This window comes from Podarcis tiliguerta (assembly GCF_965153285.1).
Source record: "Podarcis tiliguerta genome assembly, chromosome: 12".
NCBI classification, from domain to species: Eukaryota; Metazoa; Chordata; class Lepidosauria; order Squamata; family Lacertidae; genus Podarcis; species Podarcis tiliguerta.
In genome coordinates, this window is record NC_139545.1 from 32,745,084 (window position 1) to 32,887,988 (window position 142,905).

A 142,905-nucleotide genomic window follows, 5' to 3' on the forward strand; every position below is an offset into this window, starting at 1 on the left:
TAGTGACACTCATTGTTGCAAACTCTGGCCTGAGACAGAACTCTTCATCAAGCAAAAACAGTCTTTGTAACCTGAAAGTGTGCACACATGTTGACCAACAATAATGGATCCAGTAAGATAGATCTTAACTTGAGAATTAATTTTGTTTACCATTTGTCTCTGTGCTCACTCTCTCATGTTTCCCTTAATACCATGCATCTAACAACCCAGCAACACTTCCAAGCCAAGGTTCCGCAATGCTCCTGCCAGAGAATGCTTTCTGTTTCCATAATTGGCCTTTTTTGTTTTTGTTTTAAATTACTGTACCACATGGCCCATTTAGTTCTCTTTACAAAGGTTCCTTCTTGCCTTGCCTTTCCTCTGTTTACTGTTCCACCGAGATATCAGATTTTAATCCTGTTCTACTCTTTCATCTTTAGCCAGAGCACACAAAACAGCTTTTCTTCATGACCTCAGTAACATCCGAAGGAAGGCGTCAACCCCCTTAAATGAGTTGGCCACAGATTGCTCCCAGCTCTGATTTGAAAACCAGACCTTGGCATTTAGAATGGAGGTTGACCAGTCCATACACTTCTGTTGAAAATTAAGAGTGTTTATTAATTGGTTGCCAGTACCCAGATACTGTATACTTCATCCCTTTTAAATGGTTAAAAGTGGGCATTCTGTATACAGGCTTGGAGGATATCCGTATGGGCACAGGGAGTGGGTGGGAGGAAGTTCCTTCATACCAGACTGGAAAATATTATATATTTATTTATTTATGAATGAATGAATGAATGAATGAATGGTACAGAGACCAACAGAAAGACTTGAACACTGCCCTCATGAGTTAAAGGATTGCAGGAAGAGGAAATGACCTCAGGGAAGTGTGCACTGAGTCACGTTTTCACCAAGTTCAAATGTTCTCTCCCCCCCCCTTTAGAATCTCTGAGGCCGAACTTAGGAAACTGTGGTTTGTTTAAGGTATAATTAATGAGAACACACCAGTAAGGGACATGGGTGGCGCTGTGGGTTAAACCACAGAGCCTAGGACTTGCCAATCAGAAGGTTGGCGGTTCGAATCCCTGTGATGGGGTGAGCTCCCATTGCCCAGTCCCTGCTCCTGCCAACCTAGCAGTTTGAAAGCACATCAAAATGCAAGTAGATAAATAGGTACCGCTCCAGCGGGAAGGTAAACGGCGTTTCCGTGCGCCGCTCTGGTTCGCCAGAAGCGGCTTAGTCATGCTGGCCACATGACCAGGAAGCTGTACGCCGGCTCCCTCGGTCAATAAAGCGAGATGAGCACCGCAACCCCAGAGTCGGCCACAACTGGACCCAATGGTCCCTTTACCTTTACCTTTACCAGTATCAAAGTGTAGTTTCAGATCCTGGGTTTCTATAGTACCTCAATTTAAACAAACAACAGTACCCCAAAATTATGGTTAGTTAAAAAGTGGAAATGATTAAGAATATCAGCTACTGGGGGTGACAAGTGGAGGCATCTGGCTGGTCCCCATGAGAACAAAATGCTGGGCAGGTCTTTGGCCTGATCTTGCAGGAATTTGTATGTTCTTAAGGATGTTTCCTCCAGAGAGGGGAGGGAATGCATGAGCTTGAGACTAGCTGCAGTTCATTCTTGGAACAGAAAATCAGGTTCTCCCCTTATGTATGGATTCAAGTCTTCATTTTTTCTCAAGACCATAAATATAAAGCTAGTGTTTTACCTCATTATACCAATACTAAGCAATTTATATAGCACCAAAAAAATCACTATTGGATTGATTAACACTCTGGAATCAAGGGTAACTATTGGTTTTACCTATACTTGACATATCAAGGAAATGGAAAACTAATTTGTATGGAGCATTTTGAAGACTGACATGAACAAATTGCCTGCCAGAAAAAATTCCCCAAAATATGCGACTTTTCATTTGAACGTTATGCAGATTTGATACACGAGGCTTGCATAGTCCCAGTTCAAACATGTGTAAGCCGCAAAGTTGTGTTTTCATTTCATCACCTCCTGGCAAATAGAAGGGGAAGAAATGGAGGCAGTGAGAGATTTTACTTTCCTGGGCAGATGGTGACAGTAGTCACGAAATTAAAAGATGCCTGCTTCTTGGAAGAAAAGCAATGACAAACCTAGACAGCATCTTAAAAAGCAAAGACATCACCTTGCCAACAAAGGTCCGTATAGTTAAAGCTACAGTTTTCCCAGTAGTGATGTATGGAAGTGAGAGATGGACCATAAAGAAGGCTGATCACCAAAGAATTGATGCTTTTGAATTATGGTGCTGGAGGAGACTCTTGAGAATCCCATGGACTGCAAAAAGATCAAACCTATCCATTCTTAAGGAGATCAGCCCTGAATGCTCACTGGAAGGACAGATCGTGAAGTTGAGGCTCCAATACTTTGGCCACCTCATGAGAAGAGAAGACTCCCTGGAAAAGACCCTGATGCTGGGAAAGATTGAGGGCACAAGGAGAAGGGGACGACAGAGGACGAGATGGTTGGACAGTGTTCTCAAAGCTACGAACATGAGTTTGACCAAACTGTGAGAGGCAGTGGAAGACAAGAGTGCCTGGCGTGCTCTGGTCCATGGCGTCATGAAGAGTTGGACACGACTAAACGGCTAAACAACAAGGATTGTACACCCTCATGCTTAAGAACACATTACATATATATTGTAATGTCATCTGAAGACACATCCCGCATCTTTTGAAAAACTTTGGAATAAATTGTAGATGCACCCCAAGTAATCTTACATGGCACTATTCGAACTTGTGGCATGTCATTAATTCAATTTAAATTATAAATTGAACTGTTTTTTTAAACACACACACACACACACACACACACACACTTTCACCTGTAGGCATTATTCTTTTACGTATTGATGCAGATAAGAGAAACAGAGAACTGTGTGATGGACAAGATAATTGCACACCCACGCCAAAAAGCAGCAGCCCCAAACACCATCCCTATTATTTATTTGTGCATATTGGGAAGATGATTTCCATCTGCACAAAGACCTCATTAACAACAATTATGCAGGATTACAGTGAGGAAGTCTAAGGAAGCAGGACACGCTCTGCTGAAAAGCCCGCTCCAGTCATGGTTTTTCCCTATCCTCCGACTGTAATATTACACCTACAGATGGCTGATTAAAGAATGAAATAAATAAAATCCCCATCACTTTGCCTCATAATTGAGCACCGCCCTCATGTTTCACAAAGCAGGATTTACAACCAAGAGTCCAACACAAAATCAGTTGGCTCCAACTCAAACCCACAGGTTAGAAATCAGATTCTTATACTTCATTCGCTTTTCTTTTTTCAACTTCAAAAAGAGGAATTCATTTTGCTTCTTCAGCCAGAAATGTATAATACGTCTTTCAGGCAGATGGCCAAATGTACAGCCTGCTGCTGTTCAGCTCTGCACATATTGCATCCTGAAGTGCTGATCTGTATCACACAGATATTTACAGCCAGGTTGCTATCTGAAATGAGAAAGTGAAACAAAGCACTTTTCCTGTAACAAAGTCAGGTAGTGCCTGGGATGTTTATAACTGCATTTTATCCATAGCATGCCACCCATATAATAAAAACTCTTTTTCTTTCTTTTTCTTCTTTCTTTCTTTCTCTCCCCCCCCCCTTTTTTTTTTGAGGAGGTGGGCAAAGGAAGAAGTATTGGATCCCTGTAAGGATCCACTAAACCCCTGGCATCTATGTGATGCTTAGTTTTATTTGCGATAAGGTCCAGCTGACCTTATTAATATGAGAAACCTCGTTGAAAGAAATAAGCCTCTTCGTGCAAGTATGTGGACAGTAGTTGGAAGCCACTTGAAAGTTAATTTGCACCATCCAGATAATTAGTCCCATTGAATCATAGAATCATAGAGTTGGAAGAGACCACAAGGGCCATCGAGTCCAACCCCCTGCCAAGCAGGAAACAGAGCACTCCTGACATATGGTTGTCAAGCCTCTGCTTAAAGACCTCCAAAGAAGGAGACTCCACCACACTTATTGGCAGCAAATTCCACTGTCGAACAGCTCTTACTGTCAGGAAGTTCTTCCTAATGTTTAGGTGGAATCTTATTTCTTGTAGTTTGGATCCATTGCTCCGTGTCCGCTTCTCTGGAGCAGCAGAAAACAACCTTTCTCCCTCCTCTATGTGACATCCTTTTATATATTTGAACATGGCTATCATATCACCCCTTAACCCCCAGCTCCCTTAGCCGTTCCTCCTAAGGCATCGTTTCCAGGCCTTTGACCATTTTGGTTGCCCTCCTCTGGACACGTTCCAGTTTGTCAGTGTCCTTCTTGAACTGTGGTGCCCAGAACTGGACACAGTACTCCAGGTGAGGTCTGGAAATCAGTGAGATTGAAATCATTGAAATCAGTGAGACAAAAGCAAAAAGGGCCATACAGTGGTACCTCCGGTTACAAACTTAATTCATTCCAGAGGTCCGTTCTTAACCCGAAAGCGTTCTTAGCATGAGGCGCGCTTTCACTAATGGGGCTTCCTGCTGTCGCTGCGCTGCCGGCGTGCAACTTCCGCTCACATCCCAGGGCAAAGTTCACAACAAGGAGCATCTACTTCCGGGTTAGCGGAGCTTGTTACCTGAAGTGTTCGTAAGGAGGACGGTACGTAACCCGAGGTTCCACTGTAGTTCATTGGTAGAGCACAAATCCTGTGAATGCAAAAGGCCTCAGGTTCAGTCCTTGGCAACTCCAGGCACAGCAGGGAAATAATCCTGACATGGGAAATAAACACTGTCTGAAACTACTAGGCTGCAGGCACACAGTAGTGCACTAGATGGGACCAATGGCCTGACTCAGGGTAAGCCAGCTTCCTAAGCACTCAGGTCTCAGTGTCACATAATACAGTTGTGGCAGCAGAAAGGGAATGGTGGCAGAGGGGAGCTGTTCCCAGCTAAGCTACCTGAGATATTTCAGCTAGAAATACCAGGGACATGCAAAGCAGATGTTCTTTCATATGAGCTTTGGTACTTTGTGCCCAGCACTCTATCCAGTGAGATAGGGGCCACATTCACACCATACATTTAAAGCGCTATAATGTCACTTTGAATAGTTGGAGCCTCCCCCAAATAACTGAGACTTGCTAGGAGACTCTTATTCCCCTCACACAGCAACAATTTCCATGCCTCTCTGTGAAGAGGGATCGATTGTTAAACTGCTCAGGGAATGATTTAGTACTTTAGAAGTTTGGTGTGAATGTGGCCTAGTCTGTTAGCTCTACTGAGAGACTAACTGGCATTTCGTAGCTCTTCCATCTGCCTGCAGTAAAGAAGGAGAAGGGGCAATGGTCTGTGCCATTTAGCTCCTCTTTCTCTTTCCTTAAACTGTTGGTTAGCCTTACTGTTACACTGGAGTAATGGAATAGCATGACCAACTCCATTGACTTGACTGAGAGACCATGACTTCCATGTTGCTCTTCCCTTCCATTAACTGTCTGCATCCCAGCTGGTCATTCTAAGCACAGTGATACAACATTAATAACTGTTCCTGAGTTGGGTGGTTTTCTTTTTCCTTCTCCCTTTTTTCTTTTCGTGCCATGCCATTTTTAGATTGTAAGCCTGCGAACAGCGACTGTCTTGTTTTTTTAATCTTGTAATTGTTGAGGCATTTTATAAATAAAAACAGCCACCCACTTAGGTTACTTCCAGACAAAATGTTTATTAAGCATCCTTTGCATGGAGGTTATGTGATAACCAGCTATTTATTGGGCTTTCGTTCAGATTTGTTTGCAGGCAGGTCATATGAAATCCCATCAAGCAAATGTTATCACATTCACATTTACATGGTACATTTTCCTGTCACTTTCATCACAACAAGTTCAGTTCAGTTTTGCTGCACAAGAGCACCAAATCCACTTTAATTGCACAACTTGAATTTGCCAGGATGTGACTGAACTTTCTCCTGCAAAATAGTTATAGCATGGGAGCCACAAGTAGGTACCCATATGGAGCAGGATTTGCCTCCAGACTGCCTTAGTTCATGACCCAACTCTCAACTCATTGAACCACTAATACAAAAAACAAAACAAAACAAAAAACCAATAATGCTCTGAAGCGGGACCTAATAAGGAGAGATTGTTTTTCCATGACTTGTTTTGATTTATGAATACCACAGCCAAGAAGACTTGACTAAACTTCACTCAAAAGATAATCCTTTGGTTCTGTTTGTTCTGCACTGTGGTTTTGGAGAAACTTAGGCTCTGTGGGGATCAAAATGGTCAGTTACCAAATGGAAAGGTCCATTTGGCTAGAATACTTTTTTCCCAAGAAAGCTTTGGGTTTGATAGCGAGACCCGGTGGCTGTTTTTTTGCTGATCCACAGCAAGTTTGTGCTTCTGGGAAGTGAACACATTGAGCCCCTGGCTGGTTGTAAGGGAATCAAAGGTAGATGACAGAAGCTTTATTTGGGCTCCTAAAATATGCTACACAGCAACCACCAGCTTTTGTCTGCACATACCCATTCCATGGTTTAAAAAACGGGCACAGCTTCTCTTTTTCCAAACAGTTGTAAGATCAAGCTGTCTCTGAGTTATGGGAAAAGAAAAAAATAAACCAAAGAAATGTAGGTTTTATGCCTTATATAACTCACTGTTGGCTGAGGCACTGATTAATAAACGTGGGATGCTTAAGAAATCATTTTTCATCTCCTTTATTCATTTCTAACATTTCTAAGTGGAAAAAATATATAAATAGGCTCAAACCTCTCCAGATATATTAATTCCAGACTTTGTTCTTGGTGCTTAGAGGACAACTCCAAAAGAATTTCTCAGGGAGGTAAAAAAGAAAAAACCCCGAAACTGTTATTTCTCTGTGCTTGCTCTTGCTATTCTAAGGAAGCATGATTAAATCTTTTTTATTTCTCTGTGGGGATACAGGTGAAAAGCATGTATGGCTGCATATTCAGGTGGAACAGTGTAGATGAAGGACCATTGATCAAATAGTGCGTCTGACTGACTTTCTTATTAGTAACATCACTGGAAATAATTACTCCTAGAGGTCTCAGGAAAAACATTTTTTATTCAGATCTTAGTACCCAAACTATGTTTTCACCATCATCAGCCTGTTGCAAATCTTGACTTGTGAGCTACAAGTTCTCAGAAAGCTCCACCAACTGCTTGAAGTGTGTCCAGGGAAGTATGAATTATAGAATCTAGTTATAGAATCGTAAGAGCTGGTAGGGCAATCCAGCTCAGTTCCCTGCTCAATGCAGAAAATCTAGGAGCACGTCCCCAACAGAGGACTATTCAGCCTTCTGCTGGAAGAATTCTAGCCTTCAACCAGGGTACATCTTTCTGGCTCCTTTTTTATTGTAATCCTGTTTTCAAACACTTGAATTAGCTGCCAGTTCGTTTCTGGGCCCAATTCAAATTGCTCACGTTAGTGTTTAAAGCCCTAAATGATATAGGGCCCAAATATCTGAGATTGTCTCCTTTCCTACAGACTCTATTAAATGACCCTAATAAATCTCCCATCAAAGTAGACCTTGGTCTACAGCCACAGAGAAAGCCATGGCTGAACAGGGATTTTAACAGACTTCTCAGTCTGGGGCCACATTCATACCATACATTTAAAGTGCTATGATAATTATAGTCATGGCTTCCCCTGAAGGATTCTGGGAGTTGTAGTTTGTGAAGGGTGCTGAGAATTGTTAGCAGAACCCTATTTCCCTCCTACAGCTATGATTCCCAGAATTATTGTTCACCACAAGGCAGGTAGGAGGAGGCTACGGGTAGACTGAGCTTGGTGGGGCAGTGCCCCTGTTTGCCCTAATAGATCCCTACCTCAGTTGGACATGCTCTACTTATCTCCCACTTGGACTACTGCAATGCGCTCTACATGGGGCTACCTTTGAAGGTGACCCAGAAACTACAACTAATCCAGAATGTGGCAGCTAGACTGGTGATTGGGGGCGGCCGGCAAGACCACATAACACCGGTCTTGAAAGACCTACATTGGCTCCCAGTATGTTTCCGAGCACAATTCAAAGTGTTGGTGTTGACCTTTAAAGCCCTAAATGGCCTTGGCCCAGTATACCGGAAGGAGCGTCTCCACCCCCATCGTTCTGCCTGGACGCTGAGGTCCAGCTCCAAGGGCCTTCTGGTGGTTCCCTCACTGCGAGAAGCAAAGCTACAGGGAACCAGGCAGAGGGCCTTCTTAGTAGTCGCACCTGCCATGTGGAATGCCCTCCCATCAGATGTCAAAGAGATAAACAACTACCTGACATTTAGAAGACATCTGAAGGCAGCCCTGTTCAGGGAAATTTTTAATGTGTGACATTTTGATGTATTTTTAATCTTTGTTGGAACCCAGCCAGATGGGCGGGGTACAAATAATAAATAATAACAACAACAATAATAATTATCATCATCATAATAATAATCATCATTATCTGTACACAGCAGCCTTCATATAAGTGACATGTAGAGATGACATTTCAGAAGGAAGCTCCATATAAGTTTCAGTCACCAGAATGAGTGCCCCGTGAGATTTATAGCCTTAAAAAAATTTAAAGTAAAGTTGGCTCCTTCTGTTGTTTATTTTTAGACTTAGACATTTTATTTAGGACTGGGAGGGGTGCAGTAAAAAGGATAATCTTCAGGCGGTCTTTAAAACATCTGGTAACACCTGGATCAGCCCAGAGGTAATTCCTGGATAAGAATGCATTGCCCCAATTTGTGTAATTAGGGGAGGGAAACTATTATTTCATTCATGCCCCAGTAGATGGCACTCACAGGAAGGAATCGACATTCGGGAGTCCTGTCCCCAGGCAGAAGCATCTTGCTGATCAGCCCAAAGGTTGCTCCATTTTTGAAACATTCAAGAGACTCGGCACTATAAACTTCTTATGCCCTCCTGCTGTCATGCTGAATATTGGTCCCAATAGCTTCCTTGTAGCTATTTGAAGCCAAGCAGCCTCAGGGAGTTTCCGCAATCAGATAAAGAAGCTCCAAGTATTTTGTATTTACTGCCATGGTTTTGACAAGCAGGTAATAACAGGCAGATATCTCAAGTCCTCTTTTTGCTCACGGGGAGCCTGCATTTAAGCCCTGACTGCCTTGATCAGAAATGAGCATGCAGGCCTCCCATGCTCTGGGGAGCAAATGTCAGATAAAAGGCTTGTGCATAAGGTAGCAATTCATCCAGCCATTGCAGTTTCTGGTCCTGACATTCTCTTCCCTCTTCCCATACAACTGCATATTTGTGAATAGATCTACTCTCTCTTGGATAGGGTAACCAGTTGTGCGTCAGCAGAGAGCGGGAGAGAGAAAACACTGCCAGAAAAGGACCCAGATCTGCACTGAATTTGCATGTGCTACCATATGTGTGTGTGTGTGTGTGTGTGTGTGTGTGTGTATATATATGGATGCAAATATATGGATGCGTGTGTATATATATATATACACATATATATATATGGATGCAAACTTAGAACATCGGAAGCCCAAGCCCTTAAGGTAAAGCAGGATATAAATAGAATAAAGTAAATCTTACCTTATCTGGTTTTTTATTTCTCTCACTATTTAATCTCAGAGCAAGTGACAACACTTCAGAAGTAATAAACTGGCAAAAAATGCATAAAATATACAATTAATTGAAACAACCCAATAGTCTTCCTTGACCATTAGAGACAGCTAGATTCAAATTCCAGCTAAACAAAAACAGTTGAGGAAGGAATGGGGCAGGACAGGTAAGGGATGCATCCTGGGGGCATGGCCACAGGTCACCCCCACAGTAGACTTTAATAGTCTTATGGTGGGGGGCTCTTTAGATGGCAATGCATATTACTTTGCTGACTTCAAAATGTGCTGAGCCAGCCTTGCTACTTTTGAGGGCCCTTCCTGCTCATTCTACTGAGTGGGACCCTGAACTTACACCTGAACTCCTGATCCCAATGTCACCACAGGTGACTTCTTTAGTGCCCAGCAACACACACCAGGGAGATGACCCGTGCATCTTCCAAACCCTTGTGAATGTTTGTATCACTTGCAGATCTGAATAAATGATCGATTGTAGTTGAATATTCTGATTTGAACTCTCCCCATTTATCCAATGATTAGGATAAAGCCTAAAGGAAGAATTATACACTCGACTGCGAACTGAGAATCCAGAAATTAAATCCATAAGTTAAAAGTCATTTAAAGGATTTAACAAGTTCTGTAGCAAGCAATGCAACTTTCAAAACGAACACAGTTTAGCTGTATTATTCAGTATAATTAGATGACACCCTAAGGCTTAGTATTTTTTCCCATTACCGGTGGATTATAATACAAAAGCAGCTACCAATGTGGGAACAGAGACTTCTTTTTTTGCGGCGGGAGGGGGGGCCCTTTTTAAATTCTTGCAGAGTATTTCAGATTCTAATAGGGTCTTTAAGAAATCTCTTGCTTCCTTTTAACATTCGAAAAGGTGGTGCAATCAAATTATATTATACTTTCATTACATCACCCACAATGTGGAATTCTAAAATCCAGCAATTAAAAGGAGCAAAAAAATGCACCAGAAATTTTAAGTGGTGAGGAGCAACATTTATAGTTCAAAGAAAAATCATTTTATGCCAAAGGAAACAAAACACATCTAGCATTTCCATTTGTCTTGCAAATCATATGTAAATTATAAATACCAGACGTGTGTGTGTGTGTGTGTGTGTGTAACACAATTCATTCAAACCTAATGGCAGCTGCCAGCCTTTCAACATAAGAATCAAATGTTCAACATAAGAATCAAATGTTGGAGGCTGCTCTAAGTTTGGGAGTTAGCTGCAGTAGAAGAATAACAGGGCAAGCCTATGCAAGTACAGTGCTACCTTGTTTCCCAAATGGCTTGGCTCCTGAACAAATCGGCTCCCGAACACCGAATACCCAGAAGTGAGTGTTCCTGTTTGCGACCGTTTTATGGAAGCCAAACATCCAAATGAGCTTCCTGCACTTAATTGGAAGCTGCTCCTTGGTTTTTGAACTGTTTCAGGAGTCGAACAGACTCCCAGAATGGATTAAATTTGAGAACCAAGGTACGACTGTACTCTAGGCATGTCTACACAGAAATCAGTTTTGGGGGAAGCTATGACTGTTATAGTGGTACCTCGGGTTAAGTACTTAATTCGTTCTGGAGGTCCATTCTTAACCTCAAACTGTTCTTAACCTGAAGCACCAATTTAGTCAATGGGGCCTCCTGCTGCCGCCGCGCCGCCAGAGCACGATTCTTAATCCGAGGTACTATTTCTGGGTTAGTGGAGTCTGTAACCTGAAGCGTATGTAACCTGAAGCATATGTAACCCGAGGTACCACTGTATAAGAATGCTTTAATCATACGGTGTGGATGTGGCCAAATAATACACATTACTGTCTAATAATAATAATAATAATAATAATAATAATATCTTTATTGTCATTGCCCCCTTCGGGGACAACGAAATTACTTGACTGCTCCATAAAAACACTAATTAAACAATACAGTATACTACAGCAAGGGAGATTAGATGACTTTCAAAGTCCGGGCTTCCCATTCAGGGCCGAGATCGCTCTGGAGAAGAAGCTGTTCTTAAGACGGCTCGTTCTTGTCTTCATCGTCCTGTATCTCCGTCCCGACGGCAAGAGCTCGAAGAGACAGTGACCAGGATGCGATGGATCTTTTACTATGTCCAGTGCCTTCCTATGGCACCTTGTGGCATAAATCTGCTCTAAGGTGGAGAGTGGGCAGCCAACAATGCTCTCTGCTGCCTTAACAACCCTACGCAACCCCATCCTGTCCTGGGTAGTACACCTTCCGTCCCACACACATAAGCCATAAGTGAGCACGCTCTCAATGGCACAGTGATAGAAGGCAAGCAGCAGTTTCTGCGGAAGATGGTTTTTCAAGCCAAGACCATTAAGCATGGAGTTTATAATTGCATAGCGGTACTACTGGAAACAAATGTTTTCTCCAGAAGTGGGCCCAAGTTCAGCAGTCGAAACAGTTTTCAGTCAGTATCTTGCTTGTTCTTTCTCAGTCTGAGTTGGAGCCAGTTTGTATGTGAAATACCTGTGAGGCCTGAATAAACAAAAAAAGAAAGATTCATTCAGAACCTATTCTCTGCTGAAAATGAAGTGACAGTTGGTTTTGATCTGAATGACTGTTGATTTGTGAGTGTCAGCAAGCAGGGTCAAGCCATTTAAGCACCCACACTAGCAGAATGGAAATAAATAGATGTGGACAGGGAAGAAGCAGCTATAAGACAATCTTCTTCTCACCAGGCTCAGGAGAAGATTCTTAAAGGTCACCGCTCTACTCCTCCTCACTTGTGTACACTTTGCAGGATGGCAGAGATGCAAACTGGGGATTCTTAGACGAATGCGCTGGGCAATCTCTTCTAAGGGATGGCAGATATAAAGCAAAGGGTAGCTTACAGAAGTCATGCCTTGTCATATCTCCAGGAAATGTACCAGATGCATGATATCAGAGCACTAGCGCTGGGCATGTCTACCATTCAATTTGGTGCACAGAATGAGACAGCTAATGTAGAATATTAGGCAGATCCTGTGAAGTCATGGAGAGAATGTTGGAGCTGGAGGGGAGGGGAGTATGAGTATCTGATCAGCCAAAAGCTGGCTGGGAAATCATACGTCGCTGTTTCAGCTCATCTACCTCACAGGATTGCTGCATTATTGAAGTATATCCCATCCCGAACACCTGGGGGGAAGTGCAATTTACAATTATAATAGATGAACAATAAATCTGTGACCCAACAAAGTCTGTTGACAAACCTGTGCTTGATAGCAGTGGCACCTGCCTGGGCACACGATGAGGTTGTCAAAAACCTGGTAGCGCTGAGCTCGTAGCAGATGGTGGGCTGCAAAAGGCCTGGTTAGTCAAACATACCACAAGCCTGGCCCACAAAGTCAGGATGCTCCAAGGTGAAAGCAAAAATTCAGACAGCAGAATGGAAGCCTCCTGGCCGTTCCTCCCGAGTCGCTGGCTGTTCCCTGCAATTGGAGGATAGAGCTATGTGCACCGCATAGCCTGTCCAGCCACCCCTAAGCTACCCTGCTGCCCTCAGATGTGCAGGAAGAAGCTGTTAGGGGTGTGCACTGGATTTAACCAAGTCCCAAGCCAAATCAGGCATATTTGGGTGGTACTTGAGCTCTGCCCCTCCCCAAGAACCCTGGAATAGCCATTTGGTAAGGTTGCCGAGAGTTTTTAAAGGTAAAGGGACCCCTGACCATTAGGTCTAGTCGTGACCGACTCTGGGGTTGTGGCGCTCATCTCGCTTTATTGGCCGAGGGAGCCAGCGTACAGATTCCGGGTCATGTGGCCAGCATGACTAAGCCACTTCTGGCAAACCAGAGCAGCACACGGAAATGCTGTTTACCTTCCCGCCGGAGAGTTTTTAGCAGCGCCTATATCCCTCACTCCGGTGGTGATGTATGGAAGTGAGAGCTGGACCGTAAAGAAGGATGATCGCTGAAGAATTGATGCTTTTGAACTTTGGTGCTGGAGGAGACTCTTGAGAGTCCCATGGACTGCAAGAAAATCAAATGCATCCATTCTTAAGGAAATTAGCCCTGAGTGCTCACTGGAAGGACAGATCCTGAAGCTGAGGCTCCAGTACTTTGGCCACCTCATGAGAAGAGAAGACTCCCTGGAATAGACCCTGATGCTGGGAAAGATGGAGGGCACAAGGAGAAGGAGACGACAAAGGATGAGATGGTTGGACGGTGTTCTCGAAGCTACCAGCATGAGTTTGACCAAACTGCAGGAGGCAGTGGAAGACAGGAGTGCCTGGAGTGCTCTGGTCCAGGGGGTCACGAAGAGTCGGACACGACTAAACAACAACAATATCCCTCACTGAGCTACAATTCCTTAAAAACCAATCCTTCTTCCCAGGAAACTCTGGGAAATGTGGTTGTGTGCGGTGAGTGGGTAATAGAAATCTTGCTGGAGAGGGGTTCGTCAAGGGCCTGACAGAGAGGTCTGGTGGGGGGGATAATTATTTGGCCCCTGGGCCTGAGATTTCCCATCCATGTTACAGGGCATGGAGAGATTAGAGCAAAGTGATTTTCTGAAGCCTGGTGACAGACACCGAGGCCGGCAAAGTGCCAGAAAAAATCAGTGGCTCATTAGCCTCCTGAGGCACAGCAACAGAATCCTGTACGATTTCTACAGATGTAGTTTAAAGGCTAGGTCAATATGACGCAAGACATCTCTTTAGTCTTTCAGGGTTAATTTGTTTTTGACATGAGTATCCCTACACAGTGAGAGAGGAGAGATGCTCTGAAACATTTTATATCTGTTTAAACCATACAGGGTTGCATTCAGAAAAGGAACCAGGGAAGACTTACAAGGTATGGAGGGACCGAGGAGGCTGCCTTATACTGAACCAGACCACTGGTCCATCTGGCTCAGTATCGTCCTCAACTGGCCACAGTTTTCCAGGCTTTCACACACGGGTCTTTCTCACTTCTACCTGGAGAAATGAGGTGGGAGCTGGGAACTTCTGTACTCAAAGCTGGCGCTTAACCTCTGTGGTTAAGAGTGGTGGACTCGTAATCTGGTGAGCCGGGTTCGCTTCCCCGCTCCTCCACATGCAGCTGCTGGGTGACCTTGGGCCAGTCACACTTCTTTGAAGTCTCTCAGCCTCACTCACCTCACAGAGTGTTTGTTGTGGGGGAGGAAGGGAAAGGAGAATGTTAGCCGCTTTGAGACTCCTTTGGGTAGTGATAAAGCGGGATATCAAATCCAAACCCATCTTCTTCTTAGCTATGATCCCAGAGCTGTCTTTCCTATTGGGCTTACTGGTGTGTTGCACCAGGGCGCTGGCCTCTCAGGGGCGCTCCAGCCAGTGGGGGAGCTGCATGGCTTTGCCGGTGGCCTCCCGTTTCCCTGCATGCACGCCAGCTGTGCCCCGTCAAGCATATGGCTGGCGGGCGGGCAGCTTCCTTCCCAAGCCTCCGCGGGAGGAGAGCAACTCTGGGAAACGGGGGCGGGTGCCAGAGGGATCTTTGCACCACGGTGCCGGATATGCTTAAGACGGCCCTGTATGACCCTCTAGGAATGGAAAGGAAAAGGAGGGAAAGTAAGCTCCACCATTACGGAAGACTAAATGGTAATTGTTATAGAGCTGTTGGTGGGAGATATATATAGCTACGGTCAGCAGAAATCTTAGAAACGCATTTTAATCCTGACACCTCATTTTACTTCAAATCTGTGCCAACCCAAATCTGTGCCAACTGGTGCTGTTAGGGTTGTTTATGGGGCTGAATCCAGGCCCCACAGCCTAGAGGACCCTGAACGACACCCCCATTAGTGGCAGATTCGGTGCAGCCGACAACAGATCCTGCATCAGCACCTGGGCTGACATGGTTGTGTTGCTCACAACAGCACACTTTCCTCCTCCTCCTCCTCCTCCTCCTCCTCCTCCTCCTCCTCCTCCTCCTCCTAATTCTTGCCAGGGAGTGGCCAGAATCACAATTAGAGTTCCAGATGCTCTCTTTATTATTTTTACTTTGAAATATATTCTCCTTTTCTATAACAAAATGGCTCTTCTTTCCAAGTAAATGTGCTAAACTTCTAGGCAGTGAAAGGAAATTAAGTTTCATTCTTGTAGCCATGGTGGTGCGATGATTTGACCAAGTTTAAAATGTGACGCTGTACATGCTCTGAGTATTCTTTTTAAAAGAAAGAAAGAAAGAGAAAATCAGTGTTGGCATTTCATTTCCTACTTCTAACATATCAGACGTGTAGAAGCAGTTGTAGGGAATGGTGGTGGGAAGATAGGTTAACTGATGTGCTTCACAACTGAAGCAGGGCCAGCCCTCCCACCTTGGTTAGGTCCAGAGTTTAAAACAGCCTTTCCCAAATTGACTGGGGTTGATGGGAATTGCAGCCCAGAGCACCTGGAGGGCACCAGATTGGAAAGGCTGGTCTAAACTTACCTAAATGCACCCCTGTCTGTACCAATTTTGTGAAGTCTATCATCAGTTGAATGTTTGTTTTCATAAAGAGCACATAAGGGCAGCTGGAAACCTGAACAGCATCACTCCACATGGTAATTTTTTATTGCAGGTACCACTTGCTCTTGAAAAAGGATGATCAGTATTCCACAGAGATGTTTACCATTCACTCGGTGCTTGCATTGAGAACCGAGCAAGAGAGAAGGCAGAAAACAAACAGCTAACCAGACTTTTCACAGACATTTCTCTTTTTCTTATTCTGATGCTTTTTAATATCCGGTGTATTCATTCTCATAATCCCCATAACCATCTTTTAAAAATCCCAGGAGAAATAGCTGCTTGCTGTGATTTACAGTGTGATTGTGGTTGTGGCAGCATTGTGTGTGCGTGCCTCTGAGTAAATGTAATTTCTCTCTCCCACCCTCTCTCCACTTCTTAAAAGTGGCTCTTGGCTTCTGGAGAAACCCATGTGAATGGTGAATCTGCCAAACTGATTTCCTGCTTCAGTCGCTTGATGTATTGTTTATCTTGACAAGCTTCCATTTGTATATCAGCACTGTGGCCTTGTGCAGCCTCCTTGTCATCGTCCAGCACCTTCCTGTGACACAAAGGCCACCTGCCAAATGGCGGCTGCAAGCGGGTGTCTTCTTTATCAGTTACGCTTCTCTGGAGGTGAAGCAACAGCTGCCAGCGCTTAGGAACAGGAACACTGGAAACTGCCTTACACCGAGTGTGACCATTGGCTCATCTAGTTCACTATTGTCTACACTGGTGGGCAGTGGCTCTCCAGGAGTCCACACAGGGTTATCTCTCAGCTCTACCTGGAGATGTTATGTATTAAACCTGGGGCCTTCTACCTGCAAGGCAAATGCTCTACTAACAACCCATAGCCTTGGTGGCTGCTGGTACCCCTTTGGGACTTGTAAGGCCAAAGGCAGGGAGACCACTTCACTCAGTATTGTCTGGATCAGACATGAGGAACCTTTGGCCCTTCAGATGCTGCTGAACTCCAACTCCCATCACCTCTTGCTTGGGAGATGGAGTTCGTCAACATCTGAAGGACCAAATTGACCAGCAGCAACTCTCCAGGATGTCAGAAGAGGCTCTTTTCCGGCCCTATCTGGATATTTTGATTGACTGACTGATTGATTGATTGATTGATTGATTGATTGATTGCATGATTTGTATATCACTTAATCACCAGCAACGCGGGTGGCGCTGTGGGACGCGGGTGGCGCTGGGGACGCGGGTGGCGCTGTGGGTTAAAGCCTCAGCACCTAGGACTTGCCGATCGAAAGGTCGGCGGTTCGAATCCCCGCGGCGGGGTGCGCTCCCATCGTTCGGTCCCAGCGCCTGCCAACCTAGCAGTTCGAAAGCACCCTCGGGTGCAAGTAGATAAATAGGGACCGCTCCGGCGGGAAGGTAAACGGCGTTCCGTGTGCTGTGCTGGCTCGCCAGATGCAGCTTGTCACACTGGCCTCGTGACCCGGAAGTGTCTGCGGACAGCGCTGGCTCCCGGCCTATAGAGTGAGATGAGCGCACAACCCTAGAGTCTGGCAAGACTGGCCCGTACGGGCAGGGGTACCTTTACCTTTACCCTTAATCACCAAAGCCATCCTGGTGGTTGATCCTGGGACAGGCAGGTGTGCTACCACTGTGCCACAGCCTTCCTCCAAAATCCTTCTGTCTAGGAAGAACTTGAGAGCAATCTGGAGCAAATGATTAGTTACTTGATGCTACCTCTACTCTTGGTTGCAGCTTCTTACTTTTTCCTACAACCAGTGACTCTTCCGTCAACATGTTAATTAAGGTCTAGGAATGAAACGTGGCTGAGCATCTCATAGTTTAATTGGTCTCATTTGCACATATAATACAGAAAGAATAATTCATTGTGTGCTTGCCTCCCTGGGGCTTTCGGCTCATTTTTTGTTGTGTTACGAATCGACAGCCTTAGTTTTGCTGCAAGGCCTTCCACTGTTAATAGATTTCAATAGATTATATAAATATGCTAATTTAAATTTGCTGTTATAAACTGAGCCACTGACAATTACAGAATTGGAAGCAGAATCCAGAACAAGTCTTTCATGAATTTCAATATATTTGCAACCAGATTGCTGTGTTTATGCTCTCATGGGGTTTTGAGCCATGGGTGTGTGTTTTTAAGAATCCTGTGCATAACTGTTGTAAATAGCCTTGCCCAGCCTCTGCCAACCCAAAGCAGACCTGTGACAATTAATGAACAGAGGCTGGGCTAAGCTGCAGTAGTTAGGTGCAGTAAAGTTAGTGAACGTTAGTTGACTACCACCCATGGTTTCAGGTGGCCAGTAAAGCCCTTCCTGTTCCCAGAGCCCATTCATTCATCCATCCATTCATTTTATATACCGCCCTATACCCAGAGGTCTCAGGGCGGTTCACAGAAAAGATCACAATATAGATATGGATATAGATGATATAAAGGTAAAGGTAAAGGGACCCTTGACTATTAGAAGAAGAAGAAGAAGAGTTTGGATTTGGTATCCCGCCTTTCATTCCCTTTAAGGAGTCTCAAAGCGGCTAACATTCTCCTTTCCCTTCCTCCCCCACAACAAACACTCTGTGAGGTGAGTGGGGCTGAGAGACTGTGACTGGCCCAAGGTCACCCAGCAGCTGCATGTGGAGGAGCGGAGACGCGAACCCGGTTACCCAGATTATGTGACTACCGCTCTTAACCACTACACCACACTGGCTCGTGGCCGACTCTGGGGTTGCGGCGCTCATCTCGCTTTATTGGCCAAGGGAGCCAGCATACAGCTTCTGGGTCATGTGGCCAGCATGACTAAGCCACTTCTGGCAAACCAGAGCAGCGCATGGAAACACCGTTTACCTTCCCGCCGGAGCAGTACCTATTTATCTACTTGCACTTTGACGTGCTTTCAAACTGCTAAGTGGGCAGGAGCAGGGACCGAGCAACGGGAGCTCACCCCGTCATGGGGATTCGAACCACCAACCTTCTGATCAGCAAGCCGTAGGCTCTGTGGTTTAACCCACAGCGCCACCCGCGTCCCATAAATGATATAGATAGATATATAACAATAACCCAATAATACCCCCCAAAAGAGCCACATTTTAAAAGGGTGTAGGATGTGTATCAGGTCAACCAAAGGCTTGATTAAAAAAGAATGTTTTTGCCTGGTGCCTAAAAGTGTATAATGAAGGCACCAGGCAAACTTCCCTGGGGAGAGCATTCCACAGATGGGGAGTCACTGCAGAGAAGGTCCGTTCTTGTGTTGCCACCCTATGGCCCTCTCGAGGAGGAGGCACATGAAGGAGGCCCTCAGAAGATGATCTCAGGGTCTGGGTAGGTGCATACAGAAAGTCCAGCATCCTGTTCTCACTGTGGCCAACCAGATGCCTGTGGGAAACCAGTGAGCAGAACGGGAACACAAGAGCACTCTCCTTCCTGTGGTTTCCAGCAACTGGTTTGGAAGCCTTACTGCCTCCAACTGGCTAGTAGCCTCTGCTAGGCCTTTTCTCCATGAATTTGTCTAATCCTCTTTTAAGCCATCCAAGTTGGTGACCATCACTGCCTCCCGGGAGAGCACGTTCCATAGTTTGCCTATGTGCCGCATGAAGAAGAACTGGCTTAGATAAGTGGTGGACATTCAGGGCATTTCTTCACGGGTTTAACTTGGGGTTTGTTTAACTTTGGGGGGCACTTTGTATACTTTGTTGAGTTCCTTGGGAGGATGTACATTAAATAAAAATAAGTGTGCATGGGATAATAGCCTCTCAGCAAAACTCCAGAGATGTTTTTAGGTGTATAGCTTTATTTGAAAACTGTGTAAGACCTTCTACCTACATTCATTAGACGCCTGAAATGCAGATGCTTTGCAGGTAATTTGCTTTCTTGCTTCTGAATGAAATCAAACCTCTTTTTTTTTGTATGTACTCGGTGAGTATTTACTTTGATTCCCTCCCCCCCATCTCCAGCTCTTGAGTCTTTCTGGCATTGTGCTGAACTTCTAAGGAATCCCTCTACAAAATCTAGGCCTATCAGAGGTGGCAGGTGGTCTCTTTTATAGCTTGGCAAGGTAGATTAAATATCCTGGAAATCTAGTTAGCAGATGGTTTGTAATGAAGAGACCCAAGAGAGGAGAAACATGCTGCTGCAGAAACGAAGGGGAGATATTTCTAAGGTCTACAAGATGACAACTTAGGGTGGAAATTTGGGTACAATCTCCAGTGTGGTTTAACATTAAAGCCCTCTTTACGGAGAACTCTGGGAACTGAAACTCTGGGAGGGGGAACAGGGCTTCCTAACAACTCTCAGCAGCCTTAACAAACTACAGTTCCCAGAATTCTTTGAGGGAAGCTATGCTTGTGATTTAGAATCATAGAACTGTAGAGTTGGAAAGGACCTCAGGGGTCATCTAGTCCCACCAACTTCAGTGCAGGAATCTCATATGAATATCATAGCTTTAAATGTTATGGTGTGAATGTGGCAGGAGGGGCGGTAAAGGTCTTTGAGAGCAACTTGCACACAGCTCCTCAAGGCTTGCAATTGCACCTGTTTCCATTTTAAGCATGAAGTTTGGCAGAGAAACAGAGTGGAATTTTATCAGGCAGACGTCCTTTGTGAAGAGCTGGAGGTCTGCCTTTTTGCAGTTGCCCGTTACGAATTGTCGCCCTGCTGTAATCACATCTTTACTCATTATAGGGGTGAAAAAAAGACTTCTGCTTCCCCAAATGGGGAAATATGTTTTGGCATGTCCTGGGGAAATTGAAGTTGTATAATTTATTACTTGCCTCGCAAAGAAAAGATCCAAGGGGGGCAAGTCATTGCATGGCAAAGAGGAGATTGCCTTCCTGGTGCCAGCAGCAATGATACATGGCTGGCAACATTTGAGTTGCTAAGGGACAGCGATGAGAAATGGGGGCTTTGTTGAATGTTATGTTGGTGTCTAGCTCTTACTTTATCTTCCCTAGTTCCACAGCCAAGAGCCAAATGGGTATATTGGGATATTAAAGGCGTGTGTTTGGAAAACGTATACTAAACATAATAAACATAAAAAATGAGCTATGTATTTATGCATTTGCTTAACAGCACAGTGCATAGCCTTTGGCCTGTGCATTAATCAATGTGACTGAGACACACTATTCACAGTCTCGGTTCATGCCAGTTCTGCAAGTTGATGGTACAATCCCATGCATTAACATGGGTGCCTACTGGGGGGCGGAGTTGCCTCCACATCTGAACCGTAATCCCCAGATTACCTGCTTTCATATCCCCCCCACAGTGCTACAATTCCCAGAGTGGTTTAACAACCAATCCCTCTCACTGGAGAACTCTGGAAACTGTAGCTCTGGGAGAAGAATAAGAGTCGCCTAACAACTCTCATCTCCTTTAAGAAACTACAGACCCCAGGATTATTTGGGGGGAAGTGGTATAATTGTGCTTTGAACATACAGTGGTACCTCAGGTTAAGTACTTAATTCGTTCCGGAGGTCTGTTCTTATCCTGAAACTGTTCTTAACCTGAAGCACCACTTTAGCTAATGGGGCCTCCCGCTGCTGCAGCGCCGCCGGAGCATGATTTCTGTTCTCATCCTGAAGCAAAGTTCTTAACCTGAAGCACTATTTCTGGGTTAGCGGAGTCTGTAACCTGAAGCATATGTAACCCGAGGTACCACTGTATGGTGCAGATGTGGGCCCGTGTTTCAGTTCATTGTCTGAGGGAAAACAAATTGAGTCTTGCCTCTCATGTTGTGATTGTAGCAACATAGTTGGGAGAAAAAAATTGAAGAGCTAAGAACAAAGCACAGCTTTATGCTTTGTAGCAAACTGTGTGTTGCAAAAAAAAAAAAAAGAGAGAGAGAGAGATAAACATTCACTTGCAAATGTTCAGCGGCACAACTATAAAAATTTGTTTTCTAGGTGAGATGTGGATCTGAATTTCTGACTCGTAATGGTTTATAGCACGGCAGTCTTTAAATGGTTTTGTCTTAAATTGTTTAAACACACTCTAAATAGAAGTGTGTGGCTGGTGTGCAAAATGTTTTTGGCTGCTGTTTTGAATGCCTGCCTTTTGTTGAAATGGGATATTGGAAGGCTTTTGGTTTCTTGACCCAAATAGCCAGCAATGAAACATTTCTAAATAAACAAATATCCGTGCTCAGGGAAGGGATTATATAGTTACACTGTATTAGTTCAACATCAAATGGCATTCAAGGACAGGAAACACTGACAAGTAAAATGTATATATAAAAAATCTTTTTAAAAAAAGAAAAACCATGTTTGTGCATATACCCTATTCAACCAATATACACATGCATGTATTGATATGTGAATGCGAGGAGGAGGAGGCAGCAGAGGAGAAATGAAAACTTTTCAACAGAAGCAAATTAAATCACCTTTTAAAATGAAAGTGAGGGGAACTCTGGACAGTTTCCTGATGCTCTACACGTTGAATTATGCAACATTCATGAATGCATGCGGCTGAGTTTTCATTTATGTATTGATCACGAAGCCACTTTCCATAGCCACATAGTTCTGAATGACATGGAAGAATTCTAGCTTTTCCACACGCAAGCATTCTGCCTCTCATAAGAACATAGGAAGAAAATGCTGGATCAGGCCAATGGCCCATCTAGTCTAGCATCCTGTTCTCACAAAGGCCAACCAGGTGCCTGTGGGAAGTCTGAAAGCAAGACTTGGATTCAACAGCACTCTTCGACCCTGCAATTTGAAGCAACTGGTATTCAGAAGCAGACTGGCTTCTGAATACCAGAGGTGAGAGCTCTACAGTGCTGGCAGAGCAAATAATGAATCCTTTGGCCCACCCACCTTTCAGTGTGTGCTGTTGTACAATCTGGACCAGGTAGCACTCAAAAGGGCATTTCATCCAAGCAGTGGTGTAGCGTGGGTTGTCAGCACCCGGGGCAAGGCAAGTAATTTGCGCCCCCCCCCCCGCTGCACTGTCCCTCCCCTAGATAGTCCCTCACTCTCTCTCCGCACCGCACCGCACGCCTGGCACCCTCCCCTCCACAGTGAGAGGCGACCTGGCGGCTCGGATCGGATTCGCACAGCCAGCACTGCAGTGAGAGAGAGTGAGTGAGCCAGGTAGGGGCAGAGAGCTGCAAGTGCGAGCGCCCCCCCCCTATGTTGCGCCCGGTGTAGCCGGCCCCCCTGCACCCCCCATGCTACACCACTGCATCCAAGCAGTGAAGTTGTATTTCACTGGTAACAACAACAACAACAACAACAACAACAACAACAACAACAACAACAATGCATCTAAGAGCAGGTAAGTTCCATGAAAACTACAATAGCTATTGCTGCAGCAGGAGTCAAAGGTACAATTCCCAGAGTTCCCTGGGAAGAGGGATTGATTGTGTAACCACTCTGTGAGGGGACTAGGGGGATCGCCTAACAACTCTCAGAGCCCTTGACAAACAACGGTTCCTAGGATTCTTTGAGGAAGCCACAACTGGCTTAAATTTACAGTGCATGTAAAGAGGCCTGTGATGGACTCCTTTTGGGGTTTATGGATGAACGATGGCCTTTTTGATGTTATTTTTCTTTTCTTTTAGGCAACATCAAATGGCAGCATGTTGCTTTGAGAAGCTATGTATCCTCCTTTAAAACCTGTTTTCTTACAACCGAGACATATGGACAGTGTGGCAGCAGGCACCGTCTAAAAGGCCCTGTTGTCAGAAGGCTTAATAACTATAGTAAATCTACACACTGAATCCGAAGTCCATGAACAAGAAATAGCCTAATACTCCATATTAATTTGGTTAACAAACACATTTCTTTGGAATAATAACGGTATGGATAATATGGTGTGTGGTGTTTTTTTTAAAGAAGCTATATAAATAATTTAGAAAGAAAAAACAACTAAAGATTATGATAGAATATCCTCCTGTAAAAGGAATATTATAAACAGTCGCTCAGTAATAACTAGGGACTGCATTAAGCAAGTAGAGAGGACAGCAATAATATTAACTCAGGCTTTAAAGCAGGTGTTGCCAATGTGGTGCCCAGGGGCACCCACGCACCCACAGAGGCTCACCGTGGTGTCTATGGGGTCTCCTCTCCCTGCTGAAATTCCCCTTGAAAGAAGGATTCTATTGTTACCGGTAGAATTAATAGTTGTCTGTGCTTATCATGGTCATTCAGATGATCATAAGGATCAAGCTCTCCTCCACTGCCCCCCCTTGCTCATACAGTGGTACCTCGGGTTAAGTACTTAATTCGTTCTGGAAGTCCGTTCTTAACCTGAAACTGTTCTTAACCCGAAGCATCAATCTAGCTAATGGGGCCTCCTGCTGCTGCTGCGCTGCCGGAGCACGATTTCTGTTCTCGTCCTGAAGCAAAGTTCTTAACCCGAGGTAATATTTCTGGGTTAGCAGAGTCTGTAACCTGAAGCGTATGTAACCCGAGGTACCACTGTATTGCACAATAACTTTGCCATAATGACCCTGGGTTGTTTTAAGCTGGAGGTTCTTCAGGTCCAAACCCTGAAGCTTGTTTCCAACGTCAGTTAATAAATGAGGAAAATAAGGCGAGAACCACTGGTTTCTTAACCAATATTAAGACAGATGCTTCCTAGTTTAAACATAATGGGGAACTCTGGGCCCTTCCAGACCAGTTTTTTGTCTCTCTGTGTGTGTACTCTGCAAGATTTCATTGACACAATAATAGTACATTCGTGACGGATTAACACTGGGCACCACACACACATTCATTCCATTTTTTTAGTTGTTCTGCGATGCTTCCTCAGTGTTACCACATTGTTGACATCTTGATGGGCAATCATACACTACAGCACAACAAACGCAGGTCCGAAACAGCAACCCTGGAACATTTGTGGCATAAAGAGTTACAGGATTTCAGCAGGAAGCTATAGGACATGCACCAGTTGGGAGCGAAGCAGGGTGCCAGCCATGAAACGGCTGCAGGCACAGATGGTACTGAAAATGGGATAACATATAATCTTCCCAAAACCATCATTAGCACAATAATATTGTAGAATTCCTTCCCAAGAGAGCATAGATTGGCTCCCTTTTTGGTATTTTTCCACCAGGAGGCCAAGACCTGCCTATTCAGACCTTTGAAAACACCTGAATACAAAGCCCAAGTATATATTACAACATTTTCCACTTGACTGAGCTTCCAAGTGACATACATCAAGTAAAATCATAAAAGCAGTAAGACAATTTAAATGCATTTTTCTTTAATGATGGTAAAGCTGACAAAAATAAAGCCTGAACATAAAGTGGTACAAAAACACAGACCATAGTCCACAGGCATCAAATATATTTTTCCAGAAGCTTCTCACTCAGAAATATTTCACCTGCAAACACACAAACTGCAAAAGCTAAAGATGGTGAGGACAAACTAGGCTCGTTTGTCACAGAGTTACAGAGATTGATGTGACCATCAAGAAAGTCCTACCAGGTCTCCCCACCCCCTATTTCAGTGTAAGAAAAGATAATTGAATAGGAATACAGAACCAATCACAAGTCTATTCTTTAATGAGACATGTTTTCAGTTAAGTTGCCCGTGTTAGATGCTTTTTGAAAATTTCATCCTTGGCGCATGTTAACACCAAATGAAGTAGCATGCAGTCATTCCCAAAGGACCTTAGGACCTGATGAGGCTTGCAAGTGAGAAGGCCCAGTAAAATGGGAATAAAAACTAGCTGGATAATTAATCTGTGCTCTTGTTCTAGGTTGTGTTCTGGATTTTTCTTGGAAAAGCTCTCTCCAAATGGTTACCCTCCATTCACCTGCAGTGAAATTAGGGGGCATTTTAGGAAGTATGCTGAGGGAAATTGGGAATGCTAAAACTCACCCATAGGCAACACCCTGTTCCCAGCTCCCACTTTGGGTTTACCCATCAGCCCCCCGAAAGGAAACAATATATAACTATATAGCACTGTCTTACATGCATTTGGGAGGGGGGACAATAGGCATCAACTGCTGCTGTGTGAGTTTAGTGTTTATGTTAATGCAAAAGTTTTCATTTGGGAACTTGTATCTTGGTCCCAGTTATGGGCCAATAGCTAAAATTCACATTTGGGGAATTTGGACAAATTCTTCTTTTGTGTGAGCTACGTAAACAATTGGAATTTTGGAAGGCAAGCAACATTTTATCAACATCAAAGATGTCACCTGCACTGAATAAAATCCGCTGAATATAGAATGCACATTTGCATTGATTAAGCATTTCCTGATCTGTGTCAGGATCACTAAAATGGACGCTGCAGCCTGACAGCCTGACAATGCACAGACATGGCAGGATGTTGACAGGCTATCCTAATCACCCAGTGACTCCGCGACCCCTTCTGTAAACAGACAAGATGTGTGGAAGAACATCTTGTGTGGGTGCATCAACTTTTCAGAACCAGTCAGACTCGGTGTTTCCAGCACTGCCTCACGAGGCTTTGACCTGCTTTGCTACAAATGCTCCTGACCTCTGCCTTTTGTCAGCATCTCATATAAATAACCACTGAACTGTCAGGCTGAAACCAGCAAATCTCTCTAGGCATTTCCTGAGAAATGGAATTGGCAAACACTGGGCCTGTACTTGCATTTAACAGTGCACAGTGATGTAAGGAGATGTCTTGCGGATTTGTACCTACTAAAGAAAAGAAGAATGAGGGAGACAGATCTCTCCTAGGAAAGATGGCCTCTCCCACCTTCAAGCTGAACTAGGAAATAAACAACAGTGGGTTAGCCCTGCTCATTGGGAATTATACTTACTGTGCTGCCAAAGCCTAATTTGAGTCCTAAAGCCTAATCTACTTGGCTTAAACAGCAGTATTCCTATTATCAGAGAGTTCAAGACAACAACAATCTTTGCTGCCTGAGATAGAAATGGAGAAGAAGATTTGAGGACTGACTCACCATAGTGGGGAGAGGGATTTATATTATTGACTCTTCATGTATGTTTTTATTTATCCCATTTACATCCTGCCTTTCCTCCAAGGAGGTCAAAGTGGCATCCAGGACTCTCCTCCTCATGCTTATCCTCACAACAACTCTAAAAGATAGGCTAGGATGGGATACAATTCTGGCTCAAGGTCACTCAGTTAGCTTCACGGCTGCATGGGGATTTGAACTGGGCTCTCCCATGTGCTAGACTAACACTCCAACCATTACACCACACTGGCTCGCGTTTATCTTCCCTCTCTTTCCCAACTTCTTGAGTTCCAGTTGTTCTTTAGCTTGATGTCACATCGTCCAAAGCTTCGCTTCACAATAATAACACCTTCCCTACATCGAAACACATGGGACAATGTACCTCTATTGAGGAAATGCAAAACTGCCCTCACTTTCCTTAGATGCGTGGAAATATTACTATTGGCATTTCATGTGAAGCTAGATTTTTGTTATATGAAGCAAATAAGAATACATTTTTGTGTAGGGATTGCTGTCTACCAAGCATAACCAACATGGTGGACTCGAGATGCTGTTGGACTCCAACTCCCATCAGTCCCAGTCAGCTTGGTCCGTGGTAAGGGATGATGGGAGCTGGAGTTCCAGCAACATCTGGAGGGCACCATGTTATTTCCCCTTTCCCTTTCAGCAAATGTGTAGCTAGAGGAGAGAGGAGGTAGGCAGCGGTGGCTGGTGACCATTGAAACAGGAGGGCCGGAAGACAGGGAGATCCACAGGATGTAGAGCTAGAGACAATGGCAGGCAGAGCCTACTAATTCTAATTTGTTACGATTCTCCTCCTGCCCAAGTTCTACAAATGCAACACTGAGACTAAGGGGGAGGAAGCTGACAGGAAGTTCCGCCCCCTAAAAAGGTTGCAAGTAAGAAGGCAGGAAGGTGGGAGACTATGGTTGGTGGGCCAATGCCCCATTTGCCCTAATAGACTAGCTACCATGGCAAGTAGGATTGGTGGGCCACTGTGGAAAACTGGCTATTGGACTAGATAGCTACTTGCTTAAACTCTGCATATCAAACTTATTTGTTGATAATATCTACAAAAAGTGTGTGTGTGTGTGTGTGTGAGAGAGAGAGAGAGAGAGAGAGAGAGAGAGAAAGCATTCATTACCAATTATGTGTGGGCATCTACTGATACGTTGCTGAACATTTCCTCCAATAAATGCCAATAGACACACATAGATATAGATAGATCATATTTTCAAAAAATGTGATGGTGTGTGAAATATTTCTGCCTCAGTGGAGGATTACTTGGGCTTTTCAGCTACAGGACACCAGGAAGTCCATCTGTCACATTCAATTAAAAGTAACCTTTACAGAACTATCTGGGAGAAACTCCGTTCCAGAAGCAGAGTAGGAGGGCTTGTTTCCAGGACAGCCTCAAAATGGAATTTATGTGCCTCTTTCCTTCACAGTTATAACGATTTGTGTGCTCTACAGTCGTGCACCTTCTTTTTCTTTGTTTGCCTTCAGAACTCCGTGATTTGGGGCCTCCACTTCTCAAGTCACAGCTATAAACCTGACAGAGAACGTCAGATTGGCAAAACAAATGGAACTCTGACTCCTGCGTGCCAATTCGATAAAATGCCTGCTCTTGTCAGATACTGAAAGCCCTCAGAAATAATTGCTAGGGTCATTCGCAGGACACTCAATCTTAAAACTATACAGAAGTGAATGAGGAAGCCTCTGTCTTGTGTGAAAATCAATGGCAAATCTTCAGCAGGGTGACTGGATAGCACTAGATTCCAGAAGTTCAATATGGACATACGGATGGTAGTTATGAAAAGGGAAAGCTGAAGAGCACCTCTCCCTACTTTGGGGCCCACCAGGTGTTTTGGGTTCCAGCTTCCATCATCCCTCATGACTAGCCATGCTAGCTGGGGCTGATGGGAACTGGAGTGCAAAACATCTGAAGGCTGGGGAAGAGGGAGAGGAAGGTTTTAGAAAGATGGTGGTCAAGCACCCTCTCCTCAGGAACCCTCATGCTGAGTTTGGCAATGGTAGCTCGAGAGGCAGCTATGCCCCCAAACAGGCAAAGTCGTGCCCAAGTGATGCTTTGGTTTGCCATCTTTTTTCAAAATGGCGGCCAGCATCCAAACGTCAACAAAAATCACCACACAACTCAGGAACCTGTACAGAAAGTATTGATCTGATGTGCAGAGATATTTCCTATTCTAATTAATTCAAGAGGGTTCTGGAAGCTGCTCTGTGTGAAAGAAACAGGCAGAAGGTTCACGATGTTTGGGTTATTCCTTCAGAGAGGCTGAGTACAGTTGGCTTAAACTGATTCTGTTATCTCTTCTGTGAAGGTCGTGCTGACTATAAAAGTAGGACCAAAATGATCCTGGGTTTCACTTTCTCTTTCTATCTCTTTTCCTTCTGGTGTGGTGTTCTGTACATAGTAGTATGCTTAGTGTTAAGGTATAGTCTTATTATAAGTTATTGTAAATTTAAGTTAAGTCTGCTGCAACTGGATTTCTTATGGGCAGTGCCAATCCTGAATGTATTGGATTTATGACCTTCAGTAGCAGTAAAGCTCTGCTGCATGAAAAACAATTGCCTCTAGTCTATTTTTTGGAAATCCTGCAATATGTTTAAGTTTTTGCTCTGCTAACTATATGCTGTAATCTACTCTGGATCAATATTGAGTAGAATTCCATGTCAGAACTCTCATGCTAAGTTTGGCAATGATATCTTGAGAGGCAGCCAAATCTATAGAGAGCAAACAGATAGGCGGAAACAGACAAACAACTTTCCAAAATATATAGCATATTGCAGAGGTGGCCAGAGCAATTCTGGAGACTAAACTGCCCGGTATAGAGCAGCTGGGGACATTTTAATATCATGGCAAAGATCCCCACCCCCAACCCAGCTGCCAGGAGCAGGCCAAATCCCTCTCTTACCTTTCTTTCATGTTCCTTTGCAGGCTGTGTGTTAATTTATCTGACATCCTAACATTTCATATCTCAGACGATGCCAAACATAGATTTTATTGATAGAGTCACACAGACTGCTTGACCTTGTTTATTTATACTCTTCCCCTCTCCTCTCAATATGCTCAGCTGTCTTCTGTAAGGTTGCAGGTTCCTTTCAGTTTCTATTTTGTTTGTTTATTTATATAAATAATAATAATTGGCACACTTTCAAGCTCTTGTGTACCTAGTGAAATGACACCACACACACCTCCCTTGTTTTTGGGTGGCTCAGTTTTGTTTCCAAACATACCGGTATATGGCACTCAACCACCTAAGTTTGCAAATAGATGGAACGATAGGAAACCACACCTTGCAAATTGTCTTCAAGCCATGACTGGACAACTCAGGACATCACATCACAGTTATGCTTCATATAGTGTGTGGTGACATGGAAACTGAGCCTAGGTCTAACAGCCTATTTACTTTCCTACCTTTAGAAAATTAAATGCATGCCTGATACACGGTGGAAGAAAAGTGCAATTACTGGACTCAGGGGGACAATCAATAACCTCTTAATATACTTCCTTGGACTTCATACTCACAAATGAGGCAGGGAGAAGGTAGGTCAAAACACATTAAGGTCAAGTATCTATTGTGCCAAAAGCTCATTGTGTCAAGAGCTAAGTAAGAAAAATGCTTAACAAGACCAACTGCCGAAGGAATCCAGTCTGCCAAGTATCAGTGACTACCGGGCCAGGAGAGGGGAGAGAGATTGGTACCAGTGAATAGGGATGGAGTAAATCTTTAACTTTGCAGAGCTCCATTGCCTGAATTACCAGTAATATAAGCATAATTAAGGAGGCCATAGTTCACAATCGTCCCCCAGTGAAATACCTCAATCAGCCTTATGGTACGGCTGTCCCTAGGACTAGCAGGCAATGAACACTGTTTCCATGAAAACAATGGATGCCTGTGGCGATCACACAGGGTCCCCGGACGTTTAACGGTCTATTGATCCTTGTGCCACCACTGTGCTCGCTTCCCCACTGCCACCAACCCGTTACTCTCAGGTATAACACTGAGTCCAGACAGTTGTTAAAATTGAACCAATTAAACAAGTTTATTTTATAAGTATTAACAAGTTTATCTCAGATAATATTCTTGTCAGTTTCGTAACTTTAGTTTCTTTACCGGCCTTTACCTTCCTAATACCTTCTGACTGATTATATCAACTGTTTGACCGACTCCTCTTAACAGATTCTCTCACTCTCCCACATCAGACTAGCATAACCCACAGACTTATCCTCTCTGTCTCTTCTCTAACTCCAGACTCTCCAGACTTCTTAACAACTCTAACTCTTCCCCTTGGGTTCCTATTGGTTAGTCATTTTACAATTAGTTAACCCTTTCCTTATGAACCCAGTATGGTGTCAAACACCTAGGAGGGCAAACGCCACAATGCCCATTGGTCCTCTTCTCTTTCCCTTCACTGCAGCATATTTTCCTATTAGTGTTCAAGGCACTGAGCCCCCAGTGTTCCCAGCAGAAGCTCAGGCCCCGTGATCCTTGGTGCCTCTTGAGGATAAACACAGGGCTAGTGGAATGAGTAGCTCCTATGTACTTCCCATCCTTTGAAGGAAAGAGTGAAAAGCAGGAAACATTAGAAACTGGCTACTCTGCTCTGACAGTAAATTCTGAATCCTCCTTGAGAATTCCAGAAGATATGAGTCCCTACCAGAGAAGAATGGCAAATTAAATTGTTGGACTATGCCAAAATGTCTGACACGACTGAACGACTAAACAACAACTAAACAACAACATGCCAAAATGGCAAAACTGACTGGAAAGCTCAGGAACCAGGAAGACCAAAACTTTAATAAGGAATGAGAAAAATTTATAATTTACCTTGGAGACCACTGTAAGCAGTTGAAAACATTAGCAGGACTGCAGTAACACTTACAGTGTAATGAGAGCTATGGACATAATGGAGTTATTAAAAAAAAACTTGGATTGTTGAAAAAAGATGCAGTAGAAAAGGTTTAACAACAGAACCCAGGGAGGGGAAGGTGGGAAGTCCAGAGATTTGGAGGAATCTTCTAATTGCAGATGTGTTGTGGCATTATTATAAATTTAAATTTGTAAAACCAAATAAAAATTATTCAGTCTTCTGGTCCTCAGTCTTGCTTGGAAAAATGTAAGTTAAGAGTGGGCCTGTGCACCTGCTTAAGTGATCACCTTACCCTTATTTATTGGCTTTATATGCCACCTTTCTGCCAAGGCATTCAAGGCAATTTACAATTCTATGATTCTCCCCCCCCCCCTCCTCCCTTGCCTCTCTTGCTCTCATCCTTCCCGTAGGTGTCCAGGATGGAGAGGGGGAACAACCTGCACAGCACAAGCCTGCCCTTGCCTCCCTCCTTCCCTTCCTTCTTTGAGAGTTCAGCTTCCTTGATGGGAGATTTGGATTTCTGGAGAGGCTGGGTGGAGTGGAGAGAGCAATTAGCTTTATGGATTGAAACTGGTGCCATTGTTTGAACAATGAGCTTGAAAGAGCTGGCTTTTTGTGTGATGATGATAGTGTTGACGGAGCTGTAGAAAATCCACCATAAAAGAACATGCCCCTTATTTAAACTGAATTTAACACACACACACACAGTCTCTGGAAATTTCAACCCATTCTTTATTTCAGCGTGCGATGAGAAGTCTATATACTATTATGGACATTTCACCACTTCTAATACTGGTGGGTTGAAATCTATTGGAATGGCTATATATATATATATATATATATATATATCCATATTTTCTGCTTGCCTCCCTCCTTCTCTCCCTCCCCATCTCTTTGTGTGCCGCTCAGCTGCAGTTTATGCTGAAGAGAAAACATACGGCTTTTTATAGCTAGCCTGTTAAATTGATTTATTTGAAGCCTGCACACAAGAAGTGACTAGCAGTGCTCTCATCTGGGTAGCAATTAAGCACATAAACATGCTAATTATTAGCATTACAGTGCATAAACGTCACAGAAGAAGAAGAAGAAAAAACACCTATGTATTGCAAGAGCCTTAGAAAACGTTTTGCCAATTACGGGACATTTTATACAGCTAAATGGGAAATAATGATCGCGTGCCAGAACAAATGTGTGGAAAATGCCAATGCCAATATTTACCTGCTCAGGTTTTAATCCACATCCAACCTAAAAAGAAATAATTATACACAAAAAGAATCCATTTTCTGTATATAAGGAAAGTTATTTCCATAATCAGCTAAGCCTTCCTTTCCCCTCCTTGTCAAATGTTTATTATCTGATCATAGATGGCGGTTCCCTCACTGCGAGAAGCCAAGTTACAGGGAACCAGGCAGAGGGCCTTCTCGGTAGTGGCGCCCTCCCTGTGGAACGCCCTCCCACCAGATGTCAAAGAGAACAACAACTACCAGACTTTAAAAGACATCTGAAGGCAGCCCTGTTTAGGGAAGCTTTTAATGTTTGATGTATCACAGTATTTTAATATTCTTTTGGAAGCCACCCAGAGTGGCTGGGGAAACCCAGCCAGATGGGCGGGGTATAAATAATAAATTATTATTATTATTATTATTTTCAAGAATACCTCTCTGTCCTTTTATGCGACTCCTTTCCACGCAAATAATCCATGACTTGGCATCCTCTTCTTGCATTGATCACCTCACTTCTGTTTGGTATTCTGCTGCCAAAGCCACTTAATTCAAGCTTGGAGAACCTTCTCACTCCATGGGCTGTGTTCTCTTTGATTGATTGATTGATTGATTGATTGATTACATTACACTTATATCCCACCTTTCCTGCAAAGACTTCATGGTGGAGTACATAGTTCATAGTGCATAGATTAGACTGAGAGTAAGTGCCTGGCCCCAATTCACCCTGTGAGCTTCATGGCAGAGTGGGGATTTGAACCCTGGTCTCCCAGGTCCTAGTCCAACACTCTGACCACTACACCACAATGACTGTCCTTCTAGGCAACCTTCTGGAAGTGGGGACACAAGACAGTGGTGGCTGCGGCCAGAAACTCACGTGGGCGGAGCAATGGATGCTGATTTTAGCTTTGTACAGTAGGCTTGCTTCTGCACTCACGCATCCCACTCTATGCTCCACCAGCATGATCAGAGTTCAAGGATAATTTCTAGCCAAGCAAAAACGCAATGTAAGCAGGGGTGGTGGAAGGTGTGACTTTCAGAGAAGACTTGTGGCTGAGGAGGAGGAGAGTCCTGAGGGCTAAAGAGAGAGGCTCAAAGGGCCACATTGGGCCCCTGGGCCTCAGTTTCCCTATCTGTGACTTAGCTTCTTGTTCTCTGAAAATGAGACTGCTTAAACTGCTCCACAGGAATAGATCTTGTGCCACCTTTAAGATCCCCCATGGTGTTGCCTTCCTTTAGGTCTCTGCCCTTATATTATGAGCATCTCTGCCCAGGACCTTCATTTGCTGCTTTCCTCTCCAAAGGTTTCCTGATCCTTGGAAACACTTTGCCCTTTCTCCCTGGTGTGAAAATGTCTCCAATTTTTTTTCCTTCCCCCAAATATTTCTGCACAGGTCACCATGAAGCTTTTGGCACAACTCTCCTGTGCCCCACTGCAATGGGCAGAACAATCTAACCCTCCCTCTGCTTTAGATTAGGCACAGGTGCCCTAACTCTCCTGGCTCAGCCAACCTCCCATCAGCTGCCACTGCCGCCCCCTCCACACTTCTTCCCACTGACTATATGAGTCTGCTAGCAATATCCCTATTGGTTGGGACCAGCTGAAAGTTCCCCAAATGAGTGTTCCAAGGATGGGGATGGAGCAGGGTGGAGCTGGCCTGGGGTCTGCCAGATTCTGAGCTGCTCTCACAGCCATGGGCAATGGCATCAGGACCAATTTTTCTGACCATCAACTTCCACTGTGAGCAGCAGGGCTGAGAAGGTAGTGGTGGACCTGTCGAGCTGCAAAGGCCACTGCAAAGGCCCTCCTTCTGCTGCCTCCTCATGCCACTTTCTAGTTTGTAAGCTCCAGGGGGCAGGGACTGGTCTTTTCATTCTTTGTTAAGGACCATGCATCTGGTGGTCACTCTACAGCGACACGTTTAAGCACAGTGTGTGAAAATGGGCCTTCCCCCGGTCTGCCTCTTCCCTGAAAGAAATGAGAACAGTCCATTTAGTATTTATGGGCAGTTCAGTCTTCCTCTAGTCTTGTCTATTTTGAAATACAGGTTAAAAACATTGTCTCCAACAACAATTAAATCCGCAAAGAAGAGAGAAAGGAAGAATGGCCTGTTTGGCCAGGTAAACTAAAGAGATTCACAGTATCTTCTATTGCAAAGTTCATCAGGCTCAGCTTAGTGACTGTAAATTTTGTCAAGAAATTCCCTTGAGCTTAAAAAACACTCAACTGGAGGTAAAGGAAACCATCAATTCTTGGCAATCTTATTTGAGCCTCCGGGGGGTGCGGGGAGAGAAAACTGCTTCTTACACAGGATTTCTGAGCCATCTTATAGCAATGAATGTGTGGTGCTGAACACTGATCACCTGGAGACACCAAGGATGGCATTCAACCCAACAGTTGGAGACTGAGGACTCATCCAGACTTCCTTTTGTGCTGTGTTTCTAGGCACAGATCTGTGCTTTAAGGTGCCATGTCTGAGCTCTTTTCCTCCTTTTTTGCCCCAGTTCTTTCCTCACAAAACCCCGCTTTATCACTGAATCGGAGCAAACAGCAATGTGCAGAAAACCTGAATTGCCATTTGTATCGATTCAGTGTTTTTGTGAGAAGGGCCAGGACAAAACAATATTTTTTTAAAAAAAATGCTCAGACCTGTGCCTAGAAAGTGTGGTGCAAAAGTGTGGATGAGCCCAGAGGAAACATTCCTACCCTCTTGTGGACACCACAAGGGCAGAGCTGTGTAGACTTTGTGGTTTGCCTTGCAACTGCTAAGCTAGCTTGCTAGCCTGCTGCCTTCAGGAGGGCGCTGTCCCACTCCCAGTGCTGAAATAAAAATTGCCAGTCTGATCAGCTTCTGTATGTGGAATGGGGCAGCAGAGTGGCGTAGGTGCACCGTTTTCCCCTATGCGCCAAGCAGCAAATTATCTTGGTCTGACCCTGCTTGCCTTACACTGCCACAGCTGAACTGAGAACACCAACATGGGTTTCCCAACAAATGAATAACTTTGGTTTAACTCAGGATTAAACCCTTCTCCAGCAGAAGTAGTAAATTTAAGTAAATCAATTTAAAATCAATGGGAAAAGCAACACTTGATTAGGCATTTCTCTTGGGAAGCATGAGTTCCTTTAATGGAGCCTCTATTGCCTTTAAAGCGCTAAATGTCTTAATGGAATCTTCCTTGCAGCTTCCTTGCACATATAACACATGTTCGCTCCCTTTAACTGTGAAGATGCTTATAAAGACTGCAGGATGGCTTTGGATTGGAAGAACGGCTTCAAGACATTGAATAAGGTAGCTATTTGTCCAGCATGAAGGGTTGGTCCAAACTAGCTTCTGAAGGAGAAAATCCAAACAACCTCCTCTTCTCAGAATAATATGCAATACTTAAATGTGAATGTTGCAATGTCAATGACTCCAACAGCACCCATAATCTAATGCTAGTGCCATAGTTCAGTTGTAGACCACATCACTTGCATGTGGAATGCTCTGAGTTCTATCCATGGCATCTCCAATAGCAGGGCTGGGAATGACCCCTGTGCAATTCTTCGATATGAAAAGCCCTGCTAGTGGACTGAACCTCCATGCATTGAACTTGGAGTCTTCTTGCATGCGTGTGATATGCTCAGAAACTGAGCTATGGCTTTGCTGTTGGATTCTGACTGGCAACCCTGGACTAGACAAGACTCATGGGCAGACTTGGTGTAAAGATCCAGCCTTGCCAGCATGTCAGCTTGCAGCAGACACCAGTTCACCAGCTGTCTGGGACTACTGCCAAGCTCCCATTGTGCAGAGAAGTGTACCTGAAATAAGCAATGAGTACTGAGGTTCCCAGATCCTCTAAAGCAGCCAAACAATTAATCAACTGTTACTCTACATTGCATTTTGCTCTGCTGAAAGGGAAGGTGCACTCAGTGTGTTGCAATCACTCAGCATTCACCCATCAATTTCTATCCAAATCTGCCCCATGGTCTCAGAATAGGCTTTTCTTTTCTTAATACACAATGACCCAAACACAGAATGCACAGTAGTGTTCAATAGGGTAAAGGGACCCCGGACCATTAGGTCCAGTTGTGGCCGACTCTGGGGTTGCGACGCTCATCTCACTTTACTGACTGAGGGAGCCGGCGTACAGCTTCCGGGTCATGTGGCCAGCATGACTAAGCCACTTCTGGCGAACCAGAGCAGTGCACGGAAACGCCGTTTACCTTCCTGCCAGAGCGGTACCTATTTATCTACTTGCACACTGATGTGCTTTCGAACTGCTAGGTTGGCAGCAGCAGGGACCGAGCAACAGGAGCTCACCCCGTCGCGGGGATTCGAACCACCGACCTTCTGATTGGCAAGTCGTAGGCTCTGTGGTTTAACCCACAGTGCCACCCGCATCCCATGTAGTGTTCAATACCAATGTTCAAATTCATAAGCCTAACCTTTGGACAGCTCTTAAGATATTGTAACCAAATTTTGCATGGTGGTTCCTGAGATCAAGGAGCAGGCTTTCACCTGCCTTTGGATACAATTGGACACCATTTTGAATAAAGATGGAACTCTCGAAAATGCTCTGATTTGAACCACTGATTTTGAAACTACCCAGGGTGTTCGCTTCTAGTTTCATTGAATTCCTGACCAAAGCTGGGTATGAGGCTTCTCCTATTTAATAAAGTGGATTATTATTTTACTCATGATAGAATCTATTCATTTCCACCGTCGATATTTCCACTTCTCTGTTGCTTAAGCACCCACTACCATTAGAAAGAAGCAAGGAAACAGAAGACGGACACCAGAGTCCTTGACTCCAATATTTTGTTAGGTGTGAGTGCATGGAGGCAAAAGGGAAGAGGCAGGGTAGGAGGTTTTGGTGTGGTGCCTAGTCACACAGATAGAAACATTCACAGCACATTAAGGTAATAACAATAAAGCTGGAATGGAGATAACTGGAATTTCTGCAGTGTAGAATAACTCACATGATGGTGAAATCAAATCACTCCTTTGTGCAGGTGACGCTGAAAAGATTTACAGTGTAGAATGGGGAGGGAGACTGTTTTTCTTTGGCTTTTTTCACATTAGTTTTCTTGTCTGTCGTCTCATTATTTACACTCACACTTACATACACTTTGTTCAATTCTCTTTTGCCAAAGACCTGCCCACCTTAATATTCCTCCTTAGTTTATTCATCTCCACAACCTGGTCAATTTTGTGTTCAGTTCACATTCATGGTCAGGGGTCAGCAAACTTTTTCAGCAGGGGGCTGGTCCACTGTCCCTCAGACCTTGTGGGGGGCCGGACTGCATTTTTTTTGGGGGGGGATGAACAAATTCCTGTGCCCCAAAAATAACGCAGAGATGCATTTTAAATAAAAGCACACAATCTACTCATGTAAAAACACGCTGATTCCCAGACTGTCTGCGGGCTGGATTGAGAAGGCGATTGGGCCCAATCCGGTCCCCGGGCCTTAGCTTGTCTACCCATGTTCATGGTCAACAGCAAGGAGAGCACATGATAGCTTGCCCCTTGGTGGCCCATGCCTGCTTGCTATTCGCTGATTAGGCGAGTGGGTGGGACCAATTACCCAGGCAGCAAGCTCGGCCCTTACCTTTGCTGCTTGGGAAACTCCCTGCGACTTCTCACAATGGCACCCATGAGGAAGGGTGGATGGACTGCTTGAGCTGTAATTAATATACCGTATTTTTCGCCCTATAGGACACACTTTTCCCCCTCCAAAAATGAAGGGGAAATGTGTGTGCGTCCTATGGGGCGAATGCAGGCTTTCGCTGAAGCCTGGAGAGCGAGAGGGGTCGGTGCGCACCGACCCCTCTCGCTCTCCAGGCTTCAGGAAGTTATCCGTAAGCCTTGGGAGCTCCGTGGGAGTTTTCGTCGGGCTCCCAAAGCTTGCGGATAGCAGCCTGCATCCCGACACCTGGGGCGCGCTGCACAGCACACCCCGGGCTTCGGGCAGATATCGGGCAGCCCCACAAGCTCGGGGGACAGCGGGGAGGCGGAGCGCCACCATCCCGCTGTTCCCCAACCTGGTTTGGAGGCTGGCGCTGGGAAAAAGCATGTTTCTCCCCACCGCCAGCCCCACAATCTTGGGGGACAGATATCCACAAGCCTGGGGAGACCGGCGCGACTTCCCGCCCCAGCCCAACGCCTGGGGTGGGGGAATAAATTCTCCCCCTTTATTTCCCCCCCAAAAAACTAGGTGCGTCCTATGGGGCGGTGCTTCCTATGGGGCGAAAAATACAGTATTTATTTTAAGTCATGGTGTTCCGATTAGAGGGATGCCATTGGATTGAAGATTCTGTGTATACCATCACCTGCAAAACATTCGAAGAATGTTGAAGTGGAATGAAAAATTGACCAGAATGGCATGTTCCATCTGCCAAACATTGCAGATAACTTTACCAACTGATACTCTTAGCTACTGTCCTTGTGTGTTGTTGGGAAAACTTCATGTGCCGTTTTCTTTCATTCACAGGTAGATTTCAGTAATGCAACAGAGCACCCCAGCTCTTTCCTCTAGCATTTCCCTGCACTTCGTATCTCACAAGCCATAATTCAGGGTCATTTACCTAAAGCAATTCCATTTCCAGAATGCCTTTCACAACCAAGGCATTTACATGACTGACACCTCTTCACTTCCACGGAAGATTCATAGTGTGCACTTCCCCTGTCTGCTAATTGAGGTTAAGAGAGTTACTTTTGGTGTCAAAGTTATTGCAGCAGTTCATGGTAAGAGCGCTTTATTTATTTATTTATTCAACCCCCTTTGGGCAAAGGGGCAGTGAGCGCAGGGTGTGAGCTGCTACGGCACTGCCCAAGGGCTTATTATGGTAATAAAGAATTCTCTTTCACTTTGAGAAGGCTTAGTAATTGCAGTTCACCTGAAGCCAGTGGAAAGCATAATGGCTTTGTTGCTGTGTTTGATCCAGTTGCCAGCTCCCAGTTCCCTAACCCATCTCCCTTTAGCCTCCTGTTTTCAGAAAAATAACTCATTCCAACACACTCGAAAATGAAATTTTAGAACTCCAGTGAGATTGTGAATGCCTTTGAAACTGTGCTAATCCCTGCTAAAGGAAGGGTGTTTGCAGTTAATTAGGAATTTCTGGTTCTTGGCATGCAGGTTACAAAAAAAAGGGGGGGGAGACCTATGCACGTTGTTGTTGTTTTACTGAAATCCAGCAGTCCTCCAGTTATTACTGGGCTCCAGCAGCCCTCATCCTTGATGATTTGTCATGCTGGCTGGGGCTGATGGGAGTTGGAGTCTAACAAGGGAGCCATACTCTACTCAATTAACTGGAAGGAAGGTCCATTAAGCTCAATGGAACTTTTGATTACACATGTCTAGAATTGCCTTGTTAGCTACAAGCTTCCTCTTTGTGGCCAAAGTGATGCCTCACTTTTTAAAAATAAATGTGGGGTCCAGCTAAATTCTACTTAGAGTAGACCCATTGAAATTTATGGACCCAAGTTAGACACATCTATTAATTTCAGTGGGTCTGCTGTGAGTAGAATCTATGTTGAAGATAACCCTATGCTGGGAGCACAATTGCCTGGTATTATGGCTGCGAACTTAGGTGCTCGCATAAACGTACTTCCAAGTGAGCTTGCATTGGCTTAGGCTCCACATCAGCTTCATCCAATCAGTGCAATTTGGTCGCCATGAACCAGTCTTCCAGGAAAAAAGGCTAGCCACCGTTTCCTGTGACTTAAAGAGTAATGACTGCAGTTTCTTAACCATGACCTGGCCATGGTTGCTTATGCCTTAGTCACATCCTGGCCAGATGAGTGTCCCATGCTGTAGATAGGGATGCCTTTGAAGAATTATCGGAAACTCCAGCTGGGACAAAATTCAGCCTGTTGTCTGGAAGTTGGCCATGGAGAACATATGGGGCCAATTTTGAAACAGCTGCATTGGATCACTGTTTGTTTCTGGGCCTGGTGTTCATTCTTTCCCTTGGAGATTATATTTTTTAAAAACAGCCTGGATACAGGGTCCTTGAAGTCCTATCATATTCTGTATGATTAGCCAAATGTTAAGTTCTCTTTCGGAGGCTCTGCTTTAGAATTGAGCACTTGGGGTGAGTGCTTTTTTTGTGGTGGCAGCAAAACCCTGAAACTCTTACTAAAGCCAGGCAGATGCTATTTCTTTTTATGGTGGCGGTGGGTAGTACTGGCATTGGTGTACAAAGCACTATACAGCTTGGGACCAGAATATCTAAAAGATAATCTCACTCATTATACATTCAATGCTTCGAAAGGAGACTTCTGCAGATGTCATCTCATCAGGAGGTCTGATCTATACAATCTAGGAATTGGTTGTTTACTTGGTAGGTGGTGGCACCTACCTTTCAAAACTCCCTCCCATTAAATTCCAAATAAGCAGCATCTCTTATTGGACCCCAGAACTTTTTCTTCTGGTGGTACTTAAGGGTACACAGTACCGGCACCCCCCCCCCCAATCACACACAGTCTGTTGAGGACATGAGGAAAGTAGGCACAGCAGCCCATTTCAAAATGTGGACTGGCTTGCCAACTTTGTTTACCAGTCCTGCTCCTGTGCCTTTAACCATAACCTGATATTAAGGAATTAATTGGGTGAAGCTTTACTTAGCATCACAGTAAGTGGTAGGGAAAGGTGCATCAAGGAATATTCAGGATTCATCCTGCGCTCCAAGTTATGGGAGCAGAACCAGTAAAAAGTTGGCAACTCTTATTTCTAATTTTAATTCCTAACATTTTCATCTATACTTTCTGCTGAGGGCATGTTTTCTTGCACGCTGTGACCAAGTATTTCAGATTGCCTTTCCCCACCCTAGAGTTACATTGATCTTGGTGCTTTCCAGAGAACATGGCCTGTCCTGCATTAAAGAAGCATTGAGATGTGAACTTTAAAAATGCTGATTGAATAGTTATCAATGCATGGTTTGTGTGAAATGCAAAACCAATTTAACAGCCACTTTTGAAAGCAGTCTAATGTAGGTCATGGAACTTCCATAAACTTCCTAGAACCAATCTTCTTACTGTGAATCACACACAATGCGATATTGATGGGGATTTGCAGCAGTACATTTTTAAAATGCTGTAATCAGTGGACAGATGATTGTTACCTTTCTGCCTGCTAGAGTTTCTGGACCAAACAGCCATAGGCTGAAATTGAACAGGTTCTATTCTCTCTCTCTCTCATTCTCTCTCTCTCTCTCTCTCTCTCTCCCCCCCCCCCCCCCAATCCCTAGGCCAGTGCCTGAGCCTATGGTGCAGTGTGATGACATGTAAGCTAATACTTACTGCGCCAGTGCAGTATCTCAACCAATAGTGTGGCATCAGTGATACATTTTGACCAGGGGCCAGGAAGCTTTTTCATCTGGGGTGGCACATTCTCTCATGGGAAGCAAGGTGGTGTGTAACCATGTGATGAGAACAGCTTAAAAAAAAAAAAAAGCAATTAAACACAACACAGAAAATAACAGCCTATAATTTTAAAAGCACTACAAAATAGACACCCGTCCCATAGATTGAATATAGGTCGTGAAACGTCTTCATAAACCCTTGGCTTCATCTATATTTGACCATCTTATTCACGGATTGAACCCCATTCTCCCACAGAATGTTGTAATTTCATGTATAAACCCCCCTTCGTCCCATAGGACGTTATTTATCATGACATTTAATATTCCACACTTTAGTATATGGGATACAGCAATGTCTGAGTGTCTCACCAGACACAGGAGGGCGATTAAAGGCGTAACAAAATGAGATACCTTCCAATAAACACGGACCCCTTTCTTTAACTATGCTAATGACCAGTCTTCTTAGTGGAGAGGTTGAATTAAGTAATATGTTTGAACACTGAATGTGTAAGCTTATGTCTAAAGTCAATGGACAGAAGAAACACCGTTAGATGTACTGCTGGATAAGTGTTTTAATTGTTCCAGTTTTTGTTTAAAAATGAATTTTAAAATGTTGTTAAAAGAAAAAAATATTCCAAGGTCCCAAGGATCGTCCCTGTTTCCTTTTGAATGATGGTGTGAGGTGAGGCTTCACTGGCACCTGAGGCAGCTCCATGCAGACAACCGGCTGCCAATTCCACCAACGTTAGTCTCAGAGATGTTTCTTTACCAACAATTGTCCTCAAACTGAGCCTTAAATATGAGTTGCAATCCCTTCTCAGTTGTTGCTACTGCCACCTTCAGCAAGGGGAGCCTTTTCACTTAAACAGGACCAGCCCACTTTAACAGCCATTGAGTCTGACAAAACGAGGGAGAATGTGGATAGTACTCAACTAAGTTTTACTCAAAGGAGGCCCGCTCTAGTGGGTATACTCAGAGTAAAGCCTAGTTGAAGACCACCCTGTGGTTCCACTCGGGCTTCTGAGCTGGAATCAGAGAGGGCAAGATAGCATCCTCAGGCTGGGGAGGCACTGGCAGGCCTTGTGGACAGATTCGTCTTCCCTGAAGAAGAGAAGCCCAACCTAAAAGTCATGCCACCTCACTCTAGGCAGCCACTAATGATTAAAAAACAAAACACACTTTTAAACAGTACACTTTTAAACAATTATGCCCATAAACTGTCCTTCTGTTTGAGCCTCAGCAAAATGGAGTCATTCCCATACAATCATGAATTTTACATTAGAGAATGTTTCATGTAAGCCAAGGGTAGGCAATTTTTAGAGGGCCACATTACCTTGGCGTTATTCCAGCAGGGTCCACAAGTTAGGGTCCACCTCTCCTCTCCTTTCCTCTCCTCTCTCTCTCTGGTGTCCTGCTCTCTCTTTCTCTTTCTGGGGCTTCCTTCTCTCTCCCCACTTCTTCCTCCCCACCCAAAAATCTGCCAGGGCAGGGACGGTTTGCTGTTGCCTACGATTGGATCTGATTGTTTATAGAGGACTTTTGAAACTAGACTAAGGTCTGCATGCCATCTAGGGCCTAGGGTTACCTACCTGTAAAGAGACTCCTGTGTTGTATTAACAAAAAAATGCATGTGTTTAATGCTATCTGTGTTTGTGGCCAAAATAAATGTGGTTGTGTGTTGTTGTTTTTAAAGTTCAGTCATAAAAGGCCAAAAGACCTAGACATCAAAGTAGTAAGTCATTATTTAATGACCATTTTCAGGAAAAGCAAGAATTGTGTGTTCCTTGGATCATTATTACAGATTTCCATTTTCTTGATATTATTAAGCACCTCTGAATAGAGCCTCTGGCTTTTACACAGGCTAGTAGTCATTGTCCTACCCAAGTTCTCCTCTTTTGACTCTGGAAATCTTAACCAGCTTCAAGAGTTTCTGCTGAATTTATCTCACCCACTCAGCTGATTATTCATCCGTCAAAGCTGACAACCCAAGTGCTACCTTAATGTTGCCAAAGGAAAACATGACTAGTGTTATGAATAAAGTAGGTAGCAATCAGGACCCAGCTTCTGGTAGATTTTTTAAAAAAGAAACATCCAAACCTGAAGCCCATTAAAACAGTTAAAAGGTTGCTGCTTCCTGAGCCCTTGCAAAGTGAATGAATATTGATGGAAATGGCGACATTAAGATTCCACCAATGTAGAAGGAACAAGATGCAGTGCTTTTCAACCAGTGTGCTGTGGCACCCAGGGGTGCCTTGAATGGTGGTCAGGGGTGCCGCGGACAACACTGGCCTCTGTCCCTCTTTCCTTCCCTCCCTCCTCTGATGCCTCTGCCTCCCCAAGGCTTATGTGGCTGTTTGTTGCAGCAACCCTGGCTACAAGCTCCCCAGGTGAATGATGACTCAGGGACTAGCCAGGGAGTGCTGGTTGCCAGGAGCTGAAGCGGCCTCAGAGTAAGCAAGCAAGTGGGGGAGGGAGCCCAGCCAGCCAGTCCGCCAGCCCTTGCTGTTGGGAGAGGACAAACTAGTGGGAGGTTAAGTGGGCAGGTAGGCACCGTGCTGGCCTTTCTTGTGCTTGCTGTGTGCAAGGCCTGCATGGGAGCCAAGTGCCCATTGCTGAAGGGGAGACTTTCCACCATGCAGCCTGGCAGTGCCTGCTGTTGCCACTGCTGCCTTTGGGCCCCTAGGGCTGGGGGCATCCTCTTCCCAGGCCCCTATGCGTAAGTATGAGGAGGAACCTCTCCTTGGGACCAGAGTGGGCAGCTCAGAGACCAGGTGTGGCAGCAATGGCTGCTCAGAGGATTCCCAAGGAGAGGGGACAGGAGACTAAGAGGGAAGGTGTTTGTAAAAGGGTGAGAGGCTGCCAGCTCTGCAGGCAAGGGGTGATATAACTGGGCTCCTGAGCCCCGCAGGGGTGCCACAGACAGAATGTAGTTGGTCACGGGAGCCATGGACTCAAAAAGGTCGAAAACTTCTGGGAGATTGATGGTATTGTTGCCACAACAACAACAGACACCCTTATAGAATAAATTAGGTACTGTACAGACAGTACAGTTCAGACATTCAAACGAAGAGGTTTTTGCAAGTATGAGAATCCTCTTGTTATCTTCGTTAACATTTGGAGTGCGACACATGTGTCAGGAACCTGCGGATCTCTGCTATGACAAGGTCTGTGGCCTCTAGTGCTCTGAAATGCACATCTGCAACATAAAAAGAATGGGAAACTGATGGGGCTTGGGAGTAATTAAATGACTGAATAGGTGGAAGTTCAGGAAATTGTTAAAAGCCGTTTTTGATAATGTCATGAGTCTCAGGAGCTGTGTTAAATCACACTGATTGGGAGACTTTTGCTGATTGAAGGCAGCAATCCTATGCATTGTAAGTAACTCCCATTCAACCAAGTGAAAACATCATTACATACTTGCTGGGTGGGTGGGGTGGAGAGATTGCAAGAGTGCAATCAGGAAGGTAGCACACCAAGTGAAGCTTGCAACACAATGTTGCAGCATGGAGCCAGTGTGCCCTTCTTCCAGAAGGTTCCATTCCCTGCCACCTCACCAGAAACCAAGCCTGTACTTTAAATGTTGTTAGCTGTTTTCCATGGTTTTAAATGCTTTACTTATTTTTAATTGTATTGTTTTGCTGTTTTGTTGGACTCCTTACGGAGGAAGGATAGGATAGAAATGTAATACGTTGTTGTCGTCATCAGGCTGTTTTTGTGTGTGTATGTAACTTTTTCCTTAAGGGAAAACCTTGGGACTCCCCCTAGCATGCTGGTACCCCCACTTGTCTTTCTGTAGCCCTGTTTTGACTATAGCCCATGCCATCTGCTGAGTTTGCTGTTTTGTGCTATGTGGAACCAAAGTTATAAGTGCACTCCCCGTTGATTGCAGAATATCAATGCCTCAGCAGTAGTGAAGGATGCTGGTATGCAAAGGACCTCAGCTAAATTCTAGGGATTCCCAGGATCATAACAGTATCTGAGCCCCACTGGGATACACAGGACCAATTTTTCACATAAAGTTGCACACAATTTTCTTTTCATTTTTCACAGTAATTTGTGAACGCGAACCACACATCTTCATGAATAATGGGAACCCCCGGTTTAATCTAGGGACATGTTAGTGTCTATATTTTATTACAGATACTCAGTACAATCCTTTCATCATTAGAATGGCTTCCTATGATCGGTCCAGTTTGCCAGCAGCCTAACACCATGGGATGAAATGCAAGCATTAATTGCTTTTAAGATTAACTGACAAGGGCTGAAATGATTGCCACACCTCAGACCAAGGACAGAAGAAGAAGAAGAAGAAGAAGAAGAAGAAGAAGAAGAAGAAGAAGAAGAAGAAACAACAATACTTTTCTCACTTTGGGGAGGATTGCTGGTTATATGATGTAGTTTCTACTTTTCTTCCTCCTCCCCCAAGCAGGCAACCCATTACAAATGGAGACATAGCGCTTCAAAACAATTTAAGGATTTGTGGAACTCTCTCCACCACATCAGCTCAACCTCTGCATCTACAGCTGGAACCTACAGTAAATCAACCATAAGATGCTTCCGAAATAATGCAATTCATATGCACAAAACTATAGCCAGAAATGTTTCTTAGTGGCTCTAATTTGGGGAGAAGGAACATTCAAAACCAACCTGTCATGAACTATACAAGTGAAGATCAACAGCATCAGTTCAAAGATATAAATTCAAAGGTTTGTCCATTTGCACACCTGCTGACCTCTTCCATCCTGCATTGCTTTAGTGTTCTGGGTACCAGGGATGCCACTGGGAAGGGGCTAGAAAGTGGGCAGCTTGACAACAAAGGTGATACGCAGGGAGTTAAAGAAACAAAGGAGAGAGGGGCTCCCTGCGATGCTGCAAGATATTTAAAACAAACACATGACAATACAGTAAATTGATTTAAGAGGATGCTGCGAGATGTGGTAAGCCAAAAGAGCATGCTTTCCATGTTGATTTCCATCATCTGATGAGGATTCCACTAGTTCAAAAGGATTGCCAGAATTCCTGTCCAACAGGAGTGAGGAACCCATGAGCTTCTTAGATGTTGCTCACCTACAACTCCCATCATCCCTCACCATTGACAATGCTGCCTGGGGTTGATGGGAGCTGGAGTCCAACAATATCTGGAGGGACAGGGATCCTCCATCCGTGCTCTGAGCAGTTACACCGCTATTTAATAGGGAAACCCTCCATGAAGCTGTGAAATTCCCTCCAAACAGATGATGTCAGGATTGCTGCATCAATCCCAAGGCCACTGAATGATTCTGACTGCCACAAGGTCACTGGATACTTTGCTTGAGTAAAGAGCAAACCAGAGCAGGCATTTTCAAATACTGATTGATTTTGTTCTGCCCAGCAGCCCAAGTGATTTATGCGCTAGCAATTACCAGTTTCTACAAGGTGTTAAATGAATAGGGGAGCGGCAGAACTTGCACTATATTCCCTGCAGGAAACAAAAAGTGCTCCTTTGAAAGGGATACATGCTTGCTTTTATGCAGCTGATGTAGCGGATTGTGCTTATAAAAATCTCAGGCAGCCATTATCTAATTACAGTGATGGATCACCCATTAACAGGCAAGCCTTCTTTCGAAGAAGGTGGTGGTGGTGGTGAGAGAAGCAATTTCTTTCTGAAAACGCAAACCGACCGAACATTAAGATTCAGATGCGCAAAAGCCTGAGATAACAGCTTGGTAGCTCACTAATGGTGTCAGACAACATCTGTAAAATACAGGGAAGGAACAGACTGCGAAAAATAAATGGCCATTAAGAACATTGTGCTCAAGAGCCTGAAAACACAGAGGAGAGGAGAAAACTTCCACACCTGCAGCTACGGCAGTGTTTTCCGCAAGGGAAGGATGCAGCCGAGAGAATGAACACAGGCTGCACATGTGGAAGGTGCCAAATTTAATCTCCCAGGCCAAACTAGGTGTGCTATCAATTAAAGATAAAGGGACCCCTGACCATTAGGTCCAGTCGTGGCCGACTCCGGGGTTGCGGCGCTCATCTTGCTTTACTGCCCGAGGGAGCTGGCATACAGCTTCCGGGTCATGTGGCCAGCATGACTAGGCCACTTCTGGCGAACCAGAGCAGCGCATGGAAACGCCGTTTACCTTCCCGCCAGAGCGGTACCTATTTATCTACTTGCACTTTGACGTGCTTTCGAACTGCTAGGTCGGCAGGAGCAGGGACTGAGCAACGGGAGCTCACCCCGTCACAGGGATTCGAACCGCCGACCTTCTGATCAGCAAGTCGTAGGCTCTGTGGTTTAACCCACAGCGCCACCAGCGTCCCATTTGTGGTATCAATTACATGTATGCAATTTACAATGTTTGGTTATGTGGGGAAGGGCATTCTGTAAACAGTTGCTACAGGGAAGCCTAAGTAACCTTGAGATCATGGTGGGTGGGGATGGGATGGGGAAGTTGAGCTTGAGATCCAGGGCGCATTGCAGAAGCCCCAGGGCTCCCCGCACCTGCTATTCACTATCAACTCCCCTCCCTGCCATGGTCCTGACTGAAACACCAAATGAAATGCAAATAGCAAGCTTCAGAAAGCCTGATTTCCATTCAAAGCATTTGTCCCTTTGCATCTTCCTGTAGCGCCACTGTCTTTTACTAAAACGGTGAACAGCGTTTTGGGCTATGATTGCAAATGAAGGGGGAGGAGATGCAAATGAGCTGGAAAGCATTGGGAAAGTGTGGATGCTCCTATTCTGTAATTAATTTTTTAAAAAACTCAGTTAATCAGGAGGAGCGTAAAGAGAACAGAACAACAAGAGGTTTGTTCACATGGTATACAGTACTGAATACAGCTACAAGCTGTCTCTACAGAAGTACAAGTATTTGTGTGAAGGAATGTACACTTTCTGTGTACATGGGTACCCAGAGTGTACACTTGTTGACTGTAATGTGTCAATACCTTGAGGAATGCAATAGGCAACAGCTGCTCACCCCTGTACTATATTTAATTCAGCCAAGATTCCAATTACCTTGACTTTATTCTTATTGCTGTCACATTCCATTGCTATCCTTCTTTTCCCCTGTAGGGAGACTTAGCGGCACGCAGGCAAAGGAAGATATTGAAACTGAGAAAACAGTTTTGTAACAGCTTTAGGCAAGGAAAAAGAAGAAAGGAAGTTGTACTCGAGTGATTCACTGCTTCCAAATGCCGCACCCCCCACCCCCCCATTAAGGTTATCATCCTGGGAAATAAATCTATAATCCTGCAGTGTATGGCATGAGTCACATCCATAATATAAGAAGATAATGCTGAATTCTCATGAAACATTTTGAATGGAGGCAAGTTGTAGGAGAAGACAAATTAGCTTTGCAAATTAATTCTAGGGCATTTTTGAGCTCAGAAGTACAGAGAGAAATCTGAAGCATTACACTAGATGCTGCAGTAATGCCACCTTTGATATATTCTGATGAGGATTCAGTAATATTGACAATATTTAATTTAAACATGTAAGTACCGTACTTGCCATTTATATGGTGCTTTACAGCGTGATCGCATGTGCTGTCTCAAAGGGAAGCTTTATGTGACTTGTGACCCCATATCTCAAGGACTGCCTCTTTGCACATGAACCAACCGGGACCTCATGATCATCATCGGAGTCCCTTCTGTGCCCTTTCTGAGGGAGGTGCAGATTGTGGCGACATGAAAACAAGCCTTCTCAGAATGCTCTCCCCAGCATTCTCAATATCTGTTTTTAGGGACAAGCAAGAATAATTTTATTCACCCAGGCTTTGGGACGTTACTGTCCAAAAAGTAATAAGCAGAAAAGTAAGAGCTGCTCAAGAGTGGAACAGGCTGCCACAAGAGGTGGTGGACTCGCCTTCCCTGGAGGTTTTTAAGCAGAGGTTGAATGAATGATCATCTGTCATGTTCGATCTAATTAAGATTTCTGCACTGCAGGGGGTTGGAATGGATAGCCGTCAGTGTCCTTTCCAACTCTACAATTCTGATTCTATGAGTTGGCCCTGCTCTTCTATACACACTATTGGTGAGCCTTTCGGGTTATTTTTACTCTTGCTTTCATACCTGTTTTAAAAGCTTCTTTCTGTAAGTCACTTTAAATTCACCTTTGGGGTGAAAGCGACTAATAAATCTAATATGATATAAATAGGCAAAAACTGTCATAAAGGCGAGGAGCACACATACACTCAAGATATACGGGAGTATTCTGAGAAGAAATATATTAAACTGAGGCCAGGGTGCATCATAGGCTGTGCTCTACAAATCAACCCACAGCCCCACGTTTTCTAATCCTAATAAACAACCAGAAACTAATGAGCAGCCTCAGACAGCAATTCATTAAGTTAAGTGTGATCCTGTACGTGCCTATTTAGAAGTAAGAGTGCAACAATCCTAACCCCTTACCGGGGAGTAAGACCCCTTGAGTTTGCTCTGTAAGTCCCATCAAGTTCAACAGATTTGCTCCCCCGGGATAAATGGATTACAGCCATAAAGGTAAAGGGACCCCTGACCATTAGGACCAGTCGTGGCTGACTCTGGGGTTGCGGCGCTCATCTCGCTTTATTGGCCGAGGGAGCCGGCGTACAGCTTCCAGGTCATGTGGCCAGCATGACTAAGCCGCTTCTGGCGAACCAGAGCAGCGCACCGAAGCACCGTTTACCTTCCTGCTGGAGCGGTACCTGTTTATCTACTTGCACTTCGGGCTTTCAAACTGCTAGGTTGGCAGGAGCAGGGACCGAGCAACGGGAGCTCACCCGGTCGAAGGGATTCGAACCGCCGACCTTCTGATCGGCAAGTCCTAGGCTCTGTGGTTTAACCCACAGCGTCCACAGCCGTAGATGCCCATAAAGCGAGAGGGTGAGAAAGTTGGAACGATGAGCAGGTAAATATGAACCACTTTCACTTTCTTTCCTTTTCCTCGACGGCGTGCTTTTGTACTTTTTACTTTGCTTTTTTCATTTTTAATTATTTAGGAACAGGCGAGAGCCCCCCGCCCCATATCTCACCGCCCACGCTTATTACTTTCCCGTGAAACTTCATTTCCCAGCGGAGGCGTCTCCGGATTGGGTCTCCTGGAACTACATTACCCAGAAACCTCCAGGCCCTGTCGCCTTTCCTCTTTGCCTCTTCCCATTCGCTCACGGGGACTACGCTACCCAGAGAACCTTGCGGGGAAAAAATCCCAACCAGAACTACATTACCCGGAACGCTTTGCGGGACTTAAGCGCTGTCGTGGCGTTTGTGGGGTGATCTGTGTCTGGCGAAAGAGTTTCGTAAAGCTCCCCCACTTTTGCCCGGCTGAGTGTCGGAAGAAGGCCGGCTTCGAGAGGGGCCCGCGGGTCGCAGGAGCGAGGCTTCACCGCGTCTCCTCCCCCGCCCCACGCAGAGCGAGGATGAGGAGGGCCGGGCTGGGTAAGTGGGGCGCAGTTGGGGAGCCGGGCCTAGGCGGCCTCTGGGGGAGAGAGGCCTGTTGCCAGGGCCCCGGCTGGTTGCTAGGGACCAGCATCCCGTTCTCCAGAAGGGTCTTCAGGCTAAATCATCCTTTTGCTGCGAGGGCAGTGTTTTCCTCTCGGGGGAAGGGCTTGGGGTGCAGGAGGGAGTTGGGGGTCCCATCAATACCTGGCAGGTTCCCCCTCCCTGTAAAGCGTCCCCTGCTCTTTGCACGGAGCTACTGAGCCCAACAGGGCTTACTCCCGAGTAAGTGTGCGTGCATGGAATGGGCAGCCTGGACGAGAGGAGACGTGTTGTAACTTACTCCTTACTTACTTCTTGGTGTTGTCTGCTTCCGTTGGGGGTTGGGCCTGGAAGCTCAGCATCTCTGCAGTTGTTACCAGAACCCGCTGCGTGTTTTTGCTTAGGCACCGGAGCCTTGTAAACTTGAGTGGTGGATCTCTACGGTGCCACCTGTTTCCTGTGATTCATGTTGTGCTTTCATTGAATTACAGCTGTGATGGGAGAATTTGTACTTCAGTTTCACTTTTTGAACCGAGATTCGAGTTCACCGGTAGTGATAAGTAATCTAACGTTCTGTGAATGGGAAGTAACTGTCCCTACTAGTGAAATTTATATATAAATATCCCCCACCCCAGGATCAGAAGCTTCATGCCTCTGAATATCATTTGCTGGACTTCCTATGGGCATCTGATTGGTTGCTAATAGTAATATGAGTAATAACACATATATTCTACCTTTACTTCAAGGAGCACAAGGTGGTACACATGGTTCTCCCCATCCTCCATTTTATCCTCACAACAACCTTGTGAAGTAGGTTAGACTGAGAGTCCATGACTGGTCCAGGGTCATCCAGTGAGCTTCACAGCTGACTGGCAATCTGACTGTCCTAGTTTTTCACTCTAATCACTACACACTGGTTCCCAGGAGAAACAGGATACCGAATTAGACAGGCTTTTGCCAGTGTAGTACAGAATAGCATTTATTGCATTAGTACATAGACCACAGTAGAAGTTTTCCTTTGTAATCAATGAGAGTATGAACAAGGAGTTTTATTCAACTTCTTTGGGTGGGTGAATCCATATTTTGTACTGATATTCCAATGCTATTTTCCCCAAAACTTTTTGGTGCGATTGTTTCCAACAATACAACTGTTCTCTTTCTAGGCAGTGGGGTGAGATGCCATCCCACTTCTTTTGACACAGACTTAATAGTGTCTGTCCTGGCCATTCCTCTTCCTTTTCTCTCTTACATTGGGCACTGGTTTCAATATGAACTGGCAGTGTCCAAATCTTTGTCACAGAAATCCTTTCAACTAGTAGTTCCAATGCAGAAATGATAAAGTTTTTTGAGAGGTGCGCACTTTATATGTGTCATAGCTCAGTGGCAGAGCACACAAAATCCCAGATTCAGTCGCTGGCATCTCCAGGTAGAACTGGAAAAGACCTCTGTCTGAAACCCTGGAAGGCCACAGCCAATTACTGTACTGTAATTTACTGAACTAAAAGGACCAATGGACTGACTCTGGATAAGACCCCTTTCATTGTTTCCAAGCCTAGTAGCATTACTATGAAAACAGCAGCATTTCCCATATGGATGCTCCACATGCAGCCTGGTCTTCATCAGGTTAATCATGTCCCACTGAGTGTTGTGAAATCTTCTCCCTATCAGTGAGTTCTGTGAAACAAACTCCCACTCTTTGACCTGTGACCCTTTATTATATTTTTCCGTTTGTCAGCAGCTCTTTGGTGAGTGAATGCTAATTTTCATGGATAAGACAGAAAATATCATTTACTGTTACAATGGTAATGTCACGTAATGGGCAGTGAACCCGCCTAATTTGAACAGCAAACTAATGGATAGCTAGGGTATTCGGCAAACTCTTAGTCCCTGTAGAATAATTAGGGACTTACACAGAGTTGCCCACACAGTACTTTGGTTATAACGCATTCTGCACAATGAGGTGTTTTCTTCCCTCTCTTGTCTCCTCATGTCCCGCTGAGTGTTGTGAAATTTTCTCCCTAGCAGTGGGTTCTGTGAAAAAAACTCCCACTCTTTGACCTGCGAACCTTTGTGATATTTTCCTTTTATCAGCAGCTCTTTGGTGGGTGAATGCTAATTTTCATGGATAAGACAGAAAATACCATTTACTGTTACAATGGTAATGTCACGTAATGGGCAGTGAACCCGCCTAATTTGAACAGCAAACTAATGGATAGCTAGGGTATTCGGCAAATTCTTAGTCCCTGTGGAATAATTAGGGACTTGCAGAGTTGCCTGCACAGTAATTTGGTTATAACAAATTCTGCACAATGAGGTGTTTTCTTCGCTCTCTTGTCTCCTCTTTACATCTTTCTTCCATATTTGGATTGATTTGTGAAAATTTTCTCTCTCTTTGCAGTGCAGAAACAATTTGTTTCAGGTGTGGGGAACCTGTGGCTCAGGGCCCAGTTGTAGCTCTCTAGGCCTATCTCTCCAGGTTACCCCTCCTTGTTAACTACATCCCTCACCATCTCTACTTTGCACCTTCATTAAGTGTTTTGACTTGGTTGGAATGTATCTTTGAACTTTGATAATGCCTCTTGCTTGCCTGGAAGGGAGGAGAGATAGTGGTGTGTGTGAGGAAACCAGTCTACTGTACAAAGGTAAAATTTACCTTAGTTGTTCCACTCACCTTTGCCTCTGATCCTGCCTACCACTGATGTGTGATGTCAGAAGGTTGTCCAGAAGAGAGGGCGGCCCTTAGGCCAATGAAAATGGTTCCCCATCCCTTATTTATTTATTATTAAATTTATGTTCCACCTTGCCTCTAAGGAGCTCAAGAGACAAAGACTGGCCCATGGTCACAGAGTGAGCTTCATGACTGAGTGTGGATTTGAACCCTGGGCTCTCAGGTCCTAGTCCAGCATTCCCACATCTGGACATCACAAAGTTAAACAGCTGTCTTCTTGACTTACCAGCATGGTTCCTTGTTTGAGTGTAATGCTAAGCTAGGGATTCTGAGAGAACATTCCACATGCATCACAGCTGCATAGACCCCCAACTGAGCCAGACCCCTTGAATTTAGGTAGAGGAAGGTAGAAGAACTCTAAGGGTTTCTGCTCCCATAATAGTCATATGGGAGAAGATGGTCCTTAAGCTACGCAGGTCCCAATCTGTTTCAGATGCGATCACCAGCACTTTGAAGTATGCCCAGAGATGGACTGGCAGTCTGTGCAGACCTGGCAAAATATGATCCCTCTGGGCTGTCTCAGACTACCAGCAGCGTTACCCATTGAAGTTTCTGGCAAGTCTTCAAAGGCAGCTCCCCATACAGCATATTGCAGTAGTCTAATAAACATGTTATCAGGACATGGATAACTGTGGCCAGGCTCTCTGTCCAGGAACAATTGCAACTAGCTTCCATTGACTGTGCAAGGTCTATCAGGACCACCAGGCTACAAACTTGCTCTATGTGAAGAGTGCAGTCTCATTAAGAGCAGGTTCAATCTCACCTCCATTCCCAAATGGATGAAAACTGAGGAATCTTACCTGTTTATTAGCCCTCATCCAGTCCATTACAGCTTCCAAGCACTGATTCAGCACTTCTACTGCCTCACCTGACTGATGAGAAAGAGAAGTAGAGCTGAGTTTCATCAGTGTACTGATGACCTCATTCCAAATCTCATTGAGTTCTCCAAGCAACAAAGGAGGGGATAGTTTTTCTCCCGATTGCTAGACTGTCTTATGAGGCATTAGTAGCACCTCGCTGATGTTGCTGCTACACAGAACTCAGGTGTGAGGATATTTTCTTTGCTTTCATGTTGTTTTCTCTTGGGATCTTTGTGGTAGGAGTGTGGGGCAGGGACACTTGCTTCTGGTGATCAGGTGTGTGGATGTTTGAATATTGCAATTGTGAAATTGCTAAGTGTGTAATAGAAGTGTCATCGGTGGATTCAAGAAACATTCTTGTGGGAGAGATGCAGTTTTGAGTCATTGTCTGAAAGTGATAGCTGAGATTCTAGAAGAATCTGACTGTGGTTTGTATGTTGCGTCAGTCATAAAACAGAAAACATCTGGGTTAAGACATCCCTAGGGTGTGATACGTAACTGAACTTTGACTGAGTAAAGTAATTATTTGATATGCAGCTTCCTAAGAAAAGTCAGTGAGCTGGTCTACAAGTTACATAATGAGTATCTGATATCTTTCGTTCTAGCCACTTGTAAATATTGTTCCAGCTAAACCCTGTGCATGGAAATCTCACAGGAAAATTAATACACACACACACAAATAAAACAAAACTCATTATTTCACTTTTGTTATTGGGGATCAAATAGTCTTCCAGGCCATAAAGTTTTCAGTAAACTGGCAGAGTGTAAAGCATCTGTAATTAATTTTGGCACTCCCACTTGGAGTGGGGTAGGCTTACAGGCTTATAAACTTTGCAATTATAAACTTTGCAATTCTAAACATTGGATTTTGTATTTATTTATTGTTCTGACTGATTTGTTTGTTTGTTTTTATGTGGGAAGAATAATGCCGATCAACCAAAAGGAAAGTTTGAGCTAAGGATCATGTTGGCAACAAAATGCAGTCTTCTGCAATGTTTATATTAGGTGGACTGATATAACACTTGCAGTTACATCACTTGTGGTCTTTGTTGCACAGTCATTGCTCTTTAATGCAGGGAAAAAGTCAAAAGTGCTTGCTATCATTTTGCCTGACAGTTTTTGTGTGTGTGTGTGTGTGTGTGTGTGTGTGTGGTGTCTTTGTTTTTGGAAAAGACAGAATCTCATTAGCTAGTCTGTTGAAAGTTGTGGTAATGTCCACTTCCAAAAGTCTCCTTAAAGTGGTGGACTACAGATTGAAGCACTGATTAAAATTGGAAATAAATTAAGGCCAGTTAAAATTGCCAATAATTATTCTAAACAGTACATGTTGTATTTTCAGTTTATTTGGCTACACCATGGATTTTCTTTCAAATGTGCACATAACAGCTTGTGTGTTGACTAGAGCAGCTTGTACTTTCATTGTGTTGAAAAGGAGTTCCTTGCTCATTCTAGTCTGGTGACTCCTATGACTTGCATGTTTGGAGACTTGAATGTATGCAGAAGAGCTTCCAATTTTGTTTCTAAGTAGCTCTGCCATGCCATATTGCAGGCACTGAAGAGAGTTACTAACAGTACTTCCTTAAATCGTGAAGGCTGGGGTGAGGAACCTGGGGCCAACAATATATTGTTGGACTTCACTTCCCAGCAGCCAGCCAGCATGGCCAGTGGTCAAGAATGATGGGAGTTGCAGTCCAGCAAGAGATGCCACTAATGGCCTTGTTTTTGCGTTTGTGTAACACAGCATGAAGCAACTGCTCTCTCTCTCTCTTTGTGTGTGTGTGTGTGTGTGCGCATGTATATGTATGAAATATTTACAGCATGGATTTAGGGTTTCTTTTACCACTTAAAATCCGTGCTGTAAAAATGGATATTGTTGCATGTATCTCTGGCTGTATCCATGGCTGCCCACTAATTGTTGTAGTGTAGTAAATTATCTTTTGAGCCATCTGGTAACATTTGAATGTACATGAGGAATTCATTCAGATATGAGTCTCTGTTCAAGTATAATCAAGATGGTGGAACAGGAGATGATCCAGCAAGGCATTAGCATTTTGGAAGGTGAAGGAAAGAACAGTGATGGACCTGGATGTTTGTCAGGATGAAAGTTGTGGGAATTTGGTTTTGGACTGTTCAATCATTTTTGAATGATATACACTTCTGGATCCAAAGGTTCCCTTTGGTTTGGAATTGTATGTGAAAAAGTTTTGTGGGGAGGCATTTGGTGAAGTAGGTACATTTGTTTGTGTTCCCTTCATCTCCTTTCTTCATACACTTTGGGTCTTCATCTTGAGTAATACCAATGCCTGCCTCGATCTCTTTAGACAGGTGTAATAAAAGGAAATTGCTCTTCCCCCTCTAGAAATCCTGTTTGTTTTGTTTTTTGCTCTATTTCTGAGGTCTAAACTGATGTCCTTCTCAGGTGAAGGAGCTGCTGGCGGCAATTATGGCTACAGCAACAGTGGGTACAGTGTATTTGAGGAAGAAAATGAGAAGTTAACAGAAAGTTTGCGTTCAAAAGTCACTACCATAAAATCAGTAAGTATATTATTATAGAAGCATTAAAATTGATGGCAGTACATAATGCTTGCTCAATCAGGGTAATAGCAATATAGTCGCAAAAACTGAGACAGCTTAATTGAATTTGGGCAAAATATTGCCCATCAGAAGGCCTAGTGGACTCATTCGTGGAACAAATTTTCCGTCTAATTGGATTTGAGCTCCTTGCTGACCTTTCTGGCTAATCAAGATATTAGTTACAGGTTGGGAAAGCAGAAGCCCTGCTTATTTGGCACACCGTGACTAAGGGTTGCACTCCCAAAGGACTTATAAGTCAGCAAGGTCAGTTAACCGACCTACCAGTAAACCATCAGACTAAATTATTCCTATTCCAATGGAATAAACATAGCTAAATGGGCTGTGTCAAAGCAAGATAATTCTCACCCCCATCAGCCTATGTTTTTTGAACCACAGTGGGAGAGCAATGTGAGAGCAAGGGTGCTGCAGATAAAGTACAGTAAATCTAACTTGATTGGGCATTGTACACCGAAGGGAAGGTAACTGTGCTCTACTGCAGGCTTCCCCAACCTGGTGCCCTCCATATGTTGTTGGACTACCACACCCATCAGGGAACCAGTCTGTAGAAGGCTGCACTATAGCACATCTCTTACAGCATAAATATGGAGGTGGTTTAAAATACTCAAATAGAATGAAAACAAAAACTGGGGTATGTTGAATAACTTGAAGCATCTCATATCAAGAAATAAAGAAATTTGAACAAAAGCTTTGTAACATGACATTACAAAATGTCAATACTTGGCTTTAGTTGCTGTTAGTTTGAGAGAAGTTTTATACAGTACCTGAAAACCGTAACTAGATTTACTATTATCTTTTAGAATATTTTAAGAGTTGCCTGTATCTTGGATCTTTAAAATGATTCCAGAAAGCATATTAGCTACGTTTGATGTTTCCCAAAGAAACTTAGTTTTGCATGATGTAATCCAATTAGCAGTATGGGATCACAATCTTTTTTCCCCTCATAGCTTTCCATTGAAATTGGATCTGAAGTTAAACAGCAAAATAAAATGCTAGCTGAAATGGTATGTATATGATTATTCAATTCCTTTAGATGAATTTAGAATTTGTTTAACTCTCTGACTGATAAATTTAGTTGCACATTCTTTTCTGAAATGTGTCAGTATATGATTTGTTGGGTTTTTATTTTTTTAAAAAACCTGTAATTTTGAATTCTACTAGTAGATGTGCTTTTATTTCCAGAAATAAAATTTCTAGGTATCAATTTTTCAAACATTTTCATATGTTTACTTAAATTATTTTGAGATTTCTCTATAGAATTTGCATCAGCGTCAAAATATGCCTATAAATTTTGTTGTTTTTTTAAATAATATTTTATTAAGATTTTTACATGAAAAAAGAAACAAGAAACAACAGAAAAATACAAAATTACGAAAACACAAGGTGACAAAAAACAGCAAAAAAGAGAAAAAAAGAAATAAAAAACGATTCCATCTTCATGATATTTCTTGCATTTACTTATTTCCCTGACTTCCCCACACCTCCCCTCACTGTATTCAAATTCATATATTTAATCAGCAAATCCCTTCCCTCTATCTTAATTGGTCTTTATCTTGATTTTGATATCTTAGTATATCTTAATCTCCTTGATATCTTAAAATATTGGATCTTTTAATTTTACTAAACTATGCCTATTAATTTTGTGGTGTGCCTGGCCATAGTTTTCTTAATTAAAAAAGAAAAAGCGCTCTTTTCTGGTCAGAACTACACATGCAGAATCTGGCTTTCCCCACCTGGATGGTGAACCATGTTGTCAATGGGTGCCCTTCCCTTTCCAATTTCATAGGTGAGGCTGAGCTTGGGGAACCCTTTCTAAAAAAGTAAAAAATGAATTGCTCATCTGTTTGGGAGGAAGAGCTAGAGTCAGACTCCCTCTCCCCCTTAAGCAGATGATTGGAAGGAGTTTAACTTTGGAAAGCGGCTCTGCAGGCACTTTGCACACATGCTGCTTTGGATCATGGCAAAGCTGTTTATTTATCACATTTATATTCCACCTTTCCTCTAAGGAGCTCAAGGCAGTTTGCAGGGTTGTCTTTCTGCCCCCACCCCCAAATTCTCACAGCAACTCTGAGGTGCCATTCTTTGCAAGTTTACTGTTAAATTAAAATTGTATAAAGCACAGACTAATTTCCTACTTTGTTACTACAGGACAATGAATTTGATACAACAAGTGGATTTCTTGGTGCCACGATGGGTAGACTGAAAACACTCTCCAGAGGAAGCCAAACAAAACTCTTATGCTACATGATGCTGTTCTCACTGTTCGTTTTTTTTGTAATTTACTGGATTATTAAATTGAGGTGATGCATGTTCTCCAATACGAGATGATTTGCGCCACGTCAAGATCCTAGGAAGGTATCTGCGAAAAATGGTCAACTATTTTTTGTAAACTGCATTAAGTATTAATGCGTGTGGTTTCTCAATGATTATCAGGCCAGAACTACTTCTATTTTTAAAACCCTTATTTTGTAGGGTTCTTAAATTGAATTCTGCTCAAGGCTGAGCACTTTGTAGAGCCCCCCCCCCCCAAAGAGAAGTTACATTGTGGAGTGAAGTGTATATATTAAGAATGACATGAAAAGGATTTTTAAAAAAATGTCTAAAAGCACCAGTTCTACTTTCCAAATACCACTAACAATAAAATGAACGAATTGCATTTGATGATGCTGTAAAGTTATATTCAGTTGTTGTTGTTTTTGAATGAAGTACATGATTGTGGCAAAGCAAAGTACTGTTAAGCCTCGTTGTTTCAATGGGAAAGGTCAGCATGTGCTTAACTTTGGCTGGATTGTGTCCACGGCAGTTTGTTCATTCCTGCAGTTAGAATTTACATTAACCAGAACTGTTAAAAAGAATGGCTGAGGTGTGGAGCTGCTAATTTTCTCAGTATCTTAAGCTGCCTTGTGACTGCTTTTTTGCGGTGTTAGGGTTTCAACAAAATCGGCAAGTGGTCCGACCCACAAAGAGTGAGCGTGAAAGTGGGCTTCTGTGTCTGGAACTCTATGGTTCTTGTGTCCCGTTCATTGAATCATGGAGCTGAGAGGTCCTTCCAATGTAATCCTCTTCTACAGCATCCCTCATAGGTTGGCACCCTGCTCCTACTTAAAAGCCTTCAATGAAGAAAAAGCTACCACCTTCTGAGGTAGCCTTTTCCATTGTCAATCAGCTTGTATTGCCAGGAAGTTCTTCCTACTTAGTCTAAATCCTTTTTTGGGAGTTGTTCTAATCCACTAGTTTTAATTCTGGACCAACAGAGACTAGATTTGCTCCATAATCTTTGTGACAACTCTTCAGATATTTGAAAATAGCTATCGTAATGTATCTTGCTTGTCTCTTCTCCAATATATGCTTCAACCTAACTTTCCACCTAGCACGGGGGCTCCAAGTCCCTCACACACACACCCCTTCATTGCCTTCCTTGGAACACATTCTGGTTCATCAGGATCCTTTGTGAATGGCAGCGCCCAGAACTCTAGATAAGGCCTGACCAAAGCAAAGTAGTATCGTTACTTCTTGCAATCTGGATACAATCCTTCAAGACAACCTGGAATAACAGTTGCCTTTTTAATTGCCTCACACTGCCAACTCATGTTTATTTCTTTTAACGTGTTGAAACCAGTCCAGAGTGCACAACTGGCTAATTCCGCTTTCTCTTTCATCTGTGTCATGAATCTCAACATAGCATTGCCTCTTCTCCCAAACTCCCACTGCTTCTATCTCCTCAACCAGTTCTTCCTTATTGATGAGATTTGGGTCTAGGGTAGCTGGTTCTCCTTGCCTTTTCTTTCATCTACTAAAAGATGAAATTGTCAGCAAGATGGGAATTTCTTAGACCTTTCATTCTTAGCAGAGCTTAGGAGTGGCTCCCCCTGGAGGGATGAGCCACAGCAGCACTGCTTCCGCTTAAGGCAGTGTTGAGGACGGCACCATTTGGTGCACTGGTGCAGCCAATCCAGCACTCAGCTGCCTTACCTCCTAGTAAGCGACAGTGACGCTGCAGCCGGGAGGCTGTTGCTGCAGCTCTGCCCATTGGGTGAGGCGCTCTTGGCAGAGTTCGACTTGCAACAGATATTCAGATTACTATGTCTCTTCTCTTTAAAAGCTGCCTATTCTTATCTAGGAGACCATCCGAATCTTCTGCCTGCATTAGCAGTTCCTGCAGTTGGTTCCAGTAGGCTTATTGTTCTGTGTCCCTCTCTGGGTTAGGCAAAATGGTTGCAAATCAAAATAATGCTACATTATTGATGTTTTCATTAGTTAAACCCTGATAGCATAGACTTACTGGTTAATATAATAGCAAAACCTTCTTACACTTTCCTGGGTGTCAGTCTCATTGAACTTATTTGGATTTACTTCTGAGTAGATATGCATAGGATTGCATTATAAATTGCTAGCTGTGGTATAGACAATGTCATTTGCTTTTTTCTGGCAGATTAAACTATTTTCTAGCGCTGTAGTCTTCAGCCTTTTCAGACTTGGGCCCCACCTTTAACTTGATGCACTTCAGAACCATTTTCTTATTAAGGTATATTTATATGGTGCCAGGGCTGCTGTTGTAATCCACCTTGGATTGGGCCCAACCCACCAGTATGAAGAGCAGTATACAAGACTAGGAAGCTCTGATCAAAAGTTAAGACTCAGCCAGGTTGTTGAAATATTGTACAAGCATATTTGTAAGCTTCAGGGAGGAAACAGAGCACAAAAATATTTGGAGCTGCTGTGATGGCTATAGACATTCTTTCTGAGAAGTAATGCCAAATTGATTAATTCAGTACAAAAGACTTCCTGAATATGGAAATTCCCAACTTCGTCAGCCAGTTTCCTGGGACAGCTGCAGGACAAGAGTGAGGCTGCAGCAGTGAAGTAGTTTTCCAGCTGATTACATGGTCTCACGGTAGCCAGATTTTTGGGAGCTCTTTAGGAGATATGGGGCTTTCACCTTGGCAGGCTGCCATTTCTGAAGTTAAGAGGGGCTCATCTTAACATAGTTCCACTATTTTAGGAAATGGTAAAAGAGCATGTAGTCTTGGAAATTATCTTTGATGGGGTTTTGTCCGGAAAGGCAGCCTATAAATATTTTAAATAAGCTATCCCAACTTCTGCTTGCCAATCAGATTATAACCCATCTATCTAGAACCTCAGCCAATCTAATCTGCCTTTATGAAATGACCTGGAGCAATTTATTGTGGAATTGTAATCACTAGAGGTGAATGATGAATTTTTTTTAAAATAAATAAATCTCCAGATTGCAGAAATGGTCAAGTGTATACATTGAGGGATCTTGTGATGGCCAACTCAGTTGTACTGCATCTGATCTTTGATAAGATCGGTCACATGATCCCATTAACAAGGGTTGAGAAGAAGGTTCAGATCATGAAGGTTTGCCATTCCACCAGCTCTATAAATACATGGCACCAGGGTTTTTTTCAGGGGGTAGTCAAGGGTACGCAGTACTGGCACATCTTTGTTGTTAAAACATGCGGCACTTACTGTAACAACTTCATGGTGAGCATTGTGGAAAAGAGCACTGCAAGGCACCGTATTGGCAGGAGCAAGGATATATTGATGCGTTCATGTGCTTTAGAACTCCTTTCTGCAGATAACTTTTAATATTTGTATTTTTTAAAAAAATACTCAAATGAAATGTGTCATGAGTTATAGTTATTGTTATAAAATTTAAAAATAGCTGCAATTTCCTGAAAATAGGACTTCCATTGTTGTAATTCTTAGAAATGGTGGGGGAAATCCTATCCAAAATTCATATATCCACAGTGACTTTGCTGAAGTAGGTTAGTGACTGGCCCAAGTTTACCTAGTGAGCTTTGTGTCTGGGTGAATTTGAAGCTTCTCAATCTAAGTCAGGTAACTCAACAGCTAGAAGAAAGGGAGAGCACAGTTTATCAGCCCAAAGGCCTTTGGGGCAACAGTGCCTACAGCTTTCTGGGTCAGAGGGAGACCTACTCAGATCCCATTCAGAAACTGGCGAAAAAGAAGCAGCTGCTGCAATGCTTCTTTTCTCTTCCCCTCACCAATCTATATTTCTTCTGCATCCCTCTGTTACATTGTGAGCCTGTGGGCAGAGAAGGTCTCATTTTTTAATATCTGTATGGCACTTAGAAGATGTTAAAATTCACCAAAGTGCTTAATATTAAACTATGCTGGCTTAATACCCACTTCAAAAAAAATGTGAATGGGTGGCCGGGGTTGGGGTTGGAGAAAGCCACCTACGGAAGAAAAAACATACATAAATCTAGAATTTGACACTCATGTTGTACTGTTTGTTAAATATTTTTTTAGAACTGCTGCCTCACCTACAGATTATAAGAAGAATAGAAAATTTGATCTTACTCTTTCTTCCAGTGTTGTTATTTCATCACTATTTTTAAAAAATTAATGAATGGATGCATCATTCCTGTTTTGCAATCATAAAACTCAATAAATATATTTTTAAAATTAGTTCTGTGGTAGAGAAAATAACATGAATTTAAAACTCTTGGTATCGAGCTGTCACAACGGTAAGACTTGGAGCTGGGTTGGCAATTCCAGAGATCTCCCACTTCTTGACTGTTTGTTTGATCATTAGAATATTTGGGCACCCGTTCTATTGTGACTATAGTTCTTGCCCCTTTTTTCTCTTCTGTAGCCAGTCCTTCCAACTCTGACAAGCCGAGCAGTTGAGACAGACTGTCTTGTGTGTGGCTGCTTCAGTCCCTTTTGCCCAGGAGCTCCAGACTTAGGATTTAGTAGGCTGAGAGCAGGGCAACTAAACAGCAAACTGAGGGGGGCAAAGAGATATTTCCTACCATGGCTACTACCCCCGTCCATCTAGCCTGATGAAGGCCAGTCACGTGGACACAAAAGGGGCAAGAGATCAAAACAAGTCCTTTTAAAGGAGGCAAGCTTTAAGATAGCAATGTGCAATGCGTATTGGGAGCGGTGAAAGCTATTATAATGAAAGCCCATCATTTGCGAACTGTTTCAGGATCTGAATCGTCTGTCATAAATGTAAACTGCATGCCTCACTCTTGCACCATCCAGATGGGTAAGGCTTTGTTTTTGCTTTAAACAAAATAAATAGTACGAGCCAGTTCTTCAAAATTTAAAAATATTTTTTATTCAGCTTAGTACAGAGCCAGTGTTTGCAACGTATTGCAAAGTCAATTACCACTTCTTGATTGTCAGATGCGTTAACAAATTACACTAATTTAGCCAACCAGATGGAATTTTAGGGGGTTTGCTTTGAAACATGTTCTGTGAATTACCCATTTTAATTGTCTCCTTGCTGAAAACGGCTACGATAACAATAAACCTAAACAATTACTCTGGAGCAGCCTAGATATGTGCTGTGCACACAAAGGTTTGCAATCAATACTTTGCTATTCAGACTGAGGAATTGCCGGAAGCCTCCCTTGGAGCAGAGAGGATTCACACAGGCATTTAAGAAACTCTATTGGTATTTGAAGTTCTTCTTGACACATGATGAGGTTCTTCTATTATATGGAATTTAAAGGCAAATAAGAAACAATTGCACTTCCACAGCAATTAAAAGCAGGCCCAGAAAAAAACTTTCTGGTGGAAAAGTAAATAAATTTAATTGTTATGTCAAAGGTGCAGAAGCTGTGTGGCTCAAACAATCTTTCACCAGAAGCTACTGCTCAAAGCTTTGGCTTTTGTGACGTATTTAAAATGTTTTAGCTTTGTAAGAATAGCCAGAGAAGTAGTCCATCTTTGCCCAACCAGAGAGTGAGCATAGGTCATGCCATATAGTATTTGAGGTAAAATAAGGTTGCATGTTTGTTTCTGGCAATGATTAGGTATGGTATTACCATATAAGGCACAATGCCAGCAAGATGAATGTTAAGAACATTCAAGGTAAGTAACTCTTAGAATGGATCTTTTGGATATTTTTTCCTCACTTAAAGAATCTACCCAATTCAGCTTACTGCAATGTAAACAGAGATCAACAGGTGTCCTGGGAGTTACTTCTTTGGTAAGATGCCCATATACTTGCATATAATAGAAAGCATGACTTCATCAGCACCAGCTCCTATGGAGAGCAATCTAGAGTCTCTGCGAAGGAAAAACAAAGCAAAAATAACATTGGCAAAACGAAGATTGTCCCATCTGGCAACTTTTAAACACAACTGCAGTTAGGTGTTCTTATTACTGCATAGAATGTCAGGTTCTGAAAGAAGTCAACTACTGCCCAATTAAATGAATGAACCAATAAGTCACTGTTTAGTTTAAAATGCAAATTGATTCCTTGGAAATGGAAACTCTTCAGCCAATATTCAGTATCATGTAGTCAAAAAACAACTGCACACAGTCAGCCCTCATTTTCCTAGGGAAAGGGCATGGCTGGCTGGAACGCTTAACAAGAGCATTCCGCAACTTTTTCTTGCGGATCCCTCCTCTTGCTTTAATTTCTTACAAGCAGGGGGAAGGACTGTGCCTCAGTGGTATGCTCTGCATGCAGAAGGTCCCCGAGTATCTCCAGGTAGAGCTAGCAATTTCCTGTCTGAAATCCTGGAGAGCCTCTGCCCCGTCAGTGTGGACAATACTGAACAGGATGGACCTATAGTCTGACTTGGTATATGGCAGGTTCCTATGTTCCTCAAGGGAAAGCTCTGAATATTTAACCCTCTGTGACCTGGTGGCAGCCCAGTCTTTGAAGTGAATGGGGAAACTTACCAACTGAATATATTCAACCAATGTGACAATATATGTGTGCCTCCTCCCATATGAAAGAACTGCTGGGCTGAAATAACTACAGCAGCTGATCAAATTAATTTGTCCAAGCAAGTGGGATTTCTAAACTACTTGCATGAGAAACACATTTTTTAAAAAAAATGTGCACTTGTGGTAAGGGACACATACCCACAAACAATGTGTTCATTTGTACAGTCATATAGCCAAGATATTCCATGAAAACTCTTGTACTGTGTAAGTAAAAAGAGTGACACAGAGAAGGAAGTTGATAAATAGAAATCCCAGAGCATGGCAATTGAGGTAAGCAGACTTTTTGTAAATTCTTTCTTCCACAGCACTAGGGGGGAAATGTTTCCATAGCCGAGAGCAATTTTGGAAAGGTTGATCCAAGAATAAGACAGCTGACGGACTTGCATGGTGCCTGACTAAAGTATTCCTCTATGAAGCAACTTGCAGCCCAAACGCAGCAGCCAGATGCTATGGGATATGATGGCTGTAGTAATGCAAACTGACCTATGCGTCAGACGCTTACTAAAGGCTGCGCAGCAGAAACATCACCAGGGAGTGAGGTTAAGGGTACATGCTGCTCAGTTATGAGAGACAAACCTCCCTACTGTGACAACGTCATTGACAACAGTCATAAAGTCTGAGCAAAAGTAGCAGCATTTATCAAAAAGCTTTCCATGTCCCCAGAAAAATAAAATGTAGTTCGTTCCTTGATTACGTCATACTGAATAGCTGGTGAGGGTGGGTGGGCAAGGGGGTAGAGGAATGAAGTCAATCTCTGACTTTCATTTGGGAAAGCAAAGAACAGTTTTTCTAAGGAATTTACCAAATAGTCTTGCAGAAAGGAAGAATAGAAAGGCAGGGAGGGGACTGTCTGTAGCATTCCTGCTACCACCCCTTCAGCCTGGCCAGGATTCAAAGACGGATACTTGCAGATACAACTGGAACTTTATAAATTGCTTTTGGCTGAAGAATTTTAATTCCCAAAAGTACAATTTGCATTTGAAACTAAACAGCAAACAAAGGTCATGATCTTTGCTGAAAGACCGAGGATTTGCAGCTGGCTCATAAATGGACATAAGACAGAACAGGTAAAGAAAATCCTTCAGAAAGTCTTTCAAGCCAATGGCAACTGGAAGGCACAAGCAGAATTTGCTGATCTGACAGCCCAAAAGAATATTTCTGCCATATTTTTTTTAAAAAACCATACCAGAGGAGTTAATAATTTATGTAATGAGGTTGTTTCAGGCTCAATCACTAACCCAGCTCTTATATGATGGCCCCGACTCTAGTTTTACACTTCCGGGAGCAATTCAATCTAAATTTCTGAGGGCTATTCTTCAAATACCCCATTGCATGCCCAATGCTGCCCTGTGTCGAGGTCAGCCTTCAGAAGGCCAAAGCCGGGGCTTGGCTTACCATTTTCAACTTTGCCTGAAGCTCACCTTCCATCTAACTGGCTCAGCCCCACTCACCCTTCAGGATGGCTTTCAGTCTGTATGGGTTAAGCCAACCCTCAAACGCCAGCTATATGGATTATCCCTGGGCTCCCTCATACCTCTGGGACATGAAAAGGCTGGAGTGGCTCTCAAACGGCCTACTGTAAGATGTTGAATGGCAGCGCAGTTTAGGTTCAACCTCCAACCACACTTTGACTGACAGAGCACTCCAGCCACTCAATAAGCCAACTATCTATACTCTAGGTCAAAAAGCATTGCGGAGCTTTCATTCTGGCATGCCTAAATGCTATTCCCTCAGCAATGTTGGAGGCAAGGTGCCAAGACTGCAAGTCCCCATGTGCTTCTGGGGAGGTTGAGTTTGCAACCAATGTCCTCCCACACTGCTCCGTTTATGGAGATCTGCTAGAAACTTCACTGAACCCCTCTTATCTGCCAGGTCAATCAGATGCATTTTTATGTGCTCCTTCTCTCAGACCAAAATGCATCTATCACTCTTTGGGTGGCAAAGTACTGTGCTGCAGAAAGCAACACACACCAGGAGCTGTTGTTAATGTTTTTTTAATGCTGATGGCCATTTTAATTCATTTTGTGCTACTTTTATTACTTTGCTTTATTTCATTTCCCCCCTTATTATATACATATGGAGAATATGTTCTATGTACTCCTTACCCTGATTTCTTAATGCTGGCCATTGACTGTAATAATAAACATTTGAACTAAACAGTGGCTTGCCTATTTAGCAGGAGTCTCCTGTATGTGTGTGTACATTTCTGAATTCCATCAATTGAGCTTAAAATACCAAATTGTGATGTACTGGTTAAAGCAGAGTTGTGAAGAAATATGTTGGATGCATGGATGTAATAACATAAAGATACCTTCCCCATATTTATATTAACTCCAAGCATACAACACCTAGCTGCAAACCATTAAACCTCATTTAGCAATTAAAAAAATTACCAGTGGTATGTATTCTATCTATATATTGATCGCAGAGTATTCACTTACCTGTACAGTCTGCTCACCAGCACCTCATTAGTGAACCCCATTCCTCCCCAGAACTGGAGACAACTATCTGTTAACTCCCGAGCCAGACGCCCTGCCTTTAATTTAGCCATGGATGCAAATTTGGTCACATCATTGCCACAGATATACAGAGCTATAATAAAAAAAAGACAAAGAATACATTTTAAGAATGCCTATATGGATATTTTGTTTGTTAGGTTTTATAGTTTATATGTCTTTCTTCCATCATGGAACCCAAGGCTGCATACTTGCAGTTCCATCCAAGCAGAGACCACAGCCAGACCTTGCTTAGCTTCAGCAAGATGGTGGCTTAATGTGTCTCCATGGATGATAAGGCTATCGATGGCTGCTGGCCATAATGGCTATGCATTACCTCCAGAGTCAAAGGTGGTATGTCTGAATACTGCTTGCTGGGATTCATGGGTGGGGAGAGTGGTACTGAGCTCATGTCCTGCTAGTGGGCTTCCCAGAGGCATCCGGCTGGATGTTGCATGAGTTGGGCCTTTGATCTGATCCAACAAGCAGATAAATCCTAACAAAATAGTGGGGGGGTTCCCCCCCAATACTGTCTGTGCATAAATGTAACAGACTCCAGCTTGCACAACAGGACTTCCTCTTCTCCAGCCTGCAGTCTCCCAAGGACCCTCAAAATCTGCTCCGGAAAGTTGAGGATGGGAATCTCTCCCCCCGGTCAAGCAGATATCTGAAGCCAAACTTCAATCCACTTACCAATAGCCCGATAGAGTAAAGATCGAAGAAGTTCCACCTCCGTCGCTAATTCTGCCAGACGAAAGTGCACTGTTTGGTTATGAAGTATTGGCTGGTTGAATGCCTTACGCTGGCGAGTATAATCAACTGTCTCTTGTATCGCATTTTCCAGTGGCATCAAAACTATAGGAATTGGAGAATGAAAGAGGAAGTGAGTTTAATGAATGACTTTTCCGCAAAGGTTATGAACCCTAACCCTTTGTATTTTACCGGAGAAGTGGCCCTAATGACAAGGGTAAATATGGTTGTGTGTGTGGCCCTAGAGCCTGTGGTTAAACAATGACGGCTTCGTTCCGACTTAGTTCACACACCCATGCGCATCGTTCCATTGCTCTTCTTCACAGGTGTTTCTGTGAATGGACCACTGAAAAGCATTGTGGGCAAGATGATGAGAGGCAAAAATGAAAGTTTCACCTGTGATGACCAGTTCGCTCATGCAAGTCCTCAAGCAACAAGCAGTAATGTTCATTCACAGAGGGCCCGATTCCCCAATTCAGGGTAGATTAACTTGCGACCTCCAAACAAGTTAGTGTTTGGCAACAGCTTTAAAGGACATTATATTCCATATGTCTTGGAATGGATCACTAAGGTATTAATTTACTTACAGCACAGGTTTCCTTGAAAATAAGTCCTACCATGCTCTATGCTGTTTACTGCCTGGAAACGGCACCTAACACCCCATGGCTCATGCTAGCAGCTCTGAGAGACCCGAGGGGATGGGGGAATCCAATCTACACCTGCGTATAGGCTTGTTCACCTGTTAACAGTTCTAAGGAGAAATCTCAACCTGGGAAGAGTCCAATACTTTCTCTCAAGCAACCCTCCTAATGTGGGAAAAGTGAATCAGGATATACTGTGTCTATTTGAATATTGTTACTCCTTTTCCTCTCTCCCCACCTCTCTTTCTCTCTCACTGTCACTCCTCACACACAGAGATGCAGTGGCATAGTGTGGGGGGTGTAGGGGGGCCGGCCGCACCAGGCGCAACATCTGGGGGAGGGCGCACACACTCGAGTGCTAAAATCCACGGGTTAGGGGGAGCAAATTACTTGCCTTGCCCTGGGTGCTGACAACCCACGCTATGCCACTGCACAGATGCACACGCAACCCAAAAAAACCTCCCTTTTTCTTTCATTGCATGAGTTACATTTCATACTCAAATAAAATGTGGTTACACTCTGGTTTGGTTGTAACTTTTATCCCATGGCGAGGGGCAATGCCCATATCCAAGACTGTTACTGGCTTGAGATTCCCCCTTCTCCCCCCAAAGTAGAAAGTGAATGGGTTCATCACTCTATGAGAACGGCAACTGCTCCTCACACTTCAGTCTTGCAGAACGCTCCACCTTTCACACAAGAAGACGACATTTGTGAGGTGTTTTCTGACACAGAAGAGAAGCTTGTGTGGAGCTTTGCATGTGTGTTAGAGCTTCTGTAGGACTCTGGATTGCGATGAAATAGAGCTTACAATACTTTGTTCACCAAGAATTCACCCCAGGAATCTCAGCCAAATCCTATTCCCACTGAGCCACAGCAAACACCACTTTATAAACTATCACAGTGGCAAAACTGTTTTCAAGGGTTGAGAAGGGAGAGAAATCCGCTTAATCTTCAGCGTTAGTGCTTAAGAATCCATTAGCTGCAAAGCAACTGGAAACCTTCCTTTGTCAAGACGTTTTCATGTCCCAGACGAGTTCTCAGCGTAACACTGAAGGAAAATGACTCTTAAGTGTTACTGTGCCTCTGTGAACATTTGACACTGTCTGCCATTTTCAATTCCCCCTGCTGCTTCCCCACAACAAATGTCTAGCCAAAAATAGTTATTCCCAGAATTCATGTGAAAACATATTCAGCTTCTCAAGCTGAAGTTGCTTTGTTGCTATTTTACAGCGCACTTAGCAAAACTCGGGCTTCACTTTGTCCAGGATGTTGTGGCAGCGCCATGTCCCCTGGGTCGCCTCCTGACATCAAACAGGCACCTTCACTCTGCTGGTCTAGGCAGTGGCTGAAGAAACTTCTGTCTCAGAAAACCTGTCCAGACTTTATACTTAAATGTCTGGCTGATATAGTATATGCTTTTGATTGGTTTGTATATTTTTGTCATGTTAATCATAGAATCATAGAATTGGAAGGGACAATGAGGGTCATGGAGTCCAACCCCCCTGCAACACAGAAATCTCTTGCCCAGTGCGGCACTGGAACCCATGACCATGAGATTAAGTCTCATGCTCTACTGAGGTACTGTTCTATATATACCATATTTTTCGCTCTATAAGACGCACCAGACCACAAGACACACCTAGTTTTTGGAGGAGCAAAACAAGAAAAAAAATATTCTGAATCTCAGAAGCCAGAACAGCAAGAGCGATCGCTGTGCAGTGAAAGCAGCAATCCCTCTTGCTGTTCTGACTTCTGGGATAGCTGTGCAGCCTGCATTCGCTCCATAAGACGCACACACATTTCCCCTTACTTTTTAGAAGGGAAAAAGTGAGTCTTATAGAGCAAAAAATACGGTAACTGCACTTGTATACCGCTTGGATAATTTTATTTTTTATCAAATGGTTTATAAATTTTCAAAATGGATAAAATATTTAAGACCTGTGTGCCCCGATAGAATTATTAATTTTAATTACCTGCTGTTTGCTCTCAAGATCCCAGGGTGGGTTACAATGTTATAACACAGTAGTCCTCCTAGCGGCGCAGCAGTACAATTGCTGGCACATTTGAAGAGCTAAGCAGGGTCTGGTATGGTTTCAAATTGGGGGAGGGGGGCTTTGTGTTGAGATTCCTGCATTGTTGGACTAGATGACCCTGAGGATCCCTTTTCAACTCTACAATTCTATGACTGCATGAGTATTAAAAATGGTTTAAAACAACATAAATAGGTCAAAATAAATAAAAACATTGTCCAGTAGCACCTTAGAGACCAACTAAGTTTGTTCTGGGTAGGCACACTTCTTCAGATGGTCTCTAAGGTGCTACTGGACAAATTTTTTTGTTTATTTTGACTGCGTCAGACCAACACGTCTACCTACCTGAAAATAAAAAGAAAGTATGTCCTAAAAATATGCAACTCAAGTGTCATAAGCCAGGATAAAGAGGTATGTATATTCAGCATTTGCTGGAAGCTGTATAAGGAAGGTGCCAGGCGCACCTCTGTGTGGAAGGAGTTGCACAAGTGGTAAAAGGTAAAGGACCCCATGGCGGTTAAGTCCAGTCAAAGGCGACTATGGGGCTGTGGCACTCATCTCGCTTTCAGGCCAAGGGAGCCGGCATTTGTCCACAGACAGCTTTCTGGGTCATGTGGCCAGCATGACTAAACCGCTTCTGGCACAACGGAACACTGTGATGGAAAGCAAAGCGCATGGAAACACCGTTTACCTTCCCGCTGGAGCGGTACCTATTTATCTGCTTGCACTGGCATTCTTTCGAACTGCTAGGTTGGCAGAAGCTGGGACAGAGCAATGGGAGTTCACTCCATTGCGGGGATTCGAACCACTGACCACCCGATCGGCAAGCCTTTTACAAGTGTTAATCTGTATTTCACACCTTTTACAAGTGTTAATCTGTAATTCAAACCATAGGTTTATTTCAATTTGCAAACTGCCTTGGGTGCTTTGAAAGAAAGGTGGAATACAGTATAAATAAAACAAGGGGGAATTAGCAGAGATTGGAATGCAGGCATTCCCTTGGTCTCTTCATGAAAGTCTCCTGCTTTAACTGCCATGCTGTTTTAACAGCCTGGTGTATTTCTAATTGTTTTGTATTTAAACAATGTTGTGTAATTGGTTTTCATGTTTTACAAACCTCTTGAATGCTACCTTGACATTAGGCAGTATATATGAATCAATAGGGGACGCGGGTGGTGCTGTGGGTAAAACCTCAGCGCCTAGGACTTGCCGATCGTATGGTCGGCGGTTCGAATCCCCGTGGCGAGGTGAGCTCCCGTCGTTTGGTCCCAGCTCCTGCCCACCTAGCAGTTCGAAAGCACCCCTAAGTGCAAGTAGATAAATAGGTACCGCTTTATAGCAGGAAGGTAAACGGTGTTTCCGTGTGCTGCGCTGGTGCCGGCTCGCCAGAGCAGCTTCGTCACACTGGCCACGTGACCCGGAAGTGTCCTCGGACAGCGCTGGCCCCCAGCCTCTTAAGCGAGATGGGTGCACAACCCCAGAGTCGGTCACGACTGGCGCGTACGGGCAGGGGTACCTTTACCTTTATGAATCAATAAAATGGGTTGTATGCAAAGCTGGGCATAGTCAGAACAGGCCCACTGAAATTAATTGGCATGGCTAAAGTAGGTCTATTAATTTCAATAGGTCTGCTCTGAGTAGAAGCTGGTTGGCAGCAACCCAATAATACTTTGTTTCCCATAAGTACTGCAGAAGCAGAATTCAAACATTAATTTGTTGCACTTATTATAAGAACATATGAAAGTGATCTCTATAATAAAATTAAGAAAATGGCATTTCCAACAGGGAGTTTTGGTTTTGTTTTTTTAATCCATCGTAACAGCATTGTGAAGCAGATGGCAGTGCTATATGGGTTATAACAAATGCACTAAAAATCCTAGTTAAGGAAAGAAAAAAATGTTAATTTCATATCATTTTGGGTGCTGAGCGAAGCAGAGGGTAAGATTAAGTGCAAGAAAATTCTACACATTTTCTAGGAGGACCTTTTCATAATAAGCATGTGCAGCTGAGTTCTGAAAGGCCCTCTGGAAAATTTACAACCGCTAACTTATAAGAACATAGGGAGCTGCCCCTTACTGAGTCAGAAATGGAACTTTTTGTTCCATTTGTGGACTCCTGCCTGTTGAACTTTCATTTACGTATTTTTCTGCAAACAGAATGTCAAGGATGCAGAAGGGAGGAAAAAACTGACTTTGCCAGGGCATACCAAAGTATTTGGTGTTCAGCAAAAATGAGGGCTTTCAAAATGCCCATCAAGATATGGCTGTGATCTACCACTAAAATGCATTTTGTAAGTTGTTATGTAAGGGACAGGCTTTATCACTGCCCAGAGGACTTACTGCTGGCTACTCCCCACATTCGCTCCTCTTGGAATTGCAACATCTGGTACGTAAAGCCCATTCCTTCCTCCCCAATGAGGTATTTTCTGGGAACTCTGACATCCTCAAAAAAGATTTGTGCCGTGTCCGATGACCGCATGCCCATCTTGTCAATTTTCTTAGCAATGTGAACACCTAAAAATAAGGGTTCGTGGAAAAAGTGACAGGAAACAATTAGTCCCAAACGTACCGTGGTATTTTCTTTTTAAAAGGTATAACCAAGAGTCTTCCTTTTTAAACACATAAGATTTTAAAATTTAAGAACACATGCAAGTGTGTGTGTGTATTTATAAAACTCCAAGATAAGGTAAATACTTCCATTTCTACCTCATCTGTAAAAGCGGCGGTGCTGTTGTTAATCAGCAAATCAGAATTCTCAAGATTTAAAAAAGGTCTTGCTTTTCATAATCCTGAAAACAGGAACAGCTTCCTAATGAGAGTAAGCTGAATTTTAAAGTGAAAAATGTCAAAACTGTCCAGGTTGCTTATTATGGTAAAACGTTAGAATCTTGATTAATAAAGGAAACGAAACATGTAAAAAAAAATTACAGAGAATTAGTATGAAATTTGTTCAGTCTTTCAGAGCGTCATTCAAGTATCTAAACCCTTGAGAATGTGCCCTCCATTCCCATCCAGAATATGGTTCTGAGAGCAAAACACCCGCAACAATTAACCTCAGGTCATTCCAGGATAAGTGAGCTTTTAAAAAGGAAAGAAAAGCATTTGGAGAAAATGGGAAGGAGTGGGTTGAGAGACAGAGAAATTTCATCTTTGTTCTCATTGCTGGGTGGAGGTCAGAATGAAATAGATAAATGCTATTTTCTTTAAGGTCACATGACCCGAGACAGTCAGCAAAACAAGGCTGCGGAATCATCCTGGGCTTTCTTCTCTTTTTAACCATGTGTTGGCATGGCAGGGATAAGCAGCTGTGTGTCGGACTATATGGAAGCTAGCTGCCTTAAACCAAGTCAAGCCATTGGTCTGCCTAGCTCAGCATCATTCACTCCTGCTGCTAACAGCCTCCCGGGGTTCCCCCAAGGAGCTGGAGGCAGTGTACATGGTTTCCCCCTCCCTATTTAATCCCATGAGCCTCTAGGGCTCTTCCACTTAATGTTTCAATCTTGCGTGTGTAATTAAGCCCATTAGCAGAGTGGAGTTCACAGTGACGCATGGAAAAACGAAAGCATGACTGAAAACATCCTCCAGATTCCAAATTCAACTAAGTTTCTGAATCCTGGCTGCGTAGCAAAGTCCTAATTTGTTATGTTTCTAAGGCCGCTTGGTTAGAACTGCACGCACATTTGTAATTCTAAAGGAAACAAAAGTCTACAGAATGATAATCAAAGCAGCTGGATTCAGTGAAGTTCAAAAACCTAAGAGAGGTATTTCACCCTGGTTAGGAACAAAACAAAGAAGAAATAATTCAGGATTACTGGTCACTTTTAAAAGAAAAAACAAATGGGCTGCAAGTTTAGCTCTGTTATGACCAGACTAAATTTTGGTGAAGTCCATAAACTCAGTTCACATAAATTTTAATTGATCTCAGTCACGGTATTATCATTCCTTCCATTTGCATGTTCAGGCAGTGGGTGCTGTTTATTTATGTAGCCAAAACAGCACTACCCACACGCAAGGGAAGATATTAGCAGGTTTGAGGGGTGGGGTGGAACCCAAGGTTTACAGAAGTGCAAAAAATATTGAGGGCGGCGGGGGGACCCTAAGGAGGAAGGAGAAAACTCCAAAGCCAGCCTAATGAGAACTGCGGGTGCTCAATGGTCACAGAATGCTGACAGACCATTGTGGGATGGTGGTAGCGTTAATGGAACCCTGAACAGAGGCACTGCATGCTGCAACATTTCGTTGTGGCTTCCACCTGTCCTTCTCCAATGCAGAAGAGGGGAGGGATCAGCCCTGAAGATGCATGAGAAGCTTGTTGGTTTGTTCTTTTAACGGAAAAGGAGCAGTTAATGGAACAAAAGTCCTTTAATAATAAATGGAAATATTTTCATCTGAGATTGTGGGCAGTGCCGACAATGGAGATTCCAGTCTTATCTGGGGGGGGGGGGGGACAGTAATTTTCCCATGCAGAAAACATACTGACTGATGCAGGAAACCCTACGATGGTCTGTTCCTATCGAAATCGGCCACAACTATCTATTTATCCTTAAGTTGACCTGGAGGCCTTCACCAGTTGTCCACAAAGTCTCTGAGATCCCCCTCGCTGCCTCGCAGCATCATGAGATGCTGAGAGTGGTTGTCTCTTTCTCCCATGAAATCCACGCAGAGCTGAAGAAGGAAGTTTCAGCTCTGTGTGCTTTTCAATTGTCATTGCTAATCTCAACTCTACATACAGTGGTACCTTGGGTTAAGAACTTAATTCATTCCGGAGGTCCGTTCTTAACCTGAAACTGTTCTTAACCTGAAGCACCACTTTAGCTAATGGGGCCTCCAGCTGCCGCCACGCTGCCACTGCACAATTTCTGTTCTCAACCTGAAGCAAAGTTCTTAACCCGAGGCACTATTTCTGGGTTTGCGGAGTCTGTAACCTGAAGTGTCTGTAACCTGAAGCGTCTGTAACCTGAGGTACCACTGTATATGTCTTTGGACATATTAAACTGACCCCAGCTTCAACCATATTTTGTAAAGAAAGATGGTGATGGCTCTGGGTTTTCATTGGTTTGGACCCCGAATTGCTCCTTTGTTGACTGTAAAGTGTCGGGGGGAAGCAATTTCTACAAACAGCCGTTTCACCTGAAGCCCCAACCACCACCATATCCCACATCACTCCCAAGCCACCTCCAGCTCCCAGGAGCAGATTTGTAGGAAGGGAGGTGAGGGGGTTGCAGAAAGGGAAAAGGTAAGGCAGTAAAGCCTAGTTCATGAACTGTTTTAAATTCATGGGTGGAAAGTTGGGATTCTGGCCATCAGGTTTCCAGGTCACCTAATGAAGTTAAGCAACAAAAACAGTTTATACAGCAAAGAAATATATCTATCTATCTATCTCCTGGCTGTAGCTTTGGTGACCGTTCTCCAAGACATACTAGATTGATAGCACTATTGTTCAGTGTGTTTGGATGTTTCAAGCTGTGTTTTTACAAGTATTTTTTTTTTAAAGAAAATAGAAATCTGTGGGTTCCTTATCTATTCCTACAATAGGTTACAAGTTTCCACATCAAACAGATTTCTAAGAGAAAGATGGTTTTAAATTTCCGCTGCTTGGGGTGAGGGAAGGGGTAGAGACTATGCATAAAATATTTACTTTACTTTCGTTCCCATTTCTCATTCTTTCCCCCCGCGACTTTCAAACCATGACATATCATTTAGCCTCTCTCAAATGTGATTGATTACTTTAAGAGAGTATCTCATTTCCAGGCAACACTGTTTTCATTTGAGGATGGAAGGACAGGTTAGGGAGGTCAGAGCAGAAGATGTTCCAGCCCTCCAATTTTTGGTATTACTGCCATTTCCCCATATAATTTATTACATTTGCATCCTGCCTTTGTTGCATCATGGAACTGAAGGCAGCAGACTTGCAGTTCCCAGGCAGTCACCCATCCAGGCAAAGGCCAGACCCGGACCTGCTTAGCTTCAGCAAGTTGGTGGCCGCATGCGCCTTCACAGACACTCACAAAGACACCCTTTTTATTACCAGGTAGCTTCATCGGCAGACACAGAAGAGATTTGTTTCTGTGAGGTGGTCCATCGCTAGTGTTGGCCAGCAAGCACATCCAATCTGCCTGACAACCAGATGTAATCCACATTTTGCCACCATTTATAATATAGTCGTCTCCTTTTCTTACAGCCTTCGTCTTGATGCCTATTCAAAAGTAAACAAGTTGTTAGGTGTACCTGTTACAGAAATAAGAGGTCTAAAAAATCTTTTCAGGCTGCACAGGGCTTTGTGCAACAGCACCAGCATACTGGAACGTAGCCTAGTAGCTAACTGGCAGTCAGTGCAATTATTTCAGCAGTGGTGTAACACTAGTCTGCCCTAGTGAGCTGAGTTGAGCATTCTTCACTAGCTGCAGCTTCTGAACCAACCTCAGGGGCAGCCCCACATGTTGCCGTTTGCATTGCAATATCATACAAAACACTAGGCCCTTTCTCCCCGCAAGAGCCCATTCTGCGAAGCTTTTTTGTAACAGCACGAAATGTCCCAAATGCTGTAAGATTGTGATCCACAACCCTGATGAGGAACCCTTGTCGCCACCAGCTCAGGAAGCCCACTTGCAGAAAATCCTTTCCATACCCAGGGACCCAAGTTTGTGTAATTTCAATAGCCCTTTTGTGTAATTTCAATAGCCCTCTGCAAGCTGGTAAGTCACAGCTCTGGCAAGAGTGATCTGCTCTCCCCACTGCAGCCGCTAGACATGGAGGAAGAGGGAGGGGAAAGCAGGGGTCCCTCCCACTTTAAGTAATGGCTCCACCTATCAGTGGCATGCAGCCCTTGACAGACTGCCTTGGAGAGAATGTGACAGAAAAGGTTACTCGTCCATGCCCTGTAGCATAGCAACTAGCAGCTTAATCTCCTGCACATTTGTGAAACTGAGAATGTAAACACAGTTTACTGGGTGATCTTGGGCCAATCACCATCTCGCAAATTAAAGTTTCTGTGTTGTCTGTGCGGGGCAGAGGGATTGTGTGTGTGTGTCACCCTGAGGAACTTGGAGGACAAGATCCAAAAACATGATGAAATGAACACCAGCTTACACGTCTTATAAAAATCCTCAGCATCGTCTATTTACTTACTTGCAACATCTGAGCCTGCCCCAGGTTCACTGACTCCTAAGCAAGCCACAACATCTCCAGCTATACTTGGGGCAAGGAATTCTCTCTTCAGCTCTTCAGATCCAAATCTGCAATGTGAAACATTGTTTGCTACGATTCTGAAGATTTCTGAATGCAAGTGGCATTACAATAGTCCCCCCCCCCATTTTTTTTCTTTGAACAGGAGAGCAATACTTTCATTTATGTCTTTTCAAAATACACATTCAAAAGAGACAGAAGCCATGAAAATAACTTGTATGTCTGCAGAAGGGGAGAAACAAAAAGAAACCACAGAAAAATAAGATTTACAATGTGGCTATCAAGCAATAAGGCAAGGGCACTAAGAGGCAGCTTCTTCTAAGGAATGAGAACCAATCCAAATGGACTGGTGGCTTGCTGGGGCAATTGACAAATGCCCTGTGATTTTGCAACACCCTCCCTTTGCAGTCCCTGGCAAGCAGCCAAACACACAAAACTCCAAACATATAGGGACATAGGAAGCTGCCTTATACAGAAGCACCTGCTCACACAAAGGGGTTCCTCTGCCAATGACCATACTCAATGCTTCTACGTTCATGTATTAATTTACAAGGCCCTTAACAATTTGAGTCCAGGATACCTCAACAGCCAGCTAATCCCATATATCCCTGCCTAATCCCTGAGTTCTTTGGGGGAGTCACTGTTAAGAGGCCTCTCCCCCGGCGCTTGGATGCACAGTTTGAACACAACAGGAGCTGTGTGTTTAGTGTTGTGGGCTCAATTTTACACAATGCCCTTCCAGTTGGGGGACAAGAGGCTTGCCTCCTTCCTGAACCTCCGGTGTCTACTGAGGACTTCTTTTTTTGCAAGCAAGCATTTTAACTAAAGTTTGATTTTATAGATTTAACTGATTATTCTGTATTGTGTTTTTGTAAACGGCTTAGAGATTTATTATAAATTGCTCAGACAAATAAAGATAATTGCATAAATGTGCAGACTTTGACACAGCCCTGCTCCTGCCCTACATTCAAGCAATCCATGAGCGGAACTGATGTTTCAACTCTGGAACAAAATGTGAATACAATTCTGTTGAATGGAGTTACAAAGAAGAGATTTATAAGGGCATCCGAACACTATTACATTTACCACACTCACTTCTTCCACGCAGATGCCTGTGTATCCCAGGAAAATGCTTCCCAAGTTCCCCTTAAAGAGCAATCAATATGCTTTCTGGCAGATGGGAGTCTTGCTGCACTGAACAAAAACATGTCTTAAATGCCTGCACTTCATTCTGATTTAACTGGAGGGGGGGGCATTTGTTCCCTTCTCTTAATATGAAGGAGGGAGGCAGGGAGACGAGATGGTACTCTTTCTTCTTTCGCATCCCACAGGGGAGGAAAAGGAGCCGTGCGGAGCATCGTGCAACTGAATTAATTAAATCTAGAGTGAGGAAAGTTTCTAATTAGGACTGACACTTTATGACATACCATCAGTGGGGGGGAAATTGTAGCTTCAAGTAGGAACAGCTGCAGGTGAGTTCTTTCACATTCCACATTTCATTAAACCACCCTACGCTCGCGTCTTTCTAAGCGCCACGTCAAATGACCCACTTCAAAGGAGATGGCAGGTCTTCCAGGATGAGTGCGGCACTTGGCACACACAAGTGGCGCAGTGGATCTGCACAGAAGGGCATCAAACAGCTGATAACCCAAGACTGAGCAGCAGCAATACTGAAAAGAGTCAATCTTGAGAGTCACATGCTTAGTGAGGGTTGAATATATCCATTTCTGTTTCTCTCCGTTTCTTGTTTTTCCATTCTTAAGTTTGGTTCTCCACATCAGTTTGCAATAATAATAATAATAAATGAAACAGACCTCATGAAAAAGTCTCCTAATAAGACACATTTCTGGAACCAATTTTTGCTCTATACATGTTTTTGCTAAGCAAATTTTCTCAATGTGCCATTTTTGTGTGTGTATGTTGTTCACAAATAAATGCGTGTACAGTATATGAATCTTCACACATGTATGCGTTACCTAGTTGAAGAAATGCATTGCAATATCTGGAGAAGTGTGAGTTTTGAAGGATGAGTGATGACTTTCTGCAGGGATTGCCTGTGTGATCAAGTTCCCTGCAGTGAACTCTGATAAGCAGCTGATTCAGCCGCATCTCCGCCTGCCATCAGGTATGGGGAAAGTGGCCGTGGTTGGGGGAAAACAACCTTGTGGGCCAAGCTGGGACCTGTGACAGGCCAAAGCTGGCTTGTGGGCTGCAGACTCTCCACTCCTGCTTTAGAAGTTTTATTCAAAAATTACTTTCTCAAACCTCAGTATTCCCTTAAGCATGGTGATGCCACCCTTTTGTTGGAGACCTGCTAGGGGCTGCACTTCTGTTGCCCCTGGAGTTTGTTATTAGAGGGAAGGCTAAGCAGTCCATTTGAGCTCCTGCAATTCCTTTGGAAAAGAAATATCAGGGTAAGTGGTTTAGGGTTTATTATGCAGGACTCCCAATATAATCAGAATTTCTCATGTTGCTATTCTGCCAACAGTGCCTGCAATTTCTGCTGCAAAGATTCTTGTATTCCAGGCATGTCCAACAGGTCGATCGCAATCTACCTACCGGTTGATCGCGGGGTGTCTGTGGTCGATCATGGTCGAACTTTTGGTGAAAAAAGCTCAACAACTCTGGTTATTCCTTCCCAAATAAGCTCATCAACTCTGGTCATTCCCCACCCCCCAAAAAACTCAGCAACTAACTGTGGTCAATCCAATAGGTAGATCACTGCCAGTTTATTTATAGTGGGAGTTGATCACAGTCTCTTGGAAGTTGGACGTGCCTGTTGTATTCAGTTCTCAACCAAAGTGTCCCTTCCCTGCCTCCCCCCCACCTCTTTTAGTGCAGCATATTCTTGCCATTTCCATGAGACATTTGTGTAGCTTGTAAATGGATATGATTAGTATCCCAGAGGCTGTCATTGCCACATGGTGTTGAAAAAACACAGCAAACGTAAGCCAAAACACTGGGGGAGGGGGGGATGAAGCCATGTGTCGGCTATTTATTGATTTGTTTAAAAACCACAGGGAAGAATTAAATATAATAAAAGCCTATTCTGGGGAATTCTTTCCACAGTCTTATTGCATCAAGCTGCCATTTTTATCCTCAGCAGTACAATAAATGGGCCAGAGTTTGGGAGGAAGCAATCGATATGTGAAATTATGGCAACCCGCACGTTGCCAGGGGGGTTATACCACACATGTTTAAAAGGAAAAAGAAAATGCTATTTGGAAAGATCTCTCTGGGGGAAGCCTTCATATCGAACAAAGAATGTTCACATTTCTAACTTGTCTGGATAAATTCAAGAACAGGGGTGTTAATTCAGAAAGGAGTAGAGGTGGGAAGACAAGCAAAATGCATTTTACACCTGGACCTGACCAATTCCAAATTCAACTTCAACCACACAGTTGGATTACCACAAAGGACTTTTTGTGGGGCCACCCTTGGGGTTGGTCCTGAGGCTACAGGTGGTGCAGAATATGGAAGCTAGGTTGCTTGTGGGGACAAATTACCACCAGCATATAACGTATTGATTGCAGGATTTTCACTGGCTGCCGATTTGCTACTGGGTCAAGTCCAAGGTGTTGGTACTAAAAGCTACAGCTCAGGACCAGGTGACTTGAGACACTACCTTAAACCCAATGGTCTGCAGGAAAGCTTCTTTGGCAAGTTTCACAAATCTCAGAAGCCGGTACTCCAGTAACTCAGAGAAGGACTTTCAGTATGACTGCCTCTGTACTGTAGAATAACATTTCTGTCAAAATAGGCACCCATTATCTCCACTTTCTGGAAGCAGCTGAAGACATTTCTTGTCCCGACAGGCTTTCCCAGCTAGGTGAATGCCTTAAGATGATTGTGTGCAAGGCCAACAGTAATTAATGATAATGAGCCTACATGTGCTTAAATCTGAATCCACAGGCTTCCTTGATAGTTGACAACACAACAGAAGACAATCTCTGCCCCACCAAGAAAGCATAAACAGGTTGTCTCAGAGGCTAGGGATGCCATTGATCCGCTTCAGCTGCGGCCACTGATGTAGCCCATGCATTGGTAACCTCAAGTCTGGATTATGACAACACGCTGTATGTCAGGCTACCTTTAGCTTTGCTCTAGAAGATTTGGTCTGTGGTGCTTTTAATGACCACCTTACCCCATATGTCCCAAGTAAATTACTGCGATCATTTGGGAGAACATTATTAGTTGGTCTTCTGTAGTCCAGAAGCATGACTTGTGTCAACAAGGAGCCATGCCTTGAGTGTTGTGGGCCCAACTCCATGGAACTCCCTTCCATTAGAAATCAAGCAGGTACCATCTCTGGTAGGTTTGAGATGTCAGGTGAAAGCTGTTCTATTTCAGAAGGATACTGTTTTGCTGGAAAAGCTGCACAAAAGGGCAACCAAAATGATCCCGTGGCTGGAGCAACCAACATTTTTGACTTATTAGTTTAGGGGGAAACTGAGCAATGGTGTTGGAGACACGACAGGCATAAAAATTATGAATGGTGTGGACAGAGAGAACTTTTCAACAGCGTCTACATACGCAAGTTTCTAAGACAGGTGATAAAAATCCCTTTGAGATTTTCTTTCATAGTATTTTCAACTCTGGTGTCTACATGTTAAATTGTTGATGGTCCTATGATTCTCTCATCCCGAATTACTTCCATCCATCTTCTTGCAAATTAACTGTCCAATCTTGTTCTTGTCTCTATCGAGTTGGGTGGCAATATTACCTGCTGAGAGTTTATTTACTTTTTTATCTTTTTACCTTGAGGCTCGTCTCATCAGCAGTAGTAATGGTACTGCAGTGGAAAAAAAACCTTGTAACATGGCTTCTATTTCCTGAATTTCCAAACAAGATAACCAGCAGCTTTGATAAACTAGAGCGATTATCGACCTGCCGAAGAGGTGGGTGCTGGTGAGCTGAGATAATATGCAGGCTCAGGTCTACAGAACCATTTCTACTAATGGATTTTTCTATGTTACCTTTCCTTCTAATTTGCAGAGTGGTCTTTGATCTTCACAGCATTTGCCTTCAAAACAACTGCTAAGTAGGTCATATGGCAGTTCCCATATTACAGATGGGAAATTGGGGCAGAGTGCACACCTTGCCCCATACAATGTTCACAGAGGCAGCTGGAGGGGCCATCAGTCAGGCGGTGAGCCGGCTTGACATTGTGAACACATGTGGGGAAACTTGACAGTGAGATGCTGATCTGTTATCCAGGTACTAAGAGTCAACAGCCTCCTTAGCTACGGTTACACCACAAGATGGATAGGAAGGCATTTTCCCACTCCCAAGCTATGCACTGCGGCTAGAGACCAAATTGGATGTCAAGGTGGTAATGAAGTTGATGATAACAATAATGTTTTGGGGTTAGCGCATCTATTTTATTTAGTGTTGAAATATGTGCTTATGAGCATCACACAAACTATCTGGAAAAAACCTCTTGCATATTTACAAACTCACAAAAAAGATATGGCATTTACATATATGAAATGTATAGTATTATGGGTTTTTTTTGTTTTTTCTTTCTCTTTTGCTCTCTTCTTATATTCTTTCTTTTTTATTTTCTCGTTTTGTGTCTGTAGTAAATGTCATTGCGTTTTGACATTTTTTAATTCAAATAAATAAATATTGATTCAAAAAAAGAAGGAAGAAAAAAAACCTCTTGCTATAACCTCATTTTGCCTTTGCACCAAAATAATAGCAGCTTTCTTGAAATTAGTAGCAAACAAATTAAATCAGGACCTTACCATTTATTTCAGACCTTTGCTGAATTGTGGTAGTATGTACACATACTAGGCGAGTTAATAGTTACCCTATTTATTTATTTGTGGGATTTCCTATATTGCCTGTTGTTAATTGATCCCAGGGCGATTCACAATAATTGAAACAACCAAATGAAGCATTTAAACAAATCCTCCAACAAGAATATAGCTTTTCATTAAAATCTGTGTGAGCTACTCTTGTTCCTTTGTGGTATTTTATGTCTTTGGGTGAAACATATGTCACATTTAAAATCTTCCATTTTTGCCTTCCTTCATTATGCAGAGCTAGATTGAAAGCTGTAGCTCTCTTTCTGCTTTTTTAAAAAACTTCACTGCCCCCCTGAAGAACAAACCCTTTAAAGTCAAGAGAAAGAGCCAATGAGTTTTCTTGGGAAATCTACCTTGCAAGGGCAGGTGTCGCCATGTCAGCTTGTACTCCAATCGCCATGGGAACCCCTCCACAGCGAATATTTCCCAGTTCTTCAGCCACTGCAATACTGTATGAGAAGTCCAGGCCAAGGCCGCCATATTCTGTTCATAAGAAAGGAAATTTTCTTCTTTAGAATTATAAAATTGTATTCAATCTATTATTATTATTATTATTATTATTATTATTATTATTATTATTATTATTATTACCACCACCACCACTTACTCTATATTACTCAATATTGCTCTATATTACTCTAGGGGCGCGAGTAGCGCTGTGGGTTAAACCACACAGCCTAGGACTTGCTGATCAGAAGGTCGGCGGTTTGAATCCCTGTGATGGTGTGAGCTCCCATTGCTCGGTCCCCGCTCTTGCCAACCTAGCAGTTTGAAAGCACGTCAAAGTGCAAGTAGATAAATAGGTACCGCTTCGGCGGGAAGGTAAACAGTGTTTCTGTGCGCTGCTCTGATTTGCCAGAAGCGGCTTAGTCATGCTGGCCACATGACCCGGAAGCTGCACGCCGGCTCCCTCGGCCAATAAAGCGAGATGAACGCCGCAACCCCAGAGTCGGCCACAACTGGACCTAATGGTCAGGGGTCCCTTTACTTTTACCTTTACTCTATATTATGGAAAATTTGTTGTTCACTATGCATTTGGATACCTCTTAAGCTATCGTAACCTAATTTTTGAAGGACGGTCCCTCACAGAAAAGATTGTCATCTATGCTTGGATACAACTGGATGTAATTTTAAATCAAGATTGTGAACTGAATTTGATCTGATTTTTTTCTTTTCTAAGAATTCCCGATCAATGCTGGCAAGGCTACCAGTATCCAATAATGCAGCCTTCTCTGACCTGATATTTTGCATTCCAATGACCTTCAGTCCCAGCTAGCATGAAAAATTGTCATGGACTGTAATCCAAAATATCTGAAGTATGTGAGGAATCAAGTGTTAAACTGTTTGTACATCTTGTAAAGCCAAACTATAGTTTACTGGCTTATAATTACAGAAACATGCAGGCTTCTGGAGAGGAGCTCACAGCTCCTCTAAGTGGTGATCTGCTCAAGGGATGCTTGTTTGCACTGCTCGCTTAATACCCGATTTAAAATCATGATTAAGAAGAATGCATACATTGGTAGAAAACGTCTTCTAAATTCTCTTCTTAAAGGTTATTCCTCCCATGTCCATCACCGGGAATAAACCTCCTAATTCATGCTTATTTGTCTGAAGTTATATATGTACAGCCTAAAAGGATTTTTAGCAACTGACATTAAGAAAAACTCATATTTCAAAGCAAATGGCATTTGTTCAATTACGGAAATAAACCACAAATCATGGGCTAAGATTTATCAACAGTTGTTTTGCTGAAGAGCTGATAGCATGGCTTTAAGTTGATGTTAATGCTTCTCTAAATAGGACTTATTTCATTAGTCTGGGCTGAAAGAAATCAGGTTCTTGACTTGCTCCACTGGGTCAGAGTTTGCTCCTCTGGGACATCTGTTGGAAGAGAAATTAAGTCTCCACCAGGGCAAACTACAGAGTACATACCAGCTCTATTTTCCCACACATGTATGCTTAAGGGGGACCATTACACAGCACTGACCAAGCTCGGACATAAGTATGTTGCTTCAAAGCTCAAACTCTAGAAAAGGACCTCAAAAGTTACACCAAATCTGGTGCCTACAGTTGGTAATGATGCAGCCCTCTTGAAAAGAAGGAAACCTGGAGTTGCATCTAAGGAAGTTCTGCTCAGAATTGGCCCATTAAAATTCATCAGCCTAACTTAGCCATGCCCATTAATTTCAATGGGTCTACTCTGAGTATGACTAGTAATGGCTATACCCACTGGGCTCCACAGAGCATGGTATTAATTGGCTTAGATTCAGATGAAATCCACTCAAGGGGCGCTCCTGCCAATAGAGGTGGAAGGAGTGACTTTTGTCAATTCGCTATTCTTGTACCCTGCAAAAATCTGCTCTGGAGAACTTGGGGACTTATTGTAACGAGGGAAGGGGGCTGCAGGGGGTGAGGAAAAGTTTTTAAGTTAATAAAATGTAAAATTTAGAAGCAACAATTTAAATGCATAATAAGCTGACTTCAAGCTGCTTTTCATATGCAAATGCCAACATTACTCGAAACCTGACAATCATCTCTCAGAGTCCAGAACAATGAGGAAAGGCACTTTTGTGAAAAGATTTGATCTGCCACATTTTACCAGCTATAGAAAAACACTCAAGGGGGCAAAGGAGATTGCTGTCCTCTCACAAATATGAGCATTAAACATACTGATGTATTGTGATTCAGTGGTTTTTGCTGTTCACGAAAGCTTAAACCATAATAAATCTGTTAGTCTTTAAGGTTCTAAAAGGCTTTCGTTGTTTTTTGCTGGACGAGACATAGCTACCCCACTAGAAACCATAAAAAACTACGAAAAAACTCTTCTCCCTTAATACATGCACACATAAGTGTATGCCTCCTTTCCGCAGTTCAAACTATGCTCAAGGCAGCTTGCAACATGAAGAAGATACAGAACTACAGTAGTACCTCAGGTTAAGAACTTAATTCATTCTGGAGGTCCGTTCTTAACCTAAAACTGTTCTTAACCTGAGGTACCACTTTAGCTAATGGGGCCTCCCGTTGCCGCCACACGATTTCTGTTCTCATCCTGAAGCAAAGTTCCTAACCCTAGGTACTATTTCTGGGTTAGCAGAGTCTGTAACCTGAAGCGTCTGTAACCCAAGGTACCACTGTATAACATAACAAAAGTAGTCATAAACAATAAAAAATACCGTACATAGCCAAACTGAACAATTTCCACATAAATCACAAGATTCAAAACTAAGATACACAAACCAGCAGAAACAACAACAGCACCCCAGTTGGAAATGTCAGAACACAGAATTTGTAAGTGTAATCAGCACTTTGCCTAGTTGGACATCCTAGAAAATGATAATTCCACAAAGGGCATTAGCAGTTCCCCTGCAGTACAGGCTGTTCAGACACAAGCTGGTGTAGCAATGTGGTTGAGGGAGCTATACATCTGTAACCTCCTGATTCAAATGTCACCTCGGCCGTGACCTCACCCAATGGACTTAAGCACATTCTTCTCCCTCAGCTTCAATATCCCTTTCTGCAATGAGTGGGGATATAATTATACAGACTTGCCTTGAGGGATCATCATCATCATCATCATATTCCAGAGCAGAGATAAAGCACAATGAGAAAGCTAATCTATTCTGACACTTCCATTATCAGGCTATTTCCAGGACTTCTTGGCAAACGTGATCTTCATGCCCACCTGCCTGCTAGCCCAACACATTTTCTACGATTTACCCCTGCATCCATTCCTCTCCCTTTCTGCCGTTGCCTCCCTTGCGCAAAATTCTGGAGCAGGAGTAGGGGACCCTCAACTCCCATCTGCATGGCCATTAGTCATGGGCGATGGGAACTGCAGTCCAGAACTTTGATGGCACTATATAAATGATACACAAGCTGAAACAAATCTAGCTGCAAAAGACAAGACCAAAAAAAAGATTCTGCAATAGCATTACAGGCATTTGACTATAATAGTACCTGTCAATGCTAATTGCAATACAATTTATCACAGATCACACAGCAACGCGGTGGAATGCATAATCGCTTTATTAAGAGGTTCAAAGCCAATAAAGTAACACACATGGATACACTGAATATGCATTGAATGGTCCATCAAGCCAAGAGCAGTTTTAAAAACAAATGCCCTATTCTGTATTAACTAATGCATAAAATACCAAACAAGATCATGCCAAATCCTAGTTGGCACCTATTCAGGACCCTGCCGCTGATTTTAATTAACCTTATTTCATTTTGAAATGTACAAACAAACTTCTTCTCAGGCTAATTTAAATTCATTTATTTCATAAGGCCCCTTCCCCAATGGTTATTTCAAAGGCATCTGGTTTTCTTAAATAAACTCACCATGAAGGTTAGGCATGTTACATTTATGTTGCACCCTTCCATCAGGGGGACATGGATTTCTCTGAACATCACAAACATGCAGTTTATCCTCGTACCGGGGGGTATATAAGAGACAGACAGACAGACAGACAGAGAGAGAAACAGATTGGTCCAAGGTCTCACGAGCTTCATGGCTGAGTTGGAATTTAAAGACAGCCTGTGGCCCTCCAGATGTTGTCAGGCATCAACTAGTATCAGCGCCAAGCAGCATGGTCAATGGTCAGGGATGATAAGAGCGGCATTCAACAACATCTGCAAGGATGGGATGGGGCACAGATTCCACACTGCTATTCTTGCTAATAACAGACCTCTTATTAAAGGAAGTTTGACTAAACAAAAGTTTAAACCAGGGATAGGGAGCCTGTGGCCCTCCAGGTGTTGTTGGAATACAACTCCCATCAGCCTTAGCCAGCATGCCCAATAGTCATGGATGATGGGAGTTGTAGTCCGAGAATATCTCTAGACAACCAGAGATTCCCCATCCCTAGATTAAACACCAAGGCAGTTAATTTTTTAATAAATACCAGGTGTCACCAGCCCAGAATACTCTGCAATGGCTGCCAGGGAGCTTACAGGCCTGATTCAAAGTCGTAGTATTAACACCCAAAGTCCTAAAAGACCTGAGACTCAAGTACCTAAAGGATTGACTAATCCAAAGTAAACTACCTTGGGTCTACGATCAACAAGGGAGGCCTCGTTGGAGGTGCTGCCTCTGGCTGCAGTCCATTTGGTGTTGGCCAGTGATGGGGCCTTCTTGGTGGTGGTCCCTGTGGTGGAATGCCCTCCCTGGTAAAGTGTGTCACTGGGTTTGAAGAGAAATGTAAAAACATTCCTGTTTACATAGGCATTTGATGGCTGAAAGTTAATGGCTGTGCCAACTGTGGGGGTATGTGATTGCTTTCAAATGTCCTAAAATGCTTTTAGATGGTTTTTAAAAATTGTTGATTTAAAAATTGTTTTTTAAATGTTTTAAATACGCTTTTATTTTATTTTAAATTGTACTGTTTTAATTTTTTTTATGTTTGTCACCCTGGGTTCTGACATCCACTTAAAAACAGTTTCAAATTCTGTTTATAAATAACAGCTATACATGTTTGCCAGCATAAGCAGTCAAGTGGATATGTGGGCACAATAAAAGAGGGAGAAGATATAGCAACCTGTTCCCTTGACCGTGGATCTGAGATATATTTATAATCAGCACCAGCTTTTCCATCCAACATTTCCATCCAAAGGTGAGCTGCATTTGTGCCATACATTTGAAGCAATCTCTGGGAAAAAGAATTCTGGGATCTGTATTTTGTCAAGTGCTGGGAATTGTAGCTCTTTGAAGGGTAAACTACAGTTCCCATGATTCTTTTTCCCCAGGGCTTGCCTGAAATATATGTTGTGTACACAACCTACGGCTCTATTCCTCCCTACACCAGGAAAAGGGGAAGGGTAGAAAAAGATGGCAGGCCATTAGTTTTGTGGTGAGGGCAGAGAAAAGAAGGTAGAGAAAGAAAAGGTGGGGGCAGAACCAAAACATAATGCTTATTAAAAAGCCTTGGAAACCAGAATTAATGTATAACTATTTAATTTTTAAAAAACAACTGAGCTTGTTGAGAAAAAGAACAGCCAGGTTTTTTGGCAACGTGCCTTGATTTTTAATCAGTATTTCCAAGGCTCTGTTTTCCTTAATATGCAGTGGAGATTAGTGTTCTGATTCTCTCCTTTTCTCAACGTGTGGAAAACTGCTTCCTCTGCAAAACAAAATTTTAACAAGGTTGTGGAAGATGAAACACATGACCTAAAATGCAGCTCTGCCCTCAAAAAGTGGACTTTGACATTTGTGCCTTAATCCATGCCTTATTATGATTATGAGATGAAGCAAAAACAATTTAAAAAACTGAAAGCAGCAAACTAATAACCTAAATAAATAAACAAGCAAACCAAACAGAATCATGATACAGTCCTTCACCAAAGACTCCTAAGCGAACTTAGTAATCATAGGATAAGAGGCAAGATGCTTTTATAGATATAGAATATGAAACAGTTAAAAGTTTATGGTGAAAGAATATGAAACAGAGAACATAATAAATGAATAGTTCTCACAACAGAGGCATGTAAAAAGTGGGGTCCCCCAAAGTTAGGTATTGTGACAAGACAGCGATGAGAACTGAACAGGCCAAGTTTGCTGATGACTCCAATTAATTTAGGATGGTAAAAACCAAACAGGGACAGCAAATAGCCCCAGAAGTCTCTCTCCAAAATGGCAGAATGGGGATCAAAAGGCAAAAAGAGTTCAACCGATGCAAGTGTAAAGTGGGATAAAAAATTCCTAGCGTCACTTATAGTGCTGATGGTGTCTGTGTTGGCAGTGGCAGGCCAGGAATGGGATCTGGGCATTGATTGAAATGTCTCTGGACTGATGCTGTGAAAGATGCAACTTCCATCTTGAGGAACATTGAGAAGAGAATAGAAAATAGACCCCAAATATCACAACACCTTTATACTAATCTATGACACAACAACGCATGGAATACTGTGTACGGTTGGTGATGTGGTACAATTGGCTTCAGTTTAGTCAGCCTTTGTGGCTGTGGGGCTATCACTTGGGCCTCTGCGCTGAAGTGTTATAACTTGTGCATCTTTGCCCTTTGGTATTGAGGAGCAATTCGATTTTGCTTGCATTTAATGAGAAACTGCCTCATTCTTACTGCTCCAACCACTGAAACACAGGTACTCCTCAAAATTTGCACTCCTCAAAATTTTGCAATGCAGTTCTCCAACCAAAAATGCATTATTTTAGGGGCTTTCCTAGCAAAAATGCATATACAGTGGTACCTCAGGTTACATACGCTTCAGGTTACATAAGCTTCAGGTTACAGACTCCGCTAACCCAGAAATAGTACCTCGGGTTAAGAACTTTGCTTCAGGATGGGAACAGAAATTGTGCTCCGGCAGTGCAACAGCAGTGGGAAGCCCCATTAGCTAAAGTAGTGCTTCAGGTTAAGAACAGTTTCAGGTTAAGAACAGACCTCCGGAACGAATTAAGTACGTAACCAGAGGTTCCACTGTATCCGTCAAAATGGTGTACCCAAATGTTTTGTATTGGGAGAAAAATCACACTAAAATGTTGATGAAGTTTCATGAGGACTTAAATAAATCACAATTTGCTGTGGAAATGTGGAGAAATGAGAAACTTACACAACCGAAAGTGGCAGTGTCATTGCTCCCTACTTTCCAGGAGCTGCACTTGCTCATGGATTAAATGCTCCGAGAAACATTCCTAGACTAAACTTGATGTTGCTTGCCTAAGCAGGCATGGCTGATTAATGGAAAACACATTATTGTAATTAATTGCAAATCAAATTATATCACAAATGACTAACGATCGTGGCACAAAGGCCATGTTCATTAAAAATTTAACCTGCCACTATTGAGAAAGGTGTTTTTCTGCTCCTAGATGACAAAAAAGAACCCTGGCCTTAACGCAGATTAATTACCATCAAGACTGAGCATCATTTTGACCTTTTAAATAATCAATGTCCAATGAACATGACAGCCAAACTTTACATCTTTTGCCTTAAATAGCTGATAGAGAGTGAATAGTGGAGTAGGGGGAACTGCATTTCCTAAGAACGATGAAGACAGTTATGACATCCTAAGCACCACACAAAGGTTATATGGTTTCTTCCTACCACTCACCATCTTGGAATCATGAATTATTATGGACAGAAAGCAAGTGGAAGCATCTAGAGAACATAAGAAGCAACTGCTGGTTCAGTAGCCCATCTAGTCCAGCACCTTGTTCTCACAGTGGTCCTCCAGATGCCTATGGGAAGCATGCAAGCAGGTAGGAAACATGACAGCCCTCATCCCTCCTGTAGTTTCCAGCAACTGGAAATTCAAAACCATACTTTTACTCCATGAATTTGTCTGATACTCTATTAAAGCTCTCCAAGTTGGTAGCCACCGCTGCCTCTTGTAGCAGCCAATTCCATAGTTCAGCTATGCGTTGTGTGAAGTATGTTATTTTGTCCACAATCTTCCAACATTCAGCTTCACTGGCTATTCCCAAGTTCTTCTCTCTTTTTTTTTAAAGCACTGCCCATGATCCCCAAGCAGTGTGACAGGTGGGAGTCCACCAACATGTACACAAGGGCCACAGGTTGCCCATCCCTGCTGGAAGGCCCCACTGCCCCATTCTCCTAAGCGGTGCCCATCTCTTGCTCCTGCTAACAATTCCTCCATCTCCATCCATCCTCAGCCTTAGCTGGGGTTGAGATGGGAAAACAACAAAACCTACTAAGCAATCTTCCTAGAACGATTAGAAGAGGCATAGGCAAACTCCGCCCCTCCAGATGTTTGGGACTACAATTCCCACTATCCCTGACCACTGGTCCTGTTAGCTAGGGATGATGGGAATTGTAGTCCCAAACATCTGGAGGGCCGGAGTTAGAAAATGCACATTTCATGCTCCAGCTGTGCCGTTTCCTCCCCAGGGAGACAGGATTTTCTGCAAGTATCCACAGAGATACTGGCATACCTTCTCCCTTCCCAAGGACAGTAATTAACTTTCTGAATAGCAGAGGGCTCTTTCCTGCAACAAAGGGGCAAAAAACAAGGCTGGACATAGCATTTTTAAAAATCAAGTTTCCTTGTGTATCTACTGAGGTTAAGGATTCTCCTTTCACACACATGGAAAGTATTCAGCGCAGCACCATCTGAGATCAGCTATTAAGATTCTGAAGGTATGAGAACAATAGATTGCCCCCGTTTTCCACAGGGATCTCCACAGTCCCTGCCATTAGACACTTTTATACCATTTGTCTCTGCTTGGGTCACAAGAAAGGTCTCCGAAACTCACACTTAGAATTCAGAGCTCAGAGTTACCGCTTGCCGGAGCTTCCCCTTCGGAAAGGGGCACCTGCAAAACAGCAGGCAATGAATCTGCCAATCTGAAGTCGCTGCTAAATTGACAAGCAAGGTGAAATGGCTCCCCAAGGTAAATGTGCCACCGGAAAAAGGGCAGAACAATCGTAGGAGTGCAAATACTGAAGCTCTGTTAATAGAGGCTGGATGCTCCTTTAACACGCTAGCCAATCTGCCGAGTTTACATTTTGCCATTGGGATGTCTTCCCATCCTCTGCAGTTGCATTTTTAAAATGCCCCCCCCCCAAAAAAAAGCAGCATGTAAACAATTCTGTGCCTGCCTACTCAGGAGTCAGTTGCACTGAGATTAAGACTATTTACTCCCAGATAAGGGCATATGAGATTGCAGCCTTATACCAAGTCAGACAACCTACCTACTGTCTGCACTGTTCTACAATGGCTGGCAGCAGGTCTCCAAGGCTTCAGACACGGGTCTTTCCAACACTGCTTGCAGACTCCAAGATTTCACCTTGGCATGCAAAGCCCATGCTCTGAGCTACAGACTCACTGGGGTTGTGCCATCCCAAACCACCACACACACACCGCTTCTGAATATTCAGGCTATCAGTAAGCACAATTACCGTGGGAACTCTTTTTTTAAGCATTAGATTAAGCCATACCTCTACCAACCTAGTGTTGCCTACATCATTCCCCTAATTAGAAGCTTGTGTCACTTCATGCCATGCTGCCATTAAAAAATGTTAATGAGAACAGCCTTTTCTAGCTTTATTGTGTACTCTGGAGATTGCACGGACCCTTGATTTAATTTGCCTCAACGTTTATTTATGCATTCCCTCCTAACGAATCTGCACTCTTCGTTTAAAATATTCAGGAGACAAACATTAATAAATGGAGGCTTAGATATTGGACAATATTCTCGTCTTGCATAGCAATCCCGCAGCCCAGTGCAAATGGCCGTAGCTATGCCAGACACAGCTGGTTGTGATCCTTGGCAACACCACTAGGTAAAGGTAAAGGGACCCCTGACCATTAGGTCCAGTCATGACCGACTCTGAGGTTGTGGCGTTCATCTCGCTTTATTGGCCGAGGGAGCCGGTGTACAGCTTCCGGGTTATGTGGCCAGCATGACTAAGCCACTTCTGGCGAACCAGAGCAGCGCACGGAAATGCTGTTTACCTTCCCGCCAGAGCAGTACCTATTTATCTACTTGCACTTTGACGTGCTTTCGAACTGCTAGGTTGGCAGGAGCAGGGAACGAGCAACAGGAGCTCACCCCGTTGTGGGGATTCAAACTGCCGACCTTCTGATCGGCAAGTCCTAGGCTCTGTGGTTTAACCCACAGCGCCACCTGCATCCCTGGCAACACCACTAAAAAACAGAGTAAGAGAAGGAAGAGGTATAGGGGGACCCAAAACAGAAAAAGAGAGGAAAAAAATTAAGGGGAGGACAGCTGGTGTGGCACTAGCCATCAGCAACTCCTCCAGGTCTAGCCCTGACTTCTTGCTTGTTGCACTGAATTGTTTGAAAATGAACACTTGAAGGCATTCAAGTAATGATGAACGGCCCTTGCTTGACCTGCAAGCTTTTAACCTCAGAGTTTCAAATAACTCTTTAATGGGCAGGATGGAATGATAGCTAGGTTTTCTTTTCTGTAGAAAAAAAAAGGTTAGGTATTAATGCATGTATTTGATATGCACATTATTATTTCTTTCATTTATGAAATGTTTCCTATATGGGGCATCTCAAAGTGATTTATAGTACACTTGGTAGAAAATTGCTGTAAGCAATATAATTTCACTCTTCAAAGCATATTATAAAAGAGATTATAGAGAGAGTACCAACTTTCCAAGGACGCTACTTTAAATAATTGGCTTTTGTATTTTAACTTCTGGTTTGTACAAACTTTTTTACATCCTTTTTTTCTCCCAAAAAGAATCCAAAGATAACAGTAACAAAAATAAAACAATGAAAGCCAGTATATAAAACAAACAGGAAACAGTATCTAACACCGATAATAAAATTAGTGCCATACAAGTAAATAATGCAAGTGTCGGGTGTTGGGATCTTTCCTCTTCCATTACAAAGTACAGAAAATTTGCCTTCAGTTGGAGACCTGTGCTTCTGGTTGTATCCTACAGAAATGTTTTCAGTTTCTAGATAACACATATCCTGTCATTTCTATAATCCAAAAGGTTTTTATTTTAGTACTGTACAACTATGTCTGAAATTGACTCCGCTTCTCTTTCACCTCAAACAGAACATGTTTTGATTATATATTTTCCTCTGTCAATATGAAACAAGTTAACATGGATAAATTGTTCCAAATAAATTTTCCTTTAAATTAGCATGGATTAATGGAGCACGTGTATTTTTGAACAGCCACTCTGTTGCATTATCAGATGTTGTTTCATAAGAACTTTCCCCCCATTTTTCAAACATTTGGATGTCTGGATGGCATATATGGATTTGTATGTGTAAATTAAGATGGATTTAGTGATATTTATTATACTGTTAACAGAAGGTGATGGAAGTGAGAGCTGGACCATAAAGAAGGCTGATCGCCAAAGAATTGATGCTTTTCAGTTATGGTGCTGGAGGAGACTCCTGAGAGTCCCATGGACTGCAAGCTCAAACACATCCATTCTTAAGGAAATCAGCCCTGAGTACTCACTGGAAGGACAGATCGTGAAGCTGAGGCTCCAATACTTTGGCTACCTCATGAGAAGAGAAGACTCCCTGGAAAAGACCCTGATGTTGGGAAAGATGGAGGGCGCAAGGAGAAGGGGATGACAGAGGATGAGCGGCTTGGACTGTGTTCTCGAAGCTACAAACATGAGTCTGACCAAACTGCGGGAGGCAGTGGAAGATAGGAGTGCCTGGCGTGCTCTGACCCATGGGGTCACGAAGAGTCGGACATGACTAAACGACTAAACAACAAAACAGAAGGTGACAGAATTACTCCTCCCTCTTCCCTGTTTTTTCCCTTTTTTTTTTCTTTACAAATTTGCAATAAACATTTTTTTTAAAAAAATAATAATCCCATTTTTATGCATGTTGCTTGCCAGTCTTCTCTTTTAAATTTAGATAGAATTGTATAGATTTTTAAAACCAACTTTCTCTGAGCATTCTGTAACAAGAGATTTTTGAATGGAATTTTAAGACAAGGAATTCCATATTTTGTTAAAAGTTATTCTCTTGCGGGTCTTATTTGGAAAGATGGAAGGTATGTCTGATTCAGTAGATTACTGCTTGATCTTAAGCAACTATGTGTCCTTGGTTTATCCAATCCTTAAAATGAAGAATGTTTCACCAGATTGAGCCATTAAGTATATGTTGTAGTTGACTTTCTATAAACTGATTAGTCAAAGGTAAGGGGAAACATTTCTGGAGCAAGTTTTTGAAAACACATGCTCCAAACTTTAAGCATGGCTTTTGTAAACATAAGATTGTTTTCCTAAAAAAAAACACAACAACTGGTGGGGGTGAATACTTTCTGACACTTAATTTTGGAAACAAGAAGTGATTATGTAACAGAATCAGCTTATAAATCTACACAAATGATCAACTTTAAAAAAGGTAAAATACCTTCCAAGTTAGTACCAGGTAATTAGTGTAAAAATATGTGGTTGAGGTCTTAAAATAAAAGGCATAAAAATCAAACCCTAGCAGTATGATTCAGAAGATGTCCTCAAACAGCATTTCTGTCATTCATTTTTAGGATTCTCTGATTATTTATCGTTTCCCTTTTCCTCTGGCAATAAAGAAAACTGCTTACTAACTTCCCCAAACTTGTACCAGAGTTTGCTATTAATAAAGGAATGTACTGGGATGACAAACTAATAAGCTACAACTACGTATGTAGACAAAAGCTGATGACACTTTCACAATAAACACCCCAATACAATTCAGTTGATCACAGTCAAACACGGCTGTCCACTTCTGTTGAAACATTCTATTCCTATTACACACTTCATTCTTCACAATGGAACAATCAAGCAGATGTTTCCTACTTTTGAAGTAGAACAGGTGGCTAGACAGAAATTGTGTGTGAATGTGTTGTAGAAGTTAGTGTCAGACAGGGACCTGGGAGACCAGGGTTCAAATCCCACTTGGTCATGAAGATCACTGGGTGACCTTGGGTAGGTGACTGCCTTCCAGCTTAACATACTTCAAGGGGTTATTGTAGGGATTAAATGAGGAGCAGGGGACGGGGGGGGGGGGAAGGATGCACACCACCTTCCTGAACATTTTTTAATTATTATATATTAATTAATTAATTTAATTAATTAATTAAATTTTGGCGTGCTTTCGAACTGCTAGGTTGGCAGGAGCTGGGACCGAGCAACAAGAGCTCCCCCCATCGCGGGCATTCAAACCGCCAACCTTCTGATCGGCAAGCCCAAGAGGCTCAGTGGTTTAGACCACAGCGCCACTTAAGCTGGAAGTAAGCCCTGTTGAAGTTAATGGGACTTAAAGGTAAAGGTACCCCTGCCCGTACGGGCCAGTCTTGACAGACTCTAGGGTTGTGCGCTCATCTCACTCTAGAGGCCGGGAACCAGCGCTGTCCACAGACACTTCTGGGTCACGTGGCCAGCGTGACGAAGCTGCTCTGGCGAGCCAGAGCCGCACACGGAAACGCCGTTTACCTTCCCGCTATAAAGCGGTCCCTATTTATCTACTTGCACCCGGGGGTGCTTTCGAACTGCTAGGTTGGCAGGCGCTGGGACCTAACGACGGGAGCGCACCCCGCTGCGGGGATTCGAACCGACCATGCGATCAGCAAGTCCTAGGCGCTGAGGTTTTACCCACAGCGCCACCCCAGCGTCATTTATATAGTGCCCTCAAAGTTCTGGACTGCAGTTCCCATTTTTTAAAAAAATTGGATTGAAACTGGTTTGTGGCAGGGAAACACCACATTGAATGGCAGTATTTGTCAAGAAACTCCAGGATCAATATGGACTGCAGCTAGCGGCATGTAAGTTTAGCTTCAAAGATTAGCAGTGGTAGTGCACTGAATGGGAAGCAAACAGTTCCGTGAACATACCCTTAGATATGAAAAGAGAAGTCAAATCATCGACCAAATTGGGAATGCAAGACTGCTCTAAGTATGCCAGTCTAGAGAACTGCTTTGATCCAGTTTCTGGTTTCAAGTTCTCTTTAACCAGTAATCTCATTTGTCCTTTAAAGTTAATCTTTAATGTTCTCTTTGCACCGTCAGCATTTTTATAAAGTGGAAGCTCAAAACTAATTGGATTTGTCAAACAAACCCATCACGGTGTAGCAGTTTTCTGAAGCAGAGCAACTGTTTATGGCTACCGTTCCCTCATTCTGGGCCAAACCCTATTAAAATAATGGCAGCGTTTCGACAGAATTTTGGCTTTCGTTTTATATCAGAGAGATACGGTCAGAGAAAGAGAGAGAGAGAGAGAGAGAGAGAGAGAGAGAGAGAGAGAGAACACATGTGTGTGCACGCATAAACACGTTCTTTCTTTTGTCTGGGTTCCTGGGCCTTTCCTGCAGCTGTTAACTGTCCAAGATAAACAATAATGGAATAATGGAATAGAATGCCTTCAAGGATACTCTCCATTAAATGGTTAATCCCACAGTCCGCCTCTTATAAAATCAAAGAAGTATCCTCCCAGCCAGCCCAGTTGAAGCAGTTTCCACAATGAGACGGTGACAATATTATACCTTGAGGAACATATTCACATTGGAGACTTATGAAACATTTGCAAAGGGAGCTATTTTTAAATAGCTGCATTCTTACAGGGAAGCAAAATCACAGAAGCTGAATTCTGGAGCATTTAGGAGACAATAATCCAAGTCCTCATTACCTGCAGACAATATTAAAACATGCACACACACACGACCCTGCAAGGAAAACCCCGTACTTGAGTGGGACATAACAAATAGCAGGCGCTCAACAAGATCTGGCAAGATGTTCAAAACGTTTGCCTTGCACATCTTGCTAGTTTTCTTGTGGTGAAATGCCATCCAGCACACAGCTAGAGATGTGACCCAAGCTGTAGGATAATAAAAGAAGTCCAATCTTGTGCAATTTAAATATGCAGGGCATTTTGAAGCCTATGTTCAATTTATGCTAAAAGCTGAGCATTTAAAAAAAAAAAAACGGGCAGCAGACGAAAAAAAGAAAACAAGGTAAGTGATACATTACCAAGCTTTTGTTCCATTTAACTCTGCAATTTGGTTTTTAAAAGTGCATTTCTTAAAGAGGAATGACCAAATGCTCACATATAACTACTCAGAACTAGATCTGAACCATACAATTATGCCTCATTTGCTTTTCGTGGATTCTGTATCTTTTCAAGCCTGACTATGATTGAAAGTATGTTTACTAAAAAATTAGTAGCTAGACTAGTTCTAGTTCTCTTTCAGAAGCTACTAAGGATTAAAAAAATCTTCCCAAGGTAAGAACAAGAAGTTATTTCTCTCTCAATTTCTACTTGAGTATTTTAACAGAGATATGACAGCAGACCCTAGGACAAAATCGGCAAGTGATTTGAATTCTTAGCGTAGCCCACTTTAGTCCAAATTTTACAAGGTGTCCTGCCACAAATTTAAAGGTCTGTTTTTAACAAAAAACAAAAACCTGAGTGTCAGGGAACTGCCATCGGAGCGGGAGGCGGAGAGGAGGCTCCAGGACGATGGTGGAGAGGGTCCCAGTAGGGGGAGAGGTAGCCCATCCGCTGGGGAAGGAAATCAGCGTAACACCAGTGGAGAAGGGGGGCAGATGGGGGAATCGGAGAGGTGGCTCCAGGACTCTTCACAGGAGACCAGCGGAGAGGGCACGAGTACTCCGTTGCCCACACCCACTTTGCGCAGAAAACTTCTGCGCAGGCAAACAGCTTCTATGCTGGAAGAGGTTTAAGAAACGCCCACTGATGGATTCTGCCAGCGACTGAGGCAGCCACGGAACTTGAGGCTGTCCAGACAGAAAGGGTTCAATCAGGCAACCTAGCCAGGAGTAACGGCAACTTTCGCACGAGCAACCCCTAGAACCATTACACTGAGGCAGAGCAAACCAATGGCTCTTTTTCAAAGTTAGCAGTCCTCCCGACCTTAAGGTGAAAAAATGTAACTTGGCAACGACCCATGTTCTCCTGGATCTATACACCAGACCTTTAAAGCACATTCAAAATACATTTCTTCTCACAAAGAATGCTGGGAACTGTAGTTTGTTAAGGGTACTGGGAATTGTAGGTCTGTGGGCTATGTGTGAACTACAATTCCCATAATTATTTGAGGGTAGGCTTTGAATGTGTTTTATTGGTCTGGTGCATCCCCAGTCCTTGTCCTTTTCTATGCTGTGCTGTGTAATGGATCTGTGCAGCAACCCTAAATCCTATGATGAAACCATCCTCAGATTTATGGGGTTGACTTGGTGATCACATTGTCCAATCCCTATGTAGACAAAATAGCACCACACACACAGAAGGTATAAGCAAGTCTCTTTTCAGAAGTACAAAACCCCTTAAATAAAAACAAAACCCCCAAACCTAAGCATGCTCAGTAACCATAAAATATTGACTGACCATTGGGGGAGGGAGAGGGGGGTAAAGACAGGAGAGAAAAAGAAATGGTACTGATGAGAGCAAGCTTGGCTGGCACCTTGAACAGCACTGCAACGTTCTGTTGCAGTTCCCAGTTGTTGCATTAAATTCTACAATGCAGTCAGTTCCCCCCAGGCAATTATGTTAAGATTGACCACAAGCAACTTTGATTCTCATCCTAGACACCTGTTTGCTGGTACAGTGGTTCATAAGGTCAGACTCTTCATTCAAATCTGTAAGGAGGCTCTGCAAGAATAAATTAAATATGTCCCGGAATACACCCAGAGCAAATTACACCTGTGATCGGGAGGGTAGGGGAAACTGCTATGTATCTTGGTGAAATCCCCCCGGTGTTAAAATGTTCTAAATGAGATGAATTGACAAATAGCTATTGAGATTAATTTAGAAACAGCTTTTGGTAAATCTCTGAACCAAGCCCTGTAAAAGCCAGAACATGCCTTTTACATTAAAAGTAGAGACTTAAGACTATTTCTTACCAGTTGGCTTATTCACTCCAAGGAATCCAGCTTTCCCCAGAATCTTAAAAACTTGGTGTGCTGGAAACTGTCCCTCTTCTTCCCATTTGTCCACAAATGGGTTGATTTCTTTGTCAATAATCTGTATTTTGAGAAGTGGGGGGAGAGGGAGAGACAAGAGTTCGGAAAGTTAAGCTTGTGCTATTTGGCCTGGCTGAGTCCGATTAGCTTCAGTGGGCCTAAATAGGCTTAACACCAGATGCTACAGTTTAGATGAGATTGTGGCAGGGTTTGTGTGTCAGGCTTCTCATCTTAAATTGAAGCAAAGCACCTAAACACAGCTGACTTTTCCAGTTCTTGGGAGATTTCCCTCATCTTAATCACGCTTTCAATTCAAATCAACAGCATCCTGTAGGCAGTGCTGGCTGGTGCCCACTGGGACTGGTAGGGCAGAAGGCAGGGAGCCCCACAGTAGATGGCGCCACAGCCAACTTATTCTAAGTTTGCCCCTCTTCCTCCCCACTGAGTTCTACAAGGGCAATATGGAGACTAAGCAGGGGAAAGCTGATAGGCCCCATTTGCCCTAATGGACTAGCCTCCATGTGTTGGCTGGGGCTGATGGGAGTTGTAGTCCAAAGCATTTGGAGGGCAACAGATTGGTGAAGGTTGCTTGAGGGCCTGACAGTGGCGTAGCGTGGGTTGTCAGCACCCGGGGCAAGGCAAGTAATTTGCACCCCCTAACCCGTGGATTTGCGCCCCCTAACCCCCAGATGTTGCGCCCGGTGCGCCCGCCCCCCCTGCACCCCCCCACGCTACGCCACTGGGGCCTGACAAATGGCAGCTCTTTCCCCACTTCCAACTAAATTCCCTTTGGGGAACCACAGAAATTGACACGCTCCTCTGTGAATCCTTTCTGCCCTGCAGGTGTATGGAAGCTGCTTGGAAGTAAATGGGAAAATGGAGGCAGATAAACATATGAGATAAGAATTATTTTCCTCATGAATCTTGAAAGGTTCTGGAAACCAAGCCTTACGAGGAATGGTTGAGGGAGTTGGGTATGTTTAGCCTGGTAAAGAAGAGACTGAAATAGGATAGCCATTTTCAAATATCTAAAGCGCTGTCATACGGAGAACGGAGCAAGCTTTTTTCTCCTGCTCCAGAGGCTAGGACCCAAATCAATGGATTCAAGTTACAAGAAAGGAGATTCTGACTAAACATCAAGAACTTTCTGACAGTTAAGAGCTGTTCAACAGTGGCTCAGACTCCCACAAGAGGTGGTGGACTCTCCTTCCTTTGAGGCTTTTAATGATGAATGATCTAGTTGAGATCATGTATGGTCCAGATGAGATTCCTGCATTGCAACGGGTTGGACTAGATGACCCTCAGGGTCCCTTCCAACTCTCCCATTCTATGGTTCTATTAACATGAGAAGGAAAACAATTTTTTTGTCAGGAAAAAAGAACAATTTATTACAAACAGCTAAAACTATCGCAGAGGTATGCAAGTCAGCATTCAGGTTACATATTCAGATGACGCACCAAAGTTTGCAGGAAATGAGTTACTGACTCATGTGCAGTAGAGTATATTTTGTCAGTGAACTTTGAAATCATTTCCCCTGTTTCTGAGGCTAGGTGTCATTGCTTATATAGCCAACACTGTAACATCTTCACACATGGAAGAGGTGTCAGCAAACTTGTGAAACCCCAAGGTTACAAAAAATATTTTGGGGTAAAGAATCCTAAGAAGGCACAAAACCCCCATCAGCCAAATGAACACTGGGCTGAGTGGTCACAGACTGCAGATTGACAGGGCCAGAGAGACAGAAAACTGGAAAGTGAAACAGGAATGGCATGGCTGAAATTCTGAACACTCCACACTGCAATATTTTGTTGTAGGTTCCACTTGCAAAATTGAATCCCATTTATTTTTTATATATATAATTATAATAAAGGACACACCATTGTAACACTCTTTAACAGGTTTCTTGAAATCTGCTTATAGCAGCAACTCAATTTTCGGTAAGAAGATTGAACAAGCCTAATTGCTGACCAGCACCTTTATTTATATCCTGCCTTTACTCTAAAGATGACATTTGTAGTTCTACCATCACATCTCATTTTATCCTCACAACAATCAGTTCATATACCCTTAGGATTTTCTTCCTCTGACATCTAATAGATAGAAATGTTAGTCTTTTTATGAGAAAGCTACTGCTTTTCTGTTCAGTTTTGTCGTGAAAACTGGCTATGTGCTGAAGCAAGGCAGAGAGATGAATGGAAAATCATTATCACAAAATAAGTGTGTTTGCTGTTTTTAATCTTTTTCCCCTCACCAGGAAAATAAGCAAATCTCATGGTGCAAAAATAGGCAACCATTTAATCTGGAAGTAAACACATCTACTTTCTAAACTGTCACGTGTTGACAAATCTATGTAGAGCTTCTCTGGAGATGTTCAGAAGAATATAGTGTTTTCATGTCAATACACCCTATACCACTCCTTTAACATGACATTCTTGAAATGGATTAAACAGGGTTATTAATGATTGTCATCTGTGCCAAGTGTTTGTCTTGTAATCAGCACAAACAAAAGGAGCCCTGGGCTTCCTTTCCCAGTGATGGTATCAACTCCTTGCAGGCTTCCACCATGGATATATATAAATATACACATTCCAGACAGTCAGATTGTTATTTTATGTGTGCGCGCGTACTGAACTGCAGGTTAACAGTAGCTGGAGTTTAGTAACAGTGGCGTAGCGTGGGGGGTGCAGGGGGGGCCGTCCGCACCGGGCACAACATCTGGGGGTTAGGGTTAGGGTTAGGGGGCGCAAATCCACGGGTTAGGGGGCGCAAATTACTTGCCTTGCCCCGGGTGCTGACAACCCACGCTACGCCACTGTTTAGTAAGACTCGCTGGCGGCTGGTGCCTGTTGGACTGGTAGGGTGGGAGGCAGGGAGACGAACAGTAGGTGGCGCCAGAGAAAGTGACAGGCAAATCCAACTAATTCTGGTTTTGTCCCTCCCCTCCCTATTGAGTTCTACAAGGGACAACACTGAGCCTATGGAGGAAGCTGACAGTCAGGGCCATTCTTGAACTAGTTGTAAGGAAGGGCACAGGCTGGTGGTCAGACAGTGCCCTGTTCATCCTAAAGAACCTGCCTCCACAATCAGTGATCAGCTACATGGAACACAGTACAAATAAAAGTTGCTTTCTACATACGTCTGTATCTGGGACTATAGGGGGAGGGGTTGCATTCACCCTGCCAAGGGGCTACACACCTGCAGTAGGTAGGGCCACAAACATTCTTGCACACACTGCCCCCCTCCCCTCAACTGATCCATGCAAATCAAATGAGGAACGGTATTATTGCTCCTTCCTGCTCATTAAATGAACGATCTGGTGACTGGGGAGAAGCAACTCACATTCCCGTCAGAGTGCTGTGGCTATTTTTTTAATTTTTTTTGCTGCCACCATTGCCAAAATCAGTGGGGTCTTTTTGGTTTATGAGCTAGCCTCTGGATGGGTATTACTAACCTCAGCTGTAAGGTGTCAACTGGTGTCGCTTAGGCCAACTCCATGTTTACTACTGTCCCATCTAGTTCCGCCTAGAATGAGTCAAGGTACAAAACCATTTTTTAATATGGTAAAAATTACCATGAGATCACCTTTGGCACCTCATTTTTCATGTTGGGAAAAATAGGTCTGTGAAAAGTTCCCTCTGGGGCAAAAGTGGAAGATTCCATACTGGAAAACCAAGAGAAAAACAAAAACAAGTCCCCAGAGCAAGCAAATACAGAGTAGAAGTTCTAAATCTGGGATGAAATACAAACTACTGCAACTTGATAACATCATCTTGCCATAAAGCACTGTAGATTCTAATACGGCCGTACCTTGGAAGTTGAACAGCCTAGTTCTCAAACATTTCGGCTCCCGATCAAAACCCAGAAGTGACTGTTCTTTTGGAAGCTGAACATCTGACGGGGCTTCCATGGCTTCTGATTGGCTACAGGAGCTTCCTGCAGCCAATCAGAAGCTGTGATTTGGTTTTTGAACATTTTGGAAATGTTCGGATTCCATTCAACTTCCAAGGTACAACTGTACTAGGATAGCTGGATCACAAACTTTGGCTTATGCTCCATGAAGGCAAAAGATGCTCAACCCTCTTTCATCTCAAGATATACTCTACAAACCTGGAGCATTAACCAATCCTGAAGAGAAATTAACAAACCCACCTTAATGAAATTCTGTGCTCATTCACATGCGTGCACAAGAAAGTGTGGTTGTTCATGATTAGTTATTTGCCACAATACAGAATTACACACAATTCCTGCTGCAAAGGTGGTGCTCTCAATCTGTGGGGGAAAACCATGCCTACTAGATCGGCTTCCTTTAGTTGTAGAAGGAACAAGACATGGATATGCATGGTTTTTATTTTTCATTTCTGTCCAAGGTTTCAAATAACAATTAAGATAAAATAGTAAAGACAGCTGAATACCAATTGCCCTACATCTCTATTACAAATTACTTAAAAGGTTAAGGTAAAGGACCCCTGACAGTTAAGTCTAGTCGCGGACGACTCTGGGGTTGCGGCGCTCATCTCGCTTTACTGGCCGAGGGAGCTGGCGTTTGTCTGCAGACAGTTTTTCCGGGTCATGTGGCCAGCATGACTAAGCCACTTCTGGCGAACCAGAGCAGCACACGGAAACACCATTTACCTTCCTGCCAGAGCAATATGTATTTATCTACTTGCACTTTGACGTGCTTTCGAACTGCTAGGTTGGCAGGAGTTACTCAGTGAGCCTTAATTAAATCTTCCCATGGGGTCATCTGTGCAAGACTTTAAAATCATCTGAGAAAGATTTTAAAATACACAGTCTGGTGACCTTAGTAATTGATTAAAGGTCAGTTTTTAGGCTGCAATGGAAATTAAAAGCAACAACTTTTTTTACAAGTCTCTTGTCCAAAATTAGGTACTACTAACTGTAGACAGAATTTATTTTCAAGAGTGGTTTAACAATCAATCCTCTTTCCCATAAATCTCTAGGAATTGTATGTCTGTGAGAGGAACAGAAATCGCTCAACAACTCTCAGCACCCTTAAAAAGCCACATTTCCCAGAATTCTTTGAGGGAAACTGTGACTGTTAAAGTGGAATAAGAGTGCTTTAGCTCTAAGATGCAGATGTAGCCTAATTAATTAATCCCTTAAGTATTATCCATAACTGTGATATCCACTTTAGCTCCTGTATATATTAATACAACCAGTATGGTGCTTAATTACATTTTGGGACCTAATAAATAGAGCACATTTGAGTTATTATATTAACAGTGCCTATAATGCCAGCGGGAGACAGTAAGGGAAAGACTTCCTCATAGCCTCATGACAAAATAATTCATGAAGACTGCTCTTTAATTAATGAGGAGAAAGATAGTAGGAGCAAAGAATGAGCAAAGAGCCAGACATAGTTCTTTAATGATAACAGGGCAATTTTAAAAGCTAATATTAAGATCAATGACTGCGAGACGATAGCTATTTTTGCTACTTATACCAATAATCAAGACGATAATCACTTTAAAAGGATCTTTTAAAAGTAATTTCTTGAATTCACTTCACAATACAGCATGTTTTCATTTATTATAAAGTCTGGGAATAATTCTAATAGAAGGCACTAAAAACTGCTTACAGTACCATCCCTATTCACGTTCAGAACAATGGAAACCAAACCCCTTAAGCTTCCCTTGTCAACCAACAGTATAATCCTACATATATTTACATGGAAGTAAGTCCCATTAACTTCAACAGGGCTTACTTCCAGGTTAAGTGGGCATAGGATTTCCACCTAAATATGCAGGTGCTGCATATTAGATCCTGAAGCTGAGGCTCCAATACTTTGGCCACCTCTTGAGAAGAGAAGAATCCCTGGAAAAGACCCTGGAGTTGGGAAAGATTGAGGGCACAAGGAGAAGGGGACGACAGAGAACGAGATGGTGGGACAGTGTTCTCGAAGCTACCAGCATGAGTTTGACCAAACTGCAGGAGGCAGTGGAGGACAGGAGTGCCTGGCGTGCTCTGGTCCATGGGGTCACAAAGAGTCGGGAAGGACTAAACAAACAAAAATACCTCACTGTTGCCCATCATACACATAAATTAGAGGGAATCACTTGCAACTGCAGTCCTAATCCTAATTTATTAAATGGAAAAAGCAACAGGGCCGTTGGGCCATTGTGTTTAGTCCCTTCAAAAACACAGCATTTCCATACTATATAGAGAATGAGTACTCTGTTGTAAATCTGACCCAGAGAGTGCCTTGGATAACCACAAATGTCTGCAGATTTCACCTGCCATAAAACCTCTCCCCTTTTTGGGAATTGCTCTGAGGTCTTAGGTTTTCTCTCATAACTTTTACTCTTCAGGACAGGTTCCTTGGGCCTTTCCCCATAAAACTATTTATTTATATTAAAAGTTATATGCTGCTTTCCATTTGTATGATCCTTCGAAAGAGCTAGCAAAGTGTAAAAACAATATATAATGAAACACAATCAGATAATCATCATGATGCAGCTGAATAATCTGTTGAAGTACTACAGCAAGCCAGGAATAGAAGACAGTACAGTCTTGATTGCAAGACAGTACATCTATAATGTGGGCACGTAAGAAAAGCCAGTGTGGAGTAGTGGTTAGAGTGCTGGACTAGCACCTGGGAGAACAGGGTTCAAATCCCCACTCAGCCATGAAGGCCACTAGGTGACCTTGGGCCAAATCACTGTCTCTTTGCCAAACCTACCTCACAGGGTTGTTGCAAGGATAAAGTGAAGAGAGGGAGAAGTTTGTATGCCACTTTGAGCTCTTACAAGGAAAGGCAGGGTATAAATGTGGTGTCTTTTTAAGCCTCCCAGGCCAGAGGCTTCCATCCCCTCTGTCCCACAGCCACCACCCATCAAAAAGGCCCTTTCTCATGCCACAGTCAATTGTTCACAGGCTTGTGAGCCTGCTATCATCAAACATGTCACAGCAATTCCTTCAAATATCACAAATACCACAATGTGATTGGGTCTAAGAAGGACGTAAAATGTACTTGCATGTATTGTGCCTTTGTTGTGCTGACAGATTGAGGTGACGGGAAGGGGGGAAACGTGGCAACATCATTCCTTCCCCAGCCATTTTTAGCTCAGTCCCATCTATGTGAATCATGTCACACTTTTATGGAATCACCAGAAACAAAGTGAACTAAAGCAACTCCTACCATGTCCAGTCTTGCTTTATCTCTTTCTAGGGGAAGCTCAAATACTGGACACTGGACACACCAGTGTTTTAAACGTCACTGACCTTCTCAAAGATTAATATTGTTGACTGTGGCTTTTCAAAAATAATAATGCTAGCATATCATCTCCCCCTTCTTCTTCTTCTTCTTCTTCTTCTTCTTCTTCTTTTGGAATCTAAAATACTTTTTGATTCTTTCATTTAGCAGAGTAGCACAATCAAAACAAGATTGCAGAGCACCTCTCTCCGTTTGCAAGGGCAGGGAAGATAAGACAAGAGGACAATGGTTTCAGCCAATAGTAGTAATAAACATCCCTTGTGTTTCACTAATGTCCACAGGAAGGTTCTAAGAGGCAAGCCAAAAAAAGTATTTATTGTGGTTGAAGTATTATTGAAGCAGAAAGGCTTATTCAGAGTTCAGACATGTGTTCTGTGACCTGCCTCTGGCACAATTAAGAGTTTCTTTCCCTCCACAAAGAGGCTGAAGTATTGTAGTTTAGTCAGAAAAGGGTACAGTGGCCTGTTTAACATATCATAGTAAGCCAAACCATGGCTCACTGGGACTACGCAGGTTCCCAGATAGAAGTTCAAAGCTGCTCTGCTCCTACCTGGTCTGTTTTCTTCTTTTTTTTAACTTCTGCATTGCACTGAGCTAAGCCAAGGTTTGGCTCAGTAAGCTCCCTAACCACAAGCCATAGCCAAGGTTTCTGGAGCATGCCAACACCTCCCTCTTGCACCTCAATATCTGCAGAGTCTGAGATCTGCTGCCCTAGATAGCCTGAGAAATCTCTAGTCTTGTATGCTTGCTGAAAGGCTTGCAAGAAGTGAAGGAAGCTAAATGATTACCCTGGCTCATGCACTGGTCAAAAGTACAGGATACCTGAGGAAAGACAACATGAAACATGAACTATTCCTGTAAACCTAGTTTTTCCACTCGGCGAAAGAGACCAAGATTTCATCATATCCAGATAAGCATCAGCAATATTTGCATATTCCCAGCAGCAGTAATGCATGTGTTGGTATATTCCAGTGTTCTCAGGCAGGATACCTACAGTTCCTACTCAGAATAACTAGAGCACCAGAATGTTTAATCATAAGCAAATATCCTCAGTCCATAAGTCTTACCTCCCTCACCTTTTATTTTAAAACAAGCAATGCTAGTGCTTAAGCAGAATGATAGTAGACTTGTAGCTGCCTCCTTACAAACCAATCCTATACATGTCAACTCAGAAGTTAAGTCCCAATGACTTCAAGGGAACTTCCTCCCAAAGTTAGTATAGGATTGCAGCCTTACAATGCTAAAAATACTGCAGTGTACATCCAGTCACACAGGAACACACTACTGAGTTAAAATACTATTCCGCAACCTTTTGAAAGTATTAGGAAACCAAACAATTAATAACTGCAAATGCTTGACATATTAGTTAATACCATTTGATGAAATGATGCAATCTTCTTGTAGATTTTAATGAAAACAACTCCCAAAGCACGCCCTGGGCTCAGTAATCAGGGTGGTGCAGTTTTGCCTTTGAGCCACAACTATTATCCCAATTGTTTCTAATCCCATCTACAAATTATGCCAGTACTGGAGCAGCTACTCAGAATGCTGGCAGTGGGAACGTATTTCTCCAGCACTCCATTTTCAGTTACCCCAGCTAGTGACCCTTTGTCTCATAGTTCTGGACCCTGCACCAGAGCCCGGCTGCTTCCACGCCTAGGTCCACAGTTTGCTTGGTTTTTAAAGGGTGTCTGTGTGGCACCGTGAACAAAGCATGGCTACCTCACGTTATCCTTGTTCAGCTTCAGGACTTTATTTTTCTTTTTCAGAACTCAAAGCCCAACTTAAAAACTCAATAAAACACCCGTGCAATTTCCCTAGGTGTAGATAGCCTGTTATGCTACTATCCTGCGCTATGGAGGTTGTTCTAGCCAATATGGGGACCTCCGGAAGCTGCTGGACTACAATTCCCATCATCCCTGGTTCTTGACCATGTTGGCTGGGCCTGATGGAAGCTAAGAGCAGAGGCTGCCAGGACAGGGGAAAAGCCCCAATGCCTTCACGACACCAAATGGGAGTCTGCAGCCGATGACAGTAAAACCACATCCGTACCATACATTGAAAGCACCATGATCCCACTTCAAACAGTCATGTAGCCCCCCCCAAGGAATCCTGGGAAATGTAGTCTGTTAATGGAGCGTTGCTAGGAGTCCCCTGACCTATCCCAGAACTACAACACCCAGGGTTCCCCAGGAAGAGAGAATGACTGTTAAACCACTCTGAAAATTGTAGCTCTCTGAGAACAGGGAGTCGCCTAAGAACTCTAGGGACCCTTCACAAACTACATCTCCCAGAATTCTTTGGGTGGGCGGGGAAGCCGGGACTGGTTTAAAGCGGCACCGTGTTGTTTTCAATGCGTGGTCTAGATGCGACCTTGAACTCAAAAGGCACCGTGGCTGCGGATTCCAGCGCCCAATTCACTGCACACAAAAAACTACACGAAGAGGCGAGGCGGGCGGTGAAGCCTAGGCGCCCCGGCCCGCAATACCTTTCTCAGAGACTCCCTCAAGGCGAAATGCTCCTGCGTGTATATTAGGTGGTCTCCGGAGGGGGACCCGGCCACGGCGGCTGCGCTGCTGCTCCGGGTGCGAGGAGAGCTTCCTTGCGCCCCGCGCAAAAGGAGCAGCCACTTGGCTGCCTCTTTGCGCCTCAGCGCAAAAGCCCAGCGCAAAGCCATGTTCGACAGGGCAGCTAAAGAGCATGCGCGGGCCCTGCGGCGGAGAAGGAAGGAACGAAGCTGGGCCGCCTCTCGAAACGCCCCTTCGACCTTCGGCTTGGCGGCCGCGAACACACTTTCGGTCGCTTGGGAAAAGGCTTCGCGGGCGGTCCCTGCGGAGGAGCCGCGTCAGTTCCAGGGACCGCCGTCGCACCCTTAAGGTGAAGCCTTCCCTTTGCAGGTGCCTGCAAATAACAACAACAGCGAATGCTGCAAACAGTGTAATTTACTTATTCACAAGCGCTTGAATCGCTTAGCAGACTCAAGCAGCATTTCTGAAGCAGAAAGGCCTGTTCCTTCTTTGGTAATGCAGGCATTGGGGGTGGGGGGAGTGATACTGGGTTGTTGTTTTTATTTTGATTATAGATTTTGTGGTTTTATATTTCGATTTTGTTCTGTGAAGCGCCCTGGGACCTCCAGGTATTGGGCGGTGTATAAATTCAATTAATAATAATAATAACAACAACAACGTGGACTACCAATGGTGTGTCTCAGCAGCTTCTTATGTGACCTGGAGGCATCTTGGAAGAGGTGTTCCCTCCTGCGTAAGAAAGGGAACGAGAGAGAATCCCCATGTTGTGCTTGCTAGCTGCCTTTTTTTATAAGTACGTACATTAAGATTGTCAGTAAGTATATCAAGTTTGCATAAGTCTATTAAAAGTACATATTTTCTTTAGAAATCTCCAATTCCATACTTCTACATCTTTAGGCTGCAATTCCTTACTTACCTGGGAGGATGTTCCATTGAATTCAAGGGGGTTTATTGGGAAGGACGGTGGCTCAATGGCAGAGAACCTACCTTGCAAGCGGAAGGTCCCACGTTCAGTCGCTACTGGCCAGCAAAGGCTCCCTGTCTGAAATCCTAGAGCCGCTGCCTGTCTGTGTAGGCAATACTGACCTAGATGCGCTGGTAATCTGGTTCAATATAACAGTTTCCTATGATCCTGTAGGACTTTGCCATTAATCCGTTTAATTTCTGGTTCATTTTAAAATTAACTAAATTTTCAATCGTGGTCTGGGGAGAATTGAGTCTGCATGTGGATAGGCAGTGCATAACCAAGGAAAATGCAGCCTTCCAGATGGAAAAAGCTTTCACATTCCTCATTAATTAACAGTGCAAGCCTTCTGTTTTACTCAGAAGTAAAGCCTACTCAAGTTCAATAAAAGCCCCACTGCCTTAAATGGCTCCAGTAGCAGTTGGTGGGGTGGCACAGGGAGGACAGGGTTGCTGACCTGCCTTCCCAACACAGCATCACGGCTGGCTTCTGAGGGAGAAGCACAAGGTGCAGGGAGCGAGGTGACTGGAGATCATGGAAGGTTCAAAAAGATATGGGTTCCCAAGGTTGAAGAATGCTGCCCTAAGCTGAGGTTTGAGTGTTTGGGGTCCTGGTGAGAGCCTTCTCCACTGTGGCACCTAGTGTGTCAGGGGTGGGGGAGTTTTGGTCCTCCAGGTGCTGTGGAACTTCATCTCTCATCAACTGCAGCCAGCATGGCCAATCTTTGAGGCTGATAGTTGTAGGGAAGAGCCATGGTTCAGTGGTAGAGCAGCTACCTTGTACACAGAAGCTCCCAGGTTCAATCCCTGGCATCTCCCAGGTGGGATTGGAAGAGACTCCTGCTTGAAATCCTGGAGAGTTTCTGCCACTCAATGTATACAATACTGAGTTAGATGGACCAGTGGTCTGTTTTCATATGAGGCAGCTTCCTCTGTTCCAACAACACAGAGAGGGGCAAAGGCTCCCCAGCCCTGCACTATGTAGAATGAACTCCTAGTGGAGATCAGGCAGTCAGTAATGGTGTGATATTTCCTACCCTGGCATTTCCTAACTCTTCAGAACAGTTTTTGCTGGTTTGATTACTGTGGTTATTCCAGCCATGCTATTGTATAGTTTGTTTACCTGATTTCAATTGCTTTTTGTTGGTTTGGTTTTAATCGGATTTTGGATCGCCTGTTGTGAACTGCTTTAATATTTTTTTTCTAAACAAAAAGCAGTAGATAAGGGTTTTTTAATAAACAAATAAATCTGATTAAATCTGAAGTACGTTGTTTGCAGCAGTCCAGGGTCGTGGAGGCTTGAAGACCTGCAACAGTTTCTACAGCTGGGGCCCTGACTCCTGTGTCCTAGAGCTACTCTCTTAGTATAGAAGGGAAGCTTTTTAGCCACTGAGAAAAGGCCTTTCTCACCCTTTGTCCTGATTGGAGCCAATCAGAGTGAATGGTGGTCAGTCAGCCATTGAGGATTGGCTTCTAGGGTCACTTTAGAGAAAGCGCATGGGAAGAACGTTGCGGAGTTGCTGTTCTGTAGCTCCAAAGCTTAAGCGTTTAGGAACACTGAAACCAGGTGCCTCAGTTTCAAGGCAATAGTGTGCAGGTTCTGTTATATACAAGGGAAATGCAACTTAAGTCACTCTGAAAGAAGATATTGGAGCAATCCGAATCATTTGCCCACGTATGTGCATAGAAAATTGGATCTAGTTGAAAGCAACATGTGGAGATCTGCACTAATTATAGCAATGCATCCATTATTATTATTATTATTATTATTATTGGGTAAATATAATCTTAGAATGTTCTTGTTTTATTATTACTGTTTATTAAATTTCTATACTGCCCTTCATCTTAAGTTCATTCACAGGGCAGTTTACAATATAAAAACATTAAAAGGTTGTACAGTGGTACCTCGGGTTAAGTACTTAATTCGTTCCGGAGGTCCGTTCTTAACCTGAAACTGTTCTTAACCTGAAGCACCACTTTAGCAAATGGGGCCTCCTGCTGCCACTGCGCCACCAGAGCACGATTTCTGTTCTCATCCTGAAGCAAAGTTCTTAACCTGAAGCACTATTTATGGGTTAGCAGAGTCTGTAACCTGAAGCGTATGTAACCTGAGGTACCACTGTATAATCTTAGAAGGGGGGGAGCAAGGGGGGGCATGGCTGTGACTACCATGAGGAGCCCCCAGTGGCATAGCGTGGGTTGTCAGCACCCGGGGCAAGGCAAGTAATTTGCGCCCCCTAACCCATGGATTTGCGCCCCCTAACCCTACCCCCAAGATGTTGCGCCCGGTGTGGCCGCCCCCCCCTGCACCCCCCACGCTACGCCACTGGGAGCCCCTGCACTTCTGAATTTGCCACCACACTACTGCAGCTGACCCAAAAACTAAAACCCTCGCATAATCATTGTACTTCACCAGATGTAAATGAACCCCTATTTTTATTATAACAGTGCTATCATGGTTTTCTCACGGTTACAGTTCTATTTTCTGCAAAGAAGAAAAAGAAGCCTTTCACCATGCATCTTAGCATTCTCTTTACCAAAATAACACTGTAGTTGATTGTTCAAATAGATTTCTTTTATTACTCAAATCAGCATGTGCAGGAAATTAAAAGAACAGGAAGCAGCCTCTAGAAACTTATTTAGGGATACAGTAAGCAAGAATCTGCTTCATGGAATAAAAATATAAGCAGGCATTTTCTGTTTTCTTTAAAAAAAAAAAAAAAAGATTATCACTGTCTATTTGTTCAGTAAGGACTCCTGGAACTTAAATCTGGCTAGTTATGCTAGGATGCTTTTTATTCCACTTTCAATATTGCTTAACCATCTTCGTCTAAGCAATAACACATCCTCCTTTTTCTTTGAAAGGGTTCCTGTCTTCAGGAATGCCTTTAACCAGAGGGTCTTCTCCAGATCTTTCTTCAATGTAATTTTTAATTTCTTCAGAACATTTGGAAACCTTCAAAAAGAGAGAGCGAAAGAACTCTAAATACAGGGGTCGTTTTGAAAGGCAAGAAAATAGTTTCACAGTGATACACAAACACTACACATATGAATTAATGATAAACACCAGAAACAAAATTTGCAAGTTGCTATGTATAAATATTTTTTTCCTGCAACTTGTGTTATTTAACAAAATTTGTATAACTGTAAGTGAAACCTCTAGGCAGTTTACAAAGAACATGACATACACATTAAATCTGTTTTTTTAAAAAAAGCAAGTGTATAAAGATGCAAAATGAATATAACAGCAGTTTAAAGTGTACATTATGATATTGCATATGAAAATATACATTGCATGTGAAAACGTGTTGAGTAGTAGGAATACAGGCAACTCCTGGTTTAGGTGTGTCCAAATAACATGTGCATGGCGCCAAACCCAGAAGTAGCTCCAAAACGCCACAAAAAGGGGCGGAGCAGACGTATGTGCACTCTGACAACGCATGTGGGGTCTGGGATGGAACCCCCACACAAAATGAGGATTGCCTGTATTCTGTACCATCAATTTGTTTTATATTTGCTATGTTAAAAAAACACCCGCCTGGAGAGGAAGGGCAGGATATTATATTCAGTATATTATAAATAAAAATAAGAAAATAACTTCCTCTGGGAGGGCACAGGTTCCCCATCCCTCATCCACTGGGCTATGGCTGGATATTAGTGAAAAATAACAGTACCTCCTCCCCTGCCACTGGATGAACTTTATGAAAACATAGTTTCTTGCAGTTCTCTTGAGTATCTCCACTTCTCTACAAGATTTGCCAGGAGAGGCAAATCTGTCCAGATTTCTGGAAATAATCATGGAAACACTTCATGCCCAATTTGTTTCCCCCCTCCCTAGTCATTTGGCCATTTCTTCCTTACTATATTGCATACCTCAGCTCCCTGAAGTCTTGTACTAAAGCAGTAAAAAGCCCCAAATTTAGCCCTCTGCTTGCCTACCCCATAATTAGCCTCTTCACGCTTCTCCCCTTTCCTTGTAATTGCAGCTTCCACTCTAATTCAGGCTGTGTCATCAGTTCTGCAGCTGATGTCAATAGGCTTTCCCTCGTGTGTCAGTGATTCCCAAATTGTGGTTGTTTTTGGGAAGAGGGGGCCGGGCCAGGCAGAAGCAGCCCAATACATTTTGTTCCCGAGAGACAGAAAATCCAGATAGTCCTATACTCCTTTCACAGTTGTACATATGATAGATTAAATCAGGAATGGGGTGGAACAGAAATAAAGGCAGAAGTACTAAGAAGTTCTGATCTAGACTTAAGAAAAGTGCTCATGAAACTTCATCAGCATTTTAGGGTCAGCTTCTAATATACACATGTTTCTAGGCAATCTGCACGTTTTTACAGAGTGCTTTTCCTTAGTATAGTAGATTTTTGTGCGTTATTTTCACTCGTATGTGCATTTATATGCACACTTTACCTCAATGCATGCATTTTTGCATACGTTACTTGGCTGAATAATTAGAATTGTAGAGTTGAAAGGGACCCCAAGGGTCATCTAGCCCAACCCCCAGCAATGCATGATAGGACAGGTTCTCGACTAACTTTCTACCTCACATGCTAGCCCCCTGTGTGTAGTCTGGAGAGACGGCCCTATCATTAGGTGAAATGAGGAAGCTATCTCAGGTGAGAGATGCATTGCAAAATTCAGCAAACTGCACCTTTCGAAGGATGGTTTGTTGCAGTTCTCTTACTGTTTTGTAAAGTGTGGATTAGGGAGGGGTCACCTGCACATGTGAACTGTATTGATTTTCTCTCCCCCCCCCCCAAGACCTGCTGTTAGTCAATCACATTGTTAATCACTTGGTTCGATCACACGCCCTTGCCTGGCAATAATTGCTGGGGATCCCTGGCATATCCTGGTAGGGCCAACTAGTCTGAAACCCTGGGTAGCTTCTGCCAGTCGTATAAAATCATGGAATTATAGAGCTGGAAGGCTCATCTAATCCAAACCCCTGCAATGCAGAAATATCAGATCTAAATAATCCATTGGTCTGACTCTGTATAAGGCAGCTTCGCATGCTCATATGGATTTCACATGTGTACCTTTTGAGCACAATCTGGCCAGGGTAATCTTTCCCCACAATGGAATACAATTCAGATCATTTCTCCCTACCTGTGTCCCTTATGTATCGGGGAGAGATGGTTGTGTTTTGTTTTGTTTTGATTTTACCCGAGTCTAGAAAAATCAATCCCTCCCTTTCACATACCCCTCCCTTCAATCTGGGCCTCCTTTCAAGGCCCCTTTAATGATCCTAGGCAGTCAAATTGCCAAACTGCTTTGTAACCAGCAAGCTGCAGACATGCACGCAAGGCCTCTTCCAAACAAACAGGCTTTGATTCGCCTGCCACTGAAAACAGGAGCTGTTCCAACCAACAGCTAGGCTCCCCAGATATAATAAATAAAGAAACCACGCAGCACTCACCGGCTGCCGTTCCAGCTTGACTTCTTTCCGGAGCTGTTCCACTTCCATTTTCAGTTTATCCTTCTCGCTCAGATCCTCTATATTGATTGCTGGCATCGCTGGCTTAAAGCAGGGAGAGAGGCAGAGGGAGAAAGAGAGTTAGATGAGGTTGAGAGGTGCAGCTGAGTGCATAAGACACCCTCCCCACCCTGGTGGTGCCATCGGGGTTGGACTTTAGGGCAGAGGTCCATGGCCCCACTCACCAAAATGAGCAGGAGGGCCCCGAAACACAGCAGGAATGAGTGAACTAAAAAGCAGGGGCACAAGATCATTAAGTCCGGCGTCTAAAGTTACCTAATTATGCCACTGCCCTCTCCTTTTCTCCCCAGAAAATCCTTACCTCCTCTTTGTGAGTTTGTCCCGGTTTCTCTGTAGCAGCGGCGGCAACTTCCTGTTCAGCCAACTTTCTTGCCAGGCTCTTTGAGCTCCTAGTAACTACTTTCAGGATTTTAATTCATCAGCAGAATCCGTCCTAATCTGATTAAACTGCACAGTTTGACCTCTCTCTGTGGCTCTCTCTCTCTCTCTCTCTAGTTTTCACTGCTTCAAACCAAAAAGAAGCATTACACATACATGGAAAACCATCCTTCGCTCCACTGTCTCCAGGCCATCCCCAAATTTCCCTAACATTTCCCTAACATCACACAAGGCATGCGGGGGGGGGGGGACCCCAGCTCTCTCGCTACCTAGAAAGACTCTTTCCCCAGGAGAGGGGAAGAATGGAGGTCAGGGAATTTCACAGAGAAATCCCTTTGGATAATTTTTTTATATGGGATTATTAACACACCTGGAGGCTGTAAGCTCTCAAGTGTGCATGAAGAGAGACTGCGGAGCTGGGGGGGGGGGGCGGAGAGGAGGATGGGAGGAGGGAAACTCTGAGAGACAGGATGTGTGCTTCGGCTGTCTCTACAATGGAAAACGCCAGCCATGCTGAGCGCTCCAGAGGAAACAGGTTTGCTAAGGAAATGTCTGGCCCTTTCTGCCTGCCTGAAACAATAGGGTGGCTTGGAAAGCAGCATGGGAAAATAGAAAAGGCAAACCTATAGAGGGGGGAAACACTATTAGAGTTGTCCTTCTCCCCACCCCAAGGGAAGCAGGGGAACACCCTAGCAACAGCTTGTTTATTTACATACCGGTATATGAGGCTGCAAACCTATTTTGGCTGTGCATGCCTATATGCAGTGGGGTGTAATTACTTCTGGGTATTCTTTATTTCATTCCCTTCTTGTGAGGCATCTTGAAGCAATTGACTATAAGAATATCAACAAGCTGGGTTTGATGGGAGCTGGAGTCCATTAACCTTTGGAGCGCCACAAGCTCCGCTCCCCGGGCCTAAAGTCTCTCTTTTTTTTTTAATGACTTATTTTCTGCTGTTCATATATATTATGGTGACCACCAGCACTAGCATTGTGGATTAATCTGTTTCAAAAGGTCACAAACTTCTTTTGAAGTACCGTGGTACCTCGGGTTACATACGCTTCAGGTTACAGACTCCACTAACCCAGAAATAGTGCTTCAGGTTAAGAACTTTGCTTCAGGATGAGAACAGAAATCGTGCTCCGGCGGTGCAGCGGCAGCGGGAGGCCCCATTTGCTAAAGTGGTGCTTCAGGTTAAGAACAGTTTCAGCTTAAGAACATACCTCCGGAACAAATTAAGTACTTAACCTGAGGTACCACTGTACAGTATTGATATTGTTGTGATGCTGGTGGTCAGCAAAAGAGGTTCAAAGACTCTCAAGGCAAATCTAAAAAAAAGTGGTACAAACACTGACAACTTGGGCAACACTGGCCTGTGAACGCTCCAGTTTGAGAACAGCCTTTACCAAAGGGAGAAACGTGCTAGAGGAAGGCACGCTTGGCAAACCCTCTTGTGATCAACTCCCACCCAGAAACATGTTCCCACTGTGGAAGGACATGTAGATCCAGAATTGCCCTCCACAGTCACTTACGGACTCACTGTTAAAACTGTGTTCATGGAAGACAATCTTACTCAACTGTGAGTGATCACCAAAGAGAAGATAGCACAGTAAGTACTATTCACTCATAGTGCCCATTTTATATGAACCTGTGAAGTTGGACTACTGGCCCATCTAGCCCAGTATAATTCGCTTTCCAAAGTCTAAGCCTTGTTAACTTCAGATGCTCGAGGGGAAAGTTGAGGTCTTCTGCATAGGAAACATGTGGTACTTAACTCCCGAGAAATTATTTAGAATGTATAAAAATGTTCTGAATACCTGTTGGAAATAGAAAGAAAATGAAGGGGTATTTTATCATTCATGGCGGACATGTAAAAAAGTCCCCCCAAAGAGGATAAGAATACATACACTGATATGGAGAATTTTGAAGATTAACTTTCAACTGAAACCAGAACTCTTCCTGCGTGGACTTATGGATATACAATTAGAAAAGGTCGATGGAACTTTGTTTCAATATATGATTACAGTGGGAAGACTATTACATACACAAAGATGGAAAGATTCATCATTACCAGCAATGGAAGAATGGTTGTTAAAATTAATGGACTTAGCTGAGATGGCAAAATGCACATGTTTAAGTTGTTAATATTTACCAAAATTGGAAATCTCTCATAGACATTTTGCGTGAGAAAGAAACTGAAACAATGGTACTTGGATTTGGGGATTGAAGATTGGAGTTTGTTTATAGAAAGTGGTTTGGTTGGGTGTTATATTGGAGTGGATGAAGTGAATGTTGTTTATATATAGCAGACAGATGAAGAATTGGAAGTTTTTTAGTTTTTGAACTTTATTTTTTCTATTTTCTCTTTTAAGCTTTTTTTTTGTATCTACTTATCTACTTATCTTTTGTTTCTTTTTTGCTGTTTTTCTATTACTTCGACTAATGTTGGATAAAAAAGATATTTGATGTTAAGTTTTGTATTTTTCTCTATAAACTCTAATACAATTTATATTAAAAATGGAAACGTGTTGCAGCTTAGCTGTTTTCTCAAAAACCAGTAAACACACACACACACACATACACAAAATAAAAAGAGGGTAGTATCACATGCTTGGGGATACATCAACATTTGCAGAATTATGGCGTGGATTAAACTAAGGAGTCCCCCCCCCCAATTTTTTTATTTTTGCATTTTGAGTGGTAAAGCACATAAATTTGCACATAGAGCCAGTGTGGTGTAGTGGTTCAGAGCGGTGGACTTGTAATCTGGTGAACCGGGTTCGCGTCTCCGCTCCTCCACATGCAGCTGCTGGGTGACCTTGGCCTAGTCACACTTCTTTGAAGTCTCTCAGCCCCACTCACCCCACAGAGTGTTTGTTGTGGGGGAGGAAGGGAAAGGAGAATGTTAACCGCTTTGAGACTCCTTCGGGTAGTGATAAAGCGGGATATCAAATCCCAACTCTTCTACTCTTCTTCTTCTAGTTTACAATGTAGTTTCACTATGCTGTATAACTCCTGTAGCAATACCCAAACGGACCTATCAGGTTAGCTCTAAATTTTACAAATGCCTCAAAATAGTACTGATCTTCAGTAAATATCTGAAAAAGAAAATGCTATAAGAGAGCAGTGGAATGTTGTTGTTATATATGGAATCTTCAATCTTTATTTGCTTGTCCATTTTTATTCATTGTTTTACAATAAATTGTAATGTTTGGAATATAATATTTTTCCAGTGTATATCTATGGATCCTTAAGAGCTTTTGTCCTGATTGGGTGTCTTTTGAATGCCTCTGTAATAGTATACAACAAATCATAAGAAAATATTCTAGGCAGCCACAGTGCCTTCTAATCTATTAAATGCTGCAGTTCTAAATTGTATATCATAACTGCCGAAGGGGATTTGAACTTGGAAGAATAATGGGAGCTCCATAAGTTCTGCTAAGCCAGGCATAGGCAAACGCGGCCCTCCAGATGTTTTGGGACTACAACTCCCATCATCCCTAGTTAACAGGACCAGTGGTCAGGGATGATGGGAGTTGTAGTCCCAAAACATCTGGAGGGCCGAGTTTGCCTATGCCTTTGCTAAGTTTTCAAAGGGATAATGAAATGTACGTATGTACCACTCCTTTGAGCGGCAAACTCAGGGTGCGATTCCGTCACAGAGCAGCAAATTCAGGTTGCACCATTATAGTTGATTGTGAGCTCTTGCACAACAAACCTGCCTCCCTCTGAAAAGATTGGGCTTTTACTGATAAGGAAAGAAAAATGGGAAAACATACCGGAAAGTGTGGGAGAACAGTTACTTTGACACGATATCTCCCTGTAAACAAATCAGGATGAATACTCCATAAACAGGTCATCTGGAAGCACCTTAAGAGTGGTTAGAGTCAACACTCCGTATTTATTTCTTAATATTGAAGGTGAAGATGACATAAACAACTTTTGTCACAGTTACAGTTTTTTTATTTTCTTTTGATTGTACATCTTTTTACACCTTTATTCTCAAAACCAAACATATATATTAAAAAAGAGGGTGGTATCATCATGCTTGGGGAAACAACACATTGGTAGAATCAGTGCTTTTTTTCCTTAAAAAAATGTACTCTCATTTTGACTCAAGAAAATCACCATTTTATAGTTCAAATCGGGGGAAATAAATACAGTAAATGGACAAAAGTACAAAGATTCACAAAATGTTTTGGGGTATTCGTACCCCCAGAAAAAAAGCACTGGGTAGAATTATGGGGTGGGTTAAACCATGGAGATCCCCCTTCCTCTCCCCACAAAAAACCAGCCCAATGAGGACTGACCATACTTAGTAGCTACAGATTTTGAAGTATTGTGTGGGAGGAGGTGAGAGATTCCTGCTCAAGCCCCTTAAGTATCCTGCATGACAGCATGGCTGGCTGGCTGGCAGCCTAAGAAGGAGCATACTGCAACACATTGTTGCAGTCCCATTTGTACATACATAAAGACAAACGTAGGAACCATGCTGGATACGAACGAAGTTCCAGCATGTCCTGTTTCCCAAAATGACCAAGTAGAAACTCCAAAAAGCCCACAAGCAGAATATAAAGGAATATCCTTCCCATATGGGCTATTATTAAAATGAGGCTGCATTTTAAATTATATTTCAACCTGTATTTTAAATTGGTTTATTTTTTATTTTATTTTTTATTGTAATTTTACTGGTGTTAGCCGCCCTGAGCCTGGCTCTGGCCTGGGAGGGCGGGGTATAAATAAAAAATTATGATGATGATGATAATGATGATTTTCCACAGTAACCATTATTAATAAATTCCAGCTAAGTTAACTCAATCTAAAATGACTTGCTAAGGAGATTTGGGTTTTCCACACACGTCCTAGATTTCTTCACCCCCTAGGAAGACCTTACTCTGCAATGGGGGTAAAGAGATATACTTTCTTGCTTCTATTATAATAAGTTTCCTAGCATTACTAGGCACAGGTGCTTGGCAACAGTTTTTTAAAACCTCACTCTTCACCTGTAGAGCCACAATCTAAAACTAACCAACAAAGCAGGGAAGTGAAACAAGCAGTAATGGATCAAATGGATTCTGGATCAAAGCCACAAAACATAGAGGGCAAAATTGGGATGTAATGGGGGGGATTAGAAGCAAAGTAACGAGAAGCCTGAAGACTCTGTTTATAAAAATACAGAGCAGAGAACCTTTCCTAACCTGGTGCCCTCCAGATGTTGAGCGACTGTGACTCCCACCTTCCCTGATTGGCCAAGCTGGCTAGGGTTGATGGGAGTTGTAGTCCAAAACATGTGGAAGGCACCAGGTCATGCAAAGCTGTTGTACGACAATGAAGAGAAAGACAGAAGGGGTGATCTTAAGGCAAGATGAGCAGTCGTGAACATTGAAGAAGAAAATGAGATCTGGAAAACATTTAATTGTCAGCATAACCAAGGCGCAAGGAAGGAAGGACTTAAATCAAGGTCTTGGTGAAAAGGATAGATAGAATGGGGCAGAGATTCCAACAGGTGCGAAAGGATAGAACTTTCTTTATGTATGCCACAACAGCAGCAAGAATACTTATTGCGCAGTATTGGAAAACACAAGAACTACCCACTCTGGAAGAATGGCAGATGAAGGTGATGGACTACATGGAATTGGCAGAAATGACTGGCAGAATCAGAGACCAGGGAGAAGAGACGGTGGAGGAAGTTTGGAAGAAATTTAAAGACTATTTACAGAAATATTATAAGATTAATGAATGTTAGAATGACATCGGATTGAACGTAAAAGGTTATTAGCAAAAAGGTGTAAAATTAAAAGATTTAATATATTAAGATATTAAGGAGATCAAGATATATTAAGATATTAAAATTAAGATAAAGATTCGTTAAGATAGGAGGAAGGGATTTGCTGATTAAATATATGAATTGGAATACAGTGAGGGGAGGTGTGGGGAAGTCTGGGAAATAAGTAAATGCAAGGAATATTATGAAGATGGAATTGTTTTTATTCGCTTTTTTCTTCTCTCTTTTTTTTCTCTTTTGTGTTGCTGTTTTTGTTGTTTTGCATTTTTGTACTTTTGTATTTTTCTGTTTTCTTTTTTTATGTAAAAACTTTAATAAAAATATTATATATAAAAAAAGAGATTCCTCATATAAAAGATCTGTCCTCACTAGCTTGGAAGATGAGTATAATCTCCTGCTCCCTGATTCTAACTTCGACCACCACCAGATCTTGGGGAAATTAATGTCAGCAACTCAGACGTACTTTATCGCCCTTTACTGCATCCTGCCACCTGGTGTCCCCCCCCCCCCATGCTGGAATTAGGCCCTTGGGGCTATTAAACAATTTATAATTAAGGCTTGTTGGTGTCTCATTCCATTTTTGTCCATATTTCTCCCCCCATGCTATTATTATCGATGCCTGGCATATTAATTCAGTTGAAGTTGAGGAGCAGTGGGTGGGGAATAGTAGTTGTTTCCTTTCATAGAATACAGCAATGCCCGTTTTAAATTCTTCTTGGAAAGCTAACAATAACCAATTCCAGATTTTCTGGAAGAGCGGAAGGCACTATCACTTGGGCCACCTGAATGCTCCATCTAGCTTCCATTGCCTGTCTTAAGAAATTGGCCAGAATTGGATACTGTACTGGAAATGCTCCATAAAAAGATGCTGATTAATCTCACCCACGTTGCTCACTTTCCGCCTTTTTTGCACTCAGAGGATTAAGCACCTCTGAAAACACAGCTGCATCTCTCAGGGTGTTCTGCTATATGCTGATGAGTAGTAAGTAAAAGAGCATAAGAAGGAACATACTTCAGGGACAGAGAATGTGCTTTGAAATGGTTCCACATTCAATTCCTGGCATTTCCTATAGGGATTCTGCCCAATATCCAACATATGCAGTGCTGTTTCCGTTCCACTGCAGTTCAGGTTCCTCAAAACCAACATCAATCAGCTTGCTGTTCAGATTTAATAACATAATTGATTACAATACAGTGGTACCTCGGGTTACATATGCTTCAGGTTACAGACTCCGCTAACCCAGAAATATTACATCACGTTAAGAACTTTGCTTCAGGATGAGAACAGAAATCATGCTCCAGCAGCGCAGCAGCAGCAGCAACAGGCCCCATTAGCTAAAGTGGTGCTTCAGGTTAAGAACAGTTTCAGGTTAAGAACGGAGCTCCGGAACGAATTAAGTTCTTAACCTGAGGTACCACTGTATTGTTATGATTCCACACTGTTCATTTCAATGGGTGGGGTGGGGGAATCCTATCAATAGTATATTGTTTGCATACTGAAAAAACAACAAAAGCAAATTACAGACTGGGGGGAGGGGAATGACGATTGTGAATACCAGTTGCATGTTTTTATCTTTTTGCCTGATTTCCAGTGCTGCTTGCAGGCACACAAACTGATGCCGTTTCCAGTACCATATCTCATTTCAGCTGAATTCTCCAACATCCCTGTTAATTTGAGTAGGCAGTACTGGGTTAGATCAAATATTTTGTTTTCTATTCCTAATATATATATAAGCATTTCCTCTGGTCTCAGTAAAGCTCTTAATTTTTGCATGATGGCTGAACTGCCACATGACTAATAATAATAATAATAATAATAATAATAATAATAATAATAATTTATTTGTACCCCGCCTATCTGGCTGGGTTTCCCCAGCCACTCTGGGTGGCTTCCAACAAAGATTAAAAATACATTAAAATGTCACACATTAAAAACTTCCCTGAACAGAAAAAGCCACTTCCAGAAATATTGTGGAATATCATGTGAGGTTAGTGCTCATTTTTGTGTTATTTGGAAATGGGTTTTTCTCTGGAAGCAAATAACTCGGAAGTGAGCAGTAGAGTCAATTCTTGGCATCTCCAGTTAAAAATATGTGGGGCACGATGTCTGAAACGCTGGAGACATGCTATGCCTATCACCATCTTCAGTTAGGAGGTCCAACTAGTGCTGTGAAAGACCTCCCTCAGCTTGAGAACCTACCAACACGATTAGGCAATGCAGTGCAATGGTCACAGCAGGGGTGGGAAACCTCAGGCCAAGTGTGCCCCTTCAGTCCTCTTTCCCTTACTAATGCTCTGTGAACCCTTGATTGCTTTTGTTAGGCTAGAATGTGTGGTGCTTTTTGCTTGGATGGAGAGAGGTTCAGGGCAGATGCCTCTGCCTTTTCCTGTGGCTGGAACGAAACCTATTGTACGAATGCCACCCACAAGTTGAAAACAGTTCCTCATCCCTCGACAGGGTGATGGACTAAGCCCAGAGAGACTAGAGTTCAAATCCCTACTCAGTCATGAATTTCACTGGGTGACCTTGGGCCAGTCATGCTCTCTCAGCCTTATCTACCCTGCAGAGTTCTTGTGAGGAGAATACGGAGAAGGGCGAGGATGAAGCTTTTGGAGGAAAAGGGAAATAGTATATATATATATATATATATATATATATATATATATGGTAAAGGAGACCCCTGACCATTAGGTCCAGTCGTGGCCGATTCTGGGGATGCGGCGCTTATCTCGCTTTATTGGCTGAGGGAGCCGGCTTACAGCTTCCGGGTCATGTTGCCAGCATGACCAAGCTGCTTCTGGCGAACCAGAACAGCGCACGGAAACGCCGTTTACCTTCCTGCCGGAGCGGTACCTATTTGTCTACTTGCACTTTGACGTGCTTTCGAACTGCTAGGTTGGCAGGAGCTGGGACCGAGCAACGGGAGCTCACCCTGTCCCGGGGATTCGAACCGCCAACCTTCTGATCGGCAAGTCTTAGGCTCTGTAGTTTAACCCACAGCACCACCCGCGTCCCATTTTATAAATATAAAAATATGTAAATATAACAACTGGGCTATAGGAATAAATAATCTAACCAGGTAGAAGGCTACTTCCCGTGGAAAGCTCGGATAGCGTCCGATAAGCGCATAGACAAAACTACTGCAACCTGCCAGTGTGGCACAAGCTCCCTAAGCTTTGCTTTCTAACTTCAGAAGTGAGCTGTAGTGGGGCAGAACATCTTGGTGCCGACTGAGTCCTCAACAGACGCCTGGGGACCCTTTCGTTTCTGGCTGGTGTTGTTCCGTGCATGCAACTCGGGGGTTACTCCAATACAGTATTTGCTCCTTCCATCTTCCTCGCACCTTTTCGCCGCTGTCGGGGTGGCGAGCAGCAAGGCTCCAGGCCCGCCCCAGCCGTCCCGGATACGCGTCGGGATGGGCCAGCGACCACCTCGTGGAGCTGCTTCTTCGGAAGATGCGCAATGACGCGCGGGGCGCACCAGCCACGCCAGGGACCGCTCCCTCGGTCCGCCCGCCCCCTCGCGGTTTTACATCGCTTTCCAGAAACGGATGAATCACCCCCGCCGAGCCCTCCCTCGTCTGGGAAGCACGCCCGCAGGCTTGGGGCCAAGAGGCGGCGGCGGAGAAGCCGGGATCGTTTATAAAGGGGCCACTGTGGCCAACGTTTCCATCGGTCGTAGACCAGCCAAACGCGCGCAGCGACTTGCAGCGATGGATCTGACTTCTGGAAACTCGCGGGCCTTTCTGCTGGTCGTCTCCTTGGTGGTACTTCTGGAGCAGGTCTGGCCCCAGTCGACGACGGGAGGTAATCGGGGCTCTTTTTGGAGCGGGTGCATGTTATCAGCTGTTTTCTTCTTGCCAGTTGTTTTTGCTCTTCCCAGGGATGGCGACCGATGGTCTCTTTCCAAAATCCTCGCTTCGCCCCTCATGCTGCACCTGCCTCCGTCTGGCAAAACCCTTTTTATTTTTTTGCTTTTCCTTGCCTAGCTGGTAGCCAGAATATTATGAGTGCTGGTGTTTTTATTCTTTCTTGGCAAAGTTTTTCTTTCAAAACTTCATTGTACAATGTTTACAAAACAGAGAGAACAATTATAACAACAGGTGAAAATTAAAAGACCAAAGAAGGAAACTCTAGAATAGGAACGTAGAAAGTGTATGGTTGCCCAGGGGTTAAAATAACAAAAGTCCAAGTAAAGACTATCAGTGCTGTCAGGTAATAGTGATGGCGTCATTGAGGGTTTGCGGGTGTGTTTGGCGCTTATTAAAGCGCTTGTGCCTGTAATGCAGAGATTATATTCCCTTTAAATATGATAAATTAAAGAAGGATCTTGCGTTGTCCGGAAATGTGAGATATGTTGATTAAGCAATTCCCCCAAAATGTCAGGATTCAGAAATACAAGATCTGCAGCGAAATGCCATTTTCCAAGCAATTTCGAACTGTGACCAACTGCTGTTTGGAGACTTTTTTTTTTTAAAAAAAAAAATCCATTTCACAAGTTTTAGATACCGTGTCATTGTAATAAAACCTTAAAGCAGTTTATGAAAAGAATAAAATAATGCAGCCATCAGAAAAAGGTATTTAAAACATCCAAAAATAATAATTAAAATAAATACTAAGCTAAAAATCAAATTAGAAAACATGCCAAGATTCTACATGTCTGGAGAATGGGCCTTCTCTGCAGTGGCTCCCCATCTGTGGAATGCTCTCCCCAGGGAAGTTTGCCTGGCGCCTTCATTATACAGTTTAGGCGTCAGGCAAAAACGTTCCTTTTCAACCAGGCCTTTGGTTGATCTGTTTGGCATCCTATACCCTCTTAAAATGTGGCTCTTTTCGGGGGGTGTTTGGGTTGCTGTTTTCATTCTGATTATATATGTTGTGATTTTTTTCTGTAAACCACCCTGAGACCTCCGGGTATAGGGCAGTATATAAATAATAATAATAATAATAATAATAATAATAATAATAATAATAATTTATTTCAAACAATTTATACACCGCTTGATAGTTAAAAACAACCCTCAAAGCAGTTTACAAAGTAGGCTTGGCTAAAGAAAAATGTTTTTAGCGTGTGCGGAAAAGTGCCTGCCTGGTGTCCCTCGGCAGGGAGTTCCAAAGTGTGAGTGCTGCCACACTAAAATATTTCTTACAAATGTGGAATGAGTATTATGTGACACCAGTCACAGATTGAAGTAATTTAGCAGGCATATGAAGGGAAAGCACCCCCAGGTGCAAGTAGATAAATAGGGACCGCTTACCAGCGGGAAGGTAAATGGCGTTCCGTGTGCGGCTCTGGCTTGCCAGATGCAGCTTGTCATGCTGGCCACGTGACCCGGAAGTGTCTCCGGACAGCGCTGGCTCCTGGCCTACAGAGTGAGATGAGCGCACAACCCTAGAGTCTGTCAAGACTGGCCCGTACGGGCAGGGGTACCTTTACCTTTACCTATGAAGGGAAGGGGGCGGTAATGGGATCTCGCAAGTAAACTGCCCCAATCTGTTAAGGCCTTTACATACTCAGAGTCACATCTTGATCCTGGCCTGGTAGCAGATTGGCAACTAGTACAGCTCTCTGAGAACATGTATTATAAGATGACAGGGTATAAACTCCTGTCGGCAATCCTGCCACAGCATTCTCAACCCAGATTGATGTCACCTAGAATAATTTCAGCTGCCCCACCACAGTCCTCTCCACTGCCCTCCACAAGAAGGGGGTATGCCTCTGAAACAGGGACATGGGTGGCGCTGTGGTCTAAACCACTGAGCCTCTTCCGATCGGAAGATGCACAGTTCGAATCTCCGCAACAGAGTCAGCTCCCGTTGCTCTGTCCCAGCACCTTCCAACCTAGCAGTACAAAACCACACCAGTGCAAGTAGATAAACAGGTACCACTGCAGCGGGAAGGTAAACAGTGTTTCCATGCGCTCTGGTTTCCGTCATGGTGTTCTGTTGTGCCAGAAGTGGTATAGTCATGCTGGCCACATGACCCGGAAAGCTGTCTGTGGACAAACGCCGGCTCCCTCAGCCTGAAAGCGAGATGAGCACTGCAACCCCATAGCCGCCTTTGACTGGACTGAACCGCCCAGGTTACCTTTTTTTATGCCTCTGAAGGCCAGTCATGGGAATCGCAGGTGGGGAGAGTGCTCTTGAACTCAGGTCCTGCTTTCAAGCTGGACTACTTGGGCTTTGGCCTTGTGCAGGAGAGGTCTTCTTACATTTCACTAGGACAAACTTTCAACACATGAATTTCTTACCTGCCTCCCTACTCTCTTCTCTTCATGTTTCTGGGATTTGTACCTAAAGCATTTCTCTTTCCCCCACCCCCCTTCCGTTTTCATGCAGACAACAGAGAGATTTGTCTCCAGCCACCACTTAAAGGACCCTGCCGGGGTTTGTATGTCAGGTGGTACTATGACAGAGCAACCCAAACCTGCCAGGAGTTTAGTTTCGGGGGCTGCGTGGGAAACGACAACAACTTTTTGAGTTTTGAAGAGTGTTCAAAGACTTGCGGGAGAATCAAGAGTAAGTTGTGGCTCTAAAATTTCAAATCCTGGAGTGAAGTGCAGAATCGGTTTGATAAAAGCAAAGGTTTGGCTTAGATGGTTGTTTTCAACCAGTTGGTTGCTCTTTTGTTTTTAGAGGTGCCTAAAATATGCCGACTGAAATCTGACGAAGGAATCTGTAGAGGTTTAATGCGAAAATATTATTTCAGCCTTGAGACGATGAGCTGTGAAAAATTTTATTATGGAGGCTGTTTAGGAAACCAGAACCGATTTGACGATAAAGACTCCTGCATGAACTTCTGCCTGCCGAAAAGAAGTAATTATTTTTAATTAATAGCTTGTTCGGGTGGGGGAGGGTGAAATGTTCTGTTGTGTCTCATGGAATTGGTGCTCGCCAACCATTTCTGATGAATTAATTTTGAATTATTACAAGTTTGTATTGAATTGCATCAGTCATTTACAGCATTGTTCGTTTTTGCTTTACCAACGCACTATTGTGGTGTGTGTGTTTTTCCCCTAATTGATTGCACGGATGGAAATGTTTGCTCATTTTTAATGCTTTGTAGTTATGAGCCGCTTTGAGCTCAACGTTTTTGCTGGGAAAGCAGTGCACAAATATTAAATCAAAGATCAGAAACTCGGCCCACTTTCTGATTGGGAACTGTTGGTTTGTATGCCTAACACCACTGCAGTCTATACTTCAAAAAACAAAAAGTAGTGTTAATTAACTCTGTCTCTCTCTTTCTTTTTCTAAAGATGCCCCCTCCTTTTGCTTTAACCCCAAAGACGTGGGAATTTGTTCAGGTTCAGTTCCTCGCTTTTATTACAACATAGACATAGGAGATTGTGAAGAATTCACCTATACAGGATGTGGAGGAAATATTAACAACTTCCTCACTCGGAAATCATGTCTCAAGGCCTGCAAGAAAGGTAGGATGCTTCTCTCCTTGCTGAGATCGAGAGTTACAGGGACGTTTGCAGTCTTATATTCAGATTGTGAAGGTTCACAAATAAGCCCTGGTCTAGTAATTCTGGAGTGATTAAAGAGAACAACATTAAGCAACACAAACAGCTGATGCTCTCCAAGAGCAAACAGGGAGGCTTTTCGTTATATTGGGGTGAGAAAACTGTGTCCGTCCAAATGTCGCTGGAGTACATATCTCTCATCGTTCCTGACCATGTGACGTGGTGGCTGAGGCTGATGGGAGTTGGAGTCCAAGAACAACTGGAGAGGCACAGGTTTCCCATTCCTGCATTTAACCACCTTCCATAAGTGCATAATGCAGTAGCCACAGGTGGATTGTAGTCCTCCCGTATTTGCAGCTCACTTCCTTGGCCAAAGGTTGTGAGGATGTAGGAGGTGAGAGGGACCAGAAGGGGGCAATAGTTACCGGATGAAGGCTAGGCATGGGTAATGGACTATGCCCTCCTGTCATTTGTGCTGCTCTAAAGGAGTGCAAAGGGGACGCAGGTGGCGCTTTGGGTTAAACCACAGAGCCTAGGACTTGCCGATCAGAAGGTCGGAGGTTCGAATCCCCACGACGGGGTGAGCTCCCGTTGCTCGGTCCCTGCTCCTGCCAACCTAGCAGTTCAAAAGCACGTCATAGTGCAAGTAGATAAATAGGTACCGCTCCGGCAGGAAGGTAAACGGCGTTTCCATGCACTGCTCTGGTTCACCAGAAGCGGCTTAGTCATGCTGGCCACGTGACCCGGAAGCTGTACGCTGGCTCCCTTGGCCAATAAAGCGAGATGAGCGCCACAACCCCAGAGTCGGTCACGACTGGACCTAATGGTCAGGGGTCCCTTTACCTTTACTAAAGGAGTGCAAAGGTGGGATGCGTCCCAGGTTGTGGCAAAAGCAGCTTGTGAGAAAGCATTCTCTGCCAAGGAATTTCAGACAAGGAGCTCTTCCCTTTCCCTGGCGGACTATCTTCTACCCATCACGGTCAAGGGCCCGTTTGCTTTTGTGAGGAGGCAGTACCTGCAGGCATTAAGGTGAGCACAGGCCCTGCTTGCGACAAGGAGGGTTGTGCTGCCTTCGGTCCTGCTGAGATGGGGGCTCGCTTTTGTCCCTGCTTTAATGCCCAAAACACGCGTAGTGGAAACTGCAATTACCTGGTGGTTGGGAATTAGCAGACCTAGAATGTTGCATCCCTTTTTCTTCTCTTTTGTCTTTATTCACCACATGTGAATAAAGTGATTTAAGTTACCTCCGATTATATTTGTTTCTATTCTTTTCTTAGTAGGGAGAAAGAAACCACCTGCTACAGGATCAAAATATGTTGTCTCATAAGGATGAGGAGTCTACAGTCAACATTCAGATCCAATGAACGCCACACACATTCTTAAATCTGGAGAGGTCTCCAGACTAGATGCACTGATTTCACTCACTAGGAACTTTTAACTTATGGGTGGGTTTGGGTTTTGTTCAGTTTTATATGCTATGTAACCATTTTACTATATGAACAGTTTTGAAATGAACAGTTTTGAAAGGTTACTTTGATCTAGTTACAGCTCACTTATGGATTGGGCCCCATGCACATGGCAGTGTGCCCTGTTGCAGGATAAAATCACAAGAGGTGGCTCAACACTCCCTGCTGAACATCAATTCTTCTCTACTGGCTGCTGAATATGATAGACCCTTTCTGATGGTTTCATTATATGGAACACTAAATTAAGACCTTCTCCTGAACTTTCTTATCTTCACCTTCATAAGGAGGGGTGGCAGATGCGTGGTAGATGGCTTAGCTTGCATGCAGAATGTCTGAGGTTTGGTTCTTGGAATCTCTAGTTAAAACAGTCCGCTGTGCTGATGTTACATCACCTCCCATCACCTGCATGACAGTTAAGAGTGCTAGACTAGGACTTGGGAGACTAGGGTTCAGTTCACCACTCAGCCATGTCTGGGTGGTTTTTGTACACACACAGTCTCTCAGCCTAACCTACCTCACAGGATTGTTATGAGGGTATAGAAGGGAGAAGTGTGTTTGCCACCTTGGAGAACAGGTGGGATATAGACACTGTGATAATAAAAATTAAATACATTCGTTCTTGGTAATACACACAATCATAATGCTGCTGATTAAAAAGCTGGCACTGGGAAGAGACCAGCAATGAACTTGATAGTGGGGATTGCTTGTTTTTTAAAGGTGAGTTATAAGCTACGTAAGGTTTCAGGAGTGTGGTGAATTGATGGCTGCATCTCCCATTGTCAACTGGTCCAGTTCTAAAGCTACAGGATTAATTTTCATCATGAGATTATTCCTGCTGGACAGTTAAGACTGGAGAATGCTAGACGGATATTGAGGTTATTTCCCTCCTCTTTAAAGTCATCCTCCTGATCTCTTGCACAGAATACATTTTGAGGTGCCTTTATTAATGTGCATTTGGCATGTTTTCTGTTCTGAAGCTGAAGAAGAGTCATCTGCCTTCACTTCATGCTGTCTGTTTCCCTAAGGATATTTGCACTTGTGTCAAACCTTACTTTGCCTATATGAGAATTGGTAAAATTACATCCTAACTTGCTATGTGCAAATGTGACTGACCTTCACTGTAAATTTGTAAAAATAAAGAAAAAAAATAAGTTGTCATAAGTGTTTGTTTCTCCTAATTAGTTACACATCATTTTATGTGGATCTAGTTTCCCCCTAGCTAACATATTTTCCAGTCCATGTATGTACACACTGCATGCACATGCTACATTTTCATTCCACTTTATCCAGTTAAGATCTAGACTCTGCCTCTGCTCCCAAGCATACCCGTCCCATTCATTTCAAGGAAGAGGACAGATGTCCACATGCAGAATTGCCTCTTCTGCAGCTGAAGGGGTCATGGACAGGACTAGTAGTGGGGAGATCCATGCTCAAATCCCTGTTCGGTGACTCCTTGTGGTCTGAAGGCTATCACTTTGCTGAAGGTAAGTAGAGCAGAATCTGGTCAGTACCTGGATGGGTGACTTCTGGAGAACTGCAGTCACATCCTTTTCAGTTTCATGACTGAAGACAGGTGGGATATGTATGAAGCAGCCTTAAATGGGTGTCATACCAGAACAATCTAGTCTGAAGATGCAACTGATAAAGCCTCTGATCTTTAGAATGCAACGCATGTGCTACGCCCCATCCCCCATGTATTAAAAATGTACAAAAATAAAATACAAGTAAAATTAAACGTTGCATGTTGTTTCCCCTCAGCAGACCAGCATCCCTTCAGATTTCAGAGAATCAAAGGATTGTATGCTATGTTAGGCGCACTCAGTGTAGATCCATGGAAATAAATGGACGTGACTTAGGACTTCTTTTTAATGGGTCTACTTTGGAAACTTGAAGGCCATCTGGGCCAACTCTACTTAACAACAAGAAGAAGAAGAATTTATTATTTATACCCACCCATCTGGCTGGGTTTTCCCAGCCACTCTGGGCGGCTCTCAAGAGAGGAATATGAAAAACACGATAAAACATCTAACATTAGAAACATCAAGCTCTACATCCTAGCAATAAACTGCAACACCCACCCAACATTTTCCAGTCGACATTGAAATGTGCCTGTAGTCAATATAACCGAAGTACCAGTTAACAGGAGCTTTGAAGTATTGAAACAAACCAACATTCCCCCAACTTCATAACTGAGTGTGACTTACCCTGCAACAGCCAGGTCAAACTCCTGTAAATTGGACTGGGCCTTGCAGTTGGGAACTTTGATAAGAACAGAACTAAAATATACAAATATTTCTCCCGATTACCCCCCTCCAGCGCATATAAACCACCGCCCTCCAAAATGTCCCCAGCAGTTGATTTAATGGGCAATTTATGTTCTTCAAAGGAAGTCAATTAATAATGCTTGGCAGGGGGTTGGACTCGATGGCCCTTGTGGTCTCTTCCAACTCTATGATTCTATGGTCACTTTGCGTTCTAGACAAATCCATAAACCCGGGAAGTATCAAGAGTCGCGTGGCCACATTATGCGCACTGGGGCTTATTTAAAACTCAAAGGCTCGGCGAGTTGTTGATGGTTTCGGGGACTTTTTGCTCGAGGGCAGCTCATCCCCTGCGCCGTCGAGGTGGGCAGCCCGGACGCGCCAGGCCTCCGCGGCAACCCCCCTCGCCTCCGATGCCACTCGCGGATGCCCAGGGACTCTGATCCCGGGGATGCCTTTTGCAACGCGCCCGCGAGACACGCGCCCAGCCCCTGAGCCGCGCCGAGGCGGCCGTGGGAAGACGTGCAGTTCCTCCTTAAAGAGGCCCCGGCGGCTCCGCGAGCCCAACGTCTCCGTCGTTCGTAGACCACCAGCCCGGCCCTCGCAGCGAGTCGCCCGCGGCGGGCGATGGGCCCGGCCGCTGGGAACTCGCGCGCCTTTCTGCGGGCCGCCGCCTTCGTGGTGCTCCTGGGCCGCGTCCGGCTCCAGATCCCGACGGCAGGTAGCGTGAGGGCGCGGGTCTGTTTTGGAGGTGGGGAGCTTCCTTGGCTGCGCTCTTGCAAGACGCTGTAAAACGGATTTCTTCTCACCTTCTTGGTGATCGCGACTCCAGACTCCAGACCCTATTATTATTTGTTGTTTTTCTTAATTAAATTCCTACGCCGCCCTTCCCTCGCAGATCACAGGGCGGTTTGCAATATATATATTTTTTAAAAACCACAAAAATACGATACGATAATCTTTATTGTCATTGTCCCATACAGAACAACTATGAAGGCCCTAAATCAACCTGCCCCCTCCTTACAACAGCTCAAGATCCCCATATTACTCTATGCGGACGACATGGTGATACTGTCATTAACCAAGCTGGGCTTAAACAACATGCTCAGAGGGCTCATGACATATTGTGATACCAACTCCCTTAAAATTAATTTCGCCAAAACCAAAATTCTTACTTTTGGCATGAAAACTCGGAAGTCACTCTGGAATTTTGAGGGCCATTCTATTGAACATTGTTCAGCATTCAAGTATTTGGGTATCATTTTTCAGCATGGGCTTAGCTGGTCAGCTCACCTAAATACAACCATCCTGGCTGCCCGCAGAACCATCAAAGCCTTGGAGAAATTCTACTATGCAAAAGGCGGCCAGCTGGTTCCACCAATCAGAAAAGCATTTATCAGCAAAGTCCTCCCGATGTTATTGTATGGGGTTGAAATCTGGGGGTGGAATTTAAAAACACTACAACGGCTGGAGATTCTACAAAACTCTTTTGCACGGAAGATACTGGGTCTCCCCAAGGGCTCGGTTGCAGCACAGTTAAGAACAGAACTGGGCCTCCCCTCCATTGTTGCGAGAGCCCACATTAGAATTATTAGCTTTTATTGTAAATTAATCAATGCCCCAGGTCCCCTACTAGCCAGGCAAGCCTTTTTAACGTGTTCTCAAAGCAATAAATGGTCCAAGGCCATGGTGACTATTACTGCACGCTACTCTCTCCCAAATCTTGACTCGCTGTCCTCTTGGGACAAACATAAAATCCGGGCCTGGATTCTTACAAGAGACGAGGCCATGGACCGGGCACAGTCCACCTCAGCTCGCCTCTCCATGTGGCTCCCTAAAGTGAAAGTGGTAAGATCACTTGCCAACTACTTGATAGACCTGACGGAGCCCAACTTGAGAAGAGCGTTTACTATGGCCCGCTTCCATTCTATACCCACGGCCTTCCTGCAGGGGATTTATTCTAAGACCCCTATTACCCAGCGTCTATGTCCATGCACAATGAATGAAGTAGAGGACTTCATACATTTCTTTTTCTACTGCCCTATTTATGAGCCAATAAGATCTAAGCTCCTCCTTTTGATCCCGTCCACCATTACATCTAAGGAAGATTGTTTGAAATCGCTTCTTGTGGACGCAAATCCCCAAATCTCACGTGGGGTGGCAATATTCATAGTGCAGGCTCTGAAACTCAGGGCTACTCGGACAGGGTAGCGTGCCCTAGACCTGGACCTGTTTTAATCTTTTTATTACTTTTAACTCAATATGCTGAGTCTGTTCTGGGGCCTTTTTGTGCTTTATATATACCCGCATACTAGTTTTTGGGCGCTGGCTATTATATCTTTGCATTATTGTCTTCGGGTAACTTAAATGTCACTACGCCAGCCAAAACACCTGAATTTTGCTGGGTTGCTTGTCTCTAGTTTGTCTTTTTTCTTTTTTGTATTGTCTTATTTTGCTATGGCAGTTTGCTAATGCAATAAAGGTTTTGACACCAACACTTTGAATTGTGATCGGAAACATACTGTTCAGTGAAGCTGAATGTTGGATGATTCAACAGAAGGACGTACTTCTTACCACAGCGCATATTTAAACTTTGGCATTTGCTCCCACAAGAAGTAGTGATGGACACCAACTTGAACAGCCTGAAAGAGAACAAAGTGTACAAATTCACAAAGGATTAGGCATTCAAATGTGACTTGCCACAGAGGCCCTTTTCTGACTCCCCTTTTGGAGGTTGTATGCTTCTGAAGGCCAGCTGCTGGGAATTGCATGTGGGGAGGGTGCTTTTGAGTTCAGGCCATCTGATTGACCACAGATAACCGGATGCTGGACTGCCTGAGCCTTTGGCCTGATCTAGCCAGGCTCCCCACCCCTTACCTCATTTGGACTTAAAGCATTTCATTTCTTCCATTCCCCTGGTTTTGTTTTCATGCAGACAACAGAGAGCTCTGCCTGGAGTCACCAGTGTCCGGAGTCTGCCCAGATTCATTTGACAGGTGGTACTACAACCGAGCCTCCCAAGACTGCCAGAGGTTTACTTCCGGGGGCTGCTTGGGGAACGAAAACAACTTTTTGAGCTTTGACGCTTGTATGGAAACTTGCGGGAAAATCAAGAGTAAGTCATTGTTCTAAAATTTCAAATCCTGAAGTGAATTGGGGGAGATTTTTAAGAGCAATGGTTTCCTTTAGGCAGTTTTTTTTAAAAAAAATCTAAACAGTTGTGGTTTAATTTTCAGAAGTGCCTGTAATGTGCCGAGTGAAACCTCCGCAAGGGACCTGGAGCCCCCTCAAGCCGAAATATTTCTTCAACCTTGAGACAATGAAATGCGAGGAATTTTTCCCTAAAAAACGTTCACGACACCCTAACATGTTTTCCAGTGAAAGATCCTGCACTGACGTCTGCAAGTTGGGGAGAAGTAATTATTTTTTCATACAAGCCATAGGACTATTTAGCTTGATAGGTGGTGGAGGAATGAAATGTTCTCATGTATTTCCTAAACTTACTCTCCAAGGGAGCAGGAGCTCCACAACAGCGGTTCTTGGTGAACCAGGTGATATTGTATCGAATCTAAATAAAACTGTAAACTCTGCCGATTTTTTTTTAAGCTGGGCATTATTGGTTATGAATTCTAAACATCACTATATTCTGCTCTTCAAAACACACACACCCTTAATTAACTCCTTTCTTTCTTTTTTTTGAAGGGGGTCCCTCCTTTTGCTCTAGTCCCAAGGATGTGGGACTCTGTTCAGCTTCACTGCGTCGCTTTTACTACAATATAGCAAGCAGAACTTGTGTGGCATTCATGTATACGGGATGCGGCGGGAATAATAACAACTTTCGTACAAAGAAAGACTGCATGAACGCCTGCAAGCATGGTAGGCTTCTCTCCTCTTGCTGTGATAGAGATTTACGGGAACTTGAGCGGTGTTTTAGCCAGATTGTGAAGGTTCACAAATAAGCCCTTTACTAGTAAGTCTGGGATGATTTTTTAAAAAAAGTTTTTAAGTATCACGCAGAGCTAATGCTGTCTTGGTCCCATGAAGTTCATATGGAGGCTTTTCATTATATCAGGGATGAGGAAACTGTCCGTCTAAATGCTGCTGGACTTCATCTCTTATCATTCCTGACCATCTGAGGCTGATGGGAGTTGGGAGTCCAGTAAGAAAATGGAAGGACAGATGTTTCCCACCTCTGCATTAAACCACCTTCTGTGAGTGCAGAAGCCGCAGGTAGTACCCATTCAGTTTGCTCCCTTTCCCCAAGTGGTTGTGGGACTGTCAAAGGAAATGAGAGGGACCGGAAGCGGGCAGTAGTTGCCGGAAGAGGGCAAGGCATGGGAAATGGCTGTATGCTCCAGAGTAAACTGTGCTGTTTTGAAGGGACTGCAGTGCAAAGGTGGGAATTGCCCAGACGCAGCAATAAAAGCGGCTTGTGAGAAACCCAGGCATAGCTTCTCTCTGAACCAGCTGCTCAACATAAAACTGGGGTCTCTGGAGAGGCTCCTGCTTCCTCCCAACCAATCAAACAAAAGCAAAGGGCCATAGCCTATTGGTAAAGCACCTATCTTGTACGCAGGGGGCTTCAGGTTCAATACCTGGCGTCTCCAGGTAGGGCTGGGAGAAACCTCGGCCTGAAACCCAAGTCAGTGAAAATGGTGAAAATGTTGGGCTAGATGGACCAGCATCCTCACTCAGCATTAAGACAGTTTCCTGCAATCCCGGAGGGGAGCGGTGAGTGGTGTGAGCAGACATGTTTCCACAGGGGTTGAGGAAGAAGAGAGGGGATGAGGGGGAGCCTGCCTAAGCGTAAGGAATTCAGTCCTAAAGAACTGGAAGGTAGTTAAATCCTGGCCTGCTTACTAAGCAGGGTGACCTGCAAATAAAACATTCTCGAGTCATTTCCATAAGGGCAGGCGTACTGAAACGTTCAGTATATTATGCACACATGCGCATTATTTTCTTAAAACATGAAGTCCTTGCTTGGAGAGGGGGATAAAATTAGGGGGCACAACACAGTGTGAGGCAGGCTCTACGCAGTTCTTTTTTTTAGGTGACCACCTCCAAAAAGTTTGAAGTGTGCTTACAAAGCATCCTCCGTTGCCCCTGCCTCCTTTTTCCCCCTGCCCAAGGCCCAGGAATTTTAAGCAAGGGCCACTCCCCTTTCCCTGGCAGTCTGTTTCCCATCTGCACGCACTCTCCTTATGTGCTAAGGCCAGGTAAGTGTCCACTGCTGCCTGCTGCTCCTCCCCAAGGAGAGTTCAAGGGCCTTATGAGAAGGTGGCACTTCCAGAGCTTAAGGTGAGCACAGGTCCTGCTTCCTGTGATCTGGGCTGTGCTTGACTCAGTCCTGCTTGTGGGCATTTGAGAGGAGCGCTCACTTTCACCCCTGCTTGAATGCCCACGACACGCATGTTAGAAACTGCAATTATCTGGTGCCTTGGGTTTTGCAGACCTGGAACGTTGCATGCTTTTTTCCCTTCTCTCTTTTTCTTCTTCTAGTACAAGTGAGTGAAGCGATTAAGTTACCTCCGATTGTGATTCAGTTTCTATTCTTTTCTTAGTTGGAAGAATGTAAGCAACGGTTGCAATATTGGGAAACACCATGTCATAAGGAGGAGAAGTCTACAAATCAAACAAATGCCACATATGTTCTTGCACCTGAAGGTCTCTAGACCAGAAGCATTATTTCAACATTGAGAACTTTAATTTGTGGGTGGATTTTGTTTTTGTTTATATGTAGCAATCTTAACAGTTCTTCTATATGATCAGTTCTGGAAATGTAGTAAGTCATCGTCACTGTTATCTGATCAGCCTTGTGGACTGGCCTCCATATTCAAAGCATGGTGATCTGCTGAGGGAGATAACCCTGGTTTGTTGACCTTCATGCAGAGATTCTTGATGTGCAGGAGCAGGCTCAACACTCACTACTAAACAAGGATCTTTCTCTGTCACCTGCTGCATATTATTTGCTTTATTTATTTTTCTTAAAGAAGACTACAAATAAATTGGTATTGATGCTATCAATTCTTCCACTTTTCAATAATTTTATTAATTTTATGAAGGGATTTGCCAGGAACTCCCCAGTGAATTGAAAGGGAATACTTGCTTGATTATTATTATTTATTAAATTTGTATACCACACTTTATCCAAAGATTACAGGACGGTTCACAACATAAAAATACAAAATAAGAACACTGCCTCCTGGGCTTCTTTGGGCGGAAGGGTGGTGTGATGGGATGAAGAGCTGCTTGTGTGTAAACTGCAAATCCCTCAGAGTTTGAACAGTTTCTCAAACCTCTGCCTGTGACTGAGCCCCTCCAGCATGGCTGCGTCAGTCGCTAGCAGAATCCGAAAGTGG

At 43.5% G+C, this 142,905-nt stretch overlaps 5 protein-coding genes and 2 long non-coding RNA genes across 12 annotated transcripts; 3 read left to right on the forward strand and 4 right to left on the reverse strand.

Moving 5' to 3' along the window:
• Window positions 1-44,033: 44,033 nt before the first annotated feature.
• Window positions 44,034-51,642, reverse strand: LOC310660662. Its single transcript, XR_014503588.1, has 2 exons — window positions 51,504-51,642; window positions 44,034-45,505 (listed from the first exon to the last, which is right to left on the reverse strand). It is a non-coding gene; the product is annotated as an uncharacterized lncRNA (long non-coding RNA).
• On the forward strand, window positions 51,492-60,613 carry BET1 (Bet1 golgi vesicular membrane trafficking protein). Its single transcript, XM_083405560.1, has 4 exons — window positions 51,492-51,714; window positions 57,764-57,879; window positions 58,884-58,940; window positions 60,085-60,613. The coding sequence occupies exons 1-4, from the start codon at window positions 51,696-51,698 to the stop codon at window positions 60,238-60,240; spliced, it is 348 nt and encodes a 115-aa protein (XP_083261686.1). The 5' UTR covers window positions 51,492-51,695; the 3' UTR covers window positions 60,241-60,613.
• A 4,411-nt stretch (window positions 60,614-65,024) lies between these two features.
• On the reverse strand, window positions 65,025-113,017 carry LOC310660602 (putative acyl-CoA dehydrogenase 6). Its single transcript, XM_083405487.1, has 10 exons — window positions 112,691-113,017; window positions 102,909-103,029; window positions 85,939-86,068; window positions 79,719-79,825; window positions 78,619-78,786; window positions 74,931-75,104; window positions 69,864-70,025; window positions 69,117-69,267; window positions 65,569-66,006; window positions 65,025-65,501 (listed from the first exon to the last, which is right to left on the reverse strand). Exons 1-9 carry the CDS (start codon window positions 112,877-112,879, stop codon window positions 65,916-65,918), a joined length of 1,293 nt encoding a protein of 430 aa, XP_083261613.1. The 5' UTR covers window positions 112,880-113,017; the 3' UTR covers window positions 65,025-65,501; window positions 65,569-65,915.
• Window positions 91,550-102,890, reverse strand: LOC310660670. The gene is made up of 2 exons (XR_014503596.1): window positions 102,598-102,890; window positions 91,550-91,704 (listed from the first exon to the last, which is right to left on the reverse strand). It is a non-coding gene; the product is annotated as an uncharacterized lncRNA (long non-coding RNA).
• A 3,387-nt stretch (window positions 113,018-116,404) lies between the features above and the next one.
• On the reverse strand, window positions 116,405-120,000 carry LOC310660632 (guanine nucleotide-binding protein G(I)/G(S)/G(O) subunit gamma-11). 4 transcript variants are annotated; one of them, XM_083405556.1, is made up of 3 exons: window positions 119,492-120,000; window positions 119,113-119,210; window positions 116,405-116,649 (listed from the first exon to the last, which is right to left on the reverse strand). In XM_083405556.1, exons 2-3 carry the CDS (start codon window positions 119,206-119,208, stop codon window positions 116,524-116,526), a joined length of 222 nt encoding a protein of 73 aa, XP_083261682.1. In that variant the 5' UTR covers window positions 119,209-119,210; window positions 119,492-120,000; the 3' UTR covers window positions 116,405-116,523. The 4 variants fall into 4 exon arrangements, with proteins under 4 accessions (XP_083261682.1, XP_083261681.1, XP_083261680.1 ...); XM_083405555.1 differs by having other exon boundaries at window positions 119,113-119,214; window positions 119,492-119,994; XM_083405554.1 differs by lacking the exon at window positions 119,492-120,000 and adding an exon at window positions 119,355-119,489 and having other exon boundaries at window positions 119,113-119,214.
• An 8,737-nt stretch (window positions 120,001-128,737) lies between these two features.
• TFPI2 (tissue factor pathway inhibitor 2) lies at window positions 128,738-135,451 on the forward strand. The gene is made up of 5 exons (XM_083405516.1): window positions 128,738-129,160; window positions 131,693-131,872; window positions 131,990-132,169; window positions 132,610-132,783; window positions 134,097-135,451. The coding sequence occupies exons 1-5, from the start codon at window positions 128,905-128,907 to the stop codon at window positions 134,144-134,146; spliced, it is 840 nt and encodes a 279-aa protein (XP_083261642.1). The 5' UTR covers window positions 128,738-128,904; the 3' UTR covers window positions 134,147-135,451.
• A 1,317-nt stretch (window positions 135,452-136,768) lies between these two features.
• Window positions 136,769-142,570, forward strand: LOC310660618 (tissue factor pathway inhibitor 2-like). 3 transcript variants are annotated; one of them, XM_083405527.1, is made up of 5 exons: window positions 136,769-137,267; window positions 139,482-139,661; window positions 139,783-139,962; window positions 140,249-140,422; window positions 142,046-142,570. In XM_083405527.1, the coding sequence occupies exons 1-5, from the start codon at window positions 137,174-137,176 to the stop codon at window positions 142,105-142,107; spliced, it is 690 nt and encodes a 229-aa protein (XP_083261653.1). In that variant the 5' UTR covers window positions 136,769-137,173; the 3' UTR covers window positions 142,108-142,570. The 3 variants fall into 3 exon arrangements, with proteins under 3 accessions (XP_083261653.1, XP_083261654.1, XP_083261655.1); XM_083405528.1 differs by lacking the exon at window positions 142,046-142,570 and adding an exon at window positions 141,597-141,948 and having other exon boundaries at window positions 136,770-137,267; XM_083405529.1 differs by having other exon boundaries at window positions 136,776-137,267; window positions 142,108-142,570.
• Window positions 142,571-142,905: the final 335 nt, after the last annotated feature.

What these genes read in the sequence shown, in the direction of transcription:
- BET1 (XM_083405560.1), top strand. An exon ending in AAGTCACTACCATAAAATCA is followed by an intron (nt 57,880 to 58,883) that starts GTAAGTATATTA and finishes TTCCCCTCATAG; the next exon opens with CTTTCCATTGAAATTGGATC. An exon ending in ATAAAATGCTAGCTGAAATG is followed by an intron (nt 58,941 to 60,084) that starts GTATGTATATGA and finishes TTGTTACTACAG; the next exon opens with GACAATGAATTTGATACAAC.
- LOC310660602 (XM_083405487.1), bottom strand. Translation starts at nt 112,879, where the DNA reads ATGGCTTTGCGCTGGGCTTTTGCGCTGAGGCGCAAAGAGGCAGCCAAG. An exon ending in TCTGCCGATGAAGCTACCTG is followed by an intron (nt 75,105 to 78,618) that starts GTAATAAAAAGG and finishes CCTTATTTTTAG; the next exon opens with GTGTTCACATTGCTAAGAAA. An exon ending in AATGTGGGGAGTAGCCAGCA is followed by an intron (nt 70,026 to 74,930) that starts GTAAGTCCTCTG and finishes CAATTCCTATAG; the next exon opens with TTTTGATGCCACTGGAAAAT.
- LOC310660632 (XM_083405554.1), bottom strand. Translation starts at nt 119,423, where the DNA reads ATGATCTTGTGCCCCTGCTTTTTAGTTCACTCATTCCTGCTGTGTTTC. An exon ending in GGGCCCTCCTGCTCATTTTG is followed by an intron (nt 119,215 to 119,354) that starts GTGAGTGGGGCC and finishes CCCTGCTTTAAG; the next exon opens with CCAGCGATGCCAGCAATCAA. An exon ending in TCAAGCTGGAACGGCAGCCG is followed by an intron (nt 116,650 to 119,112) that starts GTGAGTGCTGCG and finishes CTCTTTTTGAAG; the next exon opens with GTTTCCAAATGTTCTGAAGA.
- TFPI2 (XM_083405516.1), top strand. Translation starts at nt 128,905, where the DNA reads ATGAATCACCCCCGCCGAGCCCTCCCTCGTCTGGGAAGCACGCCCGCA. An exon ending in GACTTGCGGGAGAATCAAGA is followed by an intron (nt 131,873 to 131,989) that starts GTAAGTTGTGGC and finishes TTTTGTTTTTAG; the next exon opens with AGGTGCCTAAAATATGCCGA. An exon ending in TCTCAAGGCCTGCAAGAAAG is followed by an intron (nt 132,784 to 134,096) that starts GTAGGATGCTTC and finishes TTCTTTTCTTAG; the next exon opens with TAGGGAGAAAGAAACCACCT.
- LOC310660618 (XM_083405527.1), top strand. Translation starts at nt 137,174, where the DNA reads ATGGGCCCGGCCGCTGGGAACTCGCGCGCCTTTCTGCGGGCCGCCGCC. An exon ending in CGTCTGCAAGTTGGGGAGAA is followed by an intron (nt 139,963 to 140,248) that starts GTAATTATTTTT and finishes TTTTTTTTGAAG; the next exon opens with GGGGTCCCTCCTTTTGCTCT. An exon ending in CATGAACGCCTGCAAGCATG is followed by an intron (nt 140,423 to 142,045) that starts GTAGGCTTCTCT and finishes TTCTTCTTCTAG; the next exon opens with TACAAGTGAGTGAAGCGATT.